The following is a 144,179-nucleotide window of genomic DNA, read 5'->3' as shown; positions in this document are numbered from 1 at the left end:
TGACCAGTGAATCTAGTACCGGGGGGAGGGGAGGGGATGGTAGTTGAAGAGAACCGCTCCAGGAATGTTGGAAAGGAAGAAGGTACGGTTGGAATTACTCCCTGGGAGGATGGGAGGAAGAGAAAGTTGGTCCCAGTCGCAGGAGGATAACTGGGGACCAAAAGAGAGAAATAGCTGCCTTGGGACCTGTGCAGGGAAGAACAGGGCTAGCAGCAAATTAGACAAAGACTCAGACGAGGGTCCTTCGAGTGAGAGTGGGAACATTGACCTCAGAGGCACATAACAATGTCCAGAACATCAGGTGTGGTGAGGGCAGGGGATGGGGATGGTGGAGCCCTGTGAGGAACTGTCAATATCCTGAGCTTATGACCAATATCTGTTGTCTCCCAAGAGCATCTAGACATAGGTCCCATAACATCAAAGGCATGGCAGCGAGACAACGAGATGCTACCATTTCAACCAGGAGACAACTGACTCCAAGTGGTTTGACATCAGCCTCTTACATACATACTTCTTTGGTTCTCAGGCTGTATGTCCTGGTTGTGTTAGACAACCTGTTTGCCTAGAAGGCTGCGATCTTGTGTTATGGCATGTCCCGCCCCTTAAATTCTCAGCCTGTGTCCATCCATTGGCCTTGTTGTGCTAGACAGTAGGCCTGTGCAAAGCTTCGGTCACCGATTCAATTTGGAGGAGATTCGGCCTGATTCGGTGGCTGAATCTCCAAATCTAAATCGAATCAGGAGACCCATTAATCTCTCTGAATTGAATCAGAAGCCTCCGATTTGATTTGGAGAGATTCAATGATTCCGACATAGACACAGCTTTATGTTTTTTTCTACGTACCTCAAGGTACCAGGTGGCTCGTGAATGCTGAGATGGTGGGGCAGATGGAGCGTCCCACGGCAGCATGGGGGGTGGGTCCCCAGCACACTTGGCAGTGGACACGGAAGTGGACCAGAACCACTTCCGGTCCATTTCCAGGTCCACCGTGGAGTGTGTGGGGGGCCGCCCCCCCAGCCTCCCAGCTCAGTGACTGGTGCCTCCTGGGTCTGGGGGGGTCACCCAGGGTCCCCCCCATGGCTGATCACTGAGCCAGGGGGTGTGGGGGGGGTCTGCCACCAAGCACACAGGGGGTCCCCACACGCTACTGTGGGATGCACCATCCGCCCCACCATCTCAATATTCACAAGCCATGCCTGGTACCTCAAGGTATTTAAAGAAAACATATAAAGCTGGGTCTATGGCCGAATCACTGATTCTCCAAATCAGAATTGAATCTTCAGATTCAGATTCGGCTGAATCAAATCAGGACAGTGATCCAAATCAGCAAATCGAATCACTGTCCCCTGAATCGGGCTGAATCTGAATCGAATACGGCCAGCTTCGCACACCCCTACTGGACAGCCCATCTGCTTTCAGGGCCATGAGAAGCTGTGTGCGTGCATGTCCCAAGCTCTTTAGAAATTAATTAATCCCTGCTGTCCATCTTGACCCCTTATAATGCATATATCTATACCTTTAAATACTATTTCTAAGCTAATACTCCCTAGGGAGGGCAAGCAGCAGGAGGCTCAGGCCCCAGGGCCAGTGCTGCCGCTGTGGTAGTGACTTGGTCATGTCTCTTGACAACAAATTGCGTCTGCTTGAAAGAATGCTTGCTGAAACGTCCTGCGACGGCTAAATTGGCATTCAGAGGGTTAAACCTGGTTTTCTGCTGCTTATCTATGTATCTCAGAATGCTTATAGCTAGAAGAAAGAGTGTAAAAGGAAGCCGTTGTAGTTAAGCATTTCCTGTATTTTGTTAATGCATTTTGCCATAGCTTAAAGCCAGCTTCATTAGCGATGGGGCAGCTAAAATTAATCATATAAGGAAAACATAAAGGCTTGTACTGCTATTGGTTAGTCATATAAGGAAAATTTGTAGTATAGAACTATAATTGGATGCAAGCCAACAGCTAGCTCAAAAATCTATAAATTTGCTGGCGCATCCGGAAATCGGCAGGAGATGCAGCGTGGTAAAGGAAGCTAGCATTGCAAAAGAGAAGCTGCAGACCTGGGATTGGTGGGGCGGTGGGTCCTGAGAAGCCCGAAGACTGATTACCAGGGTTCTTCCTGGTACCCCTCTGGACAGCGTAGATTGGAATGCCTGACTTGGCTGGATTTCATTAGGCTTGTTGTATACCAGGCCTAAAAGGGGATTGCTGATAAGTTGCCAACTTAGAGATTTACTGTCTGTCTTTGTTGTGTTGTTAAGCTTTGCGTAATTATGTGTTTGTTAGATCAATAAACCTTTCTTACCTTTTTACCCCGGCCACTCTCTCGATCCCGAACCAACCCACTGCAGGCAGCTGGGACAGCCACAGTGGGTATTTATATACGTACACATGTCTATCTCTGTCTCCGTGTGTGTGTGTGTGTTTACCTATAAAAATATATTTAGGTGTACATTTGTATATAAACACAACTCACCCACACACATACAAACACATATTTATATAATGTGTTAAGTAATACAGAATAGAATAAAAGCCAGAACTGAATCTTGGGCAACTAGACTTAATAAGCAAGTAAAAACTGTAAAATGTGTTGTTTATAGTGCACTAGCTTAGTCTATTTCATTTTCACTATTCTCTCTCTTACTCCAGAAATCAATACTTAAATATGTCTCTCTGTGGAAGGAGATATCTGTTCCGAGTGATAAACTGGATGGACTATGTTTCCAAAAAGTAGATGTAAAATCCTAATATGCATCCCCTGCAAAAGCTAAACAGAGAGATTTCTTTTTCTTTTCTTTCTTTTTTCTTAATTGGATATATTAGGGACTAAGCTGAAGTACCTAATACTGCAGCTCTATAACTATGTGAAAATATAATAAGGTTTAGAGTTGTTGGGCTAGAACACCTCTAACATCTCACCAGAAAGATGCATCTAATGGTACAGAACCAGACAAAACACTGCAACTATCTAAATGGCATTTGCCCTTGGGAATAAATAGGCAAAGCAGCAGAAACAAAACAAGTAAAAAGATTTTTTTCTGATATCCCATTAAAGAGCTATTTTCCTTTGCAAGCTTCATTTGAAACCAGTATCATATAAATAAAATGGAAACAGCTATCTTTATACCTCCTAGTGGATTTCTTAAACATACTAAATTTGGGAAATACAAAGTTAAGCATTCTAAATTCAGCTCACAGTTTCACCAATGGCTGGTATATCTGCTGTAATGCTTTTGAACTGCAAATATATACAAGTGGACCCATGAGCAGAATTTGGCCCCAGGTTTCCAATGCAAGCAATACTCATCCTTTGTCAACTAGGTAGTATTTGGTCTCACTGTGCAGAGTGTTAAAGCCTTAAAATATTCTTGCGTTATGACTGTAGGAGTTGTTGTGTGAAAGAGTCACAACTAAGAGTCTCTTGAGGCCCATCAAAATCAATAATTTTGTGTTACTGTAATTAGAGATGATTCCAGACTAGAACACTTGGCTTGAATCCTATGAACTTTGGAAAAGTGCAGGTCTCATGCAGATTCAAATGGCACAGCTTAGGCATTCAGGGTCTCTGGAAGAGGCCAAATAGGGATGTGTAACAGGGAGTTGAGTCCCTGTTATGAAGAATGGTGAGAAGAGGCTGGAAAGGGGGTTTGGCCTCTTTAAGACCTAGATCTTTTGGACCAGCAAGAGCCAAGTGGGTCTATTGTGCCATGTGACTGGAAAGGGGAACTAAGGCTTGGAGCAGCTGGGGCCCGTAATAAGCCAGGCTCCAAAGACAACTGGTGAATCGATGACCAGGAAAGGAAAGCTGGGGAGCCAACAGATGCTGAAAGACCAGATAGGTAGTAAGACCTTGCCCTAGGATTCCTTCCACCCTCTGCTTTGGGCAGCAGCAAGACATATCTCAAACATAACTCCTCTTTTTTCAGCAAGGCGTGACAGGTGAGTGGGACTGGGATGTTTCTGAGGGGGTAGGGATGGCAGAATCGACTGTAAAGACAGGGGAGAAACCCCCGCTCTTCCCTCAGGTCATGCCCCATTTGGGCCCAACACCAGCCAAGCAGAGGCTTTGCAGTTAAGGGGAAAGAGGCCAGGGTGAGGCCACAGGACCAGTGCCAAAGAGCACTCTTACATGTGCTCCATGGGTGGTGGCTGGGGGTTGCTGCTTTTATTAGAGCAGCTCCAAGAGCCACTCTGATTAAAGCACTGCAGTGTCTTGTGTATCAGTGTCCCCATGTTTCAAAATGGCAGTAGGGGTGCTTGAACTAAAGTTCATTTGAGAAACTTTAGTTCAAGTGTCTCCACCACCATTTTGAAGCCTGGGGATGTTGATACATGAGACACAGGAGGCTGCTGGAGCACAGTAATGACCACGCTCCAGCTGGACTATACCTATTCTCCAATAAGACCTTCAAAAGTTCTTGTTTCACTTTAGTTACCACAATAGACCTCATTAGGACCACTTCTGGAAACCGCATGGCATAGTCCATCACAACTAATATATCTGTGTCCTACAGCTTTTGGGCAACAGTCCCATAATGTCTACTGCAGTCCACTTAAAAGGTGTTTTAATTAGCAGGAAGGGGACTAGAGGGGCTACTGGTGATTTCCCTAGGGCTAGGAATTATCAGGTTGGACATGACCCACAGTAGTCCTCAACTTCCCAGGGGACCCCCAGCCAGTAGGATCTACAGTTTAACCTTCCTTTGTCCTTGGTTTTCTCTTATCGCTTCTATCAGGTTAGGGACACACTTGAAAATTGATCTGGTGTTTCTTTGAACCTGACAAATCAGTTCAACTTATATTTATAATAATTTTGAATCATTGATTCGCAGGCATGTAAATACAGATAAATCAATTCATAAATAATAAAATCAATAATGATCCAAAAAGAAAATAAATGATTAATTCATCATGTTTCTCTTCACTCTGATCAATTTCATTAATAAATCATTAAGAGGATTCACCCCACAGCAAATTCGCACATAACTCAGATCTGTCCCAGCTTCTTATCTTCAATCAGTTGTATCACTTTAGTTTTCTGTAGGGGGGTCCGCTTGAATTCATTGTCAGTGCCCCTTCTCTAAATTTTCCCTGTCTCACACTTTACCCTTTGTGGAGTATTCATCTGCTGGATTTTGGCATAAGGTTTTCCTGGTGTCTTCTCCTGGGGTTCCCATCTTCAGGCATCAGGGTATGGGCTTCTATGCAGACCTTTCTGCTCCCCTGCCCTGCACCCTCTGGGTTTTCAAACTGGGGAACTGGCATAGCTGCTTACTCTGGTTCCGGCAGGAGAAATGAACGCAGGCATGGATTCATAGATGTTAGGGTCGGAAGAGACCTCAATAGATCATCGAGTCCGACCCCCCGCATAGGCAGGAAAGAGTGCTGGGTTTAGATGACCCCAGCTAGATGCCTATTTAACCTCCTCTTGAAGACCCCTAGGGTAGGGGAGAGCACCACCTCCCTTGGGAGCCCATTCCAGACTTTGGCCACTCTAACTGTGAAGAAGTTCTTCCTAATGTCCAGTCTAAATCTGCTCTCTGCTAGCTTATGGCCATTATTTCTTGTAACCCTCAGGGGCGCCTTGGTAAGTAAAGCCTCACCAATTCTCTTCTGTGCCCCCATGATGAACTTATAGGCAGCCACAAGGTCACCTCTCAACCTTCTCTTGCGGAGGCTGAAGAGGTCCAGGTGCCCTAGTTTCTCCTCATAGGGCTTGGCCTGCAAGCCCTTAACCATACGAGTGGCCCTTCTCTGGACCCTCTCCAGGTTATCCACATCCCTCTTGAAGTGCGGCGCCCAGAATTGCACGCAGGATTCCAACTGCAGTCTAACCAGCGCCCAATAGAGGGGAAGTATCACCTCCTTGGTTCTGTTCGTCATGCATCTGCTGATACACGATAAAGTGCCATTAGCTTTTCTGATGACTTTGTCACACTGACGACTCATGTTCATCTTGGAGTCCACTAGAACTCCAAGATCCCTTTCTGCTTCCATGCCTCCAAGCAGGTCATTTCCTAGGCAGTAGGTATGCATGTTATACTTTTCTGCACTGCTGACTGGCATTCCTGGTCCTTTTAACTCCCATGGTGGGTGTGTCTTTGTGACGTCACAGCTCGCTCAATTCTTAAGTCTTGGCATGCACATAAAACTACGGCATCAGCGTCATGCATCACTCTGCTCTCATCAGCTCTGCACCTGCTGGTAAGAACCAGCCCTTTCCTGCCCTTGCTAGGCATAACGAGTAATTGTTTGGCATCCCTGCAGAGCCTCCCGGCTCTACCCCACCATAGGGTCGACACATGGAACTGTCACTTAGCGACAGGCCAGAAACCCAGTGCAGTATGTGGTTCAGTTGTGGGAAAGGCCAGAGAACACCTAAGAGAGACCTAGGAGTGGCATGAGGTTTTCTGTAACAAGAAGGCCTGAAAAAGGAAATTTGAGGTGGGAGACTGAGTGCTGGTTTTACTGTCTGATCAAGAGACTAAGCTGCTAGCATGATGCCAGGGCCCTTATGAAGTGATCCACCAGGTGGGGCCCATAGATTATGAAATCTCACAGCTGGACAAGCAAAACTCAAGATAGATAGAATCACCCAAACCTGCTAAAACCATGGAAGAACAAAGAAGGATTCTGGATAGCTCCATGCCTCGATGAACTTGGACTGGGACCGCCCAAAGAGGAACTGACCACCCAGCTGACAGTGGAGCTCATGGCACAGTCAACTCCTTACCAGAAGGAGCAAGCACTGTGGATTATAAGGGAATTTGGTGAGATGTTTAAAGAGGAACCAGGTGAAGCCTGGGGAATACTGCACCAAACTGAAACCCCTCCCAGCAAGGTGGTTAGGGAAGCATGCAGGAGGATTCCACAGTGGCTACACAACCCTGTCCAAGCAGAAATTAACAATATACTGGGGAAAGCAATAATCATGGAATCCCATAGCTAGTGGAGAAGTCCCACAGTGGCTGTTCTAAAACCTGATGGGAGCATCAGACTGTGTACAGATTTCCAAAGAGTCAACAAGCTGGCCAAATGTGATGCTCATGCTTAGGGTAGATGAAATGGTGAAGACTGGACAGGCCCAAGTTTATATCCATGCTAACCTCACCAAGGGATATTGCCAAATTTCCTTCACTGAGAAGGATCAAAAGACCATGTTTGCTAAGCCCTGAGGTCCGTACAAATTCAAGAGGATGCCATTCAAGTTTCACAGGGCAATGGTTACCTTTCAAAGACTCATGAACACAGTACTAGCACCCACCCACCAAGGTATGTGGCCACCTATATTGATGGTGTATTCATCTTTACAGTCAGCTGGGGGGAACATCTCAGAGCCCTTAGGGCTGTCCTCCAGGAATTGAAAGAGTCAGGATTGACAGCCAAACCTAAGAAGCATGCTCTTGGAAAGGAGGATACTTGGGTTTTAGCACTGGGCCTGGCCAGACAGGCCCACTAGTAGACAAAGTCGAGGCGTTGTAGACATACCAGCAGCTGGTGACTAAAAAGCAAGCCAAAGCCTTTCTGGGATTGGCTAATTATTATTGGAAGTTTATCCCATGTTTCTCCAATATGATGGTGCTGTTATCAAAACTTACCCAGGCAGGGCCCCCCACAAGAGAACTGGGAAGGCTAGAGCCACAGGCATGACAGATCAAGTACAGGGGCCCAAACTGGGGACAGGGTTAAAGGACTTGCTGTGATGGTGCAAGGGTTTGGGTAGTACAATTGTAAAGCCCAAGGTTCTGAGCTCTGGCCCCGGAGAGGTAGATGTCTGGGAACAGGTTGGAGCCTGAGGCAGATGGACTGAGGGAGAAGAGAGAGATGAAAAGAAGTATTTAGGAATCCTGGAACTAAGGGTTGGAGTGGCCAGGGCCCAAGTTTCAAGGAGAGCCAGTGAAGTGATGACCAGGACAGGAAAGCTGGGGAGCCAACAGATGCTGAGAGCACAGTGAACCAGTAAGACTTTGCCCTAGGATTCCTTCTCAGACACTTCCCAAATTAACTTTTTGCTTCAGAAAGTAAGGGCAAGAAAGTGGGACTGGGAGGTTGTCCAGCAAGGCAGGGGTGGCAGGACTGACTATAAAAAGGGTGGAGGGACCCTCCCACCTCCTGCTCCAGATCTTGTCTACATAGTATTCCTGAGGCTCACAGAGAGGGTTGTCCCCAAGCACTCTTCATCTACCCACTCTGCTCACACATTCTAAACCCAGAAACGTAGCTGTGAAACTACCCCAAAGGCAACCCTCAGGCCAACTCTCAAAATCCCCATTGCTGGCAAACTTGAGAATTGCCATGAATGGAAGGACCCACAGAGTGGGTGCTATATCTTGTGGTTCAGCCAGTGCAAAGAAGAACAGATGTGTGGGGTGTGCTTGAGAGAGGTTGATTCCAAATGCATAGATGACTTGCTGTGTAGACATAGCTTCAGGGTGCACCACATCTCTGGAACTCCTGGGGTAAGCCTATCATCCACATTGAAAGTCTCTCTACTTCCCTAGGGCAGGTACAGGCTGAACTCACAAACTTTCCTCTGATTTAAATTTGCTGTAGCTGCTGCTTGCCCCCAAAGCCTGGTCACTTTGCAGTGTAATTGCAGTCTGGGCTAGGGTGATGGTCGCCTTTTCAAAAGGGGAAGGCAGTACACATACCTGCATTCTGCTCCCCCCACCCCGTGTTCACCCCTGCTGTTGCTGGCATGGCCGGACCAGAACTGAGCAAAGCAGGGAGCAGATGCAGGCTGCTCACTGTGGGCTTGGGGCTCCCCGTCCTGATTCCTTTTCCTAGGGAGCCCCACACTGGCTGCATGCCCCCTGCCCATTTGGCAGCAGCAGGGAGCACAATTCCATGCCACTGTTGCCCCTGCTGTTGCTGGGCAGGCATAGTTTCATAGTTTCATCATCGGTAGGGTCAAAAGGGACCTAAGCAGATCATCAAGTCCAACCCCCTGCCACGTGCAGGAAAGAATGCTAGGATCAAACGACTCCGGCTAGGTGATTATCCAGCCTCCTTTTGAAGACCCCCAGGGTATGGGTGAGCACCACTTCCCTTGGAAATTGGTTCCAGCTCTTAGCCGCCCTGACAGTGAAGTAGTGCCTCCTGATGTCTAGCCTGAATCTACTCTCAGTCAACTTATGGCCGTTATTCCTTGTTACTCCTGCTAGTGCTCGGGAGTACCTTGTAGTGCAGGAGCACCTTGCCATGGTGGCACAGCCTGTGTGGGGCTCCCAGGCACAGGGCAGCAGGTCAAGGAGACCCGAGCCCACAGCGGGCAGCCCACATCCATATCCGCCTCCGCTCTGCCCTGCACACAAATCTGGGGGCGGGGGATGTGCCCCTCCATGCCCTCCACCCCCTGGATGAGCCGCCCATGGCTTCATCCTGCTCCCTGCCATGGCTCCATGTACCACCCTGGCTGGGTAGTGCACCCAACCCTTGCCCCACTTCCTCCCTCACCGTGGGGAAGTCAGTTTGCACCCCGCTTGGCCCATAGACTTAACCTGCAAGGAGCAGCTTTTCAGGCTTCCTGGCTGTGTTTCCTGCCACATGCATGTGTGAGGGCATGCATGTGCATGTGGCACTCCCTGTGTCCAGCTCCCAGAAGCCCCTTGCAGGCTGGAATGCTGCCAGCCTGCAAGGGGAAACCCGCCATTTCCTGTGGATCCCTGCATGAGGATCCAAAGCTGGGACAAATGCTGTCCTGCAGTCACATAACCCAGGACTGGGACTTGAGATGCCCATTGAGCAACTGTCCTGTCCAATTAGGGATGGGTGCTCTAGTCTAGGCACGAGTAATAGGGGTAGAAAACAGCCTTCCATTAGCATTCCTGCTGTTTTCTATTCCTGTATTTCCGAGCCCTGCTGCAGATTTCCTATTCTGATGTCAAGTCCCCAGAAGCTGAATGGCAGTTTATAAAAGGCTCCATTCAGTGTTCAGCCCCTCATTTTCTTAGTGGACTACTTTAAATTGCCAGCACAACCCATCAGCTTCAGACTGTTAGTTAACCCCTAGGGCCAGATTGTGTTCCACCTCTTAGGTCAGTAAGTGGATATATGTGCCTATATGCAATCCTATTCTACCCCGCTTGAGCTCCTGAAAAACTGCTAATACAAAAGATGGGTAGATCCTCACCCTCCTTGATGCTTTTCTTTGTAACTCAATCTAAAGATGTGTTACAAAAAAAACCCCAACCCCAAACCATAATTGCATTATTGCAATGGTTCCCAATCCTTGTGAGATGATGCCCCACTGTAGTAAAGCTGACCACTGTTGTACCCCTGAGATCCCATCCCTGCTGATTGCCACCTGTGGGGGGAACTGGTGGCAATCATCAGCAGAGGAAGTGGCAGCAGTGGCAGTGGCAGTTGAAGTTGAAGTAGGGTTGTAAAAGTGGCTGAAGTGAGGTGGTGCCACCAATTGCTGCTGTGGTTTGCATGGACCCCCTAGAAATGGTTTGCACCCCCCTAAGAGGTGCACATCAGATTGTGGGAAATGCATTAATGGATTTTCAGGGATGTGAACGGAGCCAGAGATGTGTTCCTAACATACAGCTGGCTAGTCAGAGGAGTACACCCAAATCTGAGTTACTGTCTGTAGGCAATATTCCAAGAGCTAACTGTAATAGGAACATATACCATTATAATAACATTTTGAGCCAACTTGCTCATTTGGGCATTCAAAAAACAACAGTGCAGTGCTGGAAGAATATCAAGCATCTCAAAACACCTATACTAAAAAGCCTTAAGGACCCTCACCAGATCCAGCAATGCCTCTATTTCATATCTCTGCGATTTGGAGCTCAAAGTGGAGCTTGCCAGTGTACTAAGCACCAAGCACCACCTTTCACGATCCTATTCTTTTAGAGAGATCCTTCTTTGCACAAGTGAAAAGGAAGAGGACCCTGCAGTAGACAACAAAACAATATAGGGCTGTGGTTATTGTTGCAAACATGCACAAGAGAAGTATTAAAATCAAGGAGAGGAAGCAAGTGTGGAAGGAATGAACACAAAGGGCATCAGGCTGTTTACAGGATTCTGAACAGGTCCAATCATTCACAATACAGGTCTCTGTGAAGGCCTCTGTGTGCAAATACAGGCCTCGATGATGATTTCTGTGCACAGCCAGACCCTAGTGATGGAACCTGTGCAGAACCAGTGCAGTGACCTGTGCAGGGTCAACCCCATCCATCCACAAATAAACCTGCAGATACAAGTGCCTCTCCCAACACAAGCCCCTCTGGCAGTACTTAATTAAAAATACAAGGACTTTCTGCAAATGCTTGTTCCTCCAGCCTCTCCAATACCACAGCCTGCTAGCTGCTCAGGATATGGAAATGTCAGTGGTTTCTTCGGAGATGCGGTGGGGAGGGAGACAAACAGTACCTTTGCACTCAATCCCTTGCAGCCCATATTTAGAAGAAAAGTTGAGAAGGGAAAGGAACATTAAGAAAGTCATGGCATGCAGCAAATACCATTGCCATTGACACTGCCTGTATTTATTTTTTAGACATCTTGTTTGTATTTTAAGTTTACATATTGTGCCTTGTTTGCCAGTTTTAAAAGCCCAGCTGCTCATTGGTCAGCTGGTCTGACTGCATTGTTCAGGTTGCTTGTAATCCCCAAATCATAACTATACATTTTAAAAGCTCTAAGTTTGTGTTTTGCACTTGCTGTTGTTCGTTTAGTTATAAGTGAATGAGTAGCAACAGTCATGCCAAACGTTTTTATGCAAGTATTTGACAACAGTAAGCAATCTACACAAGTTAATTATGTGGCAACCCCCGATTCCAAACTAGCAATCACGGAATTTACATTTAAATTGATATTTGGCAAAGAAATCAACACTTAGTCAATGCAGTTCATAAAATTAATCAGGCATAATATAGTCCATAAAGATTAGCAGTCTCCTCATTCCAGGAGCTTGAAAAAAAGTATAGCAAGCACTTTAAAAATCTGTAACATACCAGTACAAGATGTCCCATGATAATAGCTGGAAAGCAGCACTTGCATTTACAATTGATTACTCATAAATCACCACACAAGGCCTCAGCTGAGCACATACAGCATCACTAGTTTCTGGTGGCTCCCATGACACTGCCTTTGGGGGTTATTTTTGGTTGTATAAATGGGCTAAGCAATCCATAGAGTCTGGGGGTAGGGGGAAGAAGTGGTTAAAAAATAGCTGCAGAAGCTGGTGCTCCCTCAAGCATCACGTAGTTGACCCAGTCACAGAACTTCCTGGCTATGCTTCTGTTATGAAAGGCATGTCAGGTTGCAAATGCATATATGGCATTTGTATCATATGTATCATGATTTGGGAAACAACACCACTTTGCCTTTAGCCTTTCAAATGCACTTTCCACATCCCACACTCATTCTGCAAATGATACAGTACAACTAAGTTTTCTGTGCGACCCCATGCCATCTGGTTAGCCTCAGCAAGAGAAAATAGGTTGAGTCTCTCAAAATAACAGTGGATATTTACACCCTATTGATAATAGTATCAATGGGTAGGAACACGACTTTCAGCTTGTCTGAGCAAGTACAGTGAGTGCTGGATTTCCTTTGAACCCTGATATGATGCATCTTGTTTTCAGTCAGGAACAGCTCATCTAATGAACCCATGGTTCAGCTCCTAGTAGAAAAGTACAGAACTGAACAGAATGTAGGTCTGGCAAATCTACATGTGTTGACAAGTTAAAATAAACTCCACTTGAGGCCACTGAAGAAAGACAAGATAGCTTACAGTGTACCCCAATCCAGTTCCTAGAAGGGCTCTACTTTGCATGCTACGGAACTTGGGATACATTCACACAAATCCAAGTGCCAGACATATCTATTGGGAGGAACAGGAGATGCAGATAACCTTAGTGGCATGTAAGACAATGCAGTTAGCCTCCTCTGGAGGTAGGTTTACCTGACTGCAGTGCACAGGCCACAAGGCAGAATGTGTAGATTCCCTGCAGTGTAGATATACCCGTGTCAGGTGTTCCCCAAGCACTTGCTTGAGACCCCCAGTCTTGTACAGACCCTTGGAGTACCCATGGAATCTAATGCAGGTACAGCTTTTAGATAATGGTAAGCCCCTGGTTGCTTGGACACTGAGACCCGGGTTTGTTATTCCTGACTCCTCTGGCCTCTCCTACAGAGTTACTATTTTCTGGCTTAGCTCCTGTTGAAGAACTTTACCTCTTAAAGAGGACAGTGCACCAAAAGTTGCAGGCAAGTAGCTTTTCTTAAGCAAACAAACAAAAATATTGGTTGACATGAATACATCAGTGTCACAGGGCACTGAGGTGCCTGCTCCTAAAAGACCAGAAACTGCCTGGGAAGAGCCCAAAGAGCCAGACAGGAGCCCAAGTGCAGGTTGCCATGGCAACCAGGTAAGAAGGAAATTAGTCTGCACCTGGTCAGCTGGCCAGAAGGGGCAGGGCCCTGGGCCCATATAAACCCCAGGATGCAGGGCAGGGGGGAGGGGGGGTAGGAGGCAGTTCTCTGCTGGCGGCCAAGGGAGAAGGAGCCCCCCTGAAGCATGTGAAGGGAAGAGACCTGAGTTCTGCTCCAGGTAATGTAGAGGGGCCGAGCGCACCTTATGTAGCTTGTGTTATGTTATAGCCCAGGGGCTTATGTTTTGTTTGCCGTTTTATAAGACTGGTGGTTTGGGTGAGGCTATTTGGGGAAGGAGGAGGTCTCATTGGGGGCCCACTGCAGCGTGGGGACCCTGGTGCCAGAGAGGGTATGGAGGCACGGACTGCGGAAAGCCCAGTGAGGACAAGGGGCCGAATTACAGAGAGGCCTAGGCACGACAACACCAGTACCATCTGTGAGGCTTGGGGTGTGGTAAAGGGGTGGCTGGAGCCAGGCATATAACCCATAAGGCTAGGGTGCCCTGAAACACCCATTGTAAAAGGGGCCTGGGAACCCATGGGGTCAGAGAGTCCATCAAACTGTGTCCAAGAGGAGTTAAAGGCAGCCTCCCTATTTATGTCTTTGATGGAAAATATAGCAGGCAAGAACTGAGGGTGCCCATGGGGCTGAATTGGCATGGTCAAGGGGCCTTGGGAGATCATGGCCATCCTTAAGGACGCCGTCCCGTGATAACTGGTGCATTGGCCAGGAAGCCGGCCATGCATGGGGAAGAAACCCGTGTCCCTGAGAAGGGGAACGAACCTTTGGGCTAGAACAGGAATTGAGGTATATTTATAGGAAGGCAGCGGCACCACAGCTCTAAAGGGTGAGCAGAGTGGAAAATTACTGCCGCTGGAGATGGTACGGGGAGAAGCATTTGGGCCCTGACCAGTGAGGGAGTAGGGCCAGGTTGGCTATGGCGGAGGCAGAGATTATAGAGGGCCTGAGAGATGAGAGAATTTCACCTGGCTATTGAGGGTAGATGAGTTGCAGGAAAAAACAGCGTGGTTGGAGTGGGAATTAGAGGTAGCCCAATCCCAGAGAGAACAAGCTGAGGCAAGGGTTGCCACTTTAGAGCAGTGGGTACAAGCAGGCAAAAAGGAAGAAGGCTCCAAAGAGGTCAGGCACTTGATAGTGGTGGAAGCAGAGAGAACTCGCACATTAGAACAGCTTATCATGAATGAAGCCCAGAAGAGCTGGGAGCAGGAAGAGAAGCTGCAGAAGATGCAGATGGGGATGACAGCATGGATGTCAAGGTCTCCTGAAGCTTGCGCAACCCAGGCATGGGAATAGGAGCTACAAAAGTTGCAAGTGTCAAGAGGCCTTATAAGTGTCCTACAGAAAGAAGTTCACAGCCAGGAGGACCGAATAGAGGGGTTGCAGGAGGAGTTGGAGGACTGGCAACATAAGTGCATACGTGCAGAACACCTGGCACAAGAGCTGTGGGACAAACTGCTTGAAAGCCATACCTAAGCAGGAAAGGTGATCTCGAAAAAGATGGACAAGGTGAGAACCTATTTGGTGAATTACGAAGCACTGCAGGACCGAAAGCTGTCCCTTGAGAAGGAGGTAGAGGCCCTGAATAAGGAGAGTGACAGGTTACAGGCCCAGCTGCAGAGGGTGGAGACAGAAAAGGACCAACTTGGGGAATAGGTACAGTTCCTGAAAGCCCTCATAGAAGATAGCTCAACTAAAGAGGCGATGATGTGCACAGAGGGGGAGCAGCTACAGCTTCAAGTGCAAGCTGCAAAACAGCAAGCACGGGCACTGAAAGCAGAGAATAAAAGGCTATGAGAGGTGAGGGATCAGATTGTTACAAAAGCCCAGGGTCCCTGTGAGATTGAGATGCCACAGGAGTTACAATGCTTTCCGAAGCAGAGCAGAAGCCTCAAATGCTAGGGGCTAGGGATATAAGGGAAAAGAGGTTGCGCTGGGAGCACAGCTAGCAAAATACAGTCGTAGTGAGAGCCAAATGTCAAGGGCAATCCCAGGACTTTCAGGCATTGAAAGAGGTCTTGCGGGAAACGGAGACGCGGCTAGGGACTACATGGCTATAGGACCGGAGGCCTCTGGAACAGGTGAAGCTACCCGAATACCTAGGCCCGGAGAGTTTTGAGAGACAAAGTGGGCCTAGTGCAGATAGAGAAGGGCACTATGACGGAGGGATCCTCGGGGGTAGACCCCATGACCATGAGGGAAGAGATCCTATCTGCACTCATGCAGTGCCTGAACCAGAAATGGGAACAGTTGGTGAGCAACCATGTGGCAGAGATGGACCGAATAAGGCAGACACTGGAGGAATTCCTGGGCAGATATGACCGGGGGTCTCCACCAAGCCAGAGCAAATCCAGACAGCTGTAAAGGGTACAACGGCTATTGTAACTGTGGGGACAAGGGTGCAGTCAAGCACAGGGAGCAAGACCAGGGGCTTGATCCCCCAAGATAGCCTGCAGAGGGTGAAACAACCAAAGCTGAGGAAACGGGGACTACAGGGGGCTCAAAGCCTAGCGCAAGGTGGGCCAGAGAGAGACTCCAGAAGAGGGAGGTTAGTTGAGCCCCTGAAGGGAAAGCAGGCTGAAGGGCTAGAGATGAGAGAGAGGAGACGACCACCCAAGGAGGCCTCAGAGGGAATAGAACCAGGCCTAAAGTTTTATAATGAAGGAGGGACACTAAATCTCACACTGAGGCAAACCCCATGTCAGACGCAGGCTGCATACCCAAACAAGGGAGCAGGGGGTTCCACTGAGCCAAAAATACCCAAACAGGGTGGGGAGCAAAGGCCTGGAAAGAGACCCAGATATATGTTAACAACCTCCCAGGGCAAGTTAAGTGGTGGGTCCTAAGGAAGCTGGTTACAGCAAGGGTCGGGGGTGCAGCCCATGTAAAAGTATACATGGTGGGGCTGGAGGCAGACCCACCAGCCAAGGGGAAAAATAGGATTTTGGACAGAAGAATACGTCCAAAAAGTGTAAAGAATGCAGTGGGAGATCTGAGGAAGGCTCATGGATTTGCAAGGAGCTATAGGGAAGCAGGAAACCCCACAAGTGGTTCCAAGAGGAGGAACAGGGCACGTAGAAGCGGGACAGAACCGAGCCCGAGTTGAGGGGGAGCAGACACCCCAAAGGATAGAGGAACTCTCCTGGAAGAAAGGAGAAGGTGCTGGCTGCTTCACTGCAGAGCTTGGGGTGAAAAAAAAAAAAGAGACAGCATAATGTAGGAGGACCCCATTGGCCCTAAAAGGCTGGAGGCCTGACTGACTGAAACCACGTCTTACCAAGGGTGGCTAATGTGGGGGGACTACCTGAGGCGGGGTAACTCCCATTAAATCCCACATGGTGCGTCCTTGGGGAAAAGGTGAGCAGGAGGTGCCTGAAAATCTCTGCCTCCACGTTCAAGAGTTGTCGGGCGGCAAGAGTGTGAAAAGCCTAAACAGAAGAATACGGGGGATAAAGAATGAAGACCGACCCTGGTAAGTTTGGGTCTTAACGGGGGAGGTGTGTTGCAGGGCACTGAGGTGCCTGCTCCTAAAAGACCAGAAACTGCCTGGGAAGAGCCCAAAGAGCCAGACAGGAGCCCAGGTGCAGGTTTCCATGGCAACCAGGTAATGAGGAAATAAGCCTGCACCTGGTCAGCTGTCCAGAAGGGGCAGGGCCCTGGGCCCATATAAACCCCAGGATGGGGGGGGGGCCAGGGTAGGAGGTAGTTCTCTGCTGGTGGCCAAGGGAGAAGGAGCCCCCCTGAAGCATGTGAAGGGAAGAGGCCTAAGTTCTGCTCCAGGTAATGTAGAGGGACCAAGCATACCTTATGTAGCTTGTGTTAGCACAGGGACTTATGTTTTGTTTGCCATTTTATAAGACCGGTGGTTTGGGTGAGGCTATTTGGGGAAGGAGGAGGTCTTATTGGGGGGCCCACTGCAGCGTGGGGACCCCAGTGCCAGAGAGGGCACAGCGTTTGGGGGGCACAGACCCTGGCGCCAGAGAGGGTAAAGAGACACGGGCTGTGGAGAGCCCAGTGGACAAGGGGCTGAATTACAGACAGGCCTAGGCATGACAACGCCAATACCATCTGCGAGGCTTGGGGCGTGTTAAAGCGTTGGCTGGAGTCAGGCATATAACACATAAGGCTAGGGTGCCCTGAAACACCCATTGTAAAATGGGACCCACAAGGGGTCCGGGAACCCATGGGGTCAGAGAGTCCATCAAACGGTGTCCAAGAGGACTTAAAGGCAGCCTCCCTATTTTATATTTTCCATCAAAGACATGGTGGGCAAGAACTGAGGGTGCCCATGGGGCCAAATTGGCATGGTCAAGGGGCCTTGGGAGATCATGGCCATCCTTAAGGACACCGTCCTGTGACAATCGGGTAGTCTTTGGGCCCCAAAGCCCAAGCAGTCTCTATTGGGAAACAGCCACCTCTGTTCTCTCTCAAACTGCTCTTTTCCTCCTGCCTTTCTTTCTCCCTTCCCCCCCCCCCTCCCCCCTGTATTTCTAGGAATCTCTTTTTAAAGACATGCTTTTATGCTAGGGCTCTTTTGATGTCCTTTCTGTGTGCCAGAGACAGCAGGCAGTCTCCAGGTGCTGGGATTTGACTCATAAGATCATAATAAAGTAGAGCTGTAAGGGACCTCAGAAGATCATCTGATCCAGCCCCCTGCTCAAGTCCAGATCACATCCAACTAAACCATCCCAGCCAAGAGTCTGTCCAGCTTGCTTTTTAACATTTCCAGGGATGGAGACTCTATGAGGTCTCTCAGTAGACTATTCCAATGCTTGACCACCTTCATAGCCAGAAAGTTCCTATTGGCCTCCAACTTAAATTTTCTCTGCTGCAGCTTGATGCCATTTATCCTAGACCTGCCCTCTACAGCCACAGAGAAAAGCCCATCTCTATCTTCCCTGTAATCACCCTTTTGGTATTTGAAGACTATCAAATCTTCCCTCAGTCTTTTTCCTTCTCTAGACTAGACTAAATCAAATAGTGTTATGGTGGGTCTTCATGGGTATATTGGCTCTTGGTTCTCTTGACAGCCAATTCCGTCCCCCCCCCCCCCCCCCCCCGAGACTCTTAGTGAAGACTTTTACAGTTCTGTTTCCAAACATACAAACCCATTCTTTCCCAGTGTACAAACTAGTCAGGGAAACTGAGGCATGCAACATTATTATAACATGAACATATTAAACCCAGAAATATTACCAACAATACCATAATCTGTCACAACTTCAGCCTGAATAAGACTACTCAGTATGCAGTTCAATATGAATTAAATCTGGACGTGATAATTTGAGACCTCTTATTACAATATATATTTGTATATTCTCTACTTAAAGAAGAGCAAGAACCTTCTTTACTTTCCCCAACAAAAGTTTAAGAAATGAATTGTATTTTTTTAATTGGCTCTATAAATATAGGCATAAAAACTTCCTATTCATTTTTTGTGTAAAAAGTGACACAGCATGCTATTTCACTTCATGCAATTAAGACATATGAGTTTGAATTTATCTGAGGATAAACCTGAGCAAGGAAGGCTAGAAATCCTTAATTTAACAATAAAGCATTAGATCACAAATTCCAAAGAGAATAACTTGTTGCCTTATGATCTCTTCAAGTAGAGTTAACATAAAGATTAGCCTTGATAGAATTTGGCAAAAACCCTTGGTGACAACAGTGGGAACAACAGGCAACTACAACTGCTTCCTTCTGGAAGCTCATTTCCCACTCGGGAACATAAAGGAGATGTGTTGCTGTTAAGCACTGCTCAAAATTAAAGCATGAGGAACTGATGCATAAGTGATAGTTGCAGCATGTTGCAAGTCAACCAGCACACAGAAAGAGACGTAGTTCAAAATATGGCAAATAAAGGGACACACTTTGCAGAGCAGTACCTTGCAGTCTAACTTGTTTAGAGAGACATAAAGGAAGAGATCACTAACTGGTGTAAATTGTCAGACTTACAATTCATATTAGCTGAGCATCTGTCCTAAAGAATCTCATTGTGCCTTCACTGAAGTAAAAAATAATTTTAGTAATTTGAACTGGGGATACTTGGAGCCCATTGCTTATGTAAACAATGCCAGTAGAAAATGCTTGGAGATTTCTTAATACCCAGCTTTTCTATCGCTGCCCATTATGACACCCAACACTATTATATTGAACCTATCCATTATTATACTGAAGATGAATGAAAGGTCTAATAACCCTTCAATTCTGAATAGCAGACTACAAGTCCACAAATTCTATATTAAATAATAAGGATATTTTAAAATATACTAAGTAGTATAAATAAAATGTCAAAAAATCTCATGGCTTAGCTGAGATTGGAAATTTATCTTAAATATCAAATAAATCTTTAGATTTCCTTTATCTTACAAGAACAGGTTCTTCCTGACATTTCTAATTCTTCCTGTGAGAGAAACTATATTTTGGTACAGCCAGTTCTAATTCAGGCCAAACCAGAGCACACAGCAATTAATTTGAAAGTTAGCAAACATGACAATCAGCTTGACACAGTTAACCATTTTTTTTTTTTTCTGAACTTCAGAAACAACTTTGAATTCACTTTAAATTTTGGATGAAAGTTCACTTGGATCAATGTTTGTTTTGTTCAAATTGATTTGGATAAAAGTTAAAGTCTGGAGAGTTATGCACTCTTTGAAATATTCATTCTCTTTGTGCAAAGTTAAGTTGGAAATCCTTTAGAACAGGTTTTATGGAAAGATTTTAATTACTTCATGTTTGTGGTCAGGCCAGAAATAGCATATGTAACTCATGATTTCAATCTCATCTCATCTTAAAACAGGGAGCATTTGAAAAAGTGGGTGGAATGAGTGTAGTTTAAATTAGACAAACTTCCTTGAACACCACAAGCAACACGGTTCAAGTAATGGCCAAAAGGTTCAACCTAGCTTTTGCTTTGCCCAAATTGGCAGTCCTACAGTGACATTTCTCTATGAACACCACAGAGAATTTAGAAGGTGATGGGACAGAGGGATGATACTTTTAGGGTGCAGACAGAAGTTACATTTATTTTGTGATCAGCCCCTTGAAAACACTCTACAGCTGTGCCTTGACAGAAGTGCACAGCTGCAGAAAGCTTAGAAGTCCCCAATTGTGCAACAAATTAACCCTCATTATATGAGGGTTCAGATGAAGGTGATCCAAAGCAGAAAGCCTTCATTAACTTCTGTCTTTTCTGGTGGCTGGTCTGATGTAGTCCAGCCCTGCCTCAGGTGCTGTTTGCACAGTAGGTTGGGGGAGGAGGTAAGTAGGGGGTGCTCCAATTCACTTGCCCCCACTCCAATACAGGCTGGGCAACCCCAGCCCAAATTCCCTCCCCTCTCTTCTCCTCCCCTCACATCATGCAGATGGCACCAGAGCTGGGACAGGAGGGAGGGGTAAGGGACAGAAGCTGTACACATGCAGCTTTTCCACTGGATCAGATCCAAATTGGAGCTTGATTCCCTCACCCTCCTGACCCAAATGCAAGTTTCAGGAGGGGGTCAGGAAGGTCAGTTTAATTCATGCTGCTTTCTGTGAAGTATCATGAGTTAGACCAGGGAGCTCTACATCTGTCTGCAGCCTTAGGCCCCTGACACATGCTACACTTAAAATGTGAATAACTGGTTAATCCTATCTTAAGTAGCAATCTGACACATTAATTCAATTAATGGTGTGATAAAACAAGGAATAAGGCACAAAATTGTTACACTAATATGCCCTTCAAGACTCCATGCTCTAGAGGTTGGGAGCCCTGATCAGCTGATGTGCTTCTAGACAGGGGAGAGCCTGGAGCCCTTGGCACCAATGTGTTCCCCGAACTGGCAGTACCTTTCAGATAATCAGGGCACCCAGCCAGGGGATCCCATGCTCCCCCTGCACTGGCACTAAAACACAATGGGATCTAATGCTCAATCCTACAATTGTGCCTCCTTCCATGCAAGTGTGGCATGTCAGGAAGTGGGATTGTTGGGATAATGCATCAGATTCCATTTTGCCTTAAATTAAATGTCTATCAGTGGTCTTAGCAAGGGCCCAAACTTAAAAAAAAACATTCAAACTTGTAGTTCAAAGGCTGGGGCTGTTCCTTTTAGCCTCCAAAACCAATCTCTATTCAAAAGTAATAAAAGATATATTCTGTGGACCAAATTCAGAAGTCACAAACTGTCAATTCCGTGGAGCTGGGTAATGAGTCCTCTTAATTTGTGCTCACATGTGGAGGGGGATGGATCTTTCCTGCTGACTTAATTACTCTGGTAGCTTTTGCATTGTACATCAGTCTTGCAAGCCAGCATTCCTCAGGTGAGCAAACAGAAACTTCATATAATTACCTGGATTCTGAATCTCTGAAATCTCTCCAGCCTATGCTTTAACTATGCTGATTATTACACAATTGCAGTGGCATAACTAGGGTGGGGCACCTGGGGCAGCTGCCTTGGGTGCTGACTTGGAGGTGGGGCAGGAAAAAGAATCAGCTGTTGCTGAAGCTGAATTATTCTGCTGCCAATGCACCAGCAGCCAGAAGTCACTGCTACCCTTGTGTGGCAGCTGCCTCAGGCACCTGGCCATGCCGTCATGCTTCTGCACAATTGTTTCCTTCCACCACCTTGGGTGATTAATATCCTAGTTCAAATGGAGGAATTTTGTGTATAAGCTGCCTTCAAGTTGCCTTCAATAGTCTTATTTAAACAAACAAAGCAACCAAAATCTCCCATCACATGACAATCAGGAATTGTTGCTTTCCTAAGCAGGGTTCTGTTAGGACGGAAAAATGATTTCCTAGGGACAGCTTTTAAAATATTATTTGAAGTAAAATGATAATGGCATGTAACTCTACAAAGCTCAGCTGAAATCAGTGGGGAATTCTCTTTAAAAATGGATTCAAACTGTGGTTCTATATGGTAAAACATATATCAATTCTTATATGAATAGTATAGCAAATTAATCTGTGAACAGTGATGTGCCCCCATTACTGTTTAGCTGCTATGCTATTTGTCTCTGTGATCCAAACAGGATTCTTGTCTTCCTTCATGGTTTAATGCTGCCATTATTTTACATTCTTCTCATTTCATTGCTCTCCCCAAACTTATGATGAAAGTAGTAGGGAAGAGAGATGGGGGAGGATATATCAAATGTAAGATCCTTGCACACCTCTTCAAAATCATCTAAAAAGGGAGGGACAGTCATTTCCCCACTCTTCTGTTCTCCTTAGATAAGGCCCACAAAACTGGCATGCCTGTGGAAACTATTAGGGTTACCTGTCCTCTCCTGGAATAAGCTCAGCCCTCAAACCCTAGCATCTGAATGGATTACTTTTATTAAAGATGTGTTGTCAGGGGATAACTCCTGGCTGTGGAGTCTTAAATTGTTCTCCATGTATCTGGAACTCATTTGAACTCAACAATAATGTGGAAAAGATTCCATTTTACTTTACCCTCAACAGGTAATGATAATGGGGAATCACATTCTTGCCGATACTGGAAAGACTACGCATGTACACTTGGTCTTTGCTTTACAGTCAATGCAGTGACTCAGCCCAGAGCTGTTTACATGTAGTTGCAATGTAATTGCAAATGTTCAGTGTTAACTCATTTTTCAACCATTAATAATGGCAGCTCTTATTATAGCGCACATTAACTTTTAATGCCATTTTGTAAATATATTTACCAAGGACAAGAAAATGCTTTTGAAGCATTTACCAGAATATACTTTTGAATGGGGAACACTAATTGTTACAATGTATAATTCTCCTCCTCAGGAAATAATATGCCAGTCTCTTGACCTGTCATACCAATGCTTCTTTTAAAACCAAGCCATTTGAAGAGGTACTAGGTTATTTTGCTGGATCTTAAGATCAAATTGTAAAATATGAATTACTAAGAATTTGTTCATGAAACCTGTATTTAAAATAGCTTTGAGTCAATCAGCAAATATATTCATTTGGGATGGCATGTTACAATGCTATCCATAGTGCTCCAAAAGTCTTTCTAACTATCTTTTCATAAGGCACAATCTGACTAAGTATTTTCCTGATGGACATTTTATCTGACAGAATTTATGAAATAATTAGAAGACCCTGAGTGATGGCGTTTATCAAAGATAACAGTAGTCACTAGTGCGGGCATCTACACCTACCCCCTACGGAACCATTAAGACAGTGTACTAACAGCCTGTACTGTGCCATGTATGTGGTGCACAGTTGTTTTTAGCAGCTGTGTTGCTGTAGCAATGCACTATACTGAGGGAGCGCATTGCTATGGTGATGTAGTTGCAGCATCATGGTTTTTGCTCGCCGACACTACTACATCGCTGTAACACGTTCCTATGATGATGTAGCATCATGTATAGATGCACCCACTATGTACTTTTGGTATAACTAGAGTTGACTTCAAAAGATATTTTCCTATATCATTTTGGGATATCAGCCAGAATTGTAGCCTACCTCAAAATATGCACAGTACATTAAAGTTACTAAAATATTATACATTTGATCAGGTTTTGAAATAGGCCTACTTTCAGACTAGACATCAGGAGGCGCTACTTCAGTCAGGGCGGCTAGGATCTGGAACCAGCTTCCAAGAGAAGTGGTGCTGGCTCCTACCCTGGGATTCTTTAAGAGAAGGTTAGACGAACACCTTGCTGGGGTCATTTGACTTCAGTACATTTTCCTGCCATGGCAGGGGGTTGGACTTGATGATCTGCTCAGGTCCCTTCCAACCCTACCAACTATGAAACTATAAAGGCTTCTGGCAAAATTAAATGTTATCACTCCATAGAATTCTCTGGATCATTGAAGAAAAAAAAAAAATGTTAAAAAGGAATGAAATATACAAAGTCTAATTTTACTGTCACCCACAAGATGGTGCCACTTGCTAAGCTTACAGTGCAGTTCTATTCTGAAAACTATATAAAGTGACAATTATTAAATTGATCCCTTGGAAAAGGGCAATAGAGCACAAAAAGTCCCATTGAAGCTTTTAAAAGCAGGGTTTAAGTGGGATTTAAATTATGTATCATCCTTGTGCTGGCTCTCTGCACAAGAATCAGTTTTACCCCATGTGAATTTAAAGACACTTTTGTCATGAGAGTTAGGAAATATAAGTTTTACTAAATTTTATTCCTGTTAATTCTGCAGAGGTAACACAGCTAAAAGTGGTTTGGTTTCTGTGTCCTGTGTGTATCATCAAAATAATTGTTTGCCAAATTTTAAAGAGTTACATCTGTGCAAATGTATTGAAAATAGAAGAACTACCCATCAGTTAAAAAGAATGGGCTTCCATGGGTTTTACTGGGGACAAACTTTGGCTTACAGAATCTTCATTACAGATTATGCTTAATAAGATGGAGAAAGAAAGCTGATTTAGGTCCTTACAAGGTTTACAAAGTTTGCTGTTAAAAATATTTTTACTTTTTAACTGGATGCATATGATTTGAAAGTAACTGAGAGGCAAAAATATGTGCAACTCAACAGTGCCATGTTTACATTATATTCCAGAGGGTTTGTAACGTGCTAACTGTTGTTCATTAGATTACACATAGTAATCTAATTAGATTACACATTGATTACACAATACCGGTAACATTAAGAAACCTAAATCCCAGTGATAATACAGAAAATTAAACTACGTTAAAAGAATGTTAAGCTTAGAAAGTCAAACACTCAAGAGTGAAGAAATGCCAAAATTAATGTCCATCTGCACTTTTCTGCCTCTAATTCTCACCAAATGTTCCACTTGCCTTCCATCTCCCTTCTAATCCATGCCAATCTATTGATTTACTTTAAATGCAATTGAAGGATAAGAAAAGCAGATCTTTAACTAAAGGCTGTTAATTTCAAAAGGGTGCACTTGGATAAATAGAAGGAAAGAGTTAACAGGAGCCAAATAGAGTGAAAAGTTCCAGCGGAATATAGAAGACGCCTGAAGTTTTCTCAAGTCCAAGGTTGGCTTGGAATCTATATCCCAAGCAAGGGATAAAAATTTTTCTGAATGAACAGCTCCATCAAGGATCTATCATTATAGGTGAGCAGAGACCCTTCAAGATGTTGCTTTCTTTCTTCCCACAATTATAGGAAAAGTCAGAATTGGCAAAACCTAACCTGAATAAAACTTTGTAAAGGATACTAAAACAAATAGCAAAAGGATCTTCAGCCACATAAATAAAAAAAAAAAGCAAGGAATGAGATCACTCTCTTGTGAAGATGGGGTGATCCAGGTATGGCCTCAAAACTAAACGAATATTTTTAAGTTTTTAATAAAAGGAAAATGTTGAACATAGAGAAATAATGGACAATGGAATGAGGTAGTAATCAAAACCAAGATATAGGGAAAATGCAGAAAGATGGGCAAAATCAAGCTGGGGCATTTCCCAGAAATTATTCAGAATTCTGAAAGCACTGGCACATGAAATTGGAGCGCTCATATAAAAGATTTTCAATATTTCCATCAGACTGGGGATAAGAGGAGTGTTCATTCTGACCTGAGAATAGTAAATGTCATACCTATATTTAAAGAGAGAAAAAAAATCTGAATAACTAGTAGCCTAGGAAGACCTAGGACAAGCTGGACCACCAACTTCAAACACTGGGTGAGATTAAAACTGACTGATTGTACAAGGATTACAAAAGACAGGGAAGAATGGAGGAAAGATATTGCTACATCAAAGGTTCCTCAATGGTCTGTGTGGCCTCAGGACTGATTTGACTTGACTTGAGTTGCTGTGACCAGTCTCCTAGTTTGATCTCAGAAATATGCAGGGCTATAAACAAATGTTGAAGAAAGAATAGTCATGGAGATAAATGGAAAATGGGGTAGAATGCAAAACAAATTAACAAAAATAGATCATGCCAGACTAACGTAGTATCTTTCATTGATAAGAGGACTGACTTTTTATAAAGAAAATGTGTTAAATTTCATGTATCTAGATTTCAGTTAAGAATCATATACGGTAGCAAATGGGAAATTATCAGCAAAGTTTAAAATGAAGAGAAATACACTGAATTGTAAAATGGGTAATTAACAGTACAGGATTATGACCTGCTAAGGCCCTAAGCTACATCTAGTTTAAGAGGCCCCATAGGATAAAAAAAAAAAGTAATCCAATGTATGTATATTTTTGTCATATTAGAATGCAAATGTCCATAATTTTAGAAAATCATTTTCCTGTATCTCCTTTATTTACCAACTAATTATTATAAAACTTGATATTGAGTCAGTTTTTTTTCTTATTTAGAGGCCCCTCATATTGTGAGGCCCTAAACTTAAGTAGCTTAAGCTTAAATCTGGCACCGGTAAGGAAGAATGGGTAAAATGGATTTGACAACAGGTGGTATTGGAAAGAGAAGTATCAGGCTGCAGGAAAACTATAAATAACTTGCCTTAGTGTTCTTTATAAATAACTTCACTCCCACCTTATTTACTGTTTTCATTAATGAGCTTGATAGAAGAAGCGAACAGAAAGAACTGAATGAGTTTGAGGACAGAAGTACTAAAAATGGCATGAAAGGTAAGACATTTGGTGACTAAAAATACCTTTCCTATTAGTAAGAATGTGTCAGCTGTAACCACAGAGGACAACCTAGATACACTAGCTAGATCAAAGGATGACTTTGAGTCAACCACATGATACAGCTATGCAAAACATGAACATATCTATCAGGGAGCACTGGGATTCAGTCAATTGGGGTGTGACCCTAGAGAGTCACCACCCAAGGGAGCATGAGCAGATAAAGTCCACACTAGAGTCATGAGGCCAGGAACAGGCAGGTCAGGAGGTTGAGATCTGTAACGAACCAAGAAGTGGGAAGTCACTGAGGTAGAGACATGAGCTAAGGGGGTCAGTAGAAAGCAGAGATCTAGAACAGAGAGGGAGTCTGGAGCACTAAGCTGTAGCTGTAGCTATAGGGGACCCAAACCTAGGCATTATTAAATTAAAGCCACAAACCAGGAGCCAGCTGTCAAAAGGCAGGGTCTGGACTAAAATTAGGAGCTGGGGTGGGTGGGGGGAGCAGTCAGGTGCCAGGAAGTCTGAAGCTGGAAGCAGATAACCAGGAACCAACGGTGAGGAACAAGGAATCAGAAGCCTGAGGCTAAAGAGGGAGGCATGCATCCTGTTGAGTAACCTGCTGGGCACTGAAAGAGCTTCTTATAAGCAGGCAGCAGGGCCCATGAAGGCCACTAGGGGCAGCTGGAAGCTGTTAGGTTGCTGGTAGTGAAGTCCACTCTGGTAATAGGGACCAGGTGGGGATGAATTAACTGGTCTGCTGCCCTGACTTCTAACAGCATCCTAAGAATGTCTCAGAAGTATTTCCAGTAGAAATTGGGAAATATTAAAATGTCACCCCACAAGGCCATGGTAAGATGCATTTGCACAACTGCTGTTCCCATCATCCCTGTTCAAGAAAGTTGAACAGAATCAGGAATGTAGGCATAGGTGTTTCTAAGATGTTCAGTGGAATAGAGATCGGATCTTGGGAGAATGGAAAAGTCTACAATGTTAGTCTAGTAAAATGAAGATTAAGAAGGGATATGATTGCAGACTATAAATACATTGGGGCGGAAAGCACCAGAACAATGTTGGCACAATGACAGTTGGGTATAAATGTACTAAATAAATGTAGGATACAAATTAGATGGCAGTTTCTAATCGCTAGAATAGTCACAACAGGGGGAACAGAAAAACTTTTAAAATGGAGCTCGGTGACTTGATGCAGGGGATTACATAGTGTGCTACATGTGGCTATAAGTGATTAGAATAAATGACCAGATGGTCCTTTCCAATCATATGTTTCTAAACCACTTCTGCTCTCTTCTACTTCTATTCAGCCCTGTCAGCTCCCGTCTCTTCCTCCTTTGCTTCCACCCATCCATCTCCTCTGTTCCATCTGATATCTCTCATGTCTCTTCTCCCCTATCTCGAGTTCTGTACATTCCAGTGAAGCTATTTTTCCCCTTGTTTTCTATGAAGCCTGGGCATCATCGCCAGGGGAGGGGGTCATGGGAAGAATCTCCCAGTTCCAGTTCTTGCAGCATTTCCCCAGCTGCTGGCAGCAGCAATTGCAGGGAAAATTCTAATCGGCATGTGGTGGACTTACTTGCTCAAGCCCTGGTGCATCCCAGGCTCGAGAATTCTCAGCTCTGATTGGTGGAGCCCATCCACCAGCTGGGGGAGAGCAGAGAGGAGCTGATGCTGCCCCTTTCCTGAAGGGAGGGACCGAGGAGCTCCTGGACCAAGTTTGGACCTGCAAGCTGCAGGTCTGCTGGACTTCAGGGGATGGAGCCCCCTGAGAGTATAAAAGGAGTGTTGTGAACCCCACGAGGGAGGGTGAGAAAAAGGATGTTGGCGAGCGAAGAGTACGAAGAGGGCCTCCACCAGGATCCCTTCTTCACTCCAGTGGTGCGCAGATCAGCACATGGGGCTCAGGCTCTGGGAGCCGTGTCAAGGCAGCTTGAGCCTGCATGCCCAGCAGGAGGCTGGACAGAGCAGTGTGCAAACCGGCACACAGAGCGCCAGCCCTGGGAGCAGCTCGATGCTGCTCAGGTTAGCCCTGGCATAGGCTGGATAGCTGGAGCCTTGTAATGTGGCCTCTGACTGAGCTGAGGACCCTGAGGCCTGGTTGACAGCTCCTTGGAGAGGACTGTGAGTTACTGATGGAATCGGGTCCCACAGGGGAGGCATTCCTGAAATAAGCCCCCTGCCCCCCACCCAGCGGGAAGCCCTGGGTGAAAGGTTCCCTCCCGGCTAGACCTGTAGGAGGGGAGGTATCCCCTGCTGACTGGAATCCAGGGGTTGATGTGCCTTTTATTGTGTAAAGCTGTGCTTTATATTTTGTAAGACTGTTACCTTCATTGTGGATATGTTCTACAATATGTGATAGGATTGGTTTAGTTCTGTATAATTGGCTTGTAACAGGGTGGGGTCCCTAGGGGTGGCCATGTTACCCTTAGGCTCCTTAGTTGTGCCAGTCTTGCCCTACAGGCACCCTCTATCTCGCCCGCCATGTCTTGTATAATTGGTATAGGGAGGCTGCCCTTGATATTTGAGTTTAGATACTGTTTGGCTAGATCTTACGGAACCCTGTGGTTCATTAGACCCCTTGGCATCCCACACTATGGTGGATGGTTCCTGAGTCTCTCGGCCTTATGGGCTATATGCGTGGCTCCAAACCACCCCTTTACCATGCCCCAAGGCTTGCAGATGGTACTGGTGTTGTCTCACCTAGGCCTCATTATAGTCCAGCCCCCTTGTTTTCACTGGGCTCCCTGCTGCCCTGCCTCTGCGCCGCACTGGCTCCTGGGCTCTCCGCCACCCTGCCTCTGCATTCTCTCTGGCGCCAGGGTCCCCACTCTGTAGTGGGCCCCCACTGAAGCCGCCTCCTTCCCCAAATAGCCTCACCCAAACCACCAGTGTTATTAGACATAAACTAAAGAAACATGAGCCCCTGGGCTATAATGTAACACAAAGTTCAAGGCGTGCTCTGCCCCTTTAAAAGAATAAAACTTTTTCTCTAACATTAGGTGCCTAGTAGGCGAGGGTACCTTATAGGCTCCTGGTGCTCTATTAGCCCTAAGGGTAATGCATCTGATAGCTGTAGCATCTCAGGGCCCTTCCTTCCTGAAGGCTGCTTCCCCTTCAGCTGGTGGCAGGGAACTGACCTGCCTAGTCCCAGGCCTAGGGTTTATATATGGGCCTAGGGCCCTGCCTCTTCTGGCCAGCTAACCAGGTGCAGGTGTGGCTAATTCCCTCATTAGCCAGTTGTCATGGCAACCTGCACCTGTGCTCTTATCTGGCTGTTTGTGTTCCCTCCCCGGGCAATCTCTGCTCTAAGAGGAGCAGGCACCTTAGTGCCCTGCTACATGGTTCCTCATTGGTGTGCTGCTCACTTGCACCTTCCCTCTCTTTTTCCCCCCCCACCCCTGCTACTGCCCACCTTCCCTCTCCCTCTCCCCTCCCCTACTGCCCACCTTCCCTCTTTATCTGGTTGTATTCTGCCATTGGGTTCCCTGTAAACTACCTGTTGACCCTAACTCACCTAGTTCACTGATCTGGGTATCCGCCCCTCGTCCTCATATGGGCATCCTGTGGACTCACCAGTTGAAAAGGTCATCCCTGAGGTGGGTTGCCCCATTAGGACAAGCATTCCCAGGAGGTGGTTCCTGGTTTACCCTACTATAGATATTTATCATTCAACAGCACTAAGGACAAATAGATATGATATTATTGGAAATATTTACCAGAAGTTTTCCTTTATTTGTTGGGTGATACCTACTGTAGATACTTACTATCCTTATCCAATACATACAGGTATGTATATGTGGCGGCGAAGCGCCCCCACAGGCTAGTGAGGGAGAGAAGAGGGGACCCACAGACCCCAGACCCCGAGAGCAAGCCCCCAGAAGGGCATATGTACCGGCGGAGGAGCACCGGGAGGAAGAGCCGCATTCACGGCTGTAGCCGCATGAGCTGCCATTTACGCCGGCTCTGGCAACAGCTGTTCCCCGCGCGGCGAACAGCTGAGCCAATCCCAGTGGCCAGAACGGCCGCTGCGGGAAGGCTTAAAAACGCCGGCAGGACAGGGAGGGAAGGAGAGCCAGGGAGAGAGAGTATGGGTGTGCTGCCTGCGCTGCAGGCTCTTGCACGGAGTGGAGAGGACCCCGCCTGCAGGTCTCAAGCAGGCAGCTTGGGCAAGAGCTGGAAGCCTTCCGCAAACAGCAAAGCAAAAGGCAGTCAGAGAGTGCAAGCCGAGGCACGCTCTCTGCATCCTGAAGCGGCAGGTGCCCAGGAGGCAGGGGAGCGCTCTGCGGACGGGAGGAAAACGGAGACAGCGGAGGACCCAGGAGGGGGCTGGAACCAGGGGGAGCACCCACCAGCTCCCCCTGATTTGGAGGAGTATTATCTGTAAGAGAGGAGAAAGGAGAAACCCCTCCCAGCAGGGAGGACGACCGGGAACCGGTCAGAGGCCATCATACTGGGCCTGGCAACATCTGGAATACATCACCCAGCGGTTGGCGTGTGAACGGGGTGTAGGGGAGGCGAAGCCCTGTGGATCACCACGTCCGATAACAGTGAGTAACACTGTCTATCGGGAGGCCCCACCCAGGATAAAGATCTCCACTGTAGACCCCTCTGAAGGTAATTGAGTACATCCAAGTCATGGCAGGCGAGTTGAGGGGAGGGGCAACACCCCGATAGGCCAGGCGGAGCGAGGCGCAGGCTCCACAGTATATTGTAATTTAATAAACTATACATAGTTAAGAGCATTGGCATGGAGCTGACTCTATAGAGGAAAGAGACCTGAGCCCAAATTGCAGGGTGTCCCTTTCACAGCACTGTCGCCTGCTACATCAGGAAGAAATTCTTTACGGTGAGGGTTGCCAAAATATGGAATGCGCTTCCAAGGGAGGCAGTGCTGTCCCGTTTCTTGGAGGTATTTAAGAGGAGATTGGATAAAACCTGGCTGGGGTCAACTGACCCCAGCACTCTTTCCTACCCAGGGCAGGGGGTTGGACTGTATGATCTAACAGCTCCCTCCAATCCTAAAATCTATTAAATCTCTTTCCTACCCAGAGCAGGGGGTTGGACTGTATGATCTAACAGCTCCCTTCCAACCCTAAAATCTATTAAATCTATTAAATTTATCCCTTTCAATTGGGGACAGGCATACTGTTGGGTTTTCCTGGGTTACAAGCACCTGTATCTCAGCGCTGGCACATCCTCAAGGCAGAAGAATCTTTATGCGAGTCTGGATGCCAAAACTTGAACAATCCTGTGTTGAACATATGCAAACTGAAGTGTTTCAGAGACTTAAATCTTGGCCCAGTTTGGGTGAATTTTCATAGGAATGTCACAATGCACATTCTTTGCATCAGGATGATGCTCCTGCTATATTTCAAGCTCTTGATTAAAAGCATGGAGGTGTTAGTTCTTCCCAGTGAAATGGTTATAAGACTCAGACTTTCTCCATGAAATAGTTGGAAGATTTTTCAGTTATGGGCAAAACAGGATACCTTTCCCTTGTTTTGAGAAGTAGATTAGATTAATAATTTTAGCAGAAAAGTAAAAAAAACAAAACAGAACACTGGTTATCAGCTCTGCCTACAACAAGACCTCTGTTCTGTTATGATAAGGTTAGTGGAAAGTTCATTAATATTTACCACTGAGATCTGAATGTATATTTAAGCTAGAGTGGCAGCATTTTCAGAATTGCATAAGTGACTTGGGACTCGACTGCACTTACTTTCCTAAGTCACTTAGGCATGTCTAAGAATTTTACTTGGCAATAAAATCTAATTTACTTCTAATCACATATCTGTAATTAGCTATAGCAGTGGAACTAAACAGGCAGGAAGTGATCAGAATAGTATCAGTAGTATTAGTATATAATGAATGCATCATGAACATTGACTAACACAAAACCAAGGAAAATTTGATTAAGTAATATGGGTGCTTCCAAACTCGGAGGCAACTCATGGTTTTAAAATAATTATCCACCCATACACTTGATTTTTTTTTTTGTCTCGGGTGAGGCACAAAGTGTCATACATATTTTAATCTTTGTACATCTAATTTTACAGTGAGCAAAGTTCACTTTGGACTTTATGGACAAAGTTCACTTTATGGACTTTATCCAACAACATTCTTATTCCAATATTTGTTGGCATTTTGTTAACATTTTGGTTATTTTTGTTCTAATACTTGTATAAACTTGAAAAGTACATGACTCGCAGCAGAACAAGTCTATATGTATTTCTTTTCCATTGGCTGCAGTTACGGAGACATGTCCCAATAGAAGTCATACTTGTTCCAATCTAACACATAATTAACAGCAAAAATTGCATATGACTTCGTAAATGGATATTCAGGATAAATTCTACTGCACATTAAATGGACAGTTTTCTGACCATTGAGGGCATCGCTCTGAAATTAATGGAGCTTTCAATTTGTGTGTGGGCTGGCTGAATAAAGACTTATAGAAGTGACTGTATTTTGCTACTTACATTACTACCACAATGTTAACACACATTAAGGTACAGGGTTCTGTTGCGAGTAACTTGGTTTTATTTGTCATGCATCAAACTTTTGATATTTATTAAATAGCCAAAAAGTGCTATTAAAAATCCTTTGGGAGAGGGGGTAGGAGTCAATTTTGAGCAGCTGCTTTTGTAATTTGTTGCAAATGCTGCATCCTGTTTCTCCTTGAGGCAAAATAGAGAGCGCAGACATGGAGCAGAGAGAGAGAGAGAGAGAGAGAAAACAATAGCTAAAGATAGAAAAATAGAGCTCCTCTATCTGGTCTGCTTCCAGATCATATGAACCAAGCCACCCTTTGGGACCCAAGCATTCCTCATCTATTTGACTACTTAGTCATTAGCTTGTAGAAGTCGTTATTTTTAAAAGCTAGAGCTGCTTGTTTGGGGCTTGGCGGTGTTGGTGTTTGTATACAGTTCATCTTTTTGTTACTGTTACTCATTTAAAAAAAAAACAAAAACAAAAAAAAAGTTCCTGTTTCTGAAGTCTTTCCCCTTCCACTTTCCTACCTGCAAAGCAATCTTCAAAGGCCAAAGAGCCCTCTTTCAAACATTTATGTGATGTTTATGCTGCTTGTGAAGGTCTTGTGAATAAAATTTCACTCCTCAGTCTGTTCACCAGTCAAAGAAATGAAGAACAGTGGCAAAGTAAAACAGATGGTTTTAGTGGTAATTCTTCTCATCTTCCTTCTATTTTTTCCCTACTTTATCCACATTTCTTGATATTTAACTTTGGATAATGGGGTTAATATGTGGGGAGCTGTGCATGAACAAGAGGTTCTTTCTTGTACTTTCTGGATACAGCATAAGAAATTTGCATAAATTTCCAGTGCCAGCAGGACCATTTTTCTAAAAGCTGTCTATTCCGTTTAACATTCTAAAAGTACCTCTTAGTTTTAGAAATGCAATATATGCAGGAATAACTTCTGTAGGATCCTACTTTGTTGTATAAAGTTTAAGATATTCTCTGAGAAGGATCCATTAGATATGATTTATTCATAGCATTTAGCTTCTGATTTCTCATTACACAATATAAAGACAGAGATGATTGCTTTGGAAAATATATGGGAAGTCACGGCTGTTCTTTACTGTACTCTTCAGCAAACATAAATTGACTGATTCTTTTATACATGCATCTCCTGCTGTCTTTTGAAAGCTCCACCAACCATTTGGGGCTGTGAGAAGCTAGGTTCTCGGCATGTAGCAGAACAATACATTTAATCTCTTTCTCTTTACACTTTAAGTAAAAGGTCTATTTTGTGTTCTACTAGGAACCAAGCCAATGACCTATTCTCTTCTAACAAAATGCTACTATACAAACAAGTGATGATCTTTACAAATGCCCTTATCTGAAAATTAATATTAGGCAGCAGTATCTGCATAACAATTAAAGCTCAGCTGATTGCAGCGAAAATTAATGCATAACTGTTTACACCTGAGGCTTGCCAAGAAAGTGGCAATATCACAACACAATAAAGAAGTCTTTTCAGTAGTGTACAAAGGAATCTCAGCTTCCAAGAAACTTCCTTTGAAAGAGGAAGTCATCCTGTGTTTTCTCTTTCTTATTACAAGTTAAGGAGCCCCAGATATTCTCCAGTTTCATGCAAGTTGTCTTCAAAGCATCTATCTTTTCCAAAGCTAGACTTCCGGTGCATCTACATATGCATTTACTCCAGCCTAGATTTACTGTGTAGCATAGACAGCAGAAGGCCAGGGCTAATGGGGCTCAGCCCCACCAAATGCAGGGCAGCGGGTAGGGCTGCGAGGCAGCCTGGCCACGGGGTCCAGGTGTCTGCAGTGGGGGGGAGGGGCACACATGCAGCCAGGATCACAGCCTAGTGTGTAGATCACTAGCTGTCCAGCACAACAGGCAAGTACCAGTTAATTCTGTGAAGGGGAAGGGGCTGGTGGGAAGAGGGTCAGATCGAGGCCTCCACAGTGAGGGAGGTTTTGAGGCAGAGGCAAGGCAGGGGCTGGAGTGAATGGGACTCCATCTGGGATAGGTGGTGGGACAATTGGAGCCTCAACTGCTTGTTCAGGGCTGTGGGGGGGAGGGGAGAGGGGGCTCCTGCTGCTCTCCAGTGGAAGCCTGGGGAGCACATGTGCCCCCAATCTGTGTGTGGGGCAGAGGCGGCTGTCACTGCATGCTGGGATCTGCGTGTCGCTGCAGCTGCCCTAGGAGCAGTGTCGCCACATGCCTGCCACTGCTGGGCTCTGACATACCCCATCTGCCCAGTGGCAGGATGCACACGGTGTTGCGTGGCTTGAGGCAGCAGGGTGCAAAGCCCAACATACACTGACATCCGCCTCTGCCCCGCACACAGATCAGGAGAGCATGTGCCCCCTGGGCTTCCGCTGGGGTGCGTGCAACAGCGAGAGCCCCCACCATGCCCCTGGATGAGCCACCCAGACTCCGACTGTCCCACCACCCAGCCCGGCTGGGGCCCCATTCAACCCAACTCCTGCCCCTGGCTCTGCCCCACTCCCTCCCTCACCATGGGGGCCTCGATCTTCCCCCCCTTCACGGCCCTTTCCCCTCCCCTTGCTCCTTTCTCCACAGACTTATCTGCTGGGTGCGGGAGGGGGAGGGATGCTGCATGTGCTCAGCCCCCCCCCCCCCAAATAGTTTTTTCTCCTTCTACCTATGCTGTCTAGTAAACTACTGCACGGATTAAGGAGAGGATTTGCACCCAGTTTGCTGCAGCCCTTCAATGGACCCATGCCATCACCAGGGGGAGCTACAGGCTCCCTCTGGTGCTAGCTCAGGGGCTGCCAGGGAGCACTGGGGGTTGCCTGCTGCTGGGGTGGGGAACAAGCTCCCCAGCCCCCACCCTGCATGTCTGAGTGGGGACAATGTTCCCCTGCTTCAGCAGCAGGGAGCTTCCAGTCCCCACTCCCCGATCATGACACGGGGACATAGCCTCCTGCCCCTGGGAGCTGCCTGCTGCCAGGACAGGCTCTGCCACAGAAGCCTGGGAGGGGACTATCTCCCACCCCCTGGTGGACGGCTGACAAGGAGCATATTTTGCTCCTGGTCAGGCATCTACAGGAGTGTCTACAGTGCTGTTATTAATGCTGAGTTAATTTGCTATGTCCATTTGTAGGTAGCAAATTTACTGGTATTAGGGAGGTTTACTGCAAAGTAATCATTTGCATGTGTAGGTGCACATGCTTAATTTGCAGTAAACTATGCTAATGCAAAGTTAAGCGTATCATGTGGATGTGCCTTATGTGTAGCTATGCTTGCAAGTTTGCAGACTTTGGATTTATTGCTTCCAGAATCAATGCAAGAATTCTCTCTCTAATCTCTAGGTTCAAGGATATGAAATACTTTTTGTAGCTCAGCATCTCCTCTCCAGAGGAGATAATGGCCACAACTGAAAGCTATAAAGTCAAAATAGAGACTCTCACTAAAATAAAAGTATATAGTGTTTACAGATATTCAGAAAATCAAATGTTCTTGCAGTGAAAATAAATAGGTACAAAAAATACATATGTAGACACAAACGTAAAGATCTTAATGTCTATAGAAAACATACGGAAGGTCAGAGAAGTAAAGGCTAATGGAAATATTTAGGGATCTGTAACTATTAATCTTGAGATTTTTTTTCTCCCACCTTTCAATTCTTGATTTTTCTTCATGCAGCTCAGATTATTAGCAAGTACTAAATAAATGTGCAGTAACCGGAGTTACTGTACAGTAGAGCTGGTAAACGTCTTTTAGGTGATGCTACAGCGTCTTGTGTAGACGCACCCCGTTTGCAGTTCTGGTCCCCACATCTCAAAAAGGATGTAGTATAATTAGAAAAGGTAAAGAGGGGGAACCAGAATAATCAGGGGCCTGGAGCAGTTGCCATACCAGGAAAGACTAAAAAGGCTAGGACTCTTCAGTTTGGAAAGAAGAAGGCTGAGGGGGCATATGAAGAGTATAGATCAAGTGAACAAGGACCTGTTGTTCAACAAGTCCCCTAGAAGTAGGGGGAATCCACTGAAATTTGTAGGCGATAGGTTTAAACCTAACAAGACAAAGTACTTTTCTATACCATGTGTAGTTAACTTTTGGAATTCATTGCCACACGAGATGGTGGAGGAAGATAGCACAGCAAGGTTCAAAAAGGGGCTGGATAAATTAATGGATGATAGATCTATTAATGGCTATTGAACAGAATGGTTGGAGATGTTTCCTCAGGCATCTCTAAATCAATGATGGTAGATGCCAGGGAAGGTATTGAATAGGGGATAAGACACTGTAGAAATAGCCGGTTCACTTCTTTCCCTCTATAGTATCCACTTCTGCTGGAGACAAAAAACCCCAAACAAACAAAGAAAACCCCACTTTTTTGGACAGGAAACCATAAAAATACACTTAAAATTCCTTTAGAAATTAGCCCGGTCAGGTAGACTCAAAGCTACCTGATGTGCCATGCACCCACGATAATGGTGAACCACAATATTGGCAAAAGGTGGTGTAGGGTCTGGAAAGGGTTCCGGTTATACCTTCTCTTAGCTGATGTCAGTTCTTAAGAGAGAGGACTAACCATGAAGCCTAACCTGAATCAGTCCATGAGGTTCAAACTATTCCTCCCACCTGCTCAGGAGAAGAGCTCCTTCTCATATTGTAACGCAGGGACACTGGCTTCAGACCTGTGCCTTCACAGCAAGTGAAAGCATGCCAAGGCAGAGGCATCTCGTCCAGGGGCAGAAACAGCTGTGAGCAACCTGCATGACTAGACACTGCATTTTAGATCGTGTCTGAACCTTATGGATAATTCTAACTAGCCCTGTTCACAGCTTGACTCAGAACTTTATTCTGCTCAACCTCTGGCTGTTTAGGTGGATAGAGGGCCACAACCCCACTGCTGAAAGGCAACTGTCATCCAGCAATGGAGAGCAGAGATACAGAGAAGACAGGATTAACAGCAGGACATGGGATGGTTGGGCATGGTCAGTCAGCAATAGGGGGCTAAAACCCAGTACTGACTGTACACTGATTGATATCCAACTCCAGCAATCACTTATCTTTCCAGAAGGAGTCCATGCTTATCCTTAATGATATTCCTCTTATTGCTTAGAAAGCTCGCCACATTTGCACTCCTCTTCATCTCTGTGTACTTCTCTACCAATTCCAATTTCTACTTCTCAGTTTTCTTTAGGTAAAAGGGCTCTCTTTCCTGATGAGCCTACTGAGGAGTTTCTAGATATGAAGATTCTGCATTCTTTTAAATATACTGAGACCATATTTTCTTGCATATAACATGCCCCAAAATAAGATATACAACTTGTTTCTATTTCTAAAAAGCAGAATGAAGAAAAAAAGATCTTTCTTTGTAATATGTAATTGAGTAGCAGCAGTTAGGGAGACAAACTTGTTCATTACTTTGCTTCCTGAGTACCATGTGCAGATTTTATTTTCGCTTTTGCCTGGTATGCAGCAGAAACTGCTCTTACTGCATGTCCTGAATATAATGCACAGTATAGTGTCCAGAAGTTGTTGGAAGAAGCAAGAAACTATTGTCTATACATAGCTTTTTCTTAATTATGGAGGCACAGGTTGTGTTTCTAAGGTTAACCTGAATTTTGTCTATAAAATACAATTGATGCATTAGAAGTATGTTACAGAATCTAAATATCAGACAAGAAGATTAATAAATAATCATAAATAATTATCATAATTGTCAATATATCTTTCCTGAGGGTGCAGGAATGAACCATCCTGCTGCACAGGAAGACTATCAAGTATGACAGAAGACCAGCTTGGCTTGGCAGGGAACTCTTCAATGAGCTAAAATGCAAAAATGAAGCTTATAGGAATTGGAAATGTGGAAAAACTACCAGAGAGGAATATAAAAATATTGCTCAGACATGTAAGGATGAAACCAGGAAGGCCAAAATGCAACTGGAGTTGCAGCAAATAAAGGACATGAAGGGTTACAAGAAGGGTTTCTACAAGTATGTCAGCCAGATGTGGCTTCACCAGTGCCAGATAGAAGAGAATCAATGGCTCAATATCAAGTTGGCAGCAGGTATCAAGTTGAGCAATTCAAGGGTTGGTCCCAGGGCCAGTTTTGTTCCTTGCTTTCATCAACAATATGGAAGATATAGTGCACCTTCAGCAATTTTGCACACAACACCAAGCTGAGGGGAGTAGTAGATACATTGGAGGGTAGGGCTAGGTCTCTCTGAAACCTAGCCCTACCTTCCAATGATGTATCTGCTACTGTATAGACTGGAGAACTGGACCAAAAGAAATTGGACCAAAATTCAGTGAGGACAAGTGCAAAGTCCTGCACTTGGGACAGAATAATCCCATGCACCAGTACAGGCTGGGACTGACTGATTGAGTAGCAGCTCTGCAGAAAAGGACCTGGGGGTTACAGTGGACAATAACTTGATTATGAGCCTACAGTATATCCCTGTTGTGAAGAAAGCTAACAGCATACTGGGATGCATTAGTAGGAATGTTGCTAGCAGACTGTTGGAGGCTGCCCTTTGAATAACCCAGTTGTAGCGGGGCAGTGCTTACATGCTCCAACTATCCCTTATGTGTCCCATGCCTTGCAGATGTTTCCTCCAGTGGTTTGCACTGAATTCTTCCTTCAGACAGACAAACATACAAAGATGCACACTGGGCCCCTGGCCCTACATATTGGGCTCCCAGCCCTTGGTTTCCCCTCACTGGGGCCTTATACCCTGTGGGGCTCAGGTGGCCTCAACCATGCCTGGCCCCCTCTCAAGGCCTCTGCAACCTCTGGTCTCACAGGGAACCTGGCTGCTGCTCTAGTTCCCTCCACTGACCTGGGCCCTGCTTCAGGACTCCTGGGAGCCTGGGCTCCCCCTGTGTAGATCAAATCCAGCAGAGATGTGAGGGCTGGGAATTTTAGGCACCTCTCCTCACCTTTTACCAGGGAGGTAACTGTCCTGGCATTTCCTGGGGACTCCCGCACCACCAGGCCATCCTTCCCTGGCAGGGTGCAGTTCATGTCATGCCCAGGACCAATGAGGCCTCCTCCATCCCCATACCCTCACTCTTACCTCTGAGGTCTTCCTGGAGCCAGAGTTCAGCAGGGAGATGTTTCTTCCCCACTGGCTGGTCTCAAACTGCTATCTCCACCTTAAGGAGCTGAGCATTAAATGGCTACTCTCATCAGGCACCTGCCCTCTCCCTGGTATAGCCCTTAAAGTGACGGAGCACTAAGACTGCTCCATCACAGGTGGTTTTAGTTGGGAGAAGAGAAGGCTGACGGGGAATTGAAGGTTTTTAAGACCCAGCTGAATTTACTCTGGTACAATTTGCATCTGGTGACAGGAGCAACCTGAGCCCAGGTAGAGCAGTTTATGTCAGGGATGATCCTGGCCTGCTCCAGCCCACTGCTGCAGCCAGGGGGAGCTCCAACCACAGCCAGCCACAGCCACCTGGCCACCAGGCTGCCCCATGCTGTATTCTCAGGCCACACTCCTCTCTGGCCTCAAGCAGCCTGTAACCTTATGGCACAGCCCTCCAGGATGCCATCCCAAGAGCCTGTGCCCAGTGCACCATGGATGCTCCTTGCCCTCCCCCTGGTAGCAGCAGCCAGGGCACTGTGTCTGCTTGCTTGCTGATCACCTCCTCTTCTACCCCAGCAGTAGGGTGCCTGGATTGCCATCCACAGACCTCAGCCCTCCAGTGTAACCCCAAAATCATGAACACTGCAGACAGTTTGCAACAAACTCCAAACTTTATTTCCCTCCACAAAACATCAACAGATCCCCCCCCAGCCTTCCTTACCTAAAGCAGACCCACCCCAACCCCAATGTGCACTACCAGTAAAGCACCTTCATCCTGTGAAACTATATACAGTGTGTGCTTCCAATTATTGATGGGGAACAATGGGAAGAAGCCCAGAGGGAGGCACCTGGCACCCTGGCCTAGGGTGCGGGGCCCAGCAGGATCTTTGTTGTAACCACATTGGTCTGAGAAAAAGAGATAAATAAAGCTCTTGGGTCACAGGCAATATCTCTTATCAAACCAGGGGTTTTCAACCTTTTTTAAGGAGAGTACCACTTCTGGTGGGTACCCCTCTCCTGGTGGATACCCACTTCTGGACATGGAATGGGGGAGGGAGGTCCCCTGGTGGCTGAATGCAAAGTGGCAGTACGACGGCAATGGCCAGCAGTGTAGCAGCAGCATGGTGGTGGCACAGTAGCGCTTCCCAAGTACTCCTGCTTCTCCGTGCCTCTGCTGTGTATCTCCTGGGTCCTTTCCAGGTACTCCCAGGGGTACACATACTCCCTGGTTGACAACCCCTTTATTAAACCAACTAAATTGTAGCAAAATTTTTCATTTTGTTGCAAGCTGTTGAGCACATACACCCTGCTTCAGGCTGAGGAGAATTCAAAGATTGTAACAGTACTCCTAGGTAGAAAAGAAACTTCATTTTGCACAGGGGAGGTAGAGGGTAGAAATTTATTCCCCTGGGTATCTTAGATTCTTTTTGTGAGAGTGTTACTCTGTGATGTGCAGATTAGATGGGCTTCTTCCCTGGAAGTGTCTGATGTCTGAGTCAGACAGGGAGGTGAAAAATCCTTCTTTCTTGGTTAGCAATGAAGTTTAATTTTCCAGATGGCTAAAATACAATATATTCCATGTTTCCGGGATCTATGTTGTAGCCGTGTTGGTCTGAGAAAAAGAGATAAACAAAGCTCAAGGGTTAGAGGCAAGCCCAGAGGGAGGTGCCTGGTACCTCAGCCTCCACGGTCACTACTTCGGATCTAAACACTGGGGTGGGGCAAGCTGGCTGGGTTCTGGTCTGGAGGCCAGGGCAGAGACTGTCCATCCTGCTCAGGAAGCTCCCCCTCCTTCTCCATGGGGCAGGTCAGCAAGGCCCACATGGGGAGCTGGCCCCACCATGGCTAGCTATTGCTCAGGGGCCTCATAGAGGTGGGTTGCAGGTGAGGCAGGGGGCCCAGCCACAGGTGGGGCAGGATCTGGAGAAGGGGCTGGGAGCCCTGGCCACTGCATGTGGAGCTGCACCTACTTCTACATCCACTGACAGGCCTAAGGCAGGCCCACAGGCAGCTGCCAGGGGCCAGCTGGGCCCAGAGCCAGGGCCTGGTTGCAGGTAGGACAAAAGGTACTGCCAGAGTCAGCGCCATGTCAAGGATGCTCTGGTCATCCTCACTATCCTCCACTGTATGATGGCACACTGCTCCTCATGGGCCACCTCCTGCCTCTGCAGGAGGCCAAGGAACACCCTGTGATCCTCATGGTTTGCCTGGTCCATCTACTGAGCCTTGTGGTGCCAGGCCCAACTCTCCTTGAGCTGGGCATTGAGGATGGTGACCAGCTGCTTGAGGAGATCTGTGCACTGTTCCTGATGGAACCGGTGCATGCAGAGGGTGGCAGCCTTCTTGGGACCTCATCCCTGCTAGTAGCAGGTGGGTTTCCCCTGCATCCAGCAGCTGGTTATGTAGAGCAAGGACAGAGAGGCTCCTTGTGAAAATCTGCGACATTTCAGATATAACATGCACTGTACAGAGGAGCTGTGCACTGCCCACCCTCAGTTCAGGGCTTCCATGTGCACAGGTGCCCAGAGACCATGTAAGTTGCCCAGGCGGGCCTTTCCACAGGCAGCCACTCTGCTTAGCAGGTGGGCTGCTTGCCACTTCCCACAGGCAGCTTGTCTTCTTCTCACCCTACCCAGGCTGGGCCATGGCTGGACCCTGCTGGTAGCTGCTACTGCTATGGTGACTCCAGAGCAGCTCCCCCACTTGTTCTCCCCGCAGGCCAGGAACTTCACTCCCATGCTGTCAGGCCTGTGACACCTGGGTTCTGGGGGTGAGGGGCTCCTACCCAGCTGGGACACAGCCATGGTGATGTTCTCCTTCCCCAGTGGCCCTCTCCAGAGAGGTGCCCCTGACCTGGGCCCCTGCCACATGTGCCTCAAGTATGACCCTGGTCAGAAGGGTTGCCTGACTCGCTGTGCTCTGCTGCTGCTGATTGAAATGGTTTCCTGGGTGCAGCTGAGAACCTGGCATGGGGCCCTGAGCTTTGAGGGCACCCTAGGCAAGCCCATGCTTCCCTGCAATGTGTGCCGCTGACTAGAGGGGTATCTTAGCCTCTGCTACAAGTGCTTGAATCCTGCTTATGGCTTCAGAATGGGATTTAAAGGTTTGTTTTTTAGCAATTGGTGTATAGGTAGATATATATATGCGTTAGAATGGTTCATGGTGGGCAGCAGGGGTTAATTGCCTGGGTCTCCCTTACAGAGTTTCACATAGCCTTCAAAGCAGACAGGCTGTCTAACACAACAAGGCCAATCAATACACACACAGCCTGGGAAACAGGGGGCATATACCATACTGTTCCATAACTTGAAATAAAATGGCACCAGCTAACAAGGCCCGAGAGCAGAGGGGCCTGAGTCTGAACACAGAGAGACCAACCAGTGACAGCCACAGATAAAGAGTCAGGAGGAGTCATCAGAAGGGAAGGAGAATACAAAAGCAGAGATTTGAGATTAACAAAGGGTCCCTCCTCTCTGTACCACCCGGGTCCTCCTCCTCCCTGAGAGGGGACACTGTGCCCATCCCCCGGGAGTATCCCTGAGGCCACCATGGACAGAGGGCACACCACCAGCTCATTTCATCCAATCCAGTGGAGGTGGGGTGTGGGCTTTGGCATCCCACGTCCAGGCTGCTGACATGCTGATATCTGACACCTAAGAGAGAGCCTCAGAGTGAAGACTGCATCCTGGCCAGATGTACTTTGACTCTGATGACAGCCCTAGGATTGGTATCTATAGAATTGCTTGATTGTTTATTTTGTTTCTTTTCTGCTATTACTGCGTATCAATAAATTTGCCTATTATTGAATGGAAAGGTCATGGTCGGTCTGAGGGTGAGGTGGGTCCCACAACCAGAACAAGGTCTCTGGGTCCTAAATCCAGAGCCAACACTGTGGCCAAGGGGATTGCCACTGCCATTGATGAGTTTCTCCACTTGTGATGGGCCTCTGGATGCCCAACTGGGAGCACCCTGTTGGTGGGGGAAACTCTAGTGGACAGGGCAGGTACAGCTTGGCTAGAGATGGTGGGGTGGGGAAGGGCTGGGGGAAGGGAATGGAGGTGCCCCTCTATGTGAGGCCCCAACTTCTGGTGTGCAGCTTGCGCAGGCACAGGTGGCTATGGTGTTCCCCTCCCCCCCCCACTTGCCCTCCTTCCTGTGTGGGGCTTACTGGGTGGGTGTGGTAGCTGCTCCTGGTGGGTAGATAATGTCCCTGGCCATTGAGATGAGGCCCAGGTGGCCAATGCATCCTGGGATGGCATGGCATGGCAGTGGCTCCTCTGACAATGAGCTGGTGCTGGCATGTGCAGGGGACATCCCTATCCTGTCTCATTGGAGGTGGGCTGCTGCTGGAGTAGCTGGGGCAGGTGTTGGGCAGGGCTTTCTGAGCTGCCGGGCTTAGCCAAGGGCAAGGACCATACCAGAACCTGGAACAGGAGCCCTGAGGTGTCCTCCCGCAGAGAGTCCTCCTAGCCTGCAGCCCCTGGCTTGGCCCCTGCCAGTCCCTGTGTGCTGAAAAATGAGCCAGGGCTCACCAGGGTCTGTGGGGGCCAGGATGCTGTCCTGCTCCCATAGGAGGAGCATGGATCTGCAGCCCCAGACCCTCTATTGTGGTCCCAGACTTGGACCCACTGCACTCTCAGGGTTTTGGCCTTGACCCAGCACTGCTGCCCAGACCACTGGTATCTGCTCTCCTGAATCCACCAAGCCATGTCCTTATAGGCATGAGCATTGGCCCTTGTCACCTGGCCAAACTGCCACTGGACATTGACATCCCCCCAGATGGCTGAGTTCCACTGTCTCCTCATAGGTCCAGTTAGGCCCTCATCTTTGGGCATCAACCATGTGGCTTAGCAGCAGGTAGGAGTCTGGCCCCCTGCTGGCTTGGCTGACTGGGTGCAATTTACACCCATGTCATCATCTACACATACATTTAATCACACTAATTTACTCTGCCCTAGGATAGTACTTGTACCTGTCGGGTAGTCACTGAGTACGGGCGTGTGCAATTCACCGGTTTTCTCCTGGGACACCGCAACCCTTGGTCAGTCTGGGTGGGGCTTTTACTCTCTCTCTCTTCCCACCTGCCATGATTTTGATGTTTTTATTTTTTGGAGTTCTTAATGAAAGGGAGGGGGGTGACTACCCTGCCTGACCGTTGGTTCCTGTCCTGAGCCTCGTGTCAATAGAATAAAAAAAACAGGAGGGAATGACAAAATGACCAGACAAAAAGGTTCTTTTTTTTTCTCTCTCTTTTTTTATTATGATGCACATCAATTTTTTTTGTCAGGGACTGGGTCCTGGATGACCCCTTGCCTTAATCTGTTGCCTCCCTGGCATTGACTCTTCCACACCTATGGGCAAACGGGCAGTCCCCTTTGTTTTCCTTACTGATTGCAGCCACACCCAGATTAATTGGCAGCCCACAGCTGATAATAAGCTAATATAAACTAACGGAAAAAAAAAAAGATAAGATGTAGGAGAGCGTCGCTGCCTTCCCTCTCTCTCTCTCACTCTCTCTCTCTGTACCGGATAGTAGCTTCTTTCTTCCCCCGATGCCTGACTCGTGGCGCCTTGGAGAATGGAGTTTTGTTTTCTCTTTTCAGTCTCTCTCGCCTTTTTTTTTTTTTTCTTTTAATTGCGGCCATGCCCGGCTTAATTGGTGGCCCACAGTGATCAATCAGCACCACCGAAAACAAACAAGTGGCTCGGGAGCATCTCGCCCCTCTTATCTGACTCTCTTTACTCTCCTTCTTTTCTTCTTGTTCTCCTTCCTTTCTTCTTTCACTCTTTTAGTGCAGGCTTCCCCAATCCTCCAGGACCAGATCGGGCTCTCACCCTGCTCCCAAGGACATCAGTCTTGGGTTGAGCCGTCCCAGTCTCTATCCTGTCTGCAGCCTTCCATCTTCCCTTTCCCCAGCGTCATGGTCCCACCCACAGTCCCCGGATATTGCCCTGGCTGTGGATCCACACCAATCTGCCTCACCTGCTGAGGTGTTAAAGCTGAGCTGGGGCAAACCAGGAGCTCCCACTAGCATGGAGGTTCTATTCTGCTCAGGCCCATGACCGTGACTGTGGGAACATCGTAGGTGAGTATTCTTTGGTCCTTCACAGTATCTGACAGGACTGTCCTAAGCCGAAGTAAATCAGTCTACTTTGCCCTAATGTGGTGCACATGTAGACAGTGATACTTTACTACAGAGCAAATTAGTCTACTCTGCAGTAAAGCACATGTGAGCCATGCCCACTGACTCTAAATGCAGTTGTTACAGATATCATGGTTAGAGTGTTCTGAAGGCTCAGGAAGTAGATTCTGAGCTAAATAGCAAGCAAATGCCCAAATAACCTTTTAAATAAGTCTTCAACCAATTCCTAAACTATTTTGTTTGTTTTGTTTTCCAAGTGGCCCCACTTTTCCCTGTTCCTGAGACATCCATCAATTGCAGGCATAATGGTGTCATTAATGTCTATCGCCACTGCACTTGAGAATCTGTAACTATCAAAACATAAGTTAGTTATTCAGTCTTGATTAGGTCAATCCTGTTCCCTTTTAAAAGTCTTATTTTACAGTTTATAATATGCAACAAAAGGACCATGCTGATCAGAACAGCATGCTCTTGGCTGTTTATTTATTTATTTAGCAATTGCATGCAGACTAGTACACAAAATCCCCCTCTGTCCAGATCCTGTCAGTATTTCATAAGTTAAAAGACACACAATAGGTGGAGCAAACTCTCAATACAAAGACAGAAGCTATTGTAACTTACTCTGCTAAAGTTTTCTTTTACTTGTTGGTAAGTACCCATATTATTTACTCAAGTAATAAGCATTAAAGAAAAAAGTTTTATCTTTTGTTTACATTCTGGTAGTTTCTAATGCTTTCTGCAATGTTTTCTGTTTAAGCCTCTCACCTCTGGACTACATTTTCTCTTTATTTGTCTAGCCAAGTAGCTATTTGATTCTTTATGCTATTTACAATGTATAATAATTATTAGCTTACAATGCTGATTTTGAAAATCTAGCTGGAAATATAATTCATAGCTGAGAAACAAGGGTATTGTTTTGTCTTTAGAACTCTTTTAAAACAAGATTAATATATTATTTAAAGACAGTCAACATCAAAGACCTGGAGAATAAATAAGTGTATGTTGCTTATATAGCTAAGACCCATGTAAGAACTATATGCTGTCTTTATTAGGAACACAACAGCAGGGTAAGGGTAATTGTTTCAGGATGAAAACAGTGTACCACATGCTGATAAATTTACAGAGAAACAGCATTTCATGACCTAAACTAATTATAATTGAAAAGCATATTCCTCAAAATCAGCCAGAAACAATTCGTTGTTGTTTGGCTGTGTTCTTAAGTCTTATTAATGCCTTGCATTACCATACTGCTTCACATCTTTATACTTCATTGGTCTGTAGTATGTCAAACAAGCTATGTACAGTTCTGAAATGAGACCTAAAGCAGACTTCACTTCAGATACTTTGTATACATTATTTGACAACTTTGTATATATTATTATTCAGCATTGCTTAATTTATGTTCTACAGCAATAAACTTTGCCTTTTAAAATAAACATGATTTATTTTAATTATAGACCAAAATCTTAAGAAATGACTAAGATATGTCATAATATTAAGAAATTTTAGCTCATTAGATAGATTTTACTAACATTTATAGGATCATTAGTGCCGAATAACTCCATTAGCCTCAGGGGAATAGTTCCAGATTTCCAGTATTTCCACCCTACCATTGCTTTGACTGGAGTTTCTCTGAATTACATGGCTCTGAGAGCAAAATCTGGCCTTGGTTACAATAAAATGTTTAACGTGTAGCATTATTTAGGGTTACGCTAAGCTCTGATTTTAAGGAATTTCCATATTGTCAATAAAGCTTAGTTTTCATTGTTTTCTAAGTGCAGCTAATAAACATTTATCCTACCAGAGAATAAATACTATTTAACAGATTGAGTGAAGAAGGCTAAATGTTATAATGCATCACAATAATTAAAGCTCCAAGATTCTTTATTGGGAAATACCATTTCATTCATCAATTTTACAAGATGTTGCAAATTATGTGCCAGATGTTAGGACATATTGTTTTAGTCCCTATTAATGTATGTGATCTTTAGATAAAAATGACTTGACAATAAGTATAAAGGAATTCAGTAATTCCAATATGAAATGTTCTCAGGATACTTCTTCATCTACATCTGCTTTTCTACACTGAGAGCTTGACCATCTTCTGCTGAACATTCTCCATATTCTCCAGTGTCTAAAAGTCTGTCTCACTAAGTTTTGACAACTTCCAAACTCACTAAGTTTGGAAAAAAAAGTTTTGACAGCTTCAACAATAAATATCACTTCACATAGAAACTAAAATAATGATGCTGGAGGCTTTTTTCTTTATTGGCAAAATAATTAAATGTATATGAAATAATATTAAGCTTGGATTGTAGGAATATTTTTCTGCTTTCAACCAGGTTTGGGTCAAAGTTCTGATTAGTGTTTTTTTCTGAATGACATATTAATTAAAACAAAATATGATAACTCTTAGTGTTTGCTCAGTTCCTTCTATCCAAGAAACTTCACTTTTCCAAGCTGGTAACAAAGGGGAGATGGAGCATGGACTATTTCTAACCTTTCCCAATTAATGGGCTGAATGAATGAATGCTGGTTTTCCTTTCCCTTAGGGCCAGATCTTAAGAAGACATAGGTTGTAATTGAGTTTAGACTTCTACATTCAGAATTGTAGCCCTGAAGACCCCTATTCTGCTGATGCCTAAACTAGAGTCATCTGAACTTTGTAGGTGTCTCAGCTGTTTACATTAAATTCCCAAGATATCTAAAGAATCACTTTGGAAAAACCATCTAGAAGTGTTTCAATATTCCTATCTGAAATGGGAACTAGAATCTAATTATTATTTCTGCTCTATTCCCTGAGGGGCTTGATCCAGTAACTTCACTCTAAAAATGCTTACTGCACTCATCTTTGACCAGTCTCTAGGCAGAATGCAGCTATAGCCAACATTCGCTTTGAAAAGGGTTGGAGGAAGAAGTAGAGGTAGTGATGCCCATACTCTCTTGCTTAAATGTCAACTCAGCAGCTAGAGTTTCCAGGATGTGGAAACCCAAAGGCAATTTCTCCCTGCAGAGAGCCTGAGAGCAGTCCTAGGGCATACAATAATGGCCCCTGCTGCATCCCCACTCCCCCAGAGGCCTGGTATGCTGCCTGATTGTTGGTCTTCAGTGTATGTAGAATTTGAACAAGTGGGCAGGGCTTATTCCTTGACAATGGTCCTTGGCTTGGCAGGGAGGCAGTATAGAAAGGCAGTAATCTCTCTGGTCAATAGTATAAATCGTGTCACTTTCCATGGAAAATTAATGAAATAAAAAGTTAGCATTGTTCAAGTGGCATCTAGAGTTTGACAGTGATGCCAAAGGAGCTGTAACAAAAACTGATATCCTTACCTACTGTTGATGTGTGTTGTTTGAGGTGTTAAAAATATATCTAAAAATCTCTGTGACCACACACACATACATTTACAGCTTTAGTACAAACATATGAGTTTCTTGGGTTTTGCTGAAAGTTTCCATACTAATTTGTCAGTTCTTTAATAAATGCAGATTTATATTTAAGTTAATCTTATAATGTAGTAGGATTTGATTCTATCAGCTATTGCCAACTTGACCTTATTTCTAGGATATCCTTGTTGAGATGAATGACTATGTGGAGTATGATACTAGGCAACCTAAGTAAGGATTGTAGGTCTGGACACTAGAAACTAAATACATAATTCATTGTAGGATATAGGTAACACATAGCATAAGCAAGCTGTATCTATTGAGTCATAATTCAATGAAATCTATGATGGCAGGAGTAGAATTTTGAATTTATTGGAAAGGTTTGACATACATAACCATATGAGACTATCCCCAAATCTGGTTCTTTTATCTTTAATTCTTCTTGTTTTTACAGGTTTTTTCATGTAATGTTAAATACCATCATGAATCACACATCAAAGTAACAATAAAACAAAACAGGCCATGCTTAGGCAGACCTTTGATCTCATATATTTCTTACTGTAAGACTGTATAATACCAAAGAATGTCTTCTGGTATGTTTCATTTCCTTTAACATTATTTTACTCCCAGGAAAGAAAATCAACAGGCTGAAGATGATTTGGCCACAAAAGAGACATTTTGGGCCTTTACCCCCCAGGTCCATAGTGTTTTACCATGTACAACAAATGAGTATAGTAGCATTTTACAGCCATTTTGGATTGTTTTTTCCCCAGTGGTAAATGGCCAAGTGAAATGCAATTCACACTATACCATTAGGCTCCAGTGTTGATTGGAAGAAGCAAATTTAAAAGCAACTTCTAAACAATGTGAAAATTTTAGTTCTATTTATTTTTTCTGCCCTCTTTTTACCTCTTAAAAACATAGATTGTAAGGGACCTCGGAAGATCATCGGGTCCAGCCCCCTGCACCAAGCAGGAAAGAACTGGGGGTCAGGTGACCCCAGCAAGGTGACCCTAGTCTCCTCTTGAAGATTTCCAGGGTAGGTGACTGCACCACCTCTGGAGGGAGCTTATTCCACATCCTGGGCACCCTGACTGTAAAGAAGGCTTGTTTGTTTGTTTTTTGTTTTTGTTTTTTTTTTTTTTAAATGTTGACCCTGAATTGATCTTCCAGGAGTTTGTGGCCATTGCTCCTGGTTTTCCACTCGGGTTCCCTGGTGAACAGCTGCTCACCAAGCCCTTGATGTACTCCCCTAGTGTAGTGGTAAGCTGCTACCAGGTCCCCCCTCAGCCTTCTTTTCCTTAGGCTGAAGAGTCCCAGATTCATCAGCCTTTCCTCATCTGGCTTGCCTTTTAAGACTCTGATCATATGGGTGGCTCTTCTTTGGACTCTCTCAAGCTTGTCCACATCCTTATTAAAGTGTGGTGCAGAACTGGACGCAGTACTCCAGCTGTGGTCTCACAAGAACAGGAAGTCTTGCCTAGCTTGTCACAAACCTAGTCAGTACAGTGACTGAAGAATTTTGACATTGGAAGAATCAGGGGATGGGGATCTGGGACAGAAGTTCAATAAACTGATTTAACCTAAATCAGTTAAGCCTGATACTACATTTATCCAAGTTTATCTTAAACCAGTTTCAGCTATTTTGAAAGTCATTTATGTGCCCTGAACTTCTGTTGTGTTACAGATTTGAACCAGTTTGTGTGTAATGATTAACAGACTTCAAGCTAGGGATAGACAAGAGAAAAGGATGTGTAGTCAGATTGGTTTTTTTAATTATGCCTGTTGTTAATTAATATTTGAGAGAACAAATGGCTACTAAAAGTTGCATACCTCTGTTTTTTTGTGAGAATTCCTAATGTACGTGTTCTGTGTCTTTTTCTCCTGCAAAAAAAGCCAGGAAAGGCAAAAGCTGCCATTTTTTAAAGCAGAATGAACAATTGATAACTAATCTTTTCCTTGTACTGTATTAGTATTACCTTAAAGAAATAGTTTATATAATCTATATACAATATTTACAAAGAAAAAATTATTCTTTTATTGTAAATATAAATATAGAATAAAGGAAGGTCACAAACTCAATTTTGCAAGTTGTTTGCAGGCCGTTTTCAAGGGTGATTCTTTTATTAATAGTCTCTGTAAAAAACAAAAGAGAAGGTCCAAGTTTATGATCCCTAAATAATTTCCATACTAAATAAGTTTTTTTTTTTAATTTAAAAATGAGCACATCTTAACTGCCAGACTTACATACTCCTCACTTTCCCTCTCCCCAGCATCCTAAATTCAGGTGTTTTCTTTCCTTCTCATACATCACCATATATAATAAAGATTTTCTAAGCCAAATTATGTCCCAAGGTGCAGGAAAAAAGGAGACAACATGAATCTGTCATCACTGGGTTTGCACAAGTAATTTCTGACTTTGTAATTAGAATTCAGCAAATATTTTTTGCACATTGTCAACAATTAACTGAAACCAGGTCTCACTTTCTGCCTGTATCTGTTGGTCTCAGCTGAAATTCTGGCTAGGCAAAAATAGTATAGAATAGATACCAAATAGAATAGTAAAACCTTATTGTTGCCACTAGAGTGGGCAGATGCAACTCCAAACAGAACAAGGATCAATGAGATCTACTGAGTAAGAAACTGCCATTTTTACTTAATGATTTTTAGAGCAAAATCACATCTTGTAGATGTATGCCTGAACTCTTCATGTCCATTCAGTCCCCATCCTTTTTGCTGAAATTAAAAGCGTGTTAGTTTCTGCTTATTGTGGTACTATTTTCTAGGCTAGACATCTACCAATAGGAACTACATCCAGACCAAGAGCTAATTTCACCATCACCTAATATATCTTTCAATCATTATTTCCTTTGGTCAAATTTGAATGAGTAATTGACACGTGAAAAGTTCTGTATCTCATCCTGAAGTGTAAATAAGGGAGACAACTGGGACACTAGCTCAAGTGCTAACTTGCAAGGAGGGAGCAGAAAGACAGCAGCCACTGCCACCACAACTGACATCTCAGCTGTTGCTGCTGCCCTGTACGCTACAAGCCTCTCGCTGTGTATTTAATAAATGATACTTCATGCCCTTCAGAATAACTTGCCATTAAAAAAGTTCTAGTATCCTCTTGCTGGAAGTATAATATAAACAAAAGTAATAACACACCGTCACAGAACGGGGTCCTTAAGGATGGCCATGATCTCCTAAGGCCCCTCGACCGTGTCAATTTGGCCCACTGGGCACCCTCAGTTCTTTCCTGCCACGTCTTTGGTGGAGATATGAAAGCAGGAAAGCTGCCTTTAAGTCCTCTTGGACACAGTTTCATGGACTTTCTGACCCCGTGGGTTCCCAGACCCCTTGTGGGTCCCATTTTACAATGGGTGTGTTTCAGGGCACCCTAGCCTTATGGGCTATATGTGTGGCTCCAGCCACCCATTTACCATGCCCCAAGCCTCACAGATGGTACTGGTGTTGTTGTGCCCAGGCCTCATTATAATTCAGCCCCTTGTCCTTGCTGGGCTTTCCGCAGCCTGTGTCTTGGCACCCCCTGGCACTGGGCTCTCCGCTACATAAGGTGTGCTCGGCCCCTCTACATTACCTGAAGCAGAACCCAGTCAGGCCTCCTCCCTCCAGTTACTCCAGGAGGGCTCCTTTTCCCTTGGCCGCCAGCAGAGAACTGCCTACTAGCCCCTATCCTGAGGTTTATATAGGCCCAGGGCCCTGCCCCTTCTGGACAGCTGACTAGGTGCAGGTGCAGGCTAATTTCCTCATTACCTGCTTGTCATGGCAACCTGCACCTGGGCTCCTGTCTGGCTCTTTGGGGTCTTCCCAGGCAGTTTCTGGTCTTTTAGGAGCAGGCACCTAAGTGCCCTGCAACTCACACATTTAACACTGGGCTGCTACAGAAATGGGATCCCTGGATACTAGAGATAATAAACTGAACTCACTGAGAGTTTTGCCATTGATTTCAGTGCAGTGAGCATTCCATCCATTGTTTCTGAACAATCAAGGAAGATTTCCGTTTCTCTTATATTTTATACTTATGCTGTGCCTATCCCATGTGCATTTAAAGTTCTGTCATTTTATTATATTTAGTTCTGAAATAGTTAAGGAGCTCCTGGAGGAGCTAGATGGGTACAAGTCAGCAGGCCCGGATGACCTCCATCCATGGATGCTGAAAGAATTGGCCAGTGTAATAGCTGAGCTGCTGGCACAGCTGTTCGAGCACTCGTGGTGCTCCGACCAGGTCCCAGAGGACTGGAGAAGGGCTAATGTGGTGCCCATTTTCAAGAAAGGGAGAAGGGATGAGTCGGGTAACTTTACACCAGTCAGTCTTACCTCTATTCCTGGGAAAATGCTAGAGAAAATAATCAAAAAAAAAAACAACAAACCCACATTTGTTTCCCCTGCTGGGCCTGCACAATGCTCAGGGGAAACCAGCACGGGTTTGTCACAGGTAGATCCTGCCTGACAAGCCTTGTAGCTTTCTATGACCAGGTCATGCACTGCCTGGACGCGGGAGCTGAGCCTGATGTCATCTTCCTGGACTTTAGGAAGGCCTTTGACACAGTTTCGCACCCTATCCTCATTGGGAAGCTAGCAGACACCTGGAGTGGACACCTACATGGTCAGGTGGGTGGCCAACTGGTTTAGGGACTGCACCCAGAGAGTGGTGGTGGATGGTTCCTTCTCGGCCTGGAGGGAGGTGGGCAGTGGGGTCCCGCAGGATACGGTCCTTGGACCAATATTATTTAATAGCTTCATCAGCAATTTGGACGAGAGTGTGGAGAGCACCCTCTCCAAGTTTGCTGGTGATACCAAGTTATGGGGCAAACTTAGTACACTGGAGGGCAGGGAGCAGATTCAGGCTGACCTGGACAGGTTGGATCAATAGGCAGAGAGAAATAGGATGCAATTTAATAAAGATAAATGTAAGGTACTCCACCTGGGAAGGAGGAACCCCCAGCACACCTACAGGTTGAGGAGTGTCCTTCTCAACAGCTTGGAGGCAGAGAGGGATCTTGGAGTCATAATTGGCTCCAAGATGAACATGAGCCGGCAGTGTGACGAGGCCAATCACACCTTGTCATGCATTAGCAGGTGCATGACTAATAGATCAAAGGAGGTGATGCTCCCCCTCTATGCGGCACTGGTCAGGCCACAGTTGGAGTACTGTGTCCAGTTTTGGGCACCGCACCTCAAGAGGGATGCGGGAAATCTGGAGAGGGTCCAGAGGAGGGCCACTCGCATGATTAGTGGCCTTCATGATAGACCCTATGGGGGGAGGTTGAGAGAGCTGAATCTCTTCAGCCTTCAGAAGAGACGGCTGAGGGGAGATCTAATACATTTTATAGGAGGCCACAAGGGGAGGTCAATGGGGAATAGGGGAAGCACTGTTTACTAAGGCACCCCAGGGAGTGACTAGGAATAATGGGTGTGAACTAGTTGAGAGTGGATTTAGGTTAGATATTAGGAAGAAATTTTTCACAGTAAGGGTGGCCAGGATCTGTAATGGGCTTCCAAGAGAGGTGGTGCTATCACCTAGCTTGGAGGTCTTCAAGGAAGAGGCTAGATAGTTACCTGGCTGGGGTCATCTGACCTCGGTCCTCTTTCCTGCCAGGGGCAGAGGGTCGGACACGAAGATCCGTTGTGATCCCTTCTGACTCTACAATCTAGGAATCTATATTCTTCAAAGGAAACACAGCAAAGAAAAGTGTGCTTTCCAAATGTAACACAAGAATACTGAAAGGAAAATATATTTCAATGTTCTAAAAAAGATTTTGTAATGAATAAATAAGTTTAAATGTACACACCCACCCACACATTTGACAGTATGATTTCACTCTATAAGAATTCCTGTTTTATAAATGTAGTAATTAGTGCATGAAAAAATAGATAACTGAACTCTTTTTAATGTAACCAATGCCAGACAATAACACTACTTCTGAATTTCATGTTTTGCATAAAAGTTCTTCCACCACAGAGAAATGAGTTATTAAAAGCTATACATCCACCTAATCACTTCTAATCTGTAATGTTTTCCAAAGGGGGTTATAGGAGATTTTAAGAATTTAAGAGAAACTAGAAGTAAACCATACAGAGAGGTTCCTACAGATTGCCTGAGAGACTACCAATTTAAGTTCCTTTCCATAACTTACCTTCTTATCTTTGAAATTTTGATTCTTTTCTAAAAGAAGGAAGAAGAGGAAAAGTGTAAGAGAGGATATTATGTAACAGTTTAATAATTTAAAAATTGAAAAAATAATGTAAAAGTCATATACCTAATAGTATAGCATATTTACTGGAGCCGAGGATAGCATTTACTGGAGCTGAGGATGCAGGCCAAAAAATGTACCAACTGTGGTCAAATCTTCAGTCTTCAGCACTGTTAATCCTTTCCTAAGCAATAAAATAATGTAAGAGCAAAGGAAAAATACCAGAAGACATTCTTTGCTGGATTATACAGTTTTACAGTAAGATATGTATAGGGCCAAAGGTCTGCCTGAGTATTTCTTGTTTTATTGTTACTTTGATGTGTGATTCATGATGCTGTTTAAAATGATGTAAAAGGCTGTTAAAAACACTATCTACCATGGGTCAGTTCATAATTTTTAAAGTAACCTTAAAACAATGTCTAATTTGTTAGATAAATCTTTGTTTCGAGAAACAAAATAATAAAAATGTAGAAGAAAGCATATAACACAACAACATTGGCAATTTCCATGCAACAATAATAGAATAAAGAAAATAATTTTCCTTCTTGTCTTGTTGCAAAAACTCTACTTCTTTAACTATACTGTTATAGTTAAAGAAGCATAAGTCCTCCAGCATGGATGCAATTGGATCAGTAAAAGTTTGCTTATACCAAAATAACTTATTCCCATGTGAGAAAAGGAATAACCTATATCAGCATAAGATACCATTGTATTGATATAATTGTGTTGACAGTAAGAGCTGTTTTTTTTTTTTTTTTTTTATAAAATATACTGTGTAAAACAAACACACACAACATACTAGTAAAATTTCTCCCTTACTAAGATAGTTAAACAAGTACAAACTTTATATGTGGGTCAGGTCTAGCTAGGAATTACATGTGAGGTGCTGACACATTCTAATCTAAAGGTATAGCTATACTACTGCGCGATTACATCTTGGATTTAGCCAAAGTGATTTCAAGCCAAGTGACCCTACTTCTGGCAGTCCTTATTACAACGTCAGACACATGCTAAAACTTATACATTTATTCATGGTAGGAGGTGCATTTGGGCAGACTGAAATCACATTTATTGAAGGCACAATAAATGGAGTTTAGTGTAGTGTAGACCAGATAGCAATGTGTGTTAAGCAGGCCTTAAGGTGTAGGATCTCCTCAATGCTTTACTTCAGGTATTTGAATCCATTTTAAAATACATATGGTCTTGCCTACAGTGGCCTTCAGACTGTGATAACTAGTGTGTGTGTTTTAACAATAAACCTTTAAACCCACAAGCTACTTCTCTCTATTTCACTGCAAAGCTATATGGTTAGAAGTTTAAATAAACCATCTCCACATTTTCAAAGAAATTACAAAGAAAAAAATGGAGCTCTCCTAAAGCAAGGCAGGTTCTTGAATGATAGGTATGAAATAATGTAATAAGATCATAGCAGACCAATTCTTACCTTCAGAATAAAGAAAGTTAATTAAAATATACACTGGATGGCTAATGTTTTTATTGTTGTTGTCCTTTTGGCACAAAATCCCACAAGGGATCAAAATATGTAAGTGAAACAAATTCTTCCATCTCTTGAAAATAAATGGCAAGAGAAAATATGTTCATAAATGTGACCTTTTAGGGAGATGCAAAAACTTGAAGTTCGAAGACAATTAAAAACAAATATAATGAGATGAAAAACCAGAAATGCATTAATGTTACACTTATGGATTACGGTTTTTCAAAAAGTCAATAAGGAGACAGTGGAATATAACATGACAGATTACATCAGAAGGCTATTATATGGCCAACACAAATTAGTATGTGAAGTAGCAGCTCTAATGAGACATACTGGAGTACAAAGAGCTTGGGATAATCAATAACAAAAAGAGAGAGGAGCAGACCAGAGTCAATCGGCTGGAAGAGGTCAAGGTAGATGAGTATATTAGGAGTGTACTAAAATACATTTTGTTAGTGTTTAAAGGGAAGCTCAAGATATTTTAGGGGTTTACATTTTCTAAGATGTTATTTTTGATATAGAAGTCCAAAATGCTTTTTCCTCTATTTCAGCTAATATCAACTGTTTGGAAATGCTATATTCAGGCACAATGGAAGTAAACTTCATTTAAAATTAGCAGAAGATGCTTAAGAAAAGCAAACATTTATTTGCTCCTTTTTCTTCAGATGGTGAAGAAAACTTGCACAGTGAGACGAACTTTGATTGACGAGCAGGAACTTTTATCAGTTATTACAAAAGAACCATGGATAATAATCATCCAGAAACCTCACCATTATAAAATTTCATTATCAACATAAAGAGCAAACTGTACATACATTTTTGGTTTGAGGGTCTGATGCAAAAACCTACTGAATCCAAAAGATTCTCATTAATTTCAAAGCTTTTTGGACCTGGACACTAACTGCTGCCTTTACAAAGAGCAGCTTTTGTTTTTAGAATATAGAGCAGAAACATTTGAAAACAGGTTCTGTTTTGAGAAATGTGCGTGTCCTTTGGAAGTTAAATTAACCATGACTGTGTCACTGAATGAAAAAACAGGAGAAACTGAATCAAGTTTGATAATGAGCTGCAAAATGGAATCGTTAGTGCCCATGCTCATTATAGAGATAGCAATTAAAGTAGTCCAATTAATTTTCATGTGCGAGACCAGCAAACTCATAGTCCAGATAAACTGTAGTGGAGACAGTAATAAAAGACATTTTGTTTGTGTTTAGGAGACTATTTTCTGCATTTGTGAAACAGTAATTTTTCTCCAGTTTATCAATATCAAGGAAGAACTTTTTCTGTGTTTCTGGTTCACTTGGCCTCAAGATTGTATGGAAGTAAAAATATCTTCAATAAAAATACAATTTTCAAAAACCAAAATGAAACAAAACTTACTTTAGGTCTATATATCACGACTGGTCCCTGTAGCACAAGATAAAATGTTTTAGGAATCCTTATCCTATTCATCAACAGGTATTACTCTTTAGTGACTTATGCTGAGTAATACTGAATGAACAATGACTGTCATCATGATATGCATAATTAAACTCAAAGGTATTCAATGTATGCTGACTGAGAACAGATGAGACCCTCCTGAAGAAAAAGATAATTGCTTTTCTGAATGTTTCTGTGCAAGTAAAACCCTTTTCTATCTCGAAGTAAGAAGAAAGGTATAACCATATCAAGTTCTGAACAGTAAGCACTGTTATTCTGTCCTTTGTGATAGTGTTTAGAGACTACTGCTGGATCAGGATCCTATTTGTAGACACCATGCAGAACCCCCCCCCCCCCCCCAATACTACCCCTGCTTCAAAACAGTTCAGAGTTATGGCCAGTAGTAATGCTTTGTAGGTATGCTACACTGTCAAAATGCTCCTAGTGTGTGTGCATCTTGCATGAACAACACTGTACTTTTGTTAGCATAGCTTTTTGCAGAAAACAAAAACAAACAAATAAACAAACAAACAAACTGTAAGAGCTCTTCCTTATGATTCCAACAATTCACTACAGGTGAAGAGTCAGATAAAAACAGAGGTGAGATGCAGTTTTATGAGACTACTCCTGAGCTTGAAAGTTGTTCTTCTAGTATAAAAATCTCATTTGTGGATGCGATTTTTGTACTGATATAGCTTTACCAGTGCAAACCCTCTTGTGGATACATTTATATTAGTACACAGGTACTTCATAGTTTTATAGCTTATCCCTTTCTCATACAGTAATAACTATCTTGGTATGAATCAGCTCTTTATTGATAAAACTGCATCTGCACTAGGAGACTCAAAATTTGCATTGTGTGGGGTTTGGTAACCATGACTTTTTCCTGGTTCTCTCTGTGCACAAGGATAGGAAATTCACTAATCATTTTTTTTTTCCCTTGTTGGTTTTCATTTGTTTGGGCTATCACTGCTATAGGAAATGGAAAGATGGTTGTTCAGATACTGGGATATGTATTACAAATTGTGGAGCACTCCAGCACCAATACAGAAAAAAAATAATACATTACTAACTTAAACATCAGCAGCACCTGAACTTCAGTCTTCATCCAAGACTCTGTCTATACTGCTCATGTGGACAAAGCTGAGCTAGCTTTTAAATTAGCTAGTATAGGTACTGGTAGCAATTTATCTGCAATTGCATGGGCTTCAGCCACAGCCTTGGCCACACAGCTACATTTATGTTAGTATTCAAGATAGCTATTTTAAAGTTCTCTTGGGTATTATAGGATAATAGAAAGTTAGGGTTGGGTGGGACCTTAGAAGGTCATCTAGTCCACCCCCTCCTCAAAGCAGGACCACCCCCAACTAGATCATGTTTGCATGAGTTGCAGCTATACCTCTGGATTATAGGGTAAACAGACACTGATGGTCCAGCTGATTACAATTTAATGGACCAGGGAAGTCAAGATAAAGATTTTGGACAAGATTTAAGATAGGGGCAAAATTCAAGTTATTGTGAAGGGCTGTGTATAGACAAAACAGGGGTTTACTTCGCCCTAAATTGAAGTGGTGGGTTTTTAAAAACCCTGCTTCAATTTAGGGTGAAGTAAACCCCTGTGTCAGGTACAGCTATGTCTTACTTGCCTCTCTGGCAGCGGGGAGGGGAGGGTGAGCTGCCAGTAGGCAGAGTGATCCCTGGGCTGTAGGGAGGGAGGAGTTGGTGCTTGGCTTCGTGGCAGTGGCGGCCCCCCCAGGCTGCACCCACCCTCAGGCACCTGGCTTGGGCAGTCTTGGGAGGCACTGCAGCTGCAGAGGGAAGGACCAGGTCCCTGCGCAGCTCATGCAGGCAGGCAGGCTCCAGGGGGGTTGGGGGGAAGAGAGAGATCAGGCTCACAGCTTTTTTTTTTTTTTTTCCTCCTTCTTTCTTTCTTGGGTGGAGTCTACCTTGCCAGGCTGCTGCCAGGCTGCCTGCATGGGCTGCCTGCACAGACAATGAGCTGCACAGAGCCCAATGCTTTGCTGCGTGGCTGTAGGGCAGCAGACTAAAGTGTTTGTTTGTTGTGCCCCGAAGTCATTTAAGGCGCATTATGACACCGAATGTGCTACAGTGACTGGAATTAACACTCAATACACCACCAATGTGTGCAAACACCAACACCATTAAAGTGGTGCAAAAGCATTTAACCCACTTTAAAGTGTCGGGCACACAGGCCCCGCATTTCATCTACACACTCCCAAGGTGTTCGTAGCACAAATTCTCTTGAGCTAACAGTGCAGTGAACATAAGCATTTAGAAGTAGCCTTGCCTCCTTCACCCTGTGGCTGACAGTAAATTGGGCAGCTTAGAGTTGATCTTATCTGTTGGCTTTCCCTTTCCTCTTATTAAAGAAGAAAGGAAAGCTGCTGGGGGGGGGGGGGGGGAGGAAGGGGACTGGGAAAAGGACAGGGGATGGGAAGGAGACTGGAAGCTTTCTGGGTCACAGAAGGCCAAGGGGATGGAATGAAGAAAAATAAGAGAAGGCAAGGAATGTCAGCTAAAAACAGATGTCAGATTTTTCCTGGGGTCCTATAAATGTACAAACCCATTAGCCCACATTAAGTACCTGTGAAGTATCAGAATACTTTGTCCTGGGACAATAGCAGCTAATTTGACTTAATTGGATTCAAGCTATATGGGTAAACAACTGTCTTCAGGCCCAGATTAAACATGATGTCTGTTTGGTTTAAACACAGGCTAGATACAGACATTACACACAAGCCAGTATAAAAGACTGGAAACCAGTATAACCCTGTAACAGAAGCTCAGAGCATACAGACCAGTTTAAAATGGTGCAACCCAGTCTGAGATAGACCTGGATGGATGTAGTATCAGACTTAATCAGTTTAGGTTAGATTGGTCCATCAAAATTCTGCACCAGATCCTCTCCCGGCTCAACTTAGGTTGCTGTCCTCCAGCACCCTAGGATCTTTTGTGGATTCTTGCTAACCCCCCATTACTGGGCAAGTGGGCTAGCCTCTGTCTGTACTTGTTTGCTCCAGTCAAACTCTGGGCTATCCCTGCCTCTGTTCCTGGGCTGTTACAGAGCTAAGGCAGCAAAGCCTCTGCTTCCCAGCCCTACATCCTGCCTGCTCCTGTCAGCTAGGTGGGGAAGGGGGAGGGCAGGTGAAAGGGAAGATGGAGCCTCCCACCCCAGCCCTAGGCCCCTTCCAAGCTGGGGTCTGCACAGCTAGGGGGTGTCTGTGTAGCAGGGATGTTCCTCCTCACTGACAGACAGCTAGGCACCCAGGCAGGGGCAATGAGGGGAAAGCCCCCACTGCACAACCCCCCCCCCCAGCAGCTATGCAGACACCAGATTGGGGTAGGACTGGGATGGAGGGCTCTTTTCCCCTCCCTGGCCTACCCCCCCCCCCCCAAATCTACCACTGGGTAGGGGCAGCAAGGGGGAAAGCCCCTGCTGCATGGGTTCCCCCTAGCTATGCTGACCTCAACTTGTCTATGGCCAGGGGTGAAAGCCACATGGGTGAGATGCCCTAGGGCTGCATACTGTGTGGGTACACCCCTCTGCACTACACCATATCAAGATGCTCCCTTCACTTCCTCCAGTGTGCTAAGCCATGCTGCATATAAATGCTTCCCCCCTGTACTGCACCAAACCACACCATGTGTGGGTACTCCCTCTGCACAGTGCCATATGTACGAGCTCCCAGTTTCCTCCCCAGTTCCCCAGGCTGAGGGCTGCACTGCCATACCCAATGCCATCCCAGATATGGGAACAGGAAGTGAATGCAAGGGGAGCCTGGAGTTTTTGCTGCTGCAACCCAAGTAGTGGGAGCTCAGAGGCCACAAATTAATCTCTTGTGGCTACATGCAGCCCATGGGCCACAAGTTGGAGAGCCCTAAGTGGTCTACAAGTAAGGTTTCTCAAAGTATAAAACAGAATTGCAAGGCATATGCCCTGTTTTGAGCAGCATTTCAACCCACTTGTTTGGGGGGGTATTTTGCTTTTGACTTAATTTTCCCCTTTCGTATCAGGAGTATGAAGCTAAAAAAAAGAAGCCCTAAATCAGAGCCATCTCTCTTTGCATGCTGTTTGCCTCTGGTGTGGCTATTGCTTTTTAACATAATTGTCTCTACTTGTTTTTGTTTTCAAGGAAACCATCATATCATTCTCTGTGAAAACAACCTACCATGTGCAATTTGTGGATTAAATGGATAGCAATTACAATGCTGCTTATTATGACCAACGGTCAACTGCTCAAGCAAGCAAAAGCCCCACTGTTACTCCATAAGCCATTCATTGTTGTTTGGAATGCACCTACAGAACAGTGCAGGCTCCGGTACAAGGTGGACTTAGACCTCAGCGTTTTTGACATTGCTTCAAACACTAATGAGACTTTGAGTGGATCCAATGTGACAATCTTTTATCACACTCATCTGGGGCATTACCCCTTTTACTCTGACAATGGATATCCTGTAAATGGAGGGGTGCCACAAAATGAAAGCCTTATAAAACACCTTAACAAAGCTAAGTCTGACATTGACTATTCCATACCCATGAAGAAATTCCAAGGCCTTGCAGTCATTGACTGGGAAAACTGGAGACCCCAGTGGGATAGGAATTGGGGTAATAAAACCATTTATAGAAATAAGTCCCTCGAACTAGTTAGGAGGCGCCATCCTCAGTGGTCAGAGGACAAACTTAGGAAAGTTGCTAAGGAGGAATTTGAGAATGCTGGCAAGAGTTTCATGAACAACACTATTCTTCTGGCTGAACATATGAGACCAAATGGTCTGTGGGGCTACTATCTTTACCCAGACTGCTACAATTACGATTACAAGGAACATCCACAAGCATACACAGGAAAATGCCCAGACATTGAATCTGCCCGCAATGATCTCCTGATTTGGTTATGGAAAGAAAGTACTGCTCTCTATCCTTCCATTTACCTGGATTATATATTGAAGTCAAGTTCAAATGCTCTGAAATTTGTTCACTATCGGGTTAAGGAAGCAATCCGTATTGCCTCAATTGCTAGAAAAGACTACATATTGCCTGTTTTTGTTTACTCCAGACCATTTTATGCCTATACTTTCTATGTTTTGACAGAGGTAAGCAGATAGAGAAATCTAAATAGCTAGACAGTTCCTTAGAAAAGCTACTGTCTCAAAATTTCTCTTTATAGTTACAGCTGCAATTGTTTGATATCTAGAACAGCACTTTTAAAGAAAAGTACTGCACTATACTACAAAACACTGAAACTTCCAATAATGAGTCCATGGTCTTTGTGTCTATTTCTGTAGAATAATGATATATTTGTGATGAGGGTAATTAGAAGAAAGTAGAGAGAAATTGCTTCCTCAAGGAAGTAATTCATTCAGATATTTAAATTTCAGTACAGCTGTGAAACAGAGTTGACAAATCTTTGTGAAGTTTGAAACTAATTAGTACAATAGGAAGATAAACTTTCATGAGAAAGAAGCCTCAGGGCTTATTTATCTTCCTCACATGGAAGTTCACTTAGCATAGAAGTAAGCTAGTCAAATAAATTGGTCTCACCTAAACCTTGTCTGGAATTTCTAGCTCCTACATGAGGAAACTCCTAGTGTACAGTATAGGGCTGTAGACACCTTTGGAGGTAGCAGGCATCTCCTGGCTGTCTGGCTTCTTGCAATTATGATCTAGTACCCGTTTTTTTTTTTCCCCTTGTTTTGAAGTTTTACTTTACTGAAATTAAGTTGTTGCATCATGTAATGCCTCTTCAGCCGGTAATGATGGAAGGAAATATTTTTAAAAATGAAATGTATAGAGAGGTTACAACGCAAGTAGCACAGATATATACACAGACACCAATGGTTTCTGATAATATCATGGAAAGTATGATCTATGGCCTTGACTCTGTCTATGCAAGTGGCAAAGAACATGTAATCCAGGACTGTTTGCTGTCTTAGACACCTGTTCTAGCCTGAGCGTAGAAAGGTTTGGTGGGGACCTAGTACCAGGCAGAAAGCTCATGCAAATATATCCCCTCCTGCCAACATCTTTATGGATGTGGATTCTTTGCCACCCTCCTGGATCATGGATGGCAGCAGTGTACCACGAAGTGCTGGACAAAAAGACTCCAAGACTCTTGCAATCAAAAAATAAATTACAACATGGTCGGGGGGCTGGGGTAGTGGTGATGAGTCAGTGTTGTATTCTTCACCCCTAAGCTGCCATCAAAGCCTGTGCATAGTCAGAGCCAGGAGCAGCCTGAGGCCTATGGGAAACCACACCTGTTTAGATCTGTTAGTAGGAAATCTTGGCTGGACTCAAGCATATCCCTGCAGTCTCTGAGGATTTTAAGTCAGAAACTGGTCAAAGCCACAGTTTCAGAAGCATTCATTAATTTTGAGGCCCCAGGTTTTTTTGTCTTTGCAACCCAAGACTCTTTGATTTTCAGGTGGTGAGGACTCACTTTAAGGGAACTGCAAGTCCTCAATATCTTCAAAAACTGGGACTCAAAGGAATGATATATTTTGCCATTGACTTCAGTGGAGTCAGGATTCCATTTAAAGATGCTTCACTTGAGAATTCAAAATGCACACAAAGTTGGTGAATACTACTGAAAACAACAGGTATAAATAGTTATGGTGGTTATAAGTGACAGGTTTTTTTGTAAATGTTATGCAAACCCCTGTCTTAATATGGAAATATCATTGACATTGCCCAAAATCCTACAATATATTTTGCCACTTTAGTGTAGTTTATGCACACCTTACACACTTAAGGTTATCTAAAGCTCATTTTAACCCGAACTAGCTTCCAAGCTTCATAACAGTCATACAGTAGTCATTATTTAAAATAATATTTTCTCCTACGTTACCCTCTTTACCTTCAGGTCTACATTTCACTCAATTAGTGTATGTATCTTTTTATACCTGGATGCTTTAGAGAGCTCTTTAAAACTTTCAGTAGTTATATGTCAGATCCATTCACAACAGAGGAACTATAGGCATTCCAGTAACCTCACTATCAGCACTGCTCTGGTAGCAGACTGCAACAGGTCACCCACCCCGGTGCCATCTTTCTGGTAATCTACACCTTCTGTGGGGTGCCCTTGGAGCCTTCTTCGTGGCTCTTCTGTCCCACCCTATACTCGTCTGCCACATCTTGATGGAAAATTATTATGCGAGCAGAAGACTGCCTATTGAATTGGGGATGTTGGGGCCATTCTCCTGACCCCTGCTTTTTTTCTGCCTAGGCTTCTTCATCTGAACCCACTAAACAGGTTTTGACTCCGAGGCGCTAGCTTTTTCTGGTGTGTTGGGTCTCGTGGCCCCCTTCCTGCTCCAAGCATAAGCCTGGCTCTCCCTAGCCCAGAGACCTGGGCGCCAACCCCACAGCCAAAGGGCTGCAAGTTTGAAACCAGGAGGCACCTCAAACTCACCCCCTTTTAGTCCAAAACACAATTGACCTTCCTAGTCTTTTTCCAAGATCATGCCTTCAGGCACCAGGGTCCATGCCCCCAAGAGCTGCACCTGCTCTGGTGCTGGGGTCTGTGCCCCCAAAAGCTGCACCCTCACTGGCGCTGGGGTCTGTACCACTATGAGGCCTTCTCCATTCCCTAACCACCGAGTATTATTCAATAACCAAAAGAAATATGGACAGTCCTGTCCGTGAGCAATAACTGCCCCCACGAAAAGCGTGTGGTCAAAGAAATCCACACGCCAGCTTACATTTACACCAGGTTCTTGCTTTGGCTCCCCACTTTTGGCTTCTGGGGTAGCTTCTCTCTCTCAGGGCCCCCGCAGTCCCTCTTCCAACCTTTGGATTGCTCACCAGGCCTCTCCTCGAAGCTCTGGATTACACTCCTTTTCCTTCAACTGCTGGCCCCCTTACTGCTATTCTGCCCCGGGTTCTTATAGTCCTGCCCCTTCCGGTCAGCTGACTAGCTGGCCAGGCCCAGCCTTTAACCCCTTCCATCCCAGTACTCCGAGCCCAGAAGGTTCTGGCCTTAAAGGGGCGGGCCTGCTTTCTAGTGACAGGGCTAGGGTTCCCTGTTACACAGACCAAACAGTGAAGTGTGTTTTTCAGGCCTCTGACAGTTGTTACATTTAAGATGTGATTAACTGATTGGGTGTCCCAGCTGGGGGAATGCATTGGAGCCCTTGACCTGGCAAGAAACATGTGTGTCATGGCAGGAGGTGCGATTGTTGGGATTGTGCATCAGACCCTGTGGTGTCTTCAATATAACATCTGTCATTAGCCACAGACAAGTTACCTCTGCAGATCCCCTTTTCCATGGGAAGCATTCTCTCTTTTTGTGGAGCGCACTGCCTTTTTATGTGAACCTAGGCACCTCATCTGAGCAGCAGCTACTTTTACTTTCCAGCCATCTGCTTGCCCACTCCTTTCCACTTGTTTCAAGATGGGAGTGGCAGCTCCTGAATTTTCTCCCTATAGTTCTAATCTGCCAGACTGCACATGGGAGTAACAAGGACTTTACTGCATGGGAACCCTGAGTTGCTAAATCCTTATTCAGCAACTCAGGGTTCCCATGTAGTAAAGTCTTTGTTAAGACAATTTAGCCCTATGAAAATACAGCTTGTATTTGCTGGCTGACACAATATGACATTGTGGGCGCATCCCCATATATAGGGGCATGTGGTTGCCATGGCAAAAATAGCAGCGGCACAAATGTGGGGTTGATGTGAGGCAAATTGTTGCAGGTGGGGTAGGGCCAGCACCTATGCTGGCCCCAGCAGCCTTACCTGGGTTCCTTGAGGCCTTTTGGGGCATCAGCGGTGGTAATCCGGCCACATGGAGCCTGGCCAGTAGCCAGAACATGGCCCTGACTGGCCAGGCTCTGGTTTCCAGCAGTGCATGCTGCTGCCGCATGGACCACAACACTTTTTTTACTGGCATTTTTTTAGTGGGATCTCCCATTGTCAAATTTAGCAGTGCAGCAATGCTTGCACATGCACTGTGTGTGGTTTGCAGTGCTTCAAACTGTGTTGAGGAGCCACAAACCTCATGCGTGTGCTAGTGGAGATGTACCCTGTATGTCTGCCCTGATCTGTACAATACTAAAGATACAGCAGAGGTCATTCATTGAGAGAGAAACATTGAAACAAAAGCTGTGGGGAAGGGAGATATTGTCCTGAGAGAGAATTGAACCTTCAGCAGCCCTTCATCAAGACAGAAGACTTAGGTTCAAAATGTCACTGCAGCTGTGTTGCCCATACTCCATGACTCAAAGTGCACTGATTGCATTTAGAACTGGATTCATTGCAAAATAAGGCAGCTGAGAACTCTTGCTTGCATTTTCTTTGCAAATCACTTTCAAACTGAACCTAGTTCATTTATGGGGTATTTAGAAACTGCCCACCTAAACTGTTCATTACTAATGAGATGTGATCAGTCATTTAAGTTGTATGCTAGCATCCCTGCTCCCTGCCTGGATGACTGAGATTATTAATAAAGCAGAATGACAAATAACAAATGAGACTAATGAATAACAACTGCTCTTTCCCTTGTTCTCATGCTAAGGCATGTATTTGTGCAAAGACCATTGCCCTTGAGTAGAGCCAAGCTGGTACAAATGGTCCCAAATGCAGAACAAGATGAGATACAACCAGGATGGAAAATAATGACTTCTTGGAATTTGATTCACAAACATTTGTTTTGCAGAATGTGACTTCTCTTAATTGCAGTCCATTTCCTTTCACACCGATGTTTCCAAAAGATTAAAGATCTTCCTTCCCTTGTTTAATATACAAGGAAATTTCACAGCTGATGAGGGGGCAGAAGGAGTGTAGGCAGGAGAGGTATGGATTCTCCATACCTCCCCTCTGTGGGCATAATCCAGTACACAAGAATCTGAAGCACCACTTCATTCCAAGGTTGGAAAAGTGTCTTGAACATGAGAAGAGAGAGGAAGAAACCAGGGGAGTATAGAATCCCTGATACTGGGGAGCATTAAGCATCAGTTGAGTCATAGAGGTTCTCCTGAGTAGCTGGAAGATAATACAAAATCAAAAACCATTACAAAATGGAGTGTTTATTTTTAACATTGTCTATTTTACATAGCTCTTGTAGGGATTGGGGTGGGCAGCAGGAGAAGGGCAGAGTACCTGCCAAAAGATCCCACCTGCTTATTTATCTACTGGTATAGCCTTTGTATCTGAGCATCTCCCAATCTTCCAAGTATCTCATCAGTGATTTGGAAGATGGGATGAAGTGCAGCCTCAGCAAGTTTGCATATGACACCAAGGTGTGGGGAGTAGTAGATACACTGGAGGGTAGGGCTAGAATTCAGAGATATCTTGACAGATTGGAGCATTGAAACAAAAGGAATCTCATGAAGTTCAATAAGAACAAGTGCAAAGTCTTGCGCTTAGGACAGAACAATCCCATGTACTGGGACAACTGGCTAAGCACCAGCTCTTCAGAAAAGGAGCTGGGGATTACAGTAGACAATAAACTGAATGTGAGCCAACAGTTTGCCCTTGTTACAAAGAAGGCTAATGGTAGAGTGGCCTGCATTGATATGTGTGGTCAGCAGATTGAGGGAAGTGATTATTCCCCTCTATTCGGCACTGTTGAGGCCACATCTGGAGTAGTGTGTCCAGTTTTGTCCCCCCCCCGCTACAGAAAGGATGTGGACAAATTGGAGTCCAGGGGAGGGCAACAAAAATAGTTAGGGGACGGGGTCACATGATTTCTAAGGAGAGGCTGAGGGAACTGGGCTAATTTAGTCTAGAGCAGAGAAGATTGAGGGGGCATTTAATAACACCCTTCAAGTACATGAAAGGTGGTTACAAAGAGAATGGAGTTACACTCTTCTCAATGGTGGCAGATGACAGATCAAGGAGCAATGGTCTCGGGTGTCAACAAGGGAAGTTTAGGTTACATATTAGGAGAAGCTTTCTCTTTAGGAGGGTAGTGTAGCACTGGAACAGGCTACCCTGACAGGTTGTGGAATCTCCATCCTTGGAGGTTTTTAAGACCCAGGTAGGCAAAGCCTTGGCTAAGATGATCTAGTTGGGGTGGTCCTACTTTGAGTAAGGGGTTGGACTAAATGACCTTCTGAGGTCCCTTTCAACCATAATTTTCTATGATAATCTTTTATCGTCAGACATCCCTAGGAGGTAAGGAAGTGAAATGATGTAAGGAACAGAAAGACTAAGGCCTGGATTCACAAAGGGACTTGGGTATTGTGAGGTTAGCTTATAGCACCTAACTTTTCTCACTGGAGTGGGATTCATAGTCCTGAGCTGGGTGCCTAAGCTCCCATATACAATGCATGAGGAGATTTTAGTGCCCCAGAATGGGACGCACAAGAGCTAGTATGCTAAGCAGAGAGCAACCTAAACCAGCCACTAGCTGAGAATAACGATGTACTGGAGGTATGCCCTATTCCATAAGTACCACCTTTGACTTTTTATTCCAAGTCCTAAACCTTTCCCTTGGGCCAAAGAGAGAGGATAAGCTAACGATCATGACTCTGTAGCCTGGTACTTAGGACCCTCACCTGGGAAGGGGAAAGACCTGCCCCAAAGCTTTTTTACATATTTTACATTGAAGTAATTGGCAGAGATATAACTATACCTTTTATTGCCCTGCGCAAAACTTCAGAAGGTGAGAGAGTAAGTGCTCCTTTTCTATGTCGGAGGAGCTGGGTGCCAGGACACAGCAGGAGCAGCAGCCCTGCATCACCTGGCTCTAGAAACTAAGCTAGAAAAGCCTTGCCTTACCTGCCCCAGGGACTTAAAGACCCCTGCTGCCTCTGCCATCTCCCTGCACCTGGCTCCTCTAGCTGGGTGGCACAGGGTTGCTCCAGCTTGGCTCCTATGGCTCGGAGGTGCAGGGCTGCTCCAGATGCAACAGACTCTGGGTCGGGGGGTATCACTCCAGAGCCTCCCCTCATTTGTCACCTGAGACTGGTGCCTTTCTTTCCCACTGCCCCTCCCCCCACCAAGTCATGCTTCTAGTTACCGGATAAAAGGCAAGTGCCTCAGTGCTTCACATGGAGGCAACAATAGTCCATGCCATCACCACAAGGGCAGCAGCTTCTGTATGAGGAGGTAAGTACTCACTTCCCTCCTCTTCCTTTGCTGCCTACCCTCACAGCTGCTCAAGAGACCTTTGTTCCTGGGGTACATGAAAGTAGTTGTTGGGGCATCCTGAGGGCAGCTTCACTGCTGCGTTTCTGGGTTTGGTGCATGTGAGTGGGGCCAGCTCAGCAGCACTGGCAGTGCAGTGTAGACATCCTACATGGTATCAAGCTGCTTGATACTGAGATACCTCTGGGAGTGCACAGGAGCAGAGCTCTAACTGCATTAGAAATTTTACTGATTTAAAACGTACGTGTCTACAGACTACATCTATATACAGTTAGTTAGAGGATTGGGAGGATCATGCTCTTGGACCTAGGTGTCTCAGTTCTGCATAAATCCTTTGGGGAGGTGGATCTAAAGGTATAGTTACTTCTGCCAGACATTTCCAGTCATGTTCTGTGTAGCTACTCTCTTGATGTGCCCCAAACCCAGAAATATACCAGTGAGGCAACTCAGGGGTACTCTCTGTGGCTGGCATTTCTGTATATCAAGTATTAGCACCGTTTAGGATAGGGAGAATGGGGCACCAGAGTTATAGTCTCCAGGGAGCCTGAACTGCCACAGCAGTGATCCATGGTCAGTACTTTTCACTGAGGCAGCAGGAACCCACGCCATACAGAAGCTACTGCTCTCATGGTGATAAGGAGGTAAGCACTCACTCCGTTCTTTCTCCTCCTCTGCCCACCCTGTCCCACCCACATTTTAAGTTATACCTCTGATATGGAGCCTGTCAGGGGTAGGAGACGGGTAGGGGAGCTCAGGGATTTCCTGGTTTACAAAGCTGTCATGTTGTAGACATGTCCTAAGTCATTGCCTCAAGGTTACCCAGGAAGTCTATGACAAGAAATGAAACAGGACTCACTATCCAGTGCCCTGCTGCTACACCAGACGTATTTAAAAGTCCTTTCAGACTATGTTTCATTCAGATGTGTTTGGTGTAGATTAATCTTTGTTTTGTCTGAGTGAAACGAGATCCCCTACCTGTCAATGAAGTCTGAGTTGTGTGGAGTGCTAATTTACTCTACCATCCCGTAGCTCATGTTGAGAGAGACAGTCCAGACTTTGCATTTTTATAATCTTTATACGGTTCTTCACACATGAAAAGGCCTATAGATTGCTCATTACCAAAAGTTTCAGGTATATTATAAATTCACTCGGCTTTGATCTTTAATTCAAACACATTCACTGCTAAAATAAATCCAGCAGGGGAAAAAAATTGCCATTTTCTGACTTGAAAGTAACATTGGCAGCATACTCTACTCTCCTTTTTTTAAAGAAAGCACTGAACTATATGCTTTTAGGTGTAATGACCTTCTCTCAAGAACTGCTTGGGTGATCAGCAGTGCTAGGAACTGCAGGTGAGCCCAATTATACCTCAGAATACTGTGAGCACTATGCAGAAAACCAGCAGGCAAACCTGTCCTTTAATATAGCTTAAAGGTTTCAAATATTTTTTTTCTGACCTTTAGTTAAAGGTTGCAGCCACCACTCGTTTGTCCTCATATTCTCCTCCATTTTCTCAGTAATTCAACTCACTTCCCTGAAATATTGATCTGTCTCTTGAACAATTAACATTTCATACATAGGAATTCCTCACAGTATATTTGTAAATCATGTACATTTACATTGCCTTGGTAATATTTTAATAATAAATACTTGTCATTATAATAAACATAGGCATCACTTTTTGTCTACCACAGAGCATCAGTGATTCTGTGAAATGTACTTATTCTTTATGACATAGTTGTAGCTTCTTGCAAAAAGAAATACAACAGCCAATGTCTAGCCTCAGAGGATAGTGAGCAGGAGAACCAACTCTCCCAACTGACTCAGTTAAGGCATCTGCTAGGTTTTTAGGGAAAGAAGAATGCTATCTGCTGTGGCTGATTCTGTTAATTTATTCCTACCTTCCCTGCTTTTGCTAAGGGTAGGAATTTATTGGAGGCTCTGTTTCACCTGAGCAAATCTTTTTTATTTTATTTTATTTTATTTTCTGTCTTGATAATGGCTCCCCAGACTCTCTTCCTGCTGTTACAGAAGATCCACAGATCCACTGTGGCTCTGCCTGCACTTCAAGCACTCAAGCTCAGAGATTTTTTTTCGCTTTAGCAGTACCCTACAGTGTGCCATAGCCCAACTATTCCTTGGCTTATGGTTCAGTTCTTAACTGACTTAGGTCAAGACAGTGCTTGTGCATTCTGCAGATGCCTGGAAGGTCTGCTTCTGAAAAGCTGCTGCTGTTATTGCCTTTCTACCTCCCTTTCCTTCTAATTTTTTTTTTTTTTAAGAAAGAAAAGAAAAACAAAAAGGTTCTGTTTTGTTTTGTTTCTGTTTTATTCCCCTCTATTTTCCCCTTTTTCCAGGCCTTGGCATTTGTCTAGTCTTAGATCCCCACTTTTTCTGTTCATGCCAGATTCAATGCAAGACTTTCATTCTGACAGGAAGCAGTCTTAGTTGTGCTGCTGTGTCCACACCATACCTCTTTAATTTAATTGGCACAATTAAAGTGGTACAACTTGGGTTTGCAGACAAGGTCTGAGAGTTGCAGAGGATCAGTACCTGTTCTGGTCAAATCACTCATGCAAAAAGTAATAGTCATGTACAATAATTATCCAAAGCATTGCTGCTTAGAATTGTCACAGCCTCTTATGGGCTGCTGAAGGAACTTACAAATGTACAGTAACATCTTAACATCTATTGCAAAGTACATTTAGTTGTGCATACAGACAGGATTGCTTTTTAAATAGTTAAATTGGCTTCTCTTCCTATAACTTGTGACATACTTTTGGAATGCATTGTCCAAAACACTTCAGGGAGTCTCTGTCTATTTTTGCTATGGTCTATTATTTGCATTGGAGTAACGACTATGATCCTTTGTTATGGAGAAGGACCATATTATGTTTGGTACTGTACAAACAAAGCAGAGGAAGTAATTCCTTTTCTCAAGCAACTTACAGTCTAAGTAAAGAGTTTACCATGAGCCTTTTTGAGTATGAACACTTTACAGTAGGAACCAACATTTCCTCTGAAAAAGCAGTGCTTAGATGCTAGCATGTCCTTTGCTTATTTGCATCCTTGGGTTTTGATTCTTTTTCAAGGTCCTTTTTTCTTTCTTTTTCCATTTTCAGATTGACCTGGTGAACACTATTGGTGAAAGTGCTGCCTTGGGAGCAGCAGGGGTTGTTCTTTGGGGAAGCATGCAATATGCCAGCTCACAGGTAAGTGGGTTTGGTTTACTAGTGTTCAGTAATAAAGTGCTCTGTCCTTGACAAAATCCTCATGATTTTTTACCCCACCCATCCCCAATTCTATCATTTTTTTTTTTTTTTTACCCCTTACCCTCAAGGTCCACCATGTGGAGGTGACTGCTTGCAATTCCTTTCAGGGTTTGTTAATGCCATATTGTAATTATCCAGAGAAGTCTCTTTCCTGCACTTCTGTCCAGAGATCACTTCCAGGAATCAAATGCTGATGTTGCCCATGGTAACACATAACACTAATACAAAGTTAAAAGAAAGATACAGCTGCCTGTCAGTGTTTCAAAATGTTATGCTATCCATTTTACAATGTTCTGTTTGCATGATATTTTTGTCAGTCTAGTAACAAGCCAAAAGTGTGTTTCTTTTGGCAGAGGTGAATCAGACTTTTCACAGGTCAGTGATACAGTTTCTTCTATTTTGTAGCAAAGTCACAGGTTGAATACAGTGACAATGAACGTGCACATAACTACAGGCATTGAGGCACCAAATGTCTGGACTCAGTTTTTGGCCTTTGGATTCTGTCTCAATGATCTAAAGCAGTGGTTCCCAACCTTTTTTGATCGCAGACCAGCAAATCGTGGACCGGAAGTGACCTTGAACTGGAAGTGACTGGCATAATGTGGGCTGGCAGCCAACCCTTTTTTATATTCGGTATAAAAAAAGGGTTGGCTGCCAGCCTGCAGTATGCCAGTCACTTCCAGTCTGCAGCTTGCTGGTCCACGGTTTACTAGTCCACGGTCACTTCTGGACTGGCAGCCAACCCTCCTGCGGACCAGCACTGGGTCATGGCCTGGGGGTTGGGAACCTCTGGTCTAAAGGGAGGATGGAAGGTGTGGGAAGCCTCCACTTCTCCATACTTCTGTCTATGCATACCTGTTGAAGGCCTGGGGGACCTCTTGCATACAATATGATCCAGAAGAATTGATGGCTGCCTACTATTATACAAGAAAAGTTCTGGTTCTTTTCCCAAGGCCTTGGGACTACTCTGAAATAAGTTTTATGGCTCTTCCCTTCTGGAATTATAGAGGGTGACAGGAGGATACCCTGTCTATGTAGGCATCTGCTTAGCCAGCACTTGCCTCTTTGAGGCAGAGGACAATCTCATTCTCTCTTAAGAGGCTTGAGGAATGTAGGAAACAGCAATTTCTACAGAATCTTATGCTACTTCTATTGGAGTCAATCAATGGGAGTTCTGCCACTGACTCATTGGAGGCTGATGGTGCCCTGAATGAATTTGGGACCTGATTCGTAGTATGAGAATGAACTCAAAAGCTATTTTATCTGGTGTCTGCAACTTCACCATGAATTACTGAAATTTTCAATCTGTTATTAATTTGAAGGGGTTATGGTAATCAGCATGGGAACTGCTGGTACTAAATTGCCAATACTAAAGTGAGTCAGTATATGGTTTTTAAACTCCCTTTAATTTTAAATTGTTCCTTTACAGCAACCTTTATGTTTGCTTTTGGGGGTTTGTTTTTTTGTTAGTAAATTCAACCTGTTGTTACCAGGTACGCAAAACAAACAAACAAAAAGATTATAATGGATGCCAACCTCTTGCTTTCATGTTAATAATCTACTAAAATAATGAAATTTGGATGTAATGCTAGCTATTGAGTAACATGGCTTTTGATTTCCTGCAGGAGAGCTGTTTAACTGTGAAAAGATACATAGATGGTCCCTTAGGACACTATGTCATTAATGTGACCGCAGCTGCCAAACTCTGCAGTAAAGTTCTGTGCAAGAAAAATGGAAGATGTATCCGTAAGAACAGTGAATCTTCTGCTTATCTACACTTGTCATCCAACAGTTTTAAGATCAGAGTCCACTATTCTGAAAAAGGTCCAAGATTTGTAGTCACTGGTAAACCTGGACCTGAAGACATAGAAGCTATGAAGCAGAGATTCATGTGCCAATGTTACCAAGGCTGGACTGGGATATTTTGTGAACTACCGAATCAAAAGTTACTTGGCCATTTAGCTCAAGTAGCTAACTTCTTCTTACTTGGAGCTATGCAGATTTTTCTGCTTTTCATTGCACTCTAATATTTTCTGAAACAAGACAAGGAAGCAAGAAACAGTGTAGCTGAGGTCTCTTTCCTTTCCTGAGATGGGAAATGCTATTCAGATTGTTGTTATATCATCTTCCTTCTGTTTCATTCAAATCCCAGTGGGACTGCACCACATGTTAAGCAGGTTTCTACTACAGCTCTCTCCTAATTGGACTAGTGTGGCCCCTAGTTTTTCCAGTTAAAACTCCCGCTGATCCAACTAATGTATTGAGAAAAGCTGGGTCTGGACTTTAGGATATGGCCCTATAGGAGCAGAAAAGAAGAATAAAATAACCATTCATTTTAGAGGATGGACAAATTGGATGTCATGGCTTGTATAGCAGCTTCTACAGATGGGGTCTGAAAGGTTCAGGGAATTGTGCATAGTATTATAAATGTATTTTTAAATGTGTGCCCAGCAGCCTGAGAAAATCTGTTTGGGCTGACATGTTAGTACAGTAACGATTAACATTTTCCGTAATTATTTGTCCTGTTGATTTGCCAGTTACTATTTTACTTGAATGTTATTGTCTGTAACTTCCATTGATCAATTCAACTTTTTCTAATAAAAAAAATATCCCTACTGCTTAGCACTCTACAAATTCCTAGTGATGAGGAAATTCTTCTCACTTTCCTTTTTTCCCCCCAGCTGCTTGAAAAAGGGGAAAGCTTACTCCCTTCCCTCCTCATTACTGGTGGAAACCTTTACTGTCTCTGTACTCCTTCCAGAGAGGATGATGTGTTATGTGCTCTTCAGTACCTCCCCTTTCTTTGTTCTCATGCACATGTATTTGGTAGGGCAGTTCTGTGACTGCTACTCCACTTGCTCATCACTGCATGAGGGATTGATGCAGCCCAACCTCACCACACTGCTCCAAACATATTGGACCCCACCATGCTGCATTGAGTCCTACCCTGCCCCATCACTGCCCCCAGGAATCCACTACACCCTGCACAGGCATGCTCCCATCATGCCCCAGCCCTCCCCGCCTCTTATCCCCCTCAAACCACAATGAGCCCTCCTCTGAACCGAATGAAGAGATTATCAGCTATCAAGTAGATAATAATGAGCCATAAAGTCAATTGACTCCCACAGCTTTACCTGAATACAATTGCAGCTGCCCCTGCTGGGCAATTTGTTTTAAAATTTCAGTGGAGCAAGAATCAAAGTGTGGTGAGACCGCACCCCCCACCCTTCCCACCACAACCTCTGGGATCTGCTGCTGGACTCTCTCAAATCCTAGATCCACTTGTTTTCCCTGTTATAAAAAGGAGAGAGAACATGAAGTATCCCACCTTCCAGCACTAACATAGGACCCCCAAGATGCTGTCATGTCACCCCTTGTAGCTTAATCCCCTTTCAATGGAAATAGTGTAAATAATTGCTGATTAGTTTAACATCTATGAAATGCTACAACACCCTGGTCTTACCTTTAAAATATTCATTTGTGGATGAATCTCCATGGTTGTGGAGCTGGTGATGGGAGATAAGTCTCCCAGCCCCCTGCTCCTCAATTGTGATGGCAGAGCATGGGTTGGGAGATAATGATCTCCCAGGCCCCGCTCCCCATTGTGATCTTGGAGAATGGGGCTTAGAGGTCCTGCCTGGGCTTCTGTGGCAGAGCCCACCCTGGCAGCAGGAAGCTCCCGGGGACAGGGAGCTATCTCCCGCGTCCTGGTGGATGGCTGACTGGGAGCAGATTTTGCTCCCAGTCAGGTATCTACAGGAGCACTACCGGGCCATTACTAATCTTGAGTAAATTTGCTACTTGCATTTGCAGGTAGTAAATTTACTTGGGATTAGGGAAGTTTACTGCATAGTAAGCATGTTCACGTTTAGACATGCATGCTTACTTCTCAGTAAACTATGCTAATGCGCAGTTAAGGGTCTTGTGTAGATGCATCCACTGGTTAGCATCTTACTGCAAGGACAGTTCCATCAGAATCAGTGAGACTGTCTTGAAGGGGAAGATGCTAGAATAAGAGTGGCAGAATCTGGCCCTTTCCCAGGGCCTGTGCTTGATGTTGGGTAAAATTGTGCTCAAGGAAAACATGTTACCTAAAACATTAATCTGCATTTGATCAAATACAATTGTTCTGAGAGTTTGTTTGACTTATTTCTGTTTTTACTACATCCTGTTATGTTTTCTCAAAGCATCAATTTTGTGACATCAGCAGAAAAAGAAATTAAAGATATGGGTCATACTTATAGCTGGTATAAGCTGTTATACTGAGTCACACTAACTAAGGATCTAGCCCATAACAGGACTGCAGTGAGTATTTAAGTCTGAGAGAGGTAGTTAGCCATGTTTGACTGGTCAGGCAGAATGCAGGCTAGATACACACTTTATAGATTAACTGAAGTTCACAAGACCTTGTGCTGTCTCTCTCTATATCTCTTATTTAGTTTGCCTATAAGGTGCATATTTTCAGGCTGCAATAGCCAATTTAAACCAATACACTTAAGTGGGACTGACTTCAGTTAAATAGAATTTAGTGTTCTGACTCACCACTGTAATGACAAGTTGTGCTCAAAGGCAACAGTAAAGGTTTGCTTCTCAACTTTTACTATATACCAGACAACTGGAATGGAGGAGGGCACATGTGAAGGTAAAAATCTTTTTTTTCCCATTTATAATTAAAAGAAAAACCTTTCAGAACTGTCTTGTGGGATTGAGTTAGAAGTCTTTACATTGTTTCATTTTCTTATATACTCTGTTTTAGTTCTTGTTTCTGTTCTGTGCTCAGAACTTCCGTGAAGTTAAAGTAAAGTTAATCATGCCTTACTTAAAATAATGTCCATTGAAAACTATTAGCTTCTTTTTAAAATTAAGAGTGTATCATCAGTCATGGGTTTGCTTTTAGACTTGACATTTGTACATTGTAAAACACCAACCTAACTTGTTTTCCTGGAGTAGTGGGAAAAATATAATTGTTATATTTTAAGTGTCACTTAAATTACAGTGTTCATTTCAACAGATTTTGTTTTATGTGATAAAGTGTTTTTTCTGTTTATACAGGTTTATAAGAACAAAATACTTAACAAAACATATGCAAAAATTATTTGGTAACATAAACAAGAATAGATTAGAGCTAACATGCAATCTGCAATGGAAAGTGTGTTGGATAATTTATATAAAGTTTATATAAAATTTAAGAGGTCAGGTCTTTACCCAGGCAAAATATTTACTTTAGTCAGTGAGCCAGATCCTTGGTTGATATAAATTGACTTAACTCCACTGAAATTCATGGAGACATGTCAATATGCAACAGGTGCAGTTTGGTCCTATCTCTCTTTTCTTCTCAACTTTCTTCCATTGGTGTAAATCACTGAAGTTACATTTGTTTTACATCAGGTTAAGAAGGAGCAGAATTAGGCTCACTGTAAGTTGTGCCTGGATGTAAAGATCTTTAGGATTTGGCCATTAGAATGATAGGAAGTACAGTGAGTGAAGTTCTGCTGTCTCACCTAGCTGATTTCTGTGGGTTTCTGCAGACAAAATATGGCCTGGAATTTTTAGCAACAATATCATTTAATGGAATTGAACATATAAATGAATGTAACAGACAGATCTGAAGCATATACTTCCTTTTGTAAGAGAGTATTTTATCACAGGAAAGAAAATAAGTTTTTTTTATAGTTCTCTTTTACTATATACATGAATCCCTGTATATATTTTTTATAAAAAGCTGTAACTATAATGTGGTCTATTATATGGAATTTAGCTACCATGCTTTCTAGGGGTGACCACAGAACTGCAGTTTCATGAGATGCTCATTCTGGTGGTCTGGTGCATAGTGCAACTGTACAGGTGGCATTGCCCTTTAGGGGCAGACAGTCAATTCCCGCATAAAGGGCCGATCTGGAGGGACCTGGAGTAACTGTCCCACCTTCTCCTGTCAGTCCTTTCTGGGGAGCTGTTTGCCCACAGAGACATTCTGAGGGAGCAGTTACTGCCCTTCAAGTGGAGGTTCACAACTGTGACATATTTTTTATACTTGCCTGCCTGTCACAACCTAGCTTTTGGTGGTTTTGGTTACAAGTATCTATATACTTTTATCTCTGATGCCTATTAAATGCATGCTAGAGTGTCAAAAGGCACAGAGGAACTGATTCAATATAAACCTAGGTTTAAAACCTAACCCATGCTCAGACTGAATTCTCTTTGAAGTTTGAGGATGGTGAATTAATGTTTTGCCCTTTTTCATATAGCTCTACCCTTGATGATTCTGGCTGGGTGTAGAGGCAAAATAGCTTTTCTTGCAGCAGTCCAACCTGCTAGAGGGTGTCTCTCACAGTTTATATTATTTCATTGTCACCACAAGGTTACTGCAGCTAGTGCATTAGCCCTCATATACCACCTCACTGATTTGTTTTTACAGAATTGCACCTCTGCTTTCTTGCTGTACTTCTGATCAAATTCGAGTTTGGGTGCTACTATAGTACAAATACTAAACAGGAGGCAGTGAAAATTTCACAAGCCAATCCAATTGCAGCATGCATTGCAGCATTCATCTCAGGGTAACAGTGGGCCTTACTATGTGGTATAACATAAATAAGTTAGGCAAAGAATATATCAAGATTTCATATCACAGATTTCTCCTGAAACAGTAAAGTGTACTGCAAAATCTTGACATATCAACAGAAGGCTAGCACCACTATTGCAAACACAATTACAGTTACACATATTTGATCTCTTTGTAGATGTCCATTTTAGCTGGATGAATTTTCTAGATCAGAAAAATTAGAAAAAAAAATATTTCTTTCCCCTATTTTTCACTGTATTTAAGTGCAGGACTGAAGCCAGAAGAGTATTTGCTCTACAGTCTTATGCTTTTAAGTTGGTGAGTTTTTTTCTTTCACAGCCTCTTGAATAGTCTTCTATCTTCTTCATGACCTCAAAATCCATAATGGAATAAAACTACTCTACCATTCATGGATATAAAGGGCCAGGCCATATTTTACATAATTTGCAGGGCCACTATTTGCACACCTTGTGCATCTGAAACTCCCACTGGGGGTGATGAAGTGACAGAAGGGATACATTTGTTCTTCTATGGTCTTTTTCCAGTCCTGGAAACTCCCTCTCTTCCAGGTGAAATTTACTTCCAAGTCTTAACATTTGAATTATTATTAGGGTTATGTGACATGTATGAAATGCACAGTTCTTTCAGCCCACTACTGTTGGTTGTCTGCTCAGAGAAACTAATGAATGCTCAGTTGGTAGTGGAGCTGCAAGAGCAAGAAAGTTTAAAATGGTCTATTAAATCTTTTTTGAGCTCCAAGTCTTAACAACATCCCAGTGAGTAGAGCTGACCAGTTTGTTGTTTGAATTTAACAGTGGGATCATTTTTTATATTGCATGACCTTTTCTCTCCTTTGAGTCATTCCATTGTCAGTGAAAAATGTGGAGTATTGGAAAAAAGAGGGATTCAAGTAGGGTGAGAAAAAAAAATCTTAAGTATATTTCAGAATAAAGTCAAATGAATCAGATTAATTAATCATGAAATGTCCTGGCAGATAAACAATGTTTGTATAAAATATTAACTATATTTCAAATAACAATGTTAACAGTGGACTGATTTTTTCCATAGCACTTGATTATTTAGGGTGTAAATTTGAATTGCATTGCAAAAATATTGATTGAGACTATATATATATATATATATATATATATATATATATATATATATATATATATAAAATATGAGACTCTCTCTCTCTCTCTATATATAAATGTGTTTTGGCTTCAGAACTCTGATGTCGTGAAGATGCAGCCACAGCCAGCACATTTTTGTTTACATTACAGGAAAAGTTGTTTTCTGTCAATCTGTGCCAGACTCAGAGTGGGAGTTTTTGCAACTACAGGTTACACTAAAAATACATTGGAAATGATAGCTCTTCACATTCTGAAGAATGACACAGCCTCTGGAAGAAAAAATAGAATCTTGAAGGCAAAAGTCCAGTCCTCTTCAAAAACCCAGTGTCAAGGATTGTTTAATAAGATTAAATGCAATGGATTATTTTAAAGAAAGAAGTAGCAACATTGTCAACTTTACACATGCTGCAATAATTCCTTTCAATAGCTTTTGGAGATGATGTTAGGAAGGAGTGGGAACCTCCAGGTGCTGCTTTCTTACAACTTAGAAATAAGTTTGTTTTGTGTAATGAAAACTTCTGTTCTCAATTTGCCACTGGCTGATTTGACTGTAGTTTAATGTTACTGAACATGGTGCAGTGTTTCTTGGTTCAGTAGCTATATTATTAAAATAGCAATAAGCAAACAGTAGAGATTATCTGTCTATTTAACTTTGACCTAGAAGAAGCAAAGCATTTGACACAGAAGCTATACTTTTGGTTTTTTTTAATCTCATTGAAATAAAACTACGGGCACTTACATAACCTCATACCTTGGCATTTGTGGTTTGTGTTCAGACTTAAATTATATGCATCATGTAACTGGGTTTATATAGGAGGCTAAGAGCACCTAGCAATCTAAACATATGCAGAAAGGGGTGGTATTTTAAATCATAATGTTATAGTGCTCTCTAATATTGATTTTGTTTTAATAAGCAAGTTTAAAAGTAACTTTTTTGATTTTTTTTCTTCCTTGGGCAATGTGTAACCACAGTTGTGGGCTATTTCAGAAAGAGACCCATACATATTTGAAGAATTTCTCTTTCTTTTCACAAAATGGGAGTTTTGCCTTTATTTGAGGTTAAGTGAAAAAACAGAATTACAGTACCTCGTAGTGCTCTGTTGGGCGGAAGACACAGTTTGTACCTGGTTTCGAATATATGGGATTAAAACTTTGCCCTCTCTCCTCCCCACGCTCCCCCCCCCCCCCCCCCCAAGAGATTTTTAGGACAATCTATTATCACCAGATTTAAAATAGTAATAGTTTAAAATAGATTAGTACATTGATCAGGACTCAGTTCTTCTCTGTTCTTCTACACATATTTTTGCCTTCTCTTTTTGTGATCCAATCAGGACATTTGTCCTATACAACTCCCCCATGTTGTCAAACCATTTTTGCAATGCACTTATTTGCACAATGGTTTGACAGGTCCTTGTCTTATTTCTAATGTTCAGTTCCCACAATTTGGGTGACCTTCTTCTGTTCTGCAGATATGTCCTCTTCCTTGGATCTCTTGAGCGCACTTAACACCTACCTTCCATCTCTGCAGCAGCAGAATATTGACAGTGCTCTCATCCCCCAGCTTTACCTGTGGCAATCTTGAATGTTTTTGACATTTCAGGCACTGTGCCTGATATTTTTATAAGAAGGTTGTTTGCAAAGTCTTTAAGTTTGCAAACACATGTCTAGGATGGTGAAAAGGATAATCCTGCCTTGAGCAGGGTGCTAGATTTCCTGAGGTCCTTTCCAGCCCTACTTTTCTATTATATATTCCCCACAATAATTAAATAAGGCTAATGAAAAGTTCTGCACAAATCTGAGGTATATTCCAGAAGTTTAAGGGTTTAAAAGAACAATAACTTTGCTTCCTATAAGCCACCAGCATTTTTGGAGTTTTTTCAGCTTAGAATAACTGCCCTTCTTAAATGTACTTACACATTTTGTCTGTTGATGAATAACCATCACACAATACAGTTGGTTCCCATGTTCCTATATTAGCTATTTTTCAAGAGCTCTGTGATTGCAGTTATGTCAAGGAACTCAATATGCTATTTTTGTTTTTTCCCCCTGGGTAGTCAAGTAGATGAATGTGTACAAGCAGTTTTTAAAATTTAAATAGAAGACAATTCTATGCTAGAAACAATAATTTCAGTCAATCAGATGACAGATTATAAACAGGAATTCTTTTTTGGGACTTTTTCTGATACTGCCTTTTTTAGGTCAGAATTTTATAAGTCTAACTTTTTTGCCTCCAAACCTGCTTGTTTCTTACTTACATTTCTTTACATCCCAGGTCCCCTCATATAGAGCCAAGTTCTGCCATAATTCCATGGTGAATGGCAGCTTGCTCTTTGAGAAATTCCCAGTGAAAGCCATTGTGAGGCTTTGGCCATGGTGTACATAGCTGGGCCTGCAGATAGGCCTCTGAAGGGCAACCAGGAGATTAGCTATGCAAGGGGGTAAGAGTTACTGGGGCATCAGGTAGTGGTCTGAATCAGTGGAGCACACATCCAAGAGACATAGTCTCTTGTGCAAGCTGAGGTCAGAAGCTAGGAGAGTCAGAGAGTCAGGTGCTGAGTTCCGGAGAAGATCCAAGAGTAGGGTCAGGGAAAGCTGAAGTCAAGTCAGGAACCAGGCAGATCAAAGAGCGAGTACTGAGTTCCAGGGAAGATCTAAGATCAGGATCAGGATCAGGAAAAGCCAGGAGCACCAGAGACAACAATGAACACAAGGCTTGTTAGAGCAGACTGAGCCTATTGTCAAGGTGTGCCTGCAGCCTGACTCTGCAGGTGTGCTTAAAAGAGCTGACTGGTGCCCTCAGCAACCAATCCAGCTACAGAGAACTGGGGCAGTCACATTAGCCCAGGATGAAGATCAGGTGTGGAACTTCAAGAGCTTGGCTTGACTGGCCAGAGGCTCTGACAGCCAACAGGCTCAGAAAGTTACTAAATAACCTAAGTATGGGAGGCTCTTGTTCTCATAGGCAGTTATTCTTTAAGGTCTGTGTATCTTTCAGTGTATAACTTTACTACACAAGGAGAGATTGGATATGGGGCCTGGCTGGGATCCCGTTTATTCTTCTTTCTCACTGGAGAATTTGAATAAAATAAACTGAACCTGGAATTGTGGCCTTTTGTCATTTTGGAAGAGGAAGCCTCTGCTTTTCCCTCAAGGCATGGTCATCCCCGACTAAACCATTCCAGTCAACCATCTGTCCAACCTGTCCAAGGATGGAAATTCCACAATCTCTCTGGATAGCCTGTTTTAAAGCTTGATCACCCTCATAGTTGGAAAGTTCCTCCTAACCTCCAATTTAAATTTCCTCTGTTGCCATTTGAGGCCATTGCTCCTAGTCCTGTCCACTGTGGACCATAGAGTAAAACCCATCTCCATCCTCTCTATAATCTCCCTTCAGGTTTTGAAGATTGTTATGAAATTCTTCCTCAGACTAAATAACTCTAATTCTTGCAGCACCTTTCTGCACAAGTCTTGCTTCCCAGGGTACCAAAAGTACACATAATACTTCAGGTGAACAGAGTGGAAGAATCACTTCCCTTGGTTTGCAAGTGACACCTCTGTTGTTGGATTTTTTTATAACAAGAGGACACAACTGGATCATATTAACCTTCTAGTCCACTATAACCCTCAGGTCATCTCTGCAACCTAGATAGTTATTCCTCTGAGAATAGTCTGTACTTGTGCAGGCAATTAGTCTGTCTCAAGTGCAGGCTTGTGCACTTGTCCTTGTTGAATCCCATTTGACTGACTGTGGACCATTTCTCCAGTCTATGCAGGTCATTCTGGATCCTAGCCCTACCCTCCAGAGCGTCTTGAACTCCATTCAACTTGGTGTCATCTGCAAATCTGCTAAGTGCGCACTTGATCCCATCATCCAACTCATTAAGAAATGTATTAAACAATACCGGACTCAGGACAGACCTCTGGGTAACCCCACTCGATGCCTCCTCCCAGCTAGACGTTGAGCCATTGATGACTACTTGTTGAGCACTGATGAGCCTACCAGTTGCGTATCTGCCTTACAGGAATTTAATCTAGTTTGTATTTCCTTAGCTTATTAATAAGAATGTCATGGGTGACAGTGTCAAAAGCCTTGCTAAAGTCAAGGTATATCACATCCATTGCTCTCATCCCATCCACGGGGCCTGTCACCTTATCACAGAAGGAGATCAGGTTGGTTAGGCATGACTTCCTCTTGGTGAATCCATGCTGACTATTTATGATCTTGTTCTCCTCTAGGTTCTTCACAATAGATTCCTTGAGGACCCATTCCATATTCTTTCCAGGTATTGAGGTCAGACAGACTAGTCTGTGATTCCTTGGATCCTCCTTCTTTTTCTTAAAGATGGGCACAATATTTGTCCTTTTCTAATCATCTGAGACCTCACCCGACCTCCACGAATTTTCAAAGAGGATAGCAACTGTCTCTGAAATTATCCCAGCCAATTCTTTCAGTATCCAATCTGTCCCTGATGACTTAAAAGCATCTAATTTCTCTAAGTCATCGCTAACCTGCTCTGCCATTACCCCACGCTGTTTGACTCATTCCCCAACTTTGCTGCCAACTGCACTAATCACTTTGTAGCTGTACCTATGTGTAAAGAGTGAAGTGAAAAAAGCATTACATATTACATCCTTCCTTGCATCATCTATAATTAGCTTGCATTCTATAAGAGTTTTATCAGTTTTCTTGACATACTTGTAGAATCTTTTTTTTTTAGTGCTTTTTATGTTCCTAGTCAGCTGCACCTCAAATCATGCCTTGGTGTTTCTCATTTTCTCCTAGTAATATGACCACTTTTTGTAGAATTCCTTTGTGAGTTTCAACTGCTGCCTAGTTTACTTCCTGTTCTTCCAGTGCATTAGTATAACTTGCTCCTGTGCCCTTAATACAGCTTCCTTAAAGTATAGCCAGCTCTTCTGGACTCCTTTCCCCCCAGACTTGTCTCCCAGGGGATCCTACCCACTAGGTCCCTGAGCCTGCTAAAATTTGTTTTTTGAATTTCAGCATATTAATTCTGCTGCTCTCCTTCCTTCCTCCCTTAAGGATCTTGAGTTCTGTCATTTTGTAGTCACTGGATACATCTACGCGAGACACTTTACTGCACAGTAGCGTAGTTTACTATGCAGTAAGCATGGGCATCTACATGTGCACATGCTTATTGTGCAGTAAACCTCGCTAATAATGAGTAAATTTGCTACCTGCAAATTTACTTGAGATTAGTAATGGTGCTCTTGTAGATGCCTGACTGGGAGCAAATCTGCTCCTGGTCAGCTGGCCACCAGGGGGTAGAAGATTGGTCCCTGCCCCCAGGAGCTGCCTGCTGCTCGGGTGGGCTCTGCCACCCGACCCCAGGTGGGGACTATGTCCCCCAGCCCCAGCAGCATGGAGCTCCAAGCCCCCTGTTTTAAGATCTCAATTGGGGACTCGAGTCTGGGAGATCCTTAACTCCCAGCGCCAACTCCGTGGTCATGGGGCTCAGGCTGGGAGACTCTTATCTCACTGGGCCAGCTCCATGGTTGTGGGGCTGATGCTGGGAGATCCTTATCCCCACCCTGTTTCCCACCCACCTCTGTGCTCACACAGCTGAGTGGTGAACAAGCTCCCCAGCTGCTGCCCTGCAATTACAGAGCAGGGGCTGGGAAGAGCTGTCCTCGTCATTGCTGTCGCTCAGTAGCGGCAGTGTCATGGTTCATGCTGGCTGACGTTACGTTGCCATGGTAACAAGCTACATCACCATAGTGTCTGGTGTAGATGTGCCCACTGTCACCCAGGTTACTTTTCACCTTCACATTCTCAACCAATTCCTCCCTGTTTGTGAGTAGCAAGTTGAGAAGAATTTCCCTCCTAGTTAGCCTCTCTACCATCCGTATCAAAAAGTTATCCGTAACACACTCCAATAATTTGCTGTGGTGCTCGTGCACTGCTCTGTTTCCCTCCCAGCAGAAGTCCTGATAATTAAATTCTTCCAAGAGAATAACATCCGGTGATTTGGAAGATTCCACCTGTTGTTTAAAGAAGACCTTGCCCACCACTTCCTCTTGGTTTGGTGGCCTGTAGCAGATGTCCAGCATGACACCCCCCTGCTGCTTTTCCCTCTGGCCTTTTCCCAGAGGCTTTCAAGAGGCCATTTCCAATGAGATCATCCCAGCCAGGGCTTTGTCTAGTTGGGTTTTAAAAACCTCTAAGGACAGAGATTCCTCAGCCTCTCTGGGTCACCTGTTCCAGTGCTTCACCACCCTCCTAATGAGAAAGTTCTTCCTAATATCTAACCTGAACTTCCCATGCTGCAGCTTGAGACCATTGCTCCTTGTTCTGTCATCTGCCACCACTTAGAACAGTCTAGCTCAGGGGTGGGCAAAATGGTGGATCTGGCTAGTGGGTGGACTCCATTTCCCAGCAGCCCCTGCCCACATCGCTGCAGCCAGGTTCCATGGAGACCCCAGGAACAGCAGGGCCTTGACAGCCTGGGGCCAAGGTTTTCCATGGAGATCTGCCCCAGTAGCACTGCTTGAGGCGTGCAGGCACCTGATTGCAGATCTGGCCCAGTTTTGGACCACGCTGTTACCACCATGAGATCCCAGCCCCAGAGCAGCTCCCCACCCAGCCATGCACCCTGCCAGCACTGCTGGGACTGGTCTCCATGGAAACCCTGGTCCCATGCTGTCACAAACCTGCTGCTTCTGGGGGCTCCAGGGAAACTGGCTGCAGCGATGTGGGCAGGAGCTGCTGGGAAATGGATTCTGCCACAGGCTCTATCCAGACCGTGGGCCAGACTTTGCCCATCCCTGGTCTAGCTCCATTCTTTTTTGGAATCACGCTGCAAGTAGTTGAAGACTGTTATTAAATTTCCTTGCCCCAGCCTTCTCTTCTTCAGATGGAAAATTCCAATTCTCTCAGCCACCCCTCATAGCCCTCTAATCATTTTCATTGTCCTCCACTGGCCTGTTAGCTGGCTCCTGTGTTTCACTGCTAGCTTATGATACAAGTACTCTTGTACAAGGATGAATTTCACTCATCTTGAAAGGTCCTGCACAAAGGATTATGCACCACTTATGCCCAAGTGAACTGCAAAATAGGATGTAAGTTGAATTTAGGTCCTATCCTTCTCATTAGGGATGAATTTTACTTCTAGTGAGATTTCAGATCACTCTAATGGATGAGATTAGTATAGGTTTTTCCAGGTTCCTAGCATCAAGCTTCATCTATTATGACATATGGGTAAAGTTCAGCTATTTTAAAACTAAATAAATAAAGAAGGCAATAAGAATGACCTTAGTTGAGAATGTGCCTGTTCAAGAACTCAGGAATGGCAAGAAACAGATCTAGATCAGAGCATTACTAATGTAAATGCTGTCATCCTCATGTTACTATCGTTGCAGCAACTTACATGAGGGGTCTCTTGGCTCATAAAGACCAGATGAAAACATTTGATGTAATAAACTTAACTGAAAGCTATTAAACTACTGGTTTGAATCATACAATTTTCCTGATCACTTTGGACAGAAAACAATCTCAACTAGCCATTTTTCATGATGAGCAATAATTTCAGTCCTTAAATGATTTCTGTGTTCTTTAAGAGGAAAATGTCTACTGATTTAAGTGTGCTACAAAACCCCTTATTTCAGGACAGCAGCACTGATTTTTGCCAGCTGTGGGTTTGGTATAAAATGCTTTTATCAATTCAGCCTCAGATATTACTTGTTTCTCTCATTCTGTTTTCTTAGCCTGGCACCAGGCAGTTCCTTTCCATCAGTCACCAGGTGCTCAGAGGCTGCTAGCAGCACTTCCTGATTCCTTGAAAATTCGCTCTTTGTTCACATGAAAGCATCATGGCATGTGAGTTTGAGGAGACCTGAAAGCAAGGATGCACAGCAGATGTGCCACTGGGCTAGCTTGTTAGTTCTGCTCAAAAACATTGTTGAAATAAAAATCTATTCACCAGGCTTACAGAGCTTTACCATGACTTCAGTTTGAAAATAATTGCAATAATCCCTCAGGCCAACATGGCAGAATCATTATATTTCCTTCAGCAATATTATGTAGTGCTAGTGCAAGAGGCAGCAGGTAGGCAAAACCTGCAAGGGGCATTTTTTATTCTGTTGGAGCAGGAAAAAAAGAATGTCATCCAATTCGGCAGAGGCTCTGTGCAGGCTATAATCATTCCAATGTGTGTGTAGGAATTCATTCTAAAGCAAAGTTTGGGGACTTGATTCTGTGTTCATTCTTATACTTGTGGTGGTTTTGTAGCATTATGGTTGCAATGGTCCAGGGAAAAATAAAGCACAATTTGTTGGAAACATCTTAGACTTGAGCAAATGAGAAGTAACTCTCTGGAGTCCCAGTCAGAGGAGAAGTAGCTCCTTGTTACACAACAGGACTAAACAGCTGGACTTGCATTTAATGTTTCCTAGGTGAATGTATTAAGAACAGGAGAGATGCTGTTGTGAATTTGATTTAGGATTCACCATGTAGGTGTAAACAAACAAAAAGGAAAAGCTAATTTCCTAATTGGTGCAGATGCTACATCAGATGCTCTAGATAGGACTAACATGGCTAACAAGCTCTCAGATCCCAGGATATACCCATTAGAGCTGTGCAATGCTTTGGTCCCTGATTTGATTCAGCAGAGATTCAGCTTGATTTGGTGGCCAAATCTCTGAATCCAAATTGAATCAGAGCACCCTTTAATCTCTCCTAATCGAATCGGAACCCTCTGAATCGATTCGGAGAGATTTGGAAAGATTCGGCGGTTTGGACACACACAGCTTCGGTGATTCAGACATACGCAAACCAAACTCTCTCTGCTCCCATTTCCCCCTCATTCTGAAAACAGTGGCAGGCCAGTTGGCAGGCAGACAGAAGTTACAGAAGATGTTCTGTTTTGAAATGTCTTCGTCTGGCCCCTCATAGAATGAAGGTTCAGATTTTCACCTGATTGGCCGTTTTGAAGCCATCTGCAGCTGTGCACTTGTGTTTGGTCACGGCTATAAACTGCTTTCTGTGGCCAGATCGGACAAAAATTGTCACTTCTGTCTGGGTCCCTTGTGTAGCTATTTAAACCGGAATAAAATGCTACCAAATCTGGAAAATGGGCCCAGATTTGGAGCTATGTTTAGCTCTATTATAGTTCTGTGGCATAAGGAGGCAAAATGTAGCTAGAGTTCTCCACCAGGAATTACCCATTATAACGGTGGCCTTGGGTTTGTGAAACTATCTCACATTCATCCTCTTGGAATAGGACCATGCTGGTATCATGGTTTAGGAGCACAGGAGTAGGGGGAACCTGCTTCAGGCTTTGAGAAACTTCAGGGACTATATACTCCATCCAGAAACCATGGTACAGAGCACTGTACTGAAGCTGAGAGCATTCTCCCCTTGCATGAGCTCTACCCCAAAATGAGTGTAATGTACTTAGTGTGTAATGGCCTTAGTGTGGCACTGGGCATGGAAAAGCCTCTTCCACAACCATACTTGTCCCAGACCCAGCATAATAGGTTTAATTTGTTCTAGGCCTGGTATCCAGTATGCATCTCACATCATGTCTGTGGCAACTGAAACTTGAATTAAAGACTTCATTCTGTTTATCCTTATAGGAAATTGAGCTATCAAATACACACTTAACATTTTCATCACTTGGCTGGGCTATCTGCACTGGAATTTAGATATTTTAAAACATTGTGTTGTACTTACATTGCTTCAGGTCCCTGAGCAGCTTGATGGTAGACAGCAAGACACTTCAGAAAAAATGAGCCTCACCTGTATGAACCAACATTGCTCTATTGACTTTGAGTGTAGCCAGTTCACAAGGCTGTAAAAAAATATATTGTCTAGTTTTTATTATTATTATTCTTCATTGAGGGGAAATCCTTGCTAATGTAAGGTGATGGCTCACAAAGGCTCTTCCAGAAGAACTGTCAAAAGATTTGTGATTCTAATGTGCCCCCATTCATGCACAGGAAAATGAAAGAATTCCTGTAACAATGCATCCTCCCTCCCTCAGTTTGCCTAAATCATCTTGGTCTCACTGGGATCATTCATGCCACTGGGCTGTATATCATGCAAAGGCTATTCAGCCCTTTAGAAACCTCCCTCAAAATCTTGCCTTAAAACATGTACAAGAAGCAAGGATCAGGCCTAGCAGCATGACTTAAACTAAACTAAGCCTGCATCAGCCTATTAGCCCATTAGTTTCTATTTTAAATTTGCAGATAAAAGATTACTTGATAACACACAAGAGATGTTATATTTATAATTATGGTACTTTGTTTTTTTTTAAAATACGCATTTTTATGATTAAAATTATTGTGATTGGCTGAAGTATGGAGCCAGTCTGTTCTTAGGCCAAATAGAAAGCATCTTTTCAAGAACAGTGTCATAAGGCAGCATCACATTGTTTCAACTATAGATTAATCTGAGGGGTTATATAATCTGATCAATGCTCAGACCTTTTTCTTATCATTTATTTAAGATGAGGCTTCTGTGATCCTGTGACAGCGGTGCCCTTTTTATTGCAAGCTCTTAACGGTTCCTTTCAAGTCAGTTCTTAGTTCTAGCTCTTGCAGTTTTACTGAGGAGTGAGTACAAGAGACTTTTACTCAGTCTTCTTTTCTGGGAACTGCTGTCCATTGTGCCTGCTGCCTACAATTTGGACACAGGGGTGGGTTGCTTCTGTAGTCATTTTGTTCACGGAATTGCCATAGGTGGTAGAAGATTCAGGGCCTAATCAAATGCATTTATTCTAGTTTCTGGCAGTATTTAACTGTTATAATGGGCAGAAATACCCATGGAGAAGAAGAGGTAATGATTGTTGTGTACTCAATAATCCTGCACAAGCTAGAACCAAACTGGACCTGAACACTGTCGGTAAGAAAGCGTTGGTACTGTACACTTTTGGCATAGGTTTTTCAAGGGCATTCAGCAAATGAGCTGCTTCAGATTTTAGCCTTGCCTGGGGGCTGGATATGTATTTATCAGCATGATGGCAAGATAAATACATTGAAATAAATTGTTAAATGGGGAAACTCAATGTTTTGCATTTGTGCAGTAAAGTAAAAAGCTTAGCTGATTCTCCTTTAAATATAATAAATACTCTTCCATCTAAGTTGCTTAATGAAAGTTTCACCCTGAAGGATGACTTTTATAGCTGATCAACTTTTATGCTGCTACAGTATCCTGCTATCATTATTTCCCCAGTGTTCAGTAATGTATTTGCTTTCCTTAGGTATGTAAATTTTTATACTTTCAGTTTGACTGTGTTCCTCTGCTATACAGAAACCCAAGACATTCTGATGAAGAAAAACAATACATATGGAGCACATCAGACCTCATTTTTAATTATATGCACTTCCCCTGACTTGGACTGTGAATGATAATTTGTGAGAAGGAGTAGTTGCCACTTTCTACTTTCAGATTCAATGGCAAAACTCAAGCATATAGCATAACGCCCTGCCCTAACACACACACCAAATTACCCCCTTCTCCCCCCAACTCACACATTTAAAATCCTATTTATAGATGGGGGGGGGGGGTAAGATTAGCCATTCCCCTAAGTCAAGATGCCTACAGGCTCTCTCACTTCCTCTCACTTGTATTATAATAGGAAATGTGTGTTTTGTACATGGTGACACCTAGTGGCTTACACGTGAAGTGTTATCCCTTATAGTTTCAATGGAGGACATTTTTAAAGGAAAAAGTAGAAATTAGGTGCCTTTCAATGCAAATAAGATGCATAATGGCTGTGTCTACATGTTCATTAATGCACTGTAATTATGGAGCATTAAGTTAGTACAGGTACTAAGTTACCTGTACTAACTTAATGCGCCATAATAACAGGTACTAACTTAATGCACCATAATCAGCACTCCTACACAGTAGTTCCAGCATATACTTTTCTTTTTGTGATGCTAATGTGCAGTAGATTAATTCTACTGTGCATTAGCACATTAGCATAGTTTTTGCCTGCCACACTAATGCACAGTAGAATTAATCTACTGCACATTTAGTATCTCATGTAGATACACCCAATAGCTGGTAGTGCTTTTGAAATCCATGCCACAGTGTCTTTCTATATTATAGCAGCAGAGTGCCAAGGAAACAAGCCATACCTACCTACCCACACCTGCTCTGTGTGCATCAATCTCAAATATAAAAGGATGCCTTCGGGGTATCCCGGCTCTGCACACAAAACCTGTGTTTCCAGTGTATCTTGGACTTTCTCACTATCTCATTAGGGTTACTGTGCATGGAGCAAGAGTGAGTGGGACAGGGTCTTGTGAGGATAAATACATTTAAAGGTTGTGAGACTTTTGGACACTACCGAAATAGGGATCCTTAGAAGTAAGATAGATAGACTTTAGCACACTTGATTTTATACTTTGATGCAAAAAAAGAATTATTTGGTTGTTTGGTTGCCCTTTGTGCAACAAACCTATTATCAGATGCTGGTAGTACTAGTTATAAGGAACAATGGTCTTGTCTCAAGCAGCTCCCAATCTAAGGAAAAACAGACAGGCAAGCAGGGTTTAAGAGAAAAGGAACATCTTCTGGGAACTTTTAAAAACTAACAGACTAGCTTCCCTTGGTCAAAAATGGGTCTTTAAATGTAGAGGATCATGTGTTGAAGGTACAGTATGTAGTGACTGAGTAAGAAACTTTTAGGCCACATCCACACAAGCAGGGGTGTGCATTTGCAGCAGCCCAAATAATAGCAGCACAAGTTTGAGCTGCAGTACACACTTCTGCTTGTGTGCTTTGCAGTGGGACACATTGTCCTGCTGCTCCATGTGCAGGCACCCTTGGGCTAGCTTTTCCCCTGGCTCTGCATGCCTCAGCATGGAGCCTCTGAGGCAGACCCCCCATGTCAAAGCACATGTTGCTCCTGCACTGAGGCACCCTGCGCCCCAGCCAGCCATGCAGCAGCTGGCTAGGGGCATTGTGTGCCTTGAGATGGGGGAGCAGGCAGAGCCCCCACGCTGAGGCACATGGAGACAGGGGAGCAGGCAGCCAGGGAGTGGCTGGCTGGGGCGCAGGGCACAGAGGGAGGCTCCCTTGCCTCCACATCTGTCCTCATGCACACCACTTTGGTATGCCTTGCGCCACTCTTTTCTTCAGGGGTTTTTTTGCTACTGGGAAATCCCAGTAGCAAATTTTGCCCTGGCACTGCAAATTAGCAGTGCTGCACATAGTTTAACATGCAAGGGGTACAGTTTGTGGCACTGTAACGAGGTTTATGGGGCCACAAACGGCACATGCCTGAATGTCTGGATCCAGCCTCAGATACCAGCCAAATATGGGAAGTGGACGCAACAGAAGGTAATAGGGAAAGACGACCATTTACTACTTGGAAGGTAATGGTAAGAAGCTTAACTTTGGTGTGAGAGTTCAGAAAGAACCAACTTACGGAGACTTTATATGAAACAAAGTTGACAAGTGCAGGTAGAAGAGAGTGAGAGAAGATTCTGTGCAGAATGGTTGAAGGGGTTCCAGGACAAACAGGAATAACTAGCATCTGCTTCAAGACTGAAAGTAACTAGTCCCATTTTTCCTTCTAAACCAGTTACAAGCTCAATGTGTTTGCAGTTCTTTGCAAAAACCGTGCAACTATACAAATTGTTACATATCCATGTGAGGAGCAACCAAAAGAAATTAACAAAAGGGCTCTCCTGTCTCCTTTATCTTTGCAGCTCCATTAAAGATAAATTAACCCTTGTTAAAATTAAAAGGACTGGACAGTGCGGGTGAGAGTAAAATTTGATTCTAACTCATGAGTTCAGGGATTTGTCTCCACCTCCAGGAAAAAAGTACTGAAAGGGAGATGAATGAGGGTAATTAAGAAGTAAACATTTTGGGGCAGAGAACTAGATTGAGGAAAAGACTTAGGAAGCAACATGTTTGGCATTCAATACCTAATGCTTGAGTACCTGGTTCCTAGAGTAGAAGTCAAATTCAAGAATTAGGATATAAATGTCTGGGAAGAATAAGGCACCTCATAAAGACAATACCAAAATCCTGTATGTGCAGCTAGCCACCAGGATATGCTAACAATAGTCAGTTGTTTGAACTGCTACTCCTCTCCTGACTTTGGCCCCTTAATCAGGGTTGCAGGCTAACCAGCTTTCTCTGGAGGGTAGGCACCTACAGTTGTTCTTTGAAAGAAAAGATCAGGGCTCACTCTTTTTTTCTGAAACACAGGAAATGATGGTGTCACTGCCATGGCATTGCCATGCACTTGTTATATAACAGCCTAGTGGTAAAAGCACTCATCCAGAACATGGGAGATGTGTGATTAATTCTTCCTCAGGCAGTCAGAATTTAGGATATCACTACTCTCTACCCTTCTTGTTAAAGCTATGCCACCGGGCAGAAAGGAATGTAAGCATCATGGGGGCAGAAGAAGAACAAGCAAGAAAGACCATGGCTTCCTACCCTAGTGGTTAGTGGACACAGGTGGGAGTGTGGAGACCAGGGTTCTGGTTCCTGCCTCCAAGACTGTTTATGCCTTTTACACATTAAACAGTCATTTGAGTGGGATTAGTTATTGGTAGTAATCTTGGGAGAAGAGACCAAACCACAAACTTCTTCCTAGACAGGTGCTCTGACTACTTGGAAAAATGGAAGGTTCTAATCACTAGTTTATCTTGAAAAGGTTGGACAGTTGCACCTTCTCCTTTAGCAATTGCACTATAATATTAAAGAAGTGCCTGATCATCTGTGTCTGTGTGTGTGATGTGCTCAGAACATGCCAACAGGCTTAGGCCCCTCAGGGGACTTGGGTACTGCTCTGCCTAGTTTCTGGTTCTTAATGAGATTTAGGCAGGAGCAAGGTTCATACTAGGGCACTTCTAGGTATGAGTAGAATGGTGACTGTAGGTGCATAGGGGACTGTCAGGCCAAATACGAAGGCATTAGTAAATTTTAAGCATTTCCAGGTGGCCAATACGGGTGGGGCAGAGGAGGGGAGGCTTGGGAGTGGAAAGGTGGAATAAGATGTATAAAATCCACCTCAGTCTGGTTTTAGGTGCATTCCGCCTTGTTTTGGAACTGGCCAAGGACACTAGGACACTAGGATCCAGTGAAATAATGGCAACATTCCTACTGATTTCAGTGAGACTAGGATGTGGCTCAATGACCCAGAGTTAGAGCTGCTGCTCTATGCAATAGTTTCATTGACTCCCATGATGCTACACTGATTTACATCAGTTGAGAATTTGGTCTATTGTCTTTAACATATATGTTAAAAGTACTGCTTGAATGTTGGCTTTCATATAGTGTGATTGTAGTAGATGCCTTAGATCCAATAAACAATGGTAAGACCTTATGAAGAACAAATAATAATGCCTCTTCTCTTATGTTTTACAGACCTAAATCAACCAGGAGATATATTTACTGTAGCCTCTTACATCATGAGACTGTTATTGGAAAATGGGTTACTATTAAACATTGTTCAACTGGCTCAGCTCACCGCATGGCTACCGATTACACTTCTGTGGACTTCCTCTTCTGCAGTGAAACAAGCACGACCACCAATCTTCCAGAGAAAGCCTTTTATAGCTGCCTGGAATGCTCCCACAGATCTGTGCTCTCTAAGATACAATGTGATGCTGAATTTGAGAATGTTCCATGTGATTGGAAGCCCATTAGCCAGGGCAAGAGGGCAGAATGTGACCATATTTTATTTCAACAGATTGGGCTTTTACCCCTGGTACACATCACAGGAAATCCCTGTTAATGGTGGTCTACCCCAAAACTTCAGCTTGCAAACTCATTTGGAAAAAGCTGGCCAAGATATTAACTATTACATTCCAGCTGAGAACTTCAGTGGATTAGCTGTTATAGACTGGGAATACTGGAGGCCTCAGTGGGCTCGCAACTGGAATACAAAAGATGTTTACAGACGAAAGTCAAGAAAACTCATTTCTGAAATGCAAGGAAATATTTCAGCAAATGACATTGAACATTTGGCCAAACTTTCCTTTGAAGAAAGTGCAAAGGCTTTCATGAAGGCAACAATTGAGTTAGGAATTAAAAGCAGACCCCTAGGCCTCTGGGGATATTATTTATATCCCGATTGTCACAATTATAATTTCTATGACCAGAACTACACTGGTTCTTGCCCAGAGAGTGAAATTTTGAGGAACAATGAACTTTCCTGGCTTTGGGATAGCAGTGAAGCTCTGTATCCTTCCATTGGCATTAAGAAATCTCTCGGAAACAGTGAAAACATATTACGCTTCTCACAATTTAGGGTCAATGAATCCATGAGGATCTCCTCTATGACATCCCATAATTATGCTCTGCCTGTATTTGTCTATACCAGACTAGGTTATCGAGATGAACCTTTGGTATTTCTTTCTGAGGTAGGCCATTGTTAGGAATGATAGAGAGGCCCTGACTCAATCATTAGGGCTGTGCGAGGCTTCAGACCATGCTTTGGATCTGGAGAAGCTTCAGACGCCAGCATGTCCAGATCGAAGTGCTGGCATCTTTAGGCTTTCTGAAGTGGTTCAGAGCTTCCGAACCACTTCAGAAAAGCTTCGGAGCCACTTCAGAGATCCAGCCATAGGGTATAATGGGGAATCGATGAAATATCAAAGTTCAGAAGCAGGAATTTGGTTGGAAATGCATACATTTTTCATTCCACCTTCTTGGGAGATGAATGTCTCATAAGTAACTCACGAGTGCGCTCTACAGAGCACCAATCTTCTGGATACTCCTGATTACTGCTTTGAGGTTTCATGACAGTTAAATCAAAGAGACTTTGTAAAGGTGTTTCTAAGCCACCTATGCATACATTTCACTCATAGATAAAGCACAAGAGATACACAAAGACACATATATACACAAACACACACACACCTATGCCTATGCATATACATATACATATACAATGTAAAAAAAGCATCTGCACACGAGGCACTGACTCAGTTTCCTTAGCTTTTCTGATAAACTTGTGAAATTTGGGGGTCATACAGAAATCAGTGTTTGCCTGATCTGGCCACAGAAAGCAGTCTATATCCATGACCTAACACAACTGCATGGCTCCAGATTGCTTCAAAAATGGCCGTTTGGTTGAAAATCTGACCCTTCATTGCATGCAGAGTCAGATGAAGTTGTTTCACAACATAGTATCTTCTGTAACATATACATATACATTGTATCTGTATCTGCCTGCCTACCAGCCTCCAAGCTGTTTTCAGAATGGGAGTGGGGGAAGGGAGTGGAGGGAGTTTGGTTTGGGGTTTTTTCAGCTCCCGCTGGAGGGTGGAGTGGTTGTATTGTACCCCCCCCCCCTTGAGATGGTGGGGGGGGGGGGGCTCCAATTCACCCACCCCAGCCTCCAGTGTCAGCTGGGAAACCCCTAGAATGAGTTTCCTCTGATCCCTTTCCCTGCTCCTACAAAAACAGTGCAGGCTAGCAGGGAGGAAGGGTTGTTGCTAGGGGCAAGTGGCTGCGCACTTGCAGCCAGCAGCTAGATTCTTCCACCCCCCCGAAGCGAACAGTGAACTTCTGTTTGGTCTGGGGATTGTTGCAACTCAGAACACTTCCTGCAAAGTGTTCTGAGTTACAGGGGGAACTGCACTTCTGGATGTGCCCAAAGGCTGCATCCAAATATGCACGCACGTGCATTTCCCCAGGGAGAAATAGCAGTGGCACACAGTTCCCAGAGCACATGGCTGTTCCCCTGGGTGGGGTAAGGGAGGCTGGGGCCAGCACCTGGGCTGGTCCCAGCAGCCTTACCTGGGATCCTGGGAGCCTCCTGGGGCTCCAGTAATCGTGATCTGGTGCACAGAGCCTGGCCAGCAGCTGGAGTGTGGCTCCAGCTGGCCAGGCTCCAGTTTTGGGTTTCGCATGCCACTGCCATGTATGCCACTCCACTTTTTTTAGGCACAGGTTTTTTTTGACACTGGGATCTTCCAGTGTCAACCCCCACCCCCACAACACACTGTTAATTTGTAGCACAGCAAATGCCTGTATGTGTGGCACATGTAGTTTGTGGGGCTACAGATGGGTCTGCGGTGCCACATAGCCACACATCCTTTGTGTCTTTTAGGAGTTTAGGCCCCTTCTGCATCTTTTTCCTCATCATCTTGTTGTGTTCTGCTTTTTAACAGAAACTTCTAACATCCTGTCCGTCTCTTATAGTTATTCCATTTCCAGCCCACAGTATACTGTGTCTTTTTTTCCCTTTGTTTCTTAAAGCATCTAACTTCCACTAGTAAATCAAAAGTTTTGAGTCTGAAGTATCCATTGTCTAATAGGGATGTGCTTATTCAGTTGCTGATGGTCCATTAAGTGACAGATGATCAGGTACCAGACCCTCAACCCTTAATTCAGGTGGTATATAATGGAAAGATACAGTAAGAGATGCTAGTAATATTATAAACAGGCAGAGATCATGAACCCAAACTGCAATTCCTAAATTTACATAGACTGATTCATAAACATTTTTTTTTTCATTTCCATTATACAAGGGCAGTGCTTTCTCTTCTAGCATGTTTCCATTCATAATATTTAGCCAATTGTATGTTAGGGCCTGTAAAATTTTGTAGTGGAAACAGCTGAACAATTCATGGTATTAGAGTCACATCTTTCAAATTAGATAAGATCAAGGCTAGAAGAGAGTTGATTAGAATGTAGAGATGCCCATCTCTTCTTTTTAGCAAAAATTCACTAGTTGAGCTCTGCTGGAAGCTCTCCTGTGATGATTTTTTTATTAAATAAACTATACTACATCTAGGAAACAGTTAAGTATCACAAATAAAAAATTAACAAAGGAAATTAAAATCATGTATTTTATTTTTTATAAAACCATTTTTATTGGTTTGTTTACTGCTTGAAAAAAAATCAGTACCACCAGCCCAGCAATTAGCACATTTGCAAGAACAACTTAAATTTTAGATAACATTTATTAATGATCATTGTTTCTGGCTTATTAAATCTTGGGACAAATACTGATAATTTTTCAAAACAAATCTTCCTTAAATTTTGTTTAAGTCACATTGAAAAAGAAGGGAAGTGTGGCAGTCTTGTATAAATAACACTTACCTTGCTTTAGAAAAAACAAACTATGAAAGCAGTGAATTAGCCTAAGAGCAATCTCTTTATTGTTTTTACTGTAGCAAGATCTTATTAACACTATTGGAGAAAGTGCTGCCTTGGGAGCTGCTGGCATCGTTATTTGGGGAGACATGAATTTAACTTCATCAGTGGTAAGTCTGTGCTTTTATAGTAATTTAAATGCACTAATGGTGCATACAATCTTCATTCACCGATCTTAAAAGTATTTCCCAAATGTCTAAATTCTCTTGAGTTTTCAATTCCAGCTAATCTAACAGCTCATTTAGTGTCCAAAAATTGTCTCCTAAATGAATAGTGTAAATTTTCATGACTGGACAGGTTATTATGGTAATTAAAGGTTGCCATTGGCCAGTATAAAGCATTTTGGGTGAGAGCTCCCACACACTTGGCAAGCTTTTACAGATTCCTTTCCAACTTGATAGATATGCAGGAAGTCAGCTGAAACCTAATTCACAAAATGGTTACATACTTCAAGTATTCGTATAGTACCAGTTAACTGGAATGTGCAGGAGAAGCTGGCGTGTAAATGGTACATTTATTCATTTATAGTGTACAGTCTATGTTGCTTTAATAGAGGACATTTTGCATGTTATGATGTCAGGCTTGATCATGGGTAGATAAATGGTGCTGATGGTTGAGGCCCCAACACTTATCTTGAATATACAGAAGCCTGGGCTTCAGACTTTATCATAAGAAGGAGCTTTTCTTGACGTTGCCCTAAACATTGTATGAAGCACAAGTTTTTCTCTACTTTTGCTTTGATGGCAATAATGGGAAAGCTGATTGGTATGGGAATGAAAACCTGTCAGGTGCAAGTAGATAAAATGAATTATCAGTAATGAGATTAATTGCTGAATCCAATTGTTTGAACACACATCTGTTGCTCCAATCAGATTCCAAGACCTTAATGGGACATTCTCAGGTTGTAATTCTTAAATAAGACAACTGTGGTAGCACACCTTTGGGTGCCTGCCACTTTAAGGGCTGAGGCAGGCAGCCAGCAGGTGCCTGATTACGCGGGCATTTCACAACCCAGTTTATATAGGGGGAGGCAGCATTTTGCTGCCAGTGGCTGGAAGAGAAACATCAGATGGCTGAGCTTTGGCTCAAGAACATCCTGGAGGTAAGGGCAGGAGCTATGGGGATGGAGAAGGTTCCTGGTCCTGGGCATGACCTAAAACTGCACCCTGCCAGGGTAGGGAGGCCTGGTGGGACTGCCTGTGGTGGGGCAGTCTCAACTAAATGCCAGGACTGCTAACCTCCCTGGTGAAAGGTGGGTAGGGGTGCTTTAAGTCCAGTCCTCACCATCTGGTGGGTAATCATGAGTCCTGTGGGAGTAGTGGGGCCAGGTATGCTCATTTGTAGGTACCTGAACCCAGCACGGATGTGAGATCCCAGAGCCCCGAGAGCGGGTAGTTGGTGAACATGGTGTGAGGTTGAACGAGAGTGGGCCTGAAGGGCTGTGCGTGTGAAGGGGCTGAGCAGGCCTGAACTGGGAGTAGGCCTGAAGGATAGTTCCAGGGGCGTGCTGAGTAGGGCCAAACTGGGAGTAAGCCTGAAGGCCAGCTCAAGGGCCAGCCCCGTGAGTAGCTAGTTGTAAGTATGATGAGGAGACCCCAGGGTTGGGCATGGTATAGAGTTGGCCAGTGAGGAGTTTGGGACAAATGCAGTCCAGCGTTGGTGTAAGGCTATGCCACAGAAAGTAGGGGAACTCGTGGAAACTGAAGTTGCTGTGTGGTGGTACCAAGGAGAGAGTAGCTAAGCCCAAAATCCCATGAGAGGTTTCTCAAGAGGAGCTAGGGCAATGGAGTGTGGCCTGGGATGGCGGTATGCAAAAAGTCCCTATGAGAGGGGGCGCGGAGTGAGTGGGAGAGTAAATGGAGCCCAATTATGGACTGAATTTGCCCTGGCCTCAGGCCAGGGGAAGTAATCATAAACTGGATGCCATCTGTGAGGTATGGGCTGCAGTGTAGGGAAGATTTGGAGCCACAGGTAGTTCCCCTTTGACTTCGGAGCAAGGAATGGGCAGCCTCCCGCTGAATAAATCAAATTAACAACCAAGTCGTGGCAGATGAGATGGGCCAGACTGCCCTAGGCAGGTGGGCTGGCCGCTTTGGGATCTGGCTATGAAGTTGCCCCTGTCACAACAACCTAGTTGTAATTTAAGTTATTAAAATCACTTTAATTCAGTTTTTAGTTTTAATATTGTTTGCTTGCTTACATTTTGCATATTTAATAGTTTTAAAAAATGTAGACCAATTCACCTCATGTTACTTCTCTCTCTGGTTTGCAGGGCAACTGTACAAAGGTGAAACAATTCATTGCATCTGAATTAGGGGTCTACATTATCAATGTAACCACAGCAGCAGAGATGTGCAGCAGGCATCTTTGTCACAACAATGGGAGATGTGTACGAAAAAAGTGGACAGCCTTGGACTACCTGCATTTGAATTCTAAAAACTTTAGAATAGAAATTTCAGAGGACCAAGAATTTACAGTGAGGGGAGAAGCATCGAGCACAGATCTGGAAATGATGTCAAAGAAATTTGTTTGTCACTGCTACCAGGGGTATGAAGGAATTGATTGTAGGAAAGTTAAGACTTCTGATGAGCACTCTGGCAGTTCTGCAAATTTCCTCTTATCCAGAACATTAGTCATGATAAGCCTGTTTCCTTTGCCTTTATATTTGTTGGATATTCAGTTATGAGATCATTGAGCTGAATATGTTTTTCTTGACCCTACATTTTCAAAGGACTCACTAAGGTAGTCGTGAAGGATTATGACATTATTCCATCGCTTTTTACTCTTCAGGTAATGAAGGAATTAAAATATTACTTGAATGCTATAGAAAATCAGTCACAAAAGAAGGAAATTATTTCTGACTCAGAGACTTACATGTATTCTACTCACTGACCAGAGGTTACATTTTAAAATCTTATTTTATAATCTTAACCTACATTGTGTGCATATGTCAAAATTTCTATTTTGTTAACAAATTCAATTAATTTATCAGAAGAACTAAAAGAGTGAGAGATTTCCAGATTTCATAACTCTCTGTTTCTAAGGGAGAAGTCACACAAGATCAGATCAATAAACACTCTGGCTCTATTGCACAGTCAGGTGATGCTACTGGAATTCTTCTTTCCCAGGCATTGTGTTTGAGACTATTTTGTACCAAAGAAGCTGCAGCATGTCAGGAAATCTGGTCCCCTGTTCACATTTTTTTCATTCTTGTATTTTAAGGACTTGTCTACATGGGGAATTGGTCTGGACAAACCAATTACACAAGAATTATTCCACAAATATTCTTTGAAACGCATTACTTATTCACTTCAAGGGGGATGTGGACAACATTGAGAGGGTCCAGAGGAGGGCCACCCACATGATTTGGGGACAGCAGAACAGACCCTACAATGAGAGGCTACGGGACCTGACCCTGTTCAGCCTTCACAAGAGAAGGCTGAGGGGGGACCTTGTGACCATCTATAAACTCACTAGGGGGGACCAGAAGGGTTTGGGGGAGACCTTGTTTCTCCTAGCGCCCCCCGGGATAACAAGGAATAATGGCCACAAGTTGTTGGAGAGTAGGTTTAGATTAGACATCCATAGGAACTACTTCACAGTTAGGGTGGCTAGGATCTGGAACCGACTTCCAAGGGAAGTGGTGCTGGCTCCTACCCTGGGGGTCTTTAAGAAGCGGCTTGATTCCTACCTGACTGGGGTCACTTGAGCTCAGTTTTCCTCCTGCCCAGACAGGGGGTTGGACTTGAAGATCTACAAGGTCCCTTCCGACCCTACTTCTATGATTCTATGAACTATCTCCTTGGGAGAGATGTTAGATTTCTTTATGCATTTTTTGGGAAAACTATACCATTTTTTTTATTTCTGCTGACAGATAGAAAAAAGACTCATGAACTAAGAGTCAAGTAAAATATGCAATAGGTCATAATAAATTGTAATGGTCAGCCATGTCAAGCATATCATTTTTAACTTTTAGAGGTAAGATTGCTTAGTTTTTAAGTGTTTTTACCAAGCCTTTGCCTTTTCTTGTTTAGTAGCAGTAACAACTAGGACCACGTGAAGCTTGGGGTGCTGATTTGATTTAGAGGAGATTCGGCCCAATTTGGTGGCCGAATCTCCAAATCCGAATTGAATCACAGACCAATAAAAAGGTTTGAATCAATTTGAAGCTCTCCAAATCCTCGGAAAAGATTTGGAGAGCTTTGATGATTTGGGCAGTCCCCGCTGGCTGCAGCAAGGAGCTGGAGCCAGACTCAAAGCTGGTAATTAGGGCAAGGGAGGGGGGGGCTGGAGGAGGGGGAAGGGGACCATGGAGGGACCCCTACCAGGCCCCATCCCCTGCCTGCTCCCTCAGCTCCCCCAGTGCCCCCTGACCCCCACCCACTCCCCCAACCCCCCCATGGCTGCCCTGCCTGCCCCAGCTCCTAGTGCTTAAAAAAAAAAGCAGCCCCTACTTACAAGGTGCTGTCAGGCAGGGGGGCAATCCCTGCTGCCCCCCACTGCCCCATACTGCATGGGGGGCTTTGCCACAAGTCCCCCGACCTGTCCCCTGCTCCCCCAGCCCACCCCCATGGCTCTCCCACTCACCCCAGCTCCAGCCCTTTAAGAAAAAAAAATGAAAGAAAACCCAGCCTCACCAGCTCCTGCAGCAGCCTCAGGGCTTTGGGGGGCTCATGGAAGAGCCCCCCAGGTGGCACAGGGCAGCAGGGGACAGCAAGGATCGTCCTCCCCACTGGGCAGGAACCAGTGAGTTTGGGGTTTTGGGATTTTTTTTTCCGTAAAGGCCTGGAGCTGGGGCAGGCGGGGCAGCCATGGGAGGGCTGGGACAATGGCAGGGGGTCAAGGGGCTCATGCAGAGCCCCCCATGCAGCCTGGGGTAGTGGGAGGCAGTGGGGATCATCCCCTCACCTGGCAGCACCCAGTGAGTTGGGGCTTTTTTTTTTTTCTTCAAAGTGCCAGGAGCTGGGACAGGCAGGGTTCCCATTGCCGGGCTGGGAGAGTGGGTAGGGGATGGGCCTGGGTGACTCAGAGATTCGGCAGCAGCCAAGCCTCTGAATCAGATTCAGCTGAATCGATTCAGGACAGCGATTCAAATCACCAAATCGAATCACTGTCCCCCAAATCAGCCGCATCTTAATCCGAATTAAGGCCTAGTAACAACAACCCCCTTCCTACCTCTGCTTGTTCCCCTTAAAAAGTCCCCAAAGTGGACTAGAATCCTTGCTTCCCCTTCATGCCCAGAAGCACATTCCCCCCTCTCCCCTTCTTCCATTCCCACCCAGCCCTGGCCTCTTTCCTTGCTGTCCCAGGGGCACGGAAATCTTCAGAGCTGCTCCTGCCCACTCCAGCTGGGCTCTGCAGGGGCTGGGTGTACCTGGGGCAACCACAGTGGCTGCAGCTTCCTGTGCCTGCTCTTGGGGGGACTGGGCAGAGTGGGGAAACCCACGTCCTCCCCATGGCTTTTGTTGCTGTTCCCAGTGAAACCCAACCACTATGCAGCCTGGTTCAAGTGGGCAGGAGCAACTCTGAATTGTCCCCCAGTGAGACAGCAGGGAAAGTAGCAGCAACTGGAGGAGGAGGGGATGGAAGGGGAGAGAGAGGTTGTGACCCTGAGCATGGAGGGGAAGGCGGAGATAATTACCTGCTTTGAGAACTTCAAAAAGACCCTTGAGGCTCCTGCAGTGCAGTCTGTCTGCGCTGGTGGGTTGGGAGGAAGAGGCTGGGGCATCAGGAGATGAGTTATATCTGAGGGAGAGCAAGGAAGGGAAAGCAGATGTATAAAAGAGAAACCTGGTGTAAGACTCACGTTCTTTGGAGTCCCAAGCAGTCCTGCCTGCCAGAGAACAGCAACTCTCCAGGTTGCATTGAATTTGCTTCCGTGCCTATAAAACCCTTTGGAAAATGGGGTTTAAAGTGCACTGTATGTGTGTTTTTAATCAGTTAAAACCAAATGGTTTTAATCAGTTTCCTGAGACTTAAGCATGGTTGAGATTTATATGAATGGAACAACTGGAATCTATTTGGTGAATAATAAAATGTATTTAAATATATGCCTATGCGTTGCATCATGCCTTTCCATAGGACTCAATGTGTCTAGTGGAACAACAGTCCACTATTTCAGGGGCCGGTCTGGGTCCAAGAGACTTGGGTTCAGTTTCCTGTTTGCAGCATATTTCTGATGTAATTTTGGGCAATATTTGTAAAGATATTTAGATGCCTAACTGCTACTGAAGTCCTTTACTCTCTAAATCACAACATTACGGGTATCCTGGCACCTAAATAACTGAAAGCATCTGGGTATCTATACTTCTCTGCCCACCCCATCTTAAAATGGGAATAGAATAGTTGGGCTACTCTGGGCAGATCTAGAATTTTGAAAATGGGTGCAGATAGTGATGTGCATCATTCCATATCCCACCACACATATTTTTCTGCAGGTAAAAAGAAACTAGAAGCTTTACTAATATGTTAGGGGCCTAGGGATATAATATTCAGTTTAAGATCAAAGCAAAAACAAATATTACTTTACTGGAATGAGTTAAAAACAGTCTGCAGGGCTGTGAAATACAAGCTACATTAAGAAGAACAGATAACAGACTGCAGAATTACAAAAGAAAGGCTAGCTTGGTTAGTGGAACATCAAGGCTATTAAAAAGGAGATAGAGTCATTAACGCCTGCAGAAAGAAGATTTGAGATGGAATCGGATAGATTTTAATGAGCCATTAATTCAAATGACCTCCTTTCTGCTGTCTGAACAGAAATGATGTTGCCACTGTCAGGCAGTTGGTTTAAAACTTTGGGTATAGCAGAAATTTAAAGAGGGTGCAACTGCACCAGGGTACCACCCCTCGTCCCCATCTACCCACGCCTACTTCAGAGGGGTCAAAATGTATTCAGAAGAAAAATATTGCTAGGTACGATGGTACTGTGGTAGAGGGGTGAGGGTTGGAAAGGCATATAAGTATTATGGATGGAATCTCCATTAAAATCTGAGAGATAATTGTTGATCTTTGTGAAATGATTTGCCTCAAACTTCATTTAAATTTGAGGGAGGCTGTGGTGGCCAAATTACAATAAATCAATAAGAAACAAATTGAGTTTGGATCTGTATTTTATAAAAAAAAAAGAGATGAAATTAGGAGTATTTCTTTCCTTCAATGAATGCAGGAGATCTGAAAACTTTGTTATAGCAGGTTTGCTAGCAGCTATATGCAAAGCCATGCCTATTGAAAAAAAAGGTTGATGGAACAGGATGCTATCAGAAAATGCAGCCCGTCAAAATCAAAATGTTTTATGGCAAAAAGTTGATTGCAACAAGATTTTTGATGGAAAAGTGCTGAAATGAATCATTTAGACAAGTCTACTTGTTATGTTAACTAACTGAAGTACATTCAGTATAGTACAGAACAACTTCCAATAATTTCTGACTGGCATCTAGTTAAAACATAGCTTTGGCTTTCTTTTTCACCCCCTTACGATTGCTAATAATAAACAATTCTGATGACACTTGGCATTTTCAGTCTTAACTCTTCTGCAAATATATTTAAATAGAACTCTCCTCTGTGATATGTTGATATATGCCTTATGTACCATGTGCTAGGGAATGAAGCATGCTGAATAGCATGATAAATCACCTAATCATATTTTGAGAGTTAAGAACAGCTTCTGGTTTCTGGCTTTATGTTACACCTTTTATAACTATTAGTATTAATATTTTTCATGTCTATAGTCCCTTCCAGTGTAGGATTGAATGTTCAAATGCCAAACTATGAAATTTAGACTTGCTGGAGGCCCTATGTTGATAAAACATTTACCTGATTTGTAGTTATAATATGGCACCCAAGTAGTTGCCATTATTGACATTTATAAACAAATAGTGTATTGGATTAGTGTTCTCAACTTAGAGGTTTGTTAGCTTCCCTAGTGTCCCTTGATCAGGCACCAGGAACTTAACTATCATATTCTCTTCTATACAAATTGTTGTATCTCTTTGTAAATGTCCTTTAGCTTTGAACCCAAAGAATGGAAAATCAAGTGAAACCTACAGCATGAAGGCCACTCCCTCTTAAATTTATTCTGTATCTGCGTACCCCCCATAATTCTTTATTATGGGTAATGAAAAAAGACACCACAACAATGTTGTATCTTCTCCAGCGGTGCAGGAATAACTGGGTACTGAGTTATTTTTATTCACAAATCTTTTTATTCATGCCATAATCTAACTGTCTATTTAGCTTTGCAGTAGGTGGTTAAATGGTTGCTTCATTTCCTTCCAGGTGTGGCTTCATTTAATGGTGGGTACATTGAGCCCTGTATATGTAAAGTGATCTGGGATACTCAGGTTAACATTCATTATTAGTAATATATTCTTCCTTAATTTTCTTTTGCAGCCAACAGTTCAGCCAAACTTCATGGCCTTCTGAGCTAACACTGTTAAGGCTTGCTAGTTTCTGCAGCCAGTAGTGCATGAGGGCAGCATTAGAATTACATCCAGCCACCTTTGACTTCCCATCCACATGACCAGATACCCATTTAAAGCTGAATTGGTGTTTGCGGGGGTGACCTTTAACTCAAGGTCAGGAGTATGAACATTTGGTAGCAGAGCCAGATGCTTTTACTAATCTACCATTATGCTCCATTCCACGTGAGTGAGGGAGGGATTGCTCTTGGGGCTTGCCTACTATGGTGCTGTACTAGAACAGCTATTTCAGCACCACCCCATGTGTGCACATTGTTATTTTAGGATAGGAATTTCCACACTCGGAGTAATTCTGCAATAGTTATTCTACTTTAAAATTAGGCCCTATCTTATTCTCAAGTAACTTATGTGCAGACAAGCCTTTAAAACTTCTCAAGGAAATGAACGGTCCAGTGTTTAGGGGACTAGCAGGACACACACTTGTCTGGGGTTCAGTTGCCTCCTCTGTCCAAGACTTCCTCTTTGATATTAGCTAAGTCAATAGGCCAGATTTTCAAAGATACTTAGGAGCCAAAAAATGCAGATGTGTGTGTGTTGGAGGTTTTTATGAAATTTTTAAACAAATGAGGTGCCTAATTCCTATTAATTTCAATCAATTGCATGTTTTTGAAAAGCCCAATGGGTACCTGTCTACATCATTAGGTACCTAAATCCCTTGAAACAAATCTGGTCTTAGATCTCTCTGGTCCAGAGCTAAGCTGTGAACTCTCCCCTGGAGTAAGGTGCCTGAGCCTATCTGTAAAAAATAGAGAGACCCTCCCACCCCAGAATGTCCAATAGGCTAGCACATTCAGCTAGATGTGGATAAAAATGTAGAGCAGGGACTTGAACCAACACCCCATCCTTGATCATGTATCTTGGGGGTGGTTTTAATCTTTCATCTTGGAGCTGTTCCACTTTATATAAACAGCTAAATATTGATAGGATTATGGACTGAAACCTCAGTCTCTTACGACACACACAACTCCCCAAAACAGCCTCATTCTCTTTTTCCATACCAATTAACATTTAATCAGTAGAGACTTAGAGACACTCACCCTAGAATAGCCAGTAGTTTGGATGATGAGGGCACTTCCCTGGAATGGGGGAGACCACCATATCCCAGGTGCGTGCTCTAAGCACTGGGATATTCCGAGATGGATGGACACAGGTCTTAACTGTGTACTGATAATTCCTGAGTAACGAGGGAAACGCATGTTCTAAGAATCCTGCCTCAACATTTGGCATATGCCCACTGGATAATATTTAGGCATCTGTGGAGTTAGGTGGCAGATGAGCAGTTTTTCTGAGGATGTCAGTGATCCAGAATGATGGATTCAGGTGCCTACAGATAGGTACCTTAATATTTCCAACCATTTGGGCTTCTGTCTGCTCTGTGCAAAATGAAGATAATAGCACTTCCCTACCACATATACATGTTGTGAAAAAGAACATGATAGGAATTCTGAGGCCACCAGATACTTTGGTGAAGGTCACCACAAAACTACCTAAGAGGGGTAGATAGGGTAGACAGCATTTTAACTACTCAGAACAGCTAAGGGTGGAAGGCAAGTACCTCACCTGTAATGTTGAAAAATCTAGGTTTGAGTCAGTCTGATTTATTTAGGAGGTGACATTCTAATTCTTTTCAATGGTCTGATTGCTGAGACCCAAAATAAGTCTCTTCAGCACCCATCCAAAATATGATGGTCTAGTAATGCCACTACTTCCACGTTTTGCTTCTAATAAGTCTCACAGTCCAGGGGCTCCTAGCAAGAAGTAACTGCACACACAGTCTTCAGCCACAGCAGTTTCTCCTTGTCAGCATGGTTCCTGCAGAAGTTCTGCTGCTGTTGGCTGGGTCTTCCTGACATGTTGCTGTGGCAGCCACAGAAGAGACCCAGATGGATTTATTCATTGCATGATGTATTAACTCCCAATAGGATGCCCACACACAGATCTGTGCTGGTGCTTGCTTTGCCTCCCCACCCTATCAGGGCCAGCCCACAATTTTTTGGGACCCCCTGCAAGATATAGTTTTGGGGTCCCCCAATCGATCGAAAAATCAAAATTGCAGTTAATTGCTGTATAAACTCACTGCAATAAAACAGTTGGGGCCGGGCTGCACGCATGTGGGCTGTGCTGCAGGGGGTGCGGGGTGGAGGCAGCACATGCTGGGGACCCCTGTGTTCCCTCCCCAGGGCCAGGGCAGGAGTGGAGCTGAGAACTCCTCCCCCACTTGGCTGGGAAGGGGCTCCCTGCTTGCATCGAGCCTTTTAAATATGGCGCAGGCGGTGGGGGGTGAGCAAGGCACTGCCTCTCGGCTGCAGGGCCCCCTGCAGCCACAGGTTCTGCGGGATAGGACGGGTCGGCCCTGAAAGTCCTTGTCTCCAGATTTTTAAGGAGACCTAATAAGTTCAGACTCACCAATGAGGAGACCTAATAGTTTCAGAAGATGTGGCAGCAATGCCAGTGGTAAGATCCTTTGTATGACAAAGGTTTTCCTATGTAGGGCCCGTCCACGTTTACGCACAGTGGGAATGCAATGAGCCATTACCATGTTTATTTTGAATGTGTCTAGTCAGGGAGTATCCAGAGGCCACTACATAACTTTAGCATAGCTTCTGTTTTCTTTGGAGGTACAGGCAAGGAACACAAGCTGTCGTCCCTTTCTTTTTAGATTAAAACCATTTACTTAGAAAAATCAAATACAGGTGGCTGAATTTCCCAAGATATTCATGCATTAGCTACTGCTGGTAGAGCACACTCAAGCTGGAATATGCTATACAAACAAATAATAATATTACAAATAAATGCTGTTATTAAAGCTTTTATTATACCAGGCTTTTTGGGGAAAACATTTTATGAAATAAATATTAGCACTCTATAATGAACCCATCATTAAGGTAGTTCATTTGCAGTGCTGATGGACCCTGGAGGTTTAGCTAGATCTATTTACTGATGAACTGAATTGTTCTTCCTTTGTGATCTAGCAATTGTTCTAGGGACGATTGGAAAGTAAAACACAAGGGGGCAGCAAAGAGAAGTAGTAGGAGGCTCTGTCAGCCTGCAGCTTAATTTACAACATCTGCTTCACTGGCAGTTTTCTGCATGACTGCCTGCCACAGCAACCCTTACACACCCCTGCCAGCCCATCTGAGCAAGTACAGGTGCGGCTGTGACAGGCGCTGGAGTGATGGAGCTGCTTCTTGCCAGAGGGTTTGCACAATGGGAAGCTGAGACAAAGGGAGGAGGAATATAATCAAGAAAAAGGAGGCAGAAATATGCCAGATGACTCTTACCTTGTTTGTTATGAAACAGGGTTAAGCCCCAATAGCTGAGTTTCCAGACTGGCTGTTGATTATAGGTTAGGTGCTCAGCTGGCTAACATTGCCATGCCATATTGCCAGTTCTTGAGCTCGTTGGATCAACATTTACAGTATCAGGATGTTTCTTAAAGTATCAATGGATGTAGTTACAATTACATGATAATCTCCACTTTTGCTTATAAAAATAACATTGTTTGTTCCCATAATTTTTTAGGAAAGACAGATAACAGGAGCCTGAAGAACAGGGGCAGATCCAAAGGAGATGCCAAGGCCTGTTGGCTGTGCACCACATGAACAGAAAGCTCTCAGAGCTCGCCCACATGCCAGCAGAGCTCTTGCTGGGAGCTGCATGTGTGCTGGAGCTTTAGCATACTGGCTGTTTTTTCCCCGAATCTCTCCTTTAAAGCAGCTCCTGAGCCTACTGCTGCTTGCTCTTCTCCTTCCTCCCCCACCCCTGAATTCAGCAGTGGGGGAAAGAAGGGGAAGAGCAAACAACATCAGTCTCTGGAACTGACAGCAGGGACTCCAGGCAGATCCTGCTGGTGAGCTCATGGCATATGTGTAGGTCAGACAGGAGCTGCCCTGGCATGTTGGTGAGCTCTGAGAGCTCCCCGGCATCCAAGATCACAGGAAAGGACTGTGGTCACACCCTCTTTCGCTGTATGGCACCTGTGCAATGAGCTCTCTTCACTGAATGTGCTGTCAGAAGCAGCAGCAGCTCCTCCATACAAGGGTGGCTATATTCTAGTAAATAGGGATTCAAGATCCTCACATTTTATTGCAGATGTGGCAAATAGTTTTGAGGAAGAAGTAGTTCCTGGTGATGTTGAGTCACAACTGTTTCCATTTGTCTTTCTTATCTGTCTGCCTACATAGTGAGGCAAGTTTTCTTAAAATGATTGGTACCTTTTTTAAACATCACAGCACCACTGTGGACGATTCATTGCTTGAATCTCCCAGATATTGGTGTTAATATTGTATTTCTTCAGACTGGTCTTCAAGGTGTCCTTGAAACTCTTCTTTTATCCACCTGTAGTGGTAACCATCAGTGAGTTGGACATATGGGACCTGTTTTGGGTGCTGGTTGTCAGGCATCCTTATGACATATCCTGTCCAATGGAGCAGGTGCTATAAAACATTGCTTCAGTTGATACGGAGGATTTTCTGAAGACGTTGCTAATGGTAACATTCTAAAGCTTTCAGATGTATGGGTATAAGACTCGTATCATATGTAGGAAACAACAGAATAGGGTGAGAACAGCTTGGTAAACAAGAAAGTAGGTTTGGGTTCTGATATTTTGACCATTGAAAAGAGTTGTGGAGACATCCAAAGGCAGCTCTGGCAGATTTTATCTGGTGTTGAATATCATTGTTCATGTTTACTTTTTGGGAAAGGTGGCTACCCAGGTAGAAGAAATGCTCTACATTCTCCAAGAATTGCCTCTAAGTGTAATGTATGGGTGGGTTGGGATAGTTTGGTACAGGATCTTGGTTTTTGTGAAGTTAAAAGTGTGACTCCAAGCATTTCATACTGCACATGTACCGCACAGCTGAAGGGGGCATGGCCAACCCCTGGCCTCCCACCATCACTATGATCCTGGATCTGCCCATGCAAAAAGCTAAGAAGAACTAGCCTAGCATTTGTTATTTTAAAAATGTCTTGTGACTTTTTAAGTCAGTCATACAATAGTTACAATAATGGATAGGTCTTACATAGCATGCTTCATCTGTGGATCTGAAAATACATTACAAAAGAGTTGATCATCAGTGCCCCCCTTTTACAGACATGGAAACTGAGGCACAGAAAGGTTAAGGGGCTTGCTGAAGATTAAGTGACTGAACCAGGAACAGAATCCAGGTTTCCTGAATCCCAATCTAGCATTTCCTGCATTAGGTGCACTTACTCCCAAAAAAACCCGAGGAATCAGGATGAGTTTCCTGAATTTGGGGAAATGCAGGAGTGAGTAAATTTAGGGTACAACGCATGAGCCTCACCTTGGAAGAGCCTCTGTCAGGTAAATGTAGCACAGATTTTTGGGGGTTTGGGATAGGAAACACTGCCTTGTTTCACTGTAGCCGGTTTACCTCTGCTGAACACCTGTTGCTACATATTTATAGGTAGGTCACAAAAATGGCTATAGGGGATGGTAAAAAAAGTCTTTAGTATGTCAAACTCTGGCATTTTTATTAGAAAACAAAAGGATTTGTTTGCATCACCAAATAAAGGAATGTATTACAATCAGTTAATTCAGAGGAAGTCTGCATGAGTCCCTAAAGAAACTTGGTTTAAATTAACTAGTAAAATGAATTAGTTAAATTTCTTTAAACTCCTATGCAGATGCTCTTATTCATAATTAAAGTGACCTTGAGTCATGTAAGGAGGTCCTTGTCCTTGCAAGGGCTCAGACCCTAGCTGCCAATGGTCAGTGGGTCTGCCTGGTTAAGAGGTTGGGGCCAGCTGGAAGTGAGGACCAGCTAATGATGGTAGAGAACCCACAAAACAGACTAAGGACTCTCAGGAGGGAGTCCTAAGGGGAGAGAGGATGCTGGGGGCAAGGCAGAGTTAAACTGTCCTCTCCTATTGTGTGAAAAGGATAGATGGTTGTTATGTTGAGAATTCAAGGTTGTTTTGGCAAAGAATAAAGTAGCCTGAGAAACTGAGGACAGAGCTGACTCACCTGTTTAAGGCAGCAGGGTAAGCAACCTGCTTTCAAAGTCAGTTTAGCTTGATTTTGTTTCCAAATTCATTTACACATTAATCCTGAAGAAGAACAGGGACACAAATGTAGTGTTCTTTCAAATGAATTAAAAATAATTAAATTAAGATGTACATTTATACCTTTAGTTAATACTGATTACCTTTCCTGAGCATTACTATAAAGACAACCCTATCAGTTAAAGTTTCTAGGTAGACAAGTTTTAAGTTGATAGTGTTTCTGGTTATAGGAAAAAGCCTGAAAATGTGAAACCTAAAGCTCAATAACTGAAGAACAAGTAAGAAAAACCTCCATACTTGGGGGGGGGGACACCAACAACCTCAAAACTCGCACCTCATGATTTTAATTCAGCCTTATGATCATCAGGGCCTGGCTCATGATTCTTGAACAGTTACAGTTGGCAATACTTCTTCAGCACATTTAAATGAGTGATAGTATGGTGGTAAAAATTTCTCTGCACTTGACTTGTGGATTTTATTTCCAGTTTATGAAAAGTGTTACAGGAGAGACGGCAGGGTTGCCGTGCTAGCCCTTGCCGCCTCCTCTACTGTGCCAAGCTTCAGACTTGCACCCTCCTATTCTCGCCCGCCGTGACTTTGATGATATCTGTGTTTTTATAGTGAGGCTACTTCTCCTTCACTTAGCCACAGTCCTCCTGCTCCGGGTGTTCTGTATCTCTAAGCCTTATGGGCCTTCTCTGTATGCCGCTCTTCTCAGCAATGCTGCCCCTCTCCAGGGGCTCTCCACACCCACACTGGGGCTCTGCCCCACCAGGCAGCCCCCCTCTCACCGGGCTCTGCCCTGCCAGGCGGCCCCCCTCTCACCGGGCTCTGCTTTAGAGCTGGGGTCTGTACCCCTGAACTCCATACCTTCACTGGGGCTGGGGTCCTCACTCTACCATGAGTCCCCTATGAGGCCTCCTCCATCCCCCTATAGCCCTACCCAAACCACCAGTGTAAGCAAACTGCAACATAAACACAAGCCCCTGGGCTACAAAGCAAACATAAGCCTCCAGTTAAACTGTGCTCAGGCCTACCAGGGCTCTCTGTCACCTAGTGGTGACCAACTCTACACTGATATCCCAGCTCTGCTTCTCTTTTCTTTCTGGCAGAGAACTTCTTCTGCCTTGACTGCTGGTAGAGAACCCCCCCAGCCTCCTGCCTGTGGTTTATATAGGCCAGGCCCTGCCCCTTCTTTCAGCCGGCTAGGCAGGTGTAACCCATTAGCCCCCTTTTATTACCTTGGCGACCAGCACCTGACAAGCCTTTCTGGCTCTCGTAGTAGCAGGCACCTTAGTGTCCTGCTACAAAAAGAATTCTGAACCATGCACTGTTAGGAATGTCTGTCTCCAGCTAACGCTTACTTAGTTTTGTTACTGATTAGGAACAGGGCTATGGGTGAATACACCTGGTAAAACTTATGCCTTATCCAGCTCCTGACCATTTCATTGCATATGTTGAAGTCTGTGTAAGAGAAAATCTTTTCTCTGAGGAGACTTCCCCAAAAATCATAAAATGAGCTGAATATGATTCTGCTCTATCTAGTAGAAAACTAGCTTCTGTAACAGGGTTTGTCTATTCCTTGGGTGGTCACACATGGTAAGTACATCACTGTATATAATGTCTTTAATAAAAAAAAAATCATATTTAAATCTGGTTTTACAAGGACAGTCAGATAACTAATGAATTCAAAGTATTGTGCCTCTCTCAGTTGGATTCCTAAGTCACATGGTATATTTTTCTTTCCTGACTGAAAGTGTTTACCTTTTAAAATCAAGTTTCCAGTCCAAATGCAAATCCAAAGAGAATGTAAAATTCACTTTTTACAATTATTCCTCAATGTGTGCTTTAAAAATGGCTCTTTTCTCAACAATGTCTCTTGATAAACTGGCTTACTACAATATTCAGCAGGAACCCACACTTCCAGGTGGTAGTGGAGGCAAAAAAGCATAACTGCTTTGAAGATGAAACTTGACATGTTTATGGCAAGGATTACAAGTAATACCAGGGGATCCGACTCAGTGACCCAGGAGGTTTCTTTCAGTCCTAAAAGCAACAGGAAGTCACACATCTATTAAAGTAGAAATTAAGTATTTTAAAGCTGCCTAGAAGATTTGATTACCATGTTCCTCAAATACCATTTTTCACCATAGCAATCTGGTTCTTTGGCTGTTCTGAAGCTCTGCAAGACCTCATTTTTAAACTTTACCTTGTTGAGCCTTTTGTGGTACATTAACAATTCATTGGGAGCTACAGTCACTTCAAAGTTTACAGTTCTGCCTGGAATGTCTTAAAAAAAAAGACATCTTCCAAAAGAGGTAAAAGTTTTTTACTTTACTGTTGGAAATAAAAGTACCCCAATATAATTTCCTAGCAACAATCTCATACCAAGTGAAATTCACCCAACACAATCCACAACTCTTTGCACAGTGACTTGGCTAATTTAAAATAAATAGTTTTTCAGTTTATCTGCATGGATAAGTTAGTCTTGGTCTCTGCACTTCATTCTGAATGGCTTCAGATTGCTGCTACTACCTGTTTCACTGAATTTGAGGAGACAGGACCAGAACAATGCAAAATATCTGTAAAGAAGCAGAAGTTTTCCAGCAGGGAATATAAAAGGAACAGCTCTGGCTAGTACAATTCTTTACTAGAATACCATGTCACATAAGGATATGATTATCTGTGAAAATCATCTTATAGGAAGGGCATTCTGTTTTCTACTAAACAGGGAAAGAAACCACTAGTTTCCTATCTGACTCACCAGTATTTATTTTTCAGATGTGTAAATGAGCAAGCAAGGTATGCATAGCTCTTCACTTTGCTTGGACTGAACAGGAGTTGGGAAAAGCTTGAGATTGCCCCCACAGAATCTCTCAGGTTTCAAAAGAGGTTCTGCAAATGCTTGGGTAGATCTTTCGCAGTTCGAGAGAGAGCAATGAAAGTGCTCTTCTACTATGGGCTTGTTCAATAAAGCCAAGAGGTTTAATACATTAATTTGGAAAAGTACTACAATACACTCAAATCTGTTTGGCTGCCTATACACATGCTGGTTCACATTCTAATTAGAACATGTCATAGCAGACTCAGTTAATTAGAGCACATGTGTTCCAATTCAAATGCTGCAGTATAGCTTCATCGTCACATGTATAAGCCTAGAATGATAAGGCAGGTTTAGATAAGGCATCCAGTGGCCATTTTTAAGCTGGGGGGGCATTTTAGTTAAAGCAGCTCTTCAGGAACTGCTCTAATTAAAATGACCTCTTCCACCCCGAGCATGTATCTTCAATTTCATGCTGACAAGTTTAAAGTTTGCGTAGATTTTCAATAGGAAATTTCCCCTGACCATTTTATCTCTTTTCATTCCTTTGTTTCTTTGACTAGGGACCCACTTTTACAGAGCATTATACAAAACCTCAACTCCTACTAAAGTTAAAGTATCACCAAATGCATGCATCAAAAGGCTCTAGATTAGTGCTGCTCTGTTGATTACAAAACTGAACAGTGCCTATGTGACAAAAGAAAGCACATTTCTGTGGAGTACTATAAACACATACCAAATGACTTGAAAAATTGCATTCTTGCCACCCATATAAAGAAAATAGCTTTTAGGAACACAGTGTTATTGTTCATCTTTAATTGAGCAACCTATATGTCTCATCATAATATTTTGTACATGATGTTTCATCCCCCTATTATTTTTGAGGAGGTAGGATTGTCGTCTTGTTAAAAGACAAGATCATAGGGAAAAAACATGGGTTCTATTTCTGAGATAAATCATTTCTTACCTCTATGTGTTGTTATTGTACAAGCAGAAATAATTAAAGGACACTGAGAAATTCACTAATGACTATCAAGCATTTTGAAATCGTCAGTTGGAATGTTCCATACAAGGGAAAAGTAATACAGAAATAATGGAATCACAAAGCTAAAACTAAGGCCTGTTTAAAATATATGGAAATAAACAAATTGTTGCTATCAAGATGGATGCTAGAAGAATTTTTCTGTGTATATTGGTTTAACTCCAGATACAATTTTGAACTAAACTAGCTAAATTAGTAGAAACAGCTGTGTGGACACACTTATTTTGATTTGGGAACAGATTAAGATTTAATTGACTTAATTTAAAATCAAACCATTCCTAAATCAGAGTGAGAATGTCTACACAGGGGTTTTCACTGGTTTTATTAATTCCATTCAAGTCTCTGTGTTGACTAAAAGAGTAAGCTATCAATGAGTTGAAACACAACACAGAAGTACTTAGCTTTTTCTAGAAATGTGTTTATTTTATTTATATATTTAGGTTAATGTTTTGGTATCAAGGGTCTAAATCCACAAATCCAATGTGTACACTCCACTAAAATTCCCAAAGCCCCTTCTCTGTTACTGCCTAACTGCATAGATGCCTGGGCTATGTCTACTGATAAAATCATTTAGGCACTGAAGACTAGGTCCACAAAGGGACTTAGGCACAGCAACACCCAGTTTCAGGGCCCCTCTCTTTCAGGCACCCAGTTCATGTTGTAGAATTCATCAGTCCAGGTTAGATGTTGAGAACCTGCATGAGGCCACTCAGCACGTGGGCTCAGGGGCACTGCACTTAGGCAGAGCCTGGCTCCCTAACAATTCAGCTCAGCCAAGGTGGCAGTGCCTCTGCACATTCAATGCATCTGAACCTTTGGTACCCCAGTAAGTTTTTGCCAGAAAACTTGGGGGCTCTGATGGTTAACTGTTTCTGTTGTTGATTGCTCATTTGACTCTTAGCCCCCAGTGAGAGTTGGTACCTGAACACCTTTGTGGAAGTGAGTCTTAGCCTAGAAGGAGCCCTGTACCTTGATCTATACACAGCCACTTTAAAAACCAGTGGTAGTAGCAAATCACAGAAAAACAGCATAATATAAATAAGTGTAACAGTGTCTGGGCTCAGACATTAGAATGAAACATAGGACTAAACAAAACTCAAAAAAATTAATTCAGCTGAAGAATGAGCCAACCTAAGCCTTTGCTCAAGAGCTCAACCAAATATACTGTAAAGTTCTTAGAATCATCCAAAAAGTTAGCTTGTAATGCACATTAATGCTTCTTTTTATTTAAACCAGGACTGAAGTGGAAACAACAAGATACCATAGATATGCTGTTCTAATGGTACTGCCAAAGTCAGGGAAACAAAAGTTACTGGAAATCTCATTAGAAAGACTGACCTAATAAGATTTTCTAGCACTAAAAGCTTACATGAGTCTACTTAAACTTCCAAGTCACAATCATGAGGAACTGTATGCAAATAGAGCAGAACCTTTATGTCATTGGAACTTCATCTGTTACCTAGGAAAATACTTTGCTTATGTAAAGTTTCTTTGACTTACTTTGGATTTTGAATAGTTCCCAGTTTCAGCACTTTTGGCAACAGGGAAACTCATTTAATAATGGGGGGGGAAAGGCACAAAGACAGGTATTAGTTTCACTAGCCTTGGGCTGAACAAAGCCTTCTTCCCTCTGGGGTTTAAAGGCTTCTAAGTTTTCAGCAAAACAAACAAAGACCTTTTCTGCCAAGGGTCACAGACCAGGTACTCTCTTCACCATATGCACACTGTAGAAATCAGCAAAGGATCACTACCTCACCTTCTCCTATTGCCTTAAACAAAAAAAACCCCACTTTCCCTAAAAGTTCTCTATGTTTTTTGTGAAGTTTCTTTTTATACCCATCAGAAGGTTACATCAGCTGAGTTAAATGATAGGCCATGGTGGATACCATCAGAAAACACAGCTATTTCTTATCCTTTACTTAAATCTATCCCTGCACTATGGAAAAGGCTAGTAGGGTTTCTTTCCAAGTTTGTGGATGTTTTTATATTAGTTTGATCATTCTCCTGAACCCTAAAGGGCTAGGATAGCCTATGACAATACTGATAACCATCTTAGCTAATAAGGCTTTAAACTTCTATAGTATTGTACATTTGAAGAGGCCTGTGTGAGTATTAACTAGTTAACAAAGGAAAACAGAGTTTGAAATGGAACCTACTTCTCCCCTTGGATGAAAGGAGAAAATAAAAGTTTATTGGAAAAGTTTGTGGTATAACTTCATAGGGATAACAAGGTTAAGACAGAAGCCAGGGTAGGAAAATAAAATACTTCTTTTCCCATGACCGCAAAATCTAGCATTCCAAAATTAACCCTCCAGTCAAAATGATCAAGTGGCTTTCACTATCCCGTTGCAGGCACCTTAGTTTGTTTGTGCAAGTCTTATAAATCTTTATACGTGTACATACCAAGTTACAGTCAGCCATCTAGCTATTCAGCCTGCTCATGGAAACTGATTTGTGAGAATATTAGTTGGAGCTCAGTTGAAAACGTGGCTCAAAACCCTCCAATTAAGAGATCCATTGTGGGTTGGGGGGAACAGCATGCCAAACCTGTAAATTCAAGTATTTACAAATGTGAGCTAGTCCCACATGGAGACCATGGTTGTGGTGATTTTTCAGTATAAACAAAATTTATTCACATGTTACAGACTTAAAGATTGGCTCCACTGAAGCAAGGATGCTCAGATGTACATGAGGATGACTCCAAAGGGATGGATCACTTTTCTATGGAATGCGCGAAGCATGTGATTCTTTTTATCTACTGCCAATGTGAGTTACACATTGGTTCCTGCATTCATATATTCTTTTGGTTTAGTAATTTTCAAGAGGAGGATGAGTAATTACAGTCTAAGATAAAGACTAAATTAAAATGGGAGAGGTACTGCAGAAAAGATGGCACTTCAGGGGTGCCACTACTTTCTTTGAGGTACCTAGAATCTCAGGGGAGACCTAGAGGAAGCAGTTCCTGTAATCTGTAGAGTGAATGGGTGGGATCCACAGTGGTGTGAGGATCTGTGTGCTTTTATGTAATATAGATTCCATGAAAGTACTTTGTCAAATACAGTTCCCAAATCAGTCCTAAGGAGTTAGGCCTACAGTATAAGACAACAACAGAAAAAAAAGCTGTGTGAGAGCTTTGTACAGAACCTGAATTCCTTGGTTTTGACAATGAAAATTGTGTAGCTTTGCCACTGTGATGAGGAGAAATTTGAGAGGAGCATCATTTATCTCAAGTGACAGCAGGTAAGTGCATGCAAGTGCTTGCAGCTTTAGGCATTTTGATGTCAGTCACTTCCCCTGCTGACCCAAATTCAGGTTGCCACAACTGTTTCAGAGCCCTCAGGGAAGGCTCATCCCACTTTGAGGATGAAATTGCTATTAATATCCAAACTTTGATGGTAATTTCTATGCTAAATAGAAAATTAAAGTGATTAAGCAAAAATAAGTAAATAAATAAAATTCAGTATTTCCTGATGATAAAAACATACAAGCAGAAGATTTTTTACTAGCTCCAGTGATAGGTAGTCAGTTTACATAAAACAATTTAAAAGAAGCATTAGACTTCCAATTCTTTCCCTAGAAGTTAGTTACTAAACAGCCCAAACTTGCAATGAACTTGCTTCACACCATTCTCTACAACTCATCAAAATGTCTTCACTCCCAGCATCCACCAGAAGATGTATATATGTGGGGCAATTACTCCAATAAGCCAATTACAAAGTCATTCTACTTCTAAGCTCATGGGAATTTGAACAGTCCTGTTCCATTAAGTTCTTTGCATTCCAGTTAAAATATCCAGATTTAGAGACTAATTCTACTTACATTAAAGTCAACAGCAAACTTTGGATGGTGCAGAATCAAGCCCTTAAACAACCACAGCCCCTTTTTGGAATTAAAAATAAACAGCAACATGAGCAAATAATTACATTTCCCTGAGCACCTGAGTCAGTTTAAATAGACATTGCTACTCATTTCTCTACCTCTCTTCAGCAGCAAGCTGGAATGTTTATGACCAAGCTGCCTTTGAAGCGCTTCTCATCTTTCCCCATATAGATTCTAGTTCTCTCATGTATTGAGAACACTTGTGGTACTGTTGTGTTTTCTGTCACTTGCACCTCTCCTACTCCGCAGTCTATTAGTTTCCTTTGCACAGCTCAACTCCAAGCTTCTCACAAAAAAGGAGAAACTACTGGAAATAACTTTATATAATTCTCTCTTGGAGACAGTGAGAGACATCTAGTAGGTAAGTAAAATCAACTAGAGCATCATAATGAGTTTTCTGAGCTGGTCCCAGTTCTTAGGACAAGTGTCACAGTAACTTCTGAACAAATTTCATGGGCCCCTTTGGGCATAAGTAACCTTAGTGATGACAATCAGAAAAAATGTATATTACTTGTGTCCTCCAAAGAAAGAAACATAGCTGGGATAAAAATCATCTGAAACCTATACTCAGTGGGAGGGAAAAATCTTGGGAAAAGTAAAGCTGAAAAAGACCAAAGGATGTCAGTGATCAGTAAATTAGATAGGAGCTTGTTATGTGATATGGCTGTACAAAAAAAGGTTAAATTTGGGGTTGCATGCGACTGCACTGGAATATTGCCGTTATTTCTGAGATCTATGTTAATGCCTATTTTGATAATAAAAAAAAAATTATGAAAAGAGTTCAGAAAACATGACCAAAACTGACCAAAGCATTCAAAGAACAGACTTACATGGGAATTGCTTGTAGAGCAATTAAGAGGAGCACAGCAATGGTCTACAAATAACGAATCACTGTAACTGTTTAGTAGAAAGAAGAGTTGTTTAACATGGTGCATGGTGGGTGTAACTAAAAATAACGGGTTAAATCTAGAAAAGGAAAAAATAGAGTGACTTATGGAAAACCTCCATCGTCAAAAACATCTTAAGAAGTCAGGAATAGTTTGTTCTGGGAATTGTTCAGAACTAGTCTTTTGGGTATTTGTGAACATTAGACGGTATAACATCAGAAATAATTTTGTTCATTTGTGCATAGTATTGTCACTTAATAGATTTTTAACTAACAGCTATGCTGTGCTGGTGGCTATGTGTCATTAACTGTGATGGAGATATAGTTCTACAGTGCAGATGATTTGGTCACTGTACTTTTATGAAAAGAATATTTAAAAATGTTTATTTAAAATGCAAACAGCCTTTGCCAAAGTTCTTCCAGGTTCATGACCCAATTCTTTTGGATCTCCACAGTATATTCTGTGGTTTCCTGAATCATGTGAACATTATATCAAATGAGTAGCTGCAATAGAGGCAACATCTTTTATTAGATCAACTAGATAGTGCAAAAAAATTCTTTATTTTGGGCGCACACACCCTTCCTCAGGCACAGGACAGTGCAAAGTTTTGGCTTTATAAGGAAGGAAGCAAAATTGAACACCTTGAGACCTGAAAGCTGACGCCCTTGCTCCAGCCTTTGTTTCAAGCCAAATTTGCATGCTCACAGAGAAGGTTCAATACAAGAGAAATTCCTTGCCCAAGAGAGCCTTCCATCACCCATCCTCCTATGAAATATGAAACATTATAACAAGAAAGAAGCATACTTCATCATCCTGCTTGCCATCAGACATCTATGAGGTAAATAGACTGCTCCAACTTTTATCTGAGCCTATTTTACATAAAATGAACTTCTTCAACCTGAAGATCTTATACCACCTTTTAGTTCTCCTGTGAAATATGAACTTTTAATTTTCACCTGGGAGAAATTTTACAATCTTTGCACTCTCCTGTTTCTGAAGAAGGGTGTGTGTGCCCGAAAGCTTGCAAATAAAGAAAATTATTTGCAACTATGTAGTTGGTCTAATAAAAGATATCACCTCCCCAATTGTACGGTACAAGGACACCCTAAAGAGTACTGGCATTGACCATGGGAGCAAATCGCTCGTGACCATCTATTCTGAAGGTCGTCAATCCAGAACGGAGCACTGGCCTTTGAACAGCAACACATGGCAGAAGCAACAAGGAAACGCCAGGAAAACAAAAGACCCCTGTACCCAGTCCTCATCGCTCTCCTGTCCCTGCTGCAGCAGACTGTTCAAGGCAAAGTTCAGGCTTATAAGCCACCTACATACCCTCAGAACCTAGCCTCCACCACCTTCCTTTGTCTTTCTCTCTCTTTTTGTCTACGTCTTCCTTTTTCTCTTCTTTCTCTTTTCTCCTTCCCTTTTTTTTCCCCGCTTCTTTTCTCTCTTCTCCCCCCCCCCCCACCCAACATTTGTGGTTGTCTTTGCCCAAAGGACACAACAACAACAACAACAGCAACCTCCCCAAGAGTTCTGAATACTTTTGCCTGTAGACTATAGGTGGCGGAAGGCCAGGGATAACACGGCTCAGCCCACCCAAACATGGGGCAGTGAGTAGCCCTGTATGTGGATCACTGACTTCCCAGCATGGCAAGCAAGTACCAGTCAATTCTGTGAATAGGAAGGGGCTGGGGCAGGGGGACACATTGAGGCCCCTCATGGTAAGGGAGAGAGTGGGGAGGGGCAGAGGCAGGGGCTGGGGTGACTAGGGCGCTAGCCAGACTGGATGGTGGGACAATCGGAGCCCGAGCTGCTTGTCCAGGGGCGGGGTGGTGGGGCTCCCGCCACTGCGCACACCCTGGTGGAGACCCAGGGGGCATGTGCCGCACCCCCTAGATCTGTGCATGGAGTAAAGGGTCTGCTGCTGAGTACTGGGCTCTGTGTACTTTTGCAGTTACCCTGGGAGTGGCATAACACCATGTGCCTGCCACCACTGGGCTGCACTGCACCCCCTGCCTACCCAGTGGTGGGATGCACATGGTGTTGCATGGCTCTCAAGGCAGTGGCTCACAGATCCCAGCACATAGGGGCAGCTGCCTCCACCCCATGCACAGATCAGGGAGGCACATGCCCCCTGGGCCTCTGTTGGGGTGCACACAGCAGCAGGAGCCCCCCATCCCCCTCCCCCCGCGTGCCCCTGAATTAGCTAATTGGGGTCCAGTTGTCCCACTACCAGCCCGGCTGGGGCCCCATTCACCCCATCCCCTGTCCCTACTCTACTCCCTCCATCACCGTTGGGGCCTCTATCTGCCCCCTCATGGTCCTTTCCCCTCCACCTGCCCCCACAGACTTACCTGCTGGGGTGGGACACACGTGTGTGCACATACACACATGTGCTCAGCCCCCCCAAATAATTTTTTCTCCCTCTGCCTATGCTGTAGACCAACATGGCTACAACCTGCATCCCTGTAACTGCTATAGAGGTACTGGTGAATTCACAAAGTCAGACAATTCTATGTCATCCATCTGAAATGGACTTTCAGCATTAATGATTAAAATGAAACCTGAAGTGAATCCCCGGTTACATGCACCAGTAAATTGGCTGGGCCACATCGTCAGCCACCATACATTATTATAGTGTCATTGACCTCATTGGAGCCACAATGTCTTATACCAGATGAGGCCCTCTTTCATGCTTATTTATGTTAAAGAAGTCTAATCTAACCCCTTAGTCAAAGAACAATCATCCCCAGTTAGATCATCCCAGTCAAGGCTCTGTCTAGCTGGGTCTTAAAAACCTTCAGGGATGGAGATTCCACAACCTCTCTGGGTAACATGTTCCAGTGTTTTATTACCCTCCTAGTGAAACACTTCTTCCTAATATCGAAACTAAAAACTTCCTGTGCTGCAACTTGAGACTGTTGCTCCTTGTTCTGTCATCTGCCACCACTGAGAACTGTCTAGCTCCATCCTCTTTGGAACCACTCTTCATGTAGCTCAAGGCTGCTATTAAATCTCCCTTAGCCTTCTCTAGACTAAATAAGCCCAGATCCCTCAGTCTCTCCTCAGAAGTCAAGTGCCCCAGCCGTATAATCATTTTTGTTGCCCTCCCCTGGACTCTCTCCAATTTATTCATATTGTGACAAAGGGAGCCTATTTGTGGCCTAGTTGTGAGACCAGCCCGGTCCTTTATCCTTGGGCCAACCACCCACCTCTTTCTCCTGCTATGCTTTGATGTCCTATTGTTCTGATGTTAATAGGTAGGAAGCTGCCGTTTGATCTGCCCTAATGTCAAGGGACAGATGTTCACACTCCTACCAGCCCTACATGTGTCCCATGCCTCGCAGATGTTTCTAGGCCTAGTGCCTGGCCTCCTTTCTGGTCCACACACCAGGACTTCATATATGTGGCCTAGAACCCAGCCTCCAGTTGGGTGGCACACACTGGGCCTTGTCAACTGCCTCCTCTATCCCAGGGCCTCATAACTGCATCCCACAACACTCTGCCCTCTCAATTGGGCTGCTTAGCTGCCTTCTCATCTCTGGGGCCTTACATCACTGCCCCAAACTCTGGGCCCCACTACTCTACCCTCTCTCAGGGCCCTGCTACTCTGTCCAAACCTTCAGGATTGGGGTCAATCCCCCCCCCCCCCCCCCAGGCTCAGGTGGCTCTCCACTTGCTGTGCCTGGACCACCACTCCACCCTCTTACTCAGGGCTCAAGGTAAAACACCTCTTCAGGCTCATGGAGCACTCTTCTGCTGTGTCTGGCCCACCTCCAGGGCTCAGGTGCAGCTAGTCTGTGTGCTTGGCTCTGAAGACCCACCCAACAGTGGGGGCAGGGGTTTAAGTGCCCTGACCCACCTTACACCAGGATGGTCCTCAAATCTAGCATTTAAATGGTCCTGCCCCACCACAGGCAGGACCAACGGGCCTCCCTATCCTGGCATGGTACAGTTTTAGGTCATGTCCAGGGGCAATGAGGCCTTGACCTTCCCCATAGCCTCACCCTTACCTCCAAGGTATTCCTGGAACAAGCACTCCACCAGGCAATGTTACTCCCAGGGCTGCTGAATACAAATTGCTCTGCTCTTATAACAGAGCTCTCCAAAATGGCCACCCTTGTCAAACACCTGATAGCTAGCTGCTCCAGCCCTTAAACTGATGGAGCACTAAAGCTTCTCCATCACATACATCCTTTCTGTAGTGGTGGGGCCCAAACTGGATACAGTATTCCAGATGTGGCTTTACTATGGCTGAATAGAGGGGAATAATAACTTTCCTTGATCTGCAACACTCCTACCAATGCAGCCCAGTATGCTATTAGCCTCCTTGGCAACAAGGACACACTGTTGGCTCATATTTAGCTTACTGTCTATTGTAACCCCCAGGTCCTTTTCTGCAGAGCTGCTACCCAGCCAGCCAGCCCAAAGTTTGTACTGGTGCATGGGATTGTTCCATCCTAAGTGCAGGACTTTGCATTTGTCCTTGTTGAACCGAAAAGCCCCCCTGGCTTACCAAGGTCATTCGTGAATGTCTGATTGCCAAAAAGGAGGTGTACACCCAGTGAAAGGGAGGGGCTATCACCAAAAAGGAGTATACCTCCACCGCTCGGGTATGTAGGGGGGCTGTTAGGAAAGCTAAGGCAGATATGGAACTAGGGCTAGCATCAAGGATAACAAAAAGTCCTTTTTTAAATACATAGGGAGAATGAAGAAGCTCCAGGTAATGTGGGGCCCCTGAAGGATATGCTTGGCAATCTGGTGGTTGCACCAGAGGAGAAAGCAGACCTCTTTAACAATTTCTTTGCCTCTATTTTCTTGTGCAGGGACCAGGACTCCCCTACTGAGATTCAGGATGGACTTGGGAGAAACTACATCAAGCCTAGGGTCAGGAAGGACCAAGTTAGAGAACTTCTGGAGGGGCTGGAAGTGTTCAAATCAGCAGGTCCAGATGCTCGCCATCCCAGGGTGTTGAGGGAATTGGCAGGGGTTATTGCAGGGCCCCTGGCATGGCTTTATGAGTGCTTATGGTGCTCTGGCCAGGTGCTGGACAACTGGAAGAGGGCCAATGTGGTCCCCATCTTTAAAAAAGGGAAGAGGGAGGACCTGGGCAACTATAGGCCCATTTGTCTTACTTCAATCCTGGGGAAGCTCTTTGAGAAGATTACCAAGGAACACATCTGTGACAGGTCAGCAGTATGGATGATGCTCAAGGGCAACCAGCATGGTTTCATTAGGGGCAGGTCCTGTCAGACCAACTCGACTGCCTTCTATGATCAGGTCACAAAGTCACTGGATGCAGGTGTCGTGGTAGATGTAGTCTTTCTGGACTTCAGGAAGGCCTTTGACACATTTTCATTAAAAAGCTAGGTGACTGTGGCATTGATGCCTACACAGTCGGATGGATTTCAAATTGTCTGAGGGGTCATACTCAGAGAGTGGTGGTATACGGGTCATTTTCAACCTGGAGGTAAGTGGGCAGTGGGGTCCCCCAGGGCTCAGTCCTCAGGCCCACACTGTTCAATTTCTTTATTAGCAACTTGGGCAACGGGGCGAAGAGCAGCCTGTTTAAATTTGCAGATGACACCAAGATTTGGGGTGAGGTGGGCACGCTAGAAGGGAAGGACAGATTACAGCAGGACCTGGACAGGTTACAGGGGTGGGAAAATGAAAATAGGATGGGATTCAATACTGACAAGTGCCGGGTGCTGCACTTGGGCAGTAGGAACCAGCAGTATACCTATAGGCTGGGGAACTCCCTCCCTTCTACGGTGGCAGAAAGAGATCTTGGAGTCATTATTGACTCCAAGATGAGCATGGGCCAACAATGCAAGAACATGGTCAGTAGGGCTAACCACACCTTGTCCTGCATCCACAGATACATCACAAGCAGGGCCAAGGAGGTGATCCTCACCCTCTATGAGACACTGGTCAGGCTGCAGCTGGAGTACTGCGTCCAGTTTTGGGCGCCGCACTTCAGAAGGGATGTGGACACCACGGAGAGGGTCCAAAGGAGGGACACTCACATGATCCAGGGACAGCAGGGCAGACCCTATGAGGAGAGACTACGGGACCTTAACCTGCTCAGCCTTTGCAAGAGAAGGCTGAGGGGGGACCTAGTGGCCATATATAAACTTACTAGGGGGGACCAGCGAGGATTGGGAGAGACCTTGTTTCCCCAAGCACCTCCCGGAGTAACAAGGAATAACAGCCATAAGTTGGTAGAAAGTAGTTTTGGACTAGACATTAGAAGGCACTATTTCACAGTCAGGGCAGCTAGAATCTGGAACCAACTTCCAAGGGAAGTGGTGCCGGCTCCTACCCTGGGGGTCTTTAAGAGGAGGCTCAACTTTTACCTGGCTGGGTTCATATGAGACCAGTTTTCTCTCCTGCCCAGGGCAGGGGGTCAGACTAGAAGATCTACAAGGTCCCTTCCAATCCTACGTCTATGAATCTATGAATCATGAGACTTATTTTGGTCCAATCCTCCAATTTGTTTGGTCTCTATGAATCCTAGCCCTACCGTCCAGCATATCTACTACTTCCCACAGCTCAGTGTCATCTGCAAACTTGCTGAGGGTGCACTCTATACCATTGTACAGGTCACTGATAAAGATATTGAAAAAAACTAGTCCCAGGACCAACCCCTGGGCACTCCATTTGATACTGGCTACTAACTAGACACCCAGCCATTGATTACTACCCTCGGAGCCCAATGATCCAGCCAGTTTTCTGTCCACCTTACAGTCCATTCATCCAACACAGACTTTCTTATCCTGCCTGTGAGAATGTTGTGGGAGACTTTATCAAAAGCCTTGCCATAGTCAAGGTATACCACATCCATTCATCTTCCCACATCCACAGAGCCAATCATCTCATTATAGAAAGCAATCAGATTGGTCAGGCATGAGCTGCCCTTAGGTAATCCGTGCTGACCATTCCAAAATCACTTTCATTTCCTCCAAGTGCTCAGAAATGGATTCCTTGAAGATCTGCTCCATGATTTTCTCAGGGACTGAGGTGAGGCTGACTGGGATTCCCTAGATCCTCCTTTTTCCCTTTCTTAAAAATGGGCACTATGTTTACTCTTTTCCAGTCATCTAGGGCCTCTCCATGAGTTTTCAAAGATGATGGCCAGTGGCTCTGCAATCACATCAGCCAACTCCCTCAGCACCCTCGGGTACATCCTCTCCAGCCCTTTGGACTTGTATAGGTCCAGGTTTTCTAAATCGTTATTTACCTGTTCTTTCACCACAGTTGGCTGCTCACCTTCTCAAACTGTGCAGCCAGGTGCAGTAGATTAATAGATTCATAGATGTTAGGGTTGGAAGGAACCTCAATAGATCGAGTCCGACCCCCTGCATAGGCAGGAAAGAGTGCTGGGTCTAGATGACCCCAGCTAGATGCCTATCTAACCTCCTCTTGAAGACCCCCAGGGTAGGGGAGAGCACCACCTCCCTTGGGAGCCCATTCCAGATTTTGGCCACTCTAACTGTGAAGAAATTCTTCCTAATGTTCAGTCTAAATCTGCTCTCTGCTAGCTTGTGGCCATTATTTCTTGTAACCCCCAGGGGCGCCTTGGTGAGTAGAGCCTCACTAATTCCCTTCTGTGCCCCCATGATGAATTTATAGGCAGCCACAAGGTCTCCTCTCAACCTTCTTTTGCGGAGCCTGAACAGGTCCAGGTGCCCATGTCTCTCCTCATAGGGCTTGGCCTGCAAGCCCTTAACCATAGGAGTGGCCCTTCTCTGGACCCTCTCCAGGTTATCCACATCCCTCGTGAAGTGCGGCGCCCAGAACTGCAAGCAGTACTCCAACTGCGGTCTGACCAGCGCCCAATAGAGGGGAAGTATCATCTCCTTGGCTCTGTTTGTCATGCATCTGCTGATGCACGATAAAGTGCAGTTAGCTTTGCTGATGACTTTGTCAGACTGACGACTCATGCTCATCTTGGAGTCCACTAGGACTCCAAGATCCCTTTCCGCTTCTGTGCTACCGAGCAGGTCATTTCCTAGGCAGTAGGTGCACTGGACATTTTTCCTCCCTAGGTGCAGCACTTTGCATTTCTCCTTGTTGAATTGCATTCTATTGTTTTCTGCCTATTTGCCCAACCTGTCCAGGTCTGCCTGTAGTTGTTCCCTGCCCTCCGGTGTGTCCACTTCTCCCCACAGTTTTGTATCATCCGCAAACTTGGACAGAGTACACTTCACTCCCTTGTCCAAATCACTGATGAAGACATTGAAGAGTATTGGTCCGAGGACTGAGCCCTGTGGGACCCCACTGCCTACGTCCTTTCAGGTTGATACTGACCCGTCCACCACCACTCTCTGGGTACTACCCTCTAGCCAATTTGCCACCCACCTGACTGTGTAATCATCCAAATCACAGCCTCTTAATTTGTTCACCAGTATGGGGTGGGATACCGTATTGAAGGCCTTCCTGAAGTCTAAGTAAACGATATCTACCCCTACTCCTGCGTCCAGGTGTTTTGTAACCTGATCATAAAACGAGACTAGATTAGTCAGGCATGATCTACCTGCTACGAACCCGTGCTGGTTTCCCCTCAGCATAATTTTTCCTGCTGGGCACATATATGAGCCTTAATAATCTTTTCAAAGACTTTACCAAGGATGGAGGTGAGACTGACTGGCCTATAGTTGCCTGGATCCTCCTTCCTCCCCTTCTTAAAAATAGGGACCACATTGGCCCTTTTCCAGTCCTCCGGGACCTGGCCTGTGCACCACAAGTGCTCAAATATTCTTGCCAGTGGCTGTGCAATGACATCAGCCAGTGCCTTCAGTACCCTCGGGTGGAGCTCATCTGGGCCTGCTGACTTAAACACATCCAGTCCTTGCAGTGACTCTGCAACATCTCAGGGTCAACACTTGGTACTCTGGCACCCTGCTGTTGCCTCTCTACAATCCCATTGTGAGACTTGTCTTGCCCCTCATTTAGGAACACTGAGGCAAAGAACTCATTGAGGAGTTCAGCTTTGTCCCCCCTCTCTGTCACCAATTGCTTTTGCCCATTCAGTTGTCTGGGAGCTGACCTTGCCTCTGAAGGCTGAGGTGAAAAAGGCATTTAGTACTGTACTTCAGACTTTTCTGCATCCTTTGTCATTAGATTGCCTCCCCCATTCAGGAAGGGACCCACACTTTCCCCGATTTTCCTTTTGTTCCTGATATATTTGTATAAACCGTTCTTGCTACTCTACATACCGCTTGCTAGCTGCAACTCCAGTTGCACTTTGGCCTTCCTGACTTCATCCCTGCATGCCTGAGCAATACTCTTATACTTGTCCCTAGTTGTTTGTCCAAGTTTTCACTTCTTATAAGCTTTCTTTTTGTGATTTAGTTTACTGAAGAGCATGGGCCTGGGCTAACAGGGCTTAGTCCCCCAAATGCAGTTCCAGTCACACCGCCACCATGCCTCACTGCCACAGTGCTATGCCCACCACCCTCGCCACATGCTTATCTGCTGCTTATGGCAGCAGAGTGCACCAGCCCCATTACCACTGTGTGTGTGGGGGGGGGGGGAGAGGGAGGTCAGGTGGCATATTCTGCATCATGCCCTGCACATCCCCAGTCACCCCCAAAAATATTTTCTCCCAATGCATATGCTGAAGAGTTCCCTGCTAAGCCAGGCTAGTCTTCTGTACTTGCTAGTCTTCCTACACATCAGGATGGTTTGTTTCTGCACTCTCATAAGGCTTCTTTAAAGTACAGCCAGATCTCCTGGATTCCTCTCTCCCTCAGTCTGGCTTCACAGGGAATTCTGCCCAGGAGTTCTCTGAGTGAATCAGAGTCTGCTTTTCTGAAGTCCAGAGTCCTTACTCAGCTGTTTTCCTTCCTTCCTTTCTTCAGGATCCTGAACTCAAACATCTTGTGGTTGCTGCTGCCCAAATTGCCATCCACTACTACCTTAGTAGTACACTTGCTTTTTATGCGAGTGAAATGAATGCTATTTTAGTGTTGAAGAAAAGTATCAGTCTGAAGCCAATGGAGACTGAAATCCTCTTAGTAAGCATGCAGCAGGGACAAAACATGCAACAGTTGTAAAAACACTCCTATAATATCTAACAATGTAATCATATTCTGACCTGCAACAGGGTAGTGCAGTAGTTCAATTTCTATGTTCATCTAATCCAGTTATGTCCAACTGAAGTGGCCTTTATGTTATCCTCAGGAAGGTGTACTACACTCAACATAGTTCTTTCTGTAGGTTGATCCACAATTTTTAAAAATAGGGGTGCAGGAACAGCAATATGCACTGCATGCGTGGTTGTACCCCCTGCTGCCAGCTGCCCCCAAACTTGGGTGGGCAGACCAAATCGCTAAAGCTGCATCTGGAGTCTTTTTTAAAGTCCCTGAATCAGAGAAGTCACAACTAGTCTCCTTGCCATCTGTCCCTTCCCCTCCCTGTTTAGCAGCACCCACACCCTCTTTCCATTGCCCCCTCTACTTACACCTCTTGGCACAGGTAATGGAGACCCACTTGCTGCTGCTGCTGTCCTGACATCTTCTGCCCTGTTTCAGCCACAGTTGTGAGGAGCAGCTACAGAGTAAGCTGGTCTTGGCCGGGGACAGCAGCAGTGGCAGTGGCCAGGTTTCCCTTCTTTGCTGCTGAACACAGAGTGGGAGGGAGGGGTGCTGACAAAAGTAGATTCTTACCTGCCTTGGGGACTTATTTTGTTTTTGTCTACTGTCCCTGTCGTGTGGTCTTAACTTGGGATGTGACCATGCCAGTGCCACACCCTCTGAATCTGCCCTCTGGGTATTTGCATACAGCGTACCAAACAGCTATCATATCTAATCACAACTGACTGTAGTTAATTTAAACTGGCATCAGATTAACTATGATGCTTTGAAATGAATACATTTCACTGTAACTACAATGTATCCAGGAAGGGACAAGGTGGAGAACTGGACAAATTCAGGTTTTATTTGTTTGGGGCAGAACTAGAAATTTAGGCCAGGGTTTGTTTTTTTTTTATTTTTTTAAAGCAAGGGAAACATGTTTCAACAGTTCTGAACTTTTCCCACCAATACTTGCAGAACTAAAAATATGATAAAATGACATTATTTTTAAAAGCTCTCAGTTTTAAGGGGAGAATATTTTCTTCTGGAACATGGAAGTAGTTAGCTGTGTTAGAAATCAGACAGGAGGCAGGGTAGGAGACACCTTCATGGACTAACTGAATCAGAAATGCGTAATTTTTGGCAAAAAAGAATCAGAGTCATAGAAAATTAGGATTGGATGGTCCCTCGGGTGGTCATTGAGTCCAACCCCCTGCTCAAAGCAGGACCATCCCCAACTAGATCATCTCTGCCAAGGCTTTGTCTCTGGGTAACTTGTTCCACTATTTTACTTCCCTCCTAGTGAAAGAGTTTTTCCTAATATCTAACCTAAACTTCCCTTGCTGAAACTTGAAACCATTGCTCCCTGTTCTGTCATCTGCCACCACTGAGAACAGTACAGCTCCATCCCTTTGGAACCCCCCTTCAGGTAGTTGAAGGCTGCTATTAAATCCTCTTCTCTAAACTAAATAAGCCCAGTTCCTTCAGCCTTTCTTCAGAAGTCATGGTCCCTAGCCCTCTAACCATTTTTATGGCCTTCCGCTGGACTCTCTCTAATTTATCCTCATCCTTTCTGTAGTGAGGGGCCCAAAACTGGACAGTAGTCCACATGTGGCCTCACCAGCACTGAATAGAGGGGAGTAAGCACTTCCATTGATCTGCTGGCAATACTCCTGCCAATGCAACCCAGAATACCATTAGCCTTCTTCTCAACAAGGGCACACTGTTGGCTCATATTCAGCTTTTTGTCCACTGTAACTTTCAGGTCCTTTTCTGCACAAGTGATGCCTAGCCAGTCAGTCCCCATCCTGTACTGGTACATGGGATTGTTTCTTCCTATTCGCAGGACTGTGCTCACTTCTGTGCTCTTCATAAAAAGCATATGCATCTGATTCAGTTAGTCTACAAGGTTCATCTTTACCCTGCATTCTGCCTGAAGGGAAATAGTTCTACCAGAATTCAAACTAATTATAGTGCATCTGAGTGTCTGCCCATTGGCTTTGCATTCCATATATAGTCCACAGCCCAATGTGGAAATGTAGAGAAAAACTGTCAAACATTGTGAGGTTTTCAGGCACGCTATGACTTGTCTCAGATTTGTTCAGCTCGTGTATTACGGTGGCTCAGGCCAACTTTGCACCACAATTTTTCTTGGCATAGCTATGCCGGAAAAGCCCTTGGCATAAACATAGCTTTGATGTCAAACCAGTGCTTCTGTAATTTTCATTTATGTCATTCAAGTCGGGGGATATAGCTGCACTTGTGAGAAACTCCTTTGTTGGTATGCACTGTCTCTCTCACATAACTATGGTAGTATGTCACAGAGCTGATCCTTTGTAAATTATTTATAGGCAACTCTTGATGCAAACTACTATATTTCCCATACAGAAGCATGCACTTGTCTTGGGTAATAAGTCTAAATAGTGAATTGACAGAATTATCAATTTATCTGATTTATTCCTATGTAGATGAGAATGATGAAACTGATTAAATCGTGCAGGTTCTAACTTTCCTCCCCCTCTTTTACGAGTGTAAGTGCTACTGGGCCATCTAAAGGCAAACAAGTGGTGTTTAGTATCCCTGAATTTAGGCTGTCATGTTTATTTCTCAGGGGGTGCGCCTCAAAACCTTACCTGTACAAATTGCACAGATACAGCCAAAGCTATGGTAATTAGTATACATTTGTAGAGTCTAAATGTTTTGGGGTCACCAGCAAAATTTATTTTTACAACAGCTGTTATCTTAGAAACCATTATCTGTTCCAAATATTCATCCTACACATTATATATCCAATTTCCTCTCATTTTAATATATACTTTTGGAGAGGCAGTAAAGAATCTTGTGTATCTCTGGCTGGGATCCAGGTATAGAGCCAAAACCAAAACTCACTGAAGTCAATGGTAGTAAATAGTTGCTGAATCAGATCCATAATATAGTTAGGATTTGTGCCATCTAGTTCTTCCCTCCCTACTCTCTATTGCATACATTAAACTTGACCTTGTTGTTACTGCTTTGGACTTTCTGCAGACTGCCAGTCAGACTGAATTATAGATGGCTCTGTGACATAGGTGAATGTCCAGGGGTTATGTTAAAATTCCATATATTATTTCCAGATTTGAAGCTAGATGTAGTCATGTTTAAGGTAATACTGGACCAGAAACTTGGCATATACAAATCCTTTGTAAATTGGCAATAAGCACAACTTGTTGTCAGGTAGGAGATACAATAAGAATACCACATGTTACTGCTGGATTTGGTTGCAGACAGAGCAGTCTTTTTTTACATTATGCTTTCTGTTGGTTCTGTGTAAAGTCCATATGCAATGTTTTGAGTTAAATGCATTTTAGGGCCAAATGCACCTCACCTCTTTCATGTGATGGTCCCACTGAGCCATATTCTGATTTAATTTATATTGATATAAATCTGGAGCAATTCTACTACCTTCAGCAGAGAATTCTGGATTTAAATAGATTAAATGAGATTGGAATTTGACAATTAATTTCTAACACATTTATCATTATGCCAACTAACTAGATCAGTAATGATTCCAAGAGTAGGGTGCTTAGCTATTTTTTTGTCATCAACAACTTGATGACTTTACTTGAAAGTTTCTTATTGTTAATACTACTGGCCATGGGCAGATCTAGGGGCATCTATACATGTGTCTTGGGAGGCTGGGGGGAGAGGGGGGAACATTTTAATTAGAACAGTTCTGAGAGCCGCTCTAATTAAAATGCCTGGACCATCATGTGTATCAGCATCCCAGCACAGAAAAATGGTGGTGGGGGTGCTTTAACTAAAGCTTGTTTGGCAAGCTTTAGTTGAAGCGCCCCTGGTGCTGTGTTTCAGTGTGGGGGCACTGGTACATGTGACACTGGACTCTGCTGCAGTAGGGTAATTACCACGTTTCAGCAAACTCAATTAATTGAGTCTGCAGCATGTTGGAGCAGCCTCGATGCATGTACATAAGTGCCCTAGGATTTAGAAAAGGTAGGTGCAGGTGATATGCAGGGGAGACATAACCATATATAACTCAACACATTTTTCTCCAGTTAAAGAGAAACTCAATGCTTTACTAATATGCAAGGGAGCTAGTACTATATTATTCAGTTTAAGATCAAAACAAAAACAAATACAACTATTGGAATGTGTGCTAATTTTCTCGATTTATATATAAAATAAAAAAACCCAACACAACAAACTAGGTAAAAATAGCCAAAATAGTCAACAGATATATTGTGTCATTAATCCTGTATTGATCATAGTTAAATATACCTCTCTTATTCAGATTAATAAAACAAAATATAGCTTTCTTGAGCATCTTGACAGTGTCTTCAATAATTTACAGTCATTCATTTCTACACATGGGTGTTAATATTACCACACCTGAGTTAAGATTTGTAGCAAGAGCTTAAAATACTCTGCAGGGTTATGAAAAAGAAGAGACACATTACCAGGAATGGCTAACAGACAGCAAAATTTCAGAAAAAGGATAGTTTGAATAGTGGAATATCAGGACCATTGAAAAAGATAGAGAGTCACAAGCACCTGTGGAGTAGAGAGAGATTAGCAAGAATTAGGGAGATGACAATGATCCATGAAGTCAATTGACTGCCTGAATAGAAATGCCACTGCCCTTCTCAGGCAGTCAGTTTTAAAGTTTGGGTGAAGCAAGAATGGAAGGGGATATATCTGCATCACCGAACTCCCATGGATCTTCCCCTGCTACTGCTATTAGTGGAACCAACATTATTTTACATTGTAAGGGAGCTCGGGCTGTGGAGTATTGCTTTTACTCAGAATTTCCCTGTGAAGTGAAGGTGTAGCAGGTTGTCACTCAGTTCCTTACTTTTCCTATGGCAAACTTGTCCCCACAAAGAAAACAATGGCCACAACAAAGCAAGTACTTAAACAAATGACTATAAAGTCACCAAAGGGTTACAGTCATTCCTCAGACCCAGACAGAGGACACCATGGCTTATCTTCTTCATACCACCCTCTTCTCTTTCTCCCCACAACTCTGCTCCCTGGGAGCTTTTAACTTCCTCTGGGTCAGACACTGATTGCTGTCTGCTAGCTCTTGCTGTGCATGCAAGCTATCACTTTTAACTGCCCACAGCTGTGCTCCCATCCCTGAACCTTGCACCCAGGATCTTGTTGCATCTTGCACTCAGGGTGTGTTTTATTTAGATCCCAGTAAACATTACTATGAGTTAGAAAGTTTTCTGAGTGGTCACACAGTAATACTTAGTGGGGCTGGTATAGAGACAGAAAACCACAAACAAGTTTGTCGCTCCCAGCTCCCCGCTACTGGTGTGTGTGTGTGGGGGGGGGGGGGTGAGAGTGACGACACAGTGGCACTCCTATTGAATTATCTTCATGGAACAATCAGATGTTAGCTCAACATATGTTAGGACATACAATCTGGATATGCTTCTTGCTGGAAAAGTCTTAACTTCGCTACACTGAGATGGCATTTATCATGTGTTTTACCGCTTGAACAGTTGGACACTTGCATTTTAAGTGCAGTTAGCATGTCCTAAGTGTAATGTGAGACAAGGTGCTGAGTACAGCAAATAAGACTTGTCCCTATGGCCTATGCTCTTGTATCAAATTTTTGCACAGAAAAAAATTAAAATAAGTAAAGATATTTCCATGTGTAGAGAGAACCAAGCTGATACAAAATGAGCTAGATCATAGCATTATAACTGCATTTTTGTGGTGATCTACCTTGTCCAATTAGGTCTTATGGGAAGCAGTATACAGTAGCATGGGCAGATCGTTGTACTAAGTCAGATATAAACTTTCTCAGGTACTTGAAGACGCATACAGATCTAGCCTAGCACTTTCATTATGATTTATAGACATACCTTAAAATATTATGATATAGTCCTGTATCATTCCCCTCCCTCTACCTTTGAAGACCATGGGAATCTTTTCCATAACTTCTCTGGGCTTTTACACTACACAAGCCCAAAGAATTTTGGGCTTGCAAACAGTGAAAATGGACAATTGTAAAAAAATCAGTATTATCTAGAATCACTTCTGAGAGAAAAGTAAACGAATTAAGAGTGTATTGAAATTAGGAAAAAAAAGTTTGGAGCACGGGCACAAACTGGCTGCAGGAAGACAAAAAATGTTTAGGTTGGTTAGTTCACATAAATGAGACTCTATCTTTTGGTCTACAATACACAGCCTCTTTCCCTCAGTTTCCCATCCTTGTTGATATCTGTGCTGCTTCACAAATGGGAGCAATAACTGGATTGCTGATTTTGAAAGGATTCCAGCAGTGAATTAATCATTTTATACCAGACTGTAAAAATATTTGGGTAGCTAAAGCAACATCTAGTGGAACTTTCAAAAGCACCTTGGTGCCTAGATCTCCACTTACTTCAATGGCTGTAAGGTGCACAGACACTTCTGGAAAACACACTGACTACCTGCATCTTTAAGTACTAAACTACCTTTAAAAATTTGCCCTAGCTAAATCCAAGCAGGTTTAAATAATATGATGGCAAAACAGCAATGGTAGGTGGCACGACCTCCCACTATAGTTACTGCCACTAGAACTGTACCAGAGTTATCAGTGATTGGGAATCAAAGAGAACAATGCTATAGCATTAGAGTGGTGGTTTGAGCTATGATAAGGTCCAGGATTGGGAACGTACTAGGCTTATCTCAAAAAGAAAAAACAACCTGTTGAAAGAAATGCGAGGTTTATTTCAGACCAAAAAGCAGCTTCTCTTTGTAGGGTTGCCAACCCTCCAGGATTGCCCTGGAGTCTCCAGGAATTGGATGTAAACCTCCAGGAGACTGCTGAGAGTTACCTAGGAGATAAATGATAGGGCATTCATTAAAATAAATAGTAAATGTTGAATCTCATTTATACAGTATCCAGTGAGTTTTTAAAATGCAATAGTAACTAGGCCTGTGTGAATAGGGAAGTATTCAATTCAGATTCAGATTTGGCCAATTCAGAGGATAGTGATTCAATTTGGAGATTCGGATCACTGTCCTGAATCAATTCGGCCAAATCAGCTTTGGATGATTCGGTGCTGATTTGGAGAGATTCGGTGATTTGGATTGACTGGGCAGAGGCAGGCACAGCTGGGCAGCTGCAGGTTCTCCCACAGCTCCTCCGGCTGTTCCTGCCTCTCCCTGAGTGGGGGAAGCTGTGGGAGAAGTCCCCATGGCTGCCCTGCCTGGCCCCATACCCTACCCGGTCCCAGCCTCCTGGCACTTAAAAAAGGCCCCGCACTCGCTGGTAATTGGGGTCTCTGGGCAATTGTGGCAAAGCCCCACCTTGCAGTGGGGATTGTCTTCCCTGCCTGGCACCTGCATGGCAGCTGCGCCATGATGCAGGTGCAGCATGGCTCAGCAAGGTGCCGTGCATTCTCTGGGAGCTGGGCATAGCCCCTGCTCCCAGCACTACTGCGCCCGCATCAGTGTTGGGAGTGGGCACTCAGCCTTACCATTGCTTGCCAGCCAGTGTGTGTGTGTGTGGTGGGGGGGGAGGGGTGATGCAGGATATGGGCATGGCAGTGCTGGGAGCAGGGGCTATGCCCTGAAGCTGCTTTCCCCCTTCTGCCTAGAGCAAGCCATGCCCACATCTCGTACCCCTCCTCCCCCCTCCCCAAGTAATGCACCCCCCACCCTGGCTGGGCAGCTTGTCCCAGCCCCAGCCCCAATCCTTCCCTCCCTCATGACCCTTCCCTCCCTCCTCCCCCAACCCCAACAGACTTACCAGCTGGAGGCAGCTGTGTCAGCTGCCTGTTTAGTCTATGGCCGAATCTCTGAAGTGACCGAATCTTTTTGGAAGCTTTTCCAAATCTATTTGGATGCTTTGAATCAATTCAGAGGTTTTAATTGGTCTCTCAATTCAATTCAGATTCGGAGATTCAGTCCCTGAATCAGGCTGAATCTCTTCCAAATTGAATCGGCTACCGAAGCTTCGCACAACCTAATAGTAATGTGCATTTGCCTTCCAGATGTAAAGTCTATGCACTGTAATCCATAACTGATATACGCAAGCATTTGGGAACATTCATGTTGTGCTGTGGGCACATTGGTATTCTAGAAATTTCCCAGAACAGATTCAGAGTTGGCAGCCCTACCTCTTTGGAATCAAGATAGGATATTGGGGAGGTTTATAAAGTAATTTTCTTAAGCACTGATGATCTTACCTGAAAAGGTTGGCTGCCTATATATGGGCTCCAATGAGTTCTAAATAGAACGTGTCAGAGCGAACTTAATTAATGCATCTGTGCTGCATTTTAATTGGAACACTCTCATATCACTGCAACATCACATGTATCATCGAATCACATGTATCATGATTATCGTCTGAGCTTTAGTTAAAGCATCCTGTGGCCATTTTAAAACATGCAGGGGCTTAATACATATGTTGCTGCTGTGTTCTAATTAGAGTGTCTCTCCAAGCACCGCTCTAATTAAAAGCTTCCCCCCCGACCACATGTATAGGCACCTGTTATGACTTAGCCATAGGGATACTCCTAGCTCAAAGAAGGTTCAGGGTACAGAACAAGCAGGATAATATTGTGCAGGATGATTATTTAAAAAGAGGATAAAGGCAGGATTAATGTATTCCTAATAATATTTGTTACCAAGATGTTACTACCTGCTTTCGAAGCCCTCTCTAAACATTAACTACAAAAAAAATCCTCCCTTGGAAATTGTAGGAGGTAATTAAGAAGGTGGAGGATGATGAACATTAATTGACTTATTGAGAAACTGATGAGGATTTTTTTAAGGTGACTGTAACTTGCCCAGCTGGTTAGGGTCGTAATTTGAAAATGAAGCAACCAAGGGTTTGAAGTGATCTGACTTTGTGGGGCTTTTGGATGATTCTGTGGGGAAGGTAGGTGGATAATAGTCTTACGAAGTCTGGGAGAGCTAACTTGTGCAAAATGCATATCCTGTTGCTATGTCACGTACTAGGTTCAGAAGTCTCCATAAATGTTCTGAAAGTAATTGATTAATTTTACAACCTTCCCTAGAGAAACTGAGCTGGTAAAGTAAATGAGAAAATCCAGAAGTGACAAATGATTGTTTAATCTGTTTCTCTTAAACTCCTCTCTAATCTTCTAAAAATGTAAAAAAAACATGCGGTATGAAAGAAGCAGGTGTCTTTTAACATTGTTAGCTATGTTTCTCTGCCTTTGGCCAAGTAGTAGCTGTTGTATTTGCTGTTAGGGGAGAATCTGCATTTGTAGTTATCCACGACTTGGCACATCTTCCTTCTCTTTAGATATACTTACATTATCAATTGTTACCTTCATATTCAGGCTTCTGACAGATATTGATCCTTTTGGTAAAAAATCATTGCAAAAGCAAAGAAAAATGTCATGGTGCAATTCCAAGTAGCATTTTTAAGTCTTATTTCTTTCTGTTCCTACATTTTCCTCCATCTCTCATACCTGGTTAGTTTCATACTGATCCAGACTGATCTATTAAAAAGGTGATCGTGCTAACACATTCAGATCTTTACAACTGGACTCAGAAACAAAAGGAAAAAATGAGAAATTGATTTAGCTCTGCTTTACATATGCATTTTAAAAATTCATGTATCATCACCATAGGGATAAAGTTGCAATGGAGCAAAGCAGATAGGAAACTACAGTAGTTCTCAAAGGAATGGTTGAATCCTGTCAA

At 43.8% G+C, this 144,179-nt stretch overlaps 2 protein-coding genes across 2 annotated transcripts; both read left to right on the top strand.

The window, feature by feature from the left end:
- Positions 1–47,152: 47,152 nt before the first annotated feature.
- On the top strand, positions 47,153–77,120 carry LOC102574610 (hyaluronidase-1). Its single transcript, XM_059725923.1, has 4 exons — positions 47,153–47,256; positions 63,279–64,236; positions 74,355–74,444; positions 76,130–77,120. Exons 2-4 carry the CDS (start codon positions 63,316–63,318, stop codon positions 76,529–76,531), a joined length of 1,413 nt encoding a protein of 470 aa, XP_059581906.1. The 5' UTR covers positions 47,153–47,256; positions 63,279–63,315; the 3' UTR covers positions 76,532–77,120.
- A 1,663-nt stretch (positions 77,121–78,783) lies between these two features.
- HYAL4 (hyaluronidase 4) lies at positions 78,784–105,689 on the top strand. The gene is made up of 4 exons (XM_019491845.2): positions 78,784–79,146; positions 97,555–98,552; positions 101,316–101,405; positions 103,568–105,689. The coding sequence occupies exons 1-4, from the start codon at positions 79,125–79,127 to the stop codon at positions 103,979–103,981; spliced, it is 1,524 nt and encodes a 507-aa protein (XP_019347390.1). The 5' UTR covers positions 78,784–79,124; the 3' UTR covers positions 103,982–105,689.
- The last annotated feature ends 38,490 nt before the right edge of the window (positions 105,690–144,179 follow it).

Source organism: Alligator mississippiensis, chromosome 4, assembly GCF_030867095.1.
Source record: "Alligator mississippiensis isolate rAllMis1 chromosome 4, rAllMis1, whole genome shotgun sequence".
Classification (NCBI taxonomy): domain Eukaryota; kingdom Metazoa; phylum Chordata; order Crocodylia; family Alligatoridae; genus Alligator; species Alligator mississippiensis.
The sequence above is the reverse complement of the archived record's forward strand: the minus strand, read 5'-3'. Positions and strand labels throughout refer to the sequence as shown.

What these genes read in the sequence shown, in the direction of transcription:
- LOC102574610 (XM_059725923.1), top strand. Translation starts at nt 63,316, where the DNA reads ATGTGCAATTTGTGGATTAAATGGATAGCAATTACAATGCTGCTTATT. An exon ending in CTTTCTATGTTTTGACAGAG is followed by an intron (nt 64,237 to 74,354) that starts GTAAGCAGATAG and finishes TTCCATTTTCAG; the next exon opens with ATTGACCTGGTGAACACTAT. An exon ending in TGCAATATGCCAGCTCACAG is followed by an intron (nt 74,445 to 76,129) that starts GTAAGTGGGTTT and finishes GATTTCCTGCAG; the next exon opens with GAGAGCTGTTTAACTGTGAA.
- HYAL4 (XM_019491845.2), top strand. Translation starts at nt 79,125, where the DNA reads ATGGAGGAGGGCACATGTGAAG. An exon ending in CTTTGGTATTTCTTTCTGAG is followed by an intron (nt 98,553 to 101,315) that starts GTAGGCCATTGT and finishes TTTTTACTGTAG; the next exon opens with CAAGATCTTATTAACACTAT. An exon ending in TGAATTTAACTTCATCAGTG is followed by an intron (nt 101,406 to 103,567) that starts GTAAGTCTGTGC and finishes TCTGGTTTGCAG; the next exon opens with GGCAACTGTACAAAGGTGAA.